The 143,594-nt window shown below is 36.9% G+C and overlaps 13 protein-coding genes and 3 pseudogenes across 20 annotated transcripts in view; 12 read left to right on the top strand and 4 right to left on the bottom strand.

Moving 5' to 3' along the window:
• LOC125223819 (PI-PLC X domain-containing protein At5g67130-like) overlaps positions 1 to 1,912 on the top strand; it is a 2,989-nt gene extending 1,077 nt beyond the window's left edge. The window contains exons 5-9 of the mRNA XM_048127114.2: positions 553 to 651; positions 774 to 1,077; positions 1,152 to 1,375; positions 1,446 to 1,532; positions 1,607 to 1,912. Coding sequence (XP_047983071.1) covers positions 553 to 651; positions 774 to 1,077; positions 1,152 to 1,375; positions 1,446 to 1,532; positions 1,607 to 1,756 — 864 coding nt within the window. The 3' untranslated portion in view covers positions 1,757 to 1,912. The remainder of the gene's footprint in view (positions 1 to 552; positions 652 to 773; positions 1,078 to 1,151; positions 1,376 to 1,445; positions 1,533 to 1,606) is intronic.
• A 9,594-nt stretch (positions 1,913 to 11,506) lies between these two features.
• On the top strand, positions 11,507 to 13,105 carry LOC125218245 (U-box domain-containing protein 26-like). The gene has a single exon (XM_048119880.2). It carries the CDS (start codon positions 11,657 to 11,659, stop codon positions 12,905 to 12,907), a length of 1,251 nt encoding a protein of 416 aa, XP_047975837.1. The 5' UTR covers positions 11,507 to 11,656; the 3' UTR covers positions 12,908 to 13,105.
• A 2,222-nt stretch (positions 13,106 to 15,327) lies between these two features.
• Positions 15,328 to 20,544, bottom strand: LOC125224133 (E3 ubiquitin-protein ligase MBR2-like). Of its 2 annotated transcripts, none has more exons than XM_048127489.2 (6): positions 20,229 to 20,544; positions 17,486 to 19,080; positions 16,911 to 16,961; positions 16,143 to 16,238; positions 15,870 to 16,010; positions 15,328 to 15,758 (listed from the first exon to the last, which is right to left on the bottom strand). In XM_048127489.2, exons 2-6 carry the CDS (start codon positions 19,076 to 19,078, stop codon positions 15,627 to 15,629), a joined length of 2,013 nt encoding a protein of 670 aa, XP_047983446.2. In that variant the 5' UTR covers positions 19,079 to 19,080; positions 20,229 to 20,544; the 3' UTR covers positions 15,328 to 15,626. The 2 variants fall into 2 exon arrangements, with proteins under 2 accessions (XP_047983446.2, XP_088919363.1); XM_089063237.1 differs by having other exon boundaries at positions 17,486 to 19,157; positions 20,229 to 20,543.
• A 12,581-nt stretch (positions 20,545 to 33,125) lies between these two features.
• On the top strand, positions 33,126 to 34,472 carry CCOAOMT1 (S-adenosyl-L-methionine-dependent methyltransferases superfamily protein). Its single transcript, XM_048121047.2, has 5 exons — positions 33,126 to 33,281; positions 33,387 to 33,466; positions 33,556 to 33,700; positions 33,786 to 33,917; positions 34,012 to 34,472. Exons 1-5 carry the CDS (start codon positions 33,189 to 33,191, stop codon positions 34,303 to 34,305), a joined length of 744 nt encoding a protein of 247 aa, XP_047977004.2. The 5' UTR covers positions 33,126 to 33,188; the 3' UTR covers positions 34,306 to 34,472.
• A 4,406-nt stretch (positions 34,473 to 38,878) lies between these two features.
• On the top strand, positions 38,879 to 39,573 carry LOC125218519 (small ribosomal subunit protein uS9). The gene has a single exon (XM_048120203.2). It carries the CDS (start codon positions 38,951 to 38,953, stop codon positions 39,389 to 39,391), a length of 441 nt encoding a protein of 146 aa, XP_047976160.1. The 5' UTR covers positions 38,879 to 38,950; the 3' UTR covers positions 39,392 to 39,573.
• Positions 39,574 to 45,402: 5,829 nt separating this feature from the next.
• Positions 45,403 to 49,562, top strand: LOC125222501 (wax ester synthase/diacylglycerol acyltransferase 11-like). The gene is made up of 6 exons (XM_048125153.2): positions 45,403 to 46,238; positions 47,685 to 47,757; positions 47,838 to 47,905; positions 47,975 to 48,187; positions 48,529 to 48,666; positions 48,743 to 49,562. Exons 1-6 carry the CDS (start codon positions 45,507 to 45,509, stop codon positions 48,896 to 48,898), a joined length of 1,380 nt encoding a protein of 459 aa, XP_047981110.1. The 5' UTR covers positions 45,403 to 45,506; the 3' UTR covers positions 48,899 to 49,562.
• LOC125222499 (filament-like plant protein 7) lies at positions 48,974 to 53,066 on the bottom strand. Of its 2 annotated transcripts, none has more exons than XM_089062834.1 (6): positions 52,666 to 53,066; positions 52,110 to 52,208; positions 51,869 to 52,016; positions 49,730 to 51,776; positions 49,599 to 49,644; positions 48,974 to 49,518 (listed from the first exon to the last, which is right to left on the bottom strand). In XM_089062834.1, the coding sequence occupies exons 2-6, from the start codon at positions 52,176 to 52,178 to the stop codon at positions 49,066 to 49,068; spliced, it is 2,763 nt and encodes a 920-aa protein (XP_088918960.1). In that variant the 5' UTR covers positions 52,179 to 52,208; positions 52,666 to 53,066; the 3' UTR covers positions 48,974 to 49,065. The 2 variants fall into 2 exon arrangements, with proteins under 2 accessions (XP_088918960.1, XP_047981109.1); XM_048125152.2 differs by having other exon boundaries at positions 52,110 to 52,187.
• Positions 53,067 to 54,680: 1,614 nt separating this feature from the next.
• On the top strand, positions 54,681 to 60,698 carry LOC125222498 (putative E3 ubiquitin ligase SUD1). Its single transcript, XM_048125151.2, has 9 exons — positions 54,681 to 55,128; positions 55,790 to 56,482; positions 57,170 to 57,934; positions 58,018 to 58,229; positions 58,337 to 58,684; positions 59,308 to 59,468; positions 59,565 to 59,728; positions 59,813 to 59,959; positions 60,058 to 60,698. The coding sequence occupies exons 1-9, from the start codon at positions 54,826 to 54,828 to the stop codon at positions 60,526 to 60,528; spliced, it is 3,264 nt and encodes a 1,087-aa protein (XP_047981108.1). The 5' UTR covers positions 54,681 to 54,825; the 3' UTR covers positions 60,529 to 60,698.
• Positions 60,699 to 62,178: 1,480 nt separating this feature from the next.
• Positions 62,179 to 65,844, top strand: LOC125223828 (CBS domain-containing protein CBSX1, chloroplastic-like). Of its 5 annotated transcripts, none has more exons than XM_089062672.1 (9): positions 62,179 to 62,562; positions 62,924 to 63,011; positions 63,093 to 63,157; positions 63,754 to 63,837; positions 63,954 to 64,050; positions 64,617 to 64,669; positions 64,994 to 65,109; positions 65,250 to 65,307; positions 65,393 to 65,844. In XM_089062672.1, exons 1-9 carry the CDS (start codon positions 62,347 to 62,349, stop codon positions 65,462 to 65,464), a joined length of 849 nt encoding a protein of 282 aa, XP_088918798.1. In that variant the 5' UTR covers positions 62,179 to 62,346; the 3' UTR covers positions 65,465 to 65,844. The 5 variants fall into 5 exon arrangements, with proteins under 5 accessions (XP_088918798.1, XP_088918774.1, XP_088918832.1 ...); XM_089062648.1 differs by having other exon boundaries at positions 62,180 to 62,562; positions 63,954 to 64,062; XM_089062706.1 differs by lacking the exon at positions 63,754 to 63,837 and having other exon boundaries at positions 62,186 to 62,562.
• Positions 65,845 to 74,404: 8,560 nt separating this feature from the next.
• On the top strand, positions 74,405 to 77,014 carry LOC125220579 (protein FAR1-RELATED SEQUENCE 5-like). Its single transcript, XM_089062022.1, has 5 exons — positions 74,405 to 74,491; positions 74,958 to 75,249; positions 75,337 to 75,488; positions 76,049 to 76,293; positions 76,423 to 77,014. The coding sequence occupies exons 1-5, from the start codon at positions 74,405 to 74,407 to the stop codon at positions 77,012 to 77,014; spliced, it is 1,368 nt and encodes a 455-aa protein (XP_088918148.1).
• A 4,154-nt stretch (positions 77,015 to 81,168) lies between these two features.
• On the bottom strand, positions 81,169 to 82,263 carry LOC148933904 (uncharacterized). The gene is made up of 2 exons (XM_089067571.1): positions 81,874 to 82,263; positions 81,169 to 81,788 (listed from the first exon to the last, which is right to left on the bottom strand). The coding sequence occupies exons 1-2, from the start codon at positions 82,144 to 82,146 to the stop codon at positions 81,627 to 81,629; spliced, it is 435 nt and encodes a 144-aa protein (XP_088923697.1). The 5' UTR covers positions 82,147 to 82,263; the 3' UTR covers positions 81,169 to 81,626.
• Positions 82,264 to 86,754: 4,491 nt separating this feature from the next.
• Positions 86,755 to 88,426, top strand: LOC148933903 (uncharacterized; annotated as a pseudogene).
• An 18,937-nt stretch (positions 88,427 to 107,363) lies between these two features.
• On the bottom strand, positions 107,364 to 109,497 carry LOC125218723 (uncharacterized; annotated as a pseudogene). Its single transcript, XR_007176013.2, has 4 exons — positions 109,341 to 109,497; positions 108,923 to 109,094; positions 108,193 to 108,852; positions 107,364 to 108,103 (listed from the first exon to the last, which is right to left on the bottom strand). The product of XR_007176013.2 is annotated as an uncharacterized LOC125218723 (transcript).
• A 4,404-nt stretch (positions 109,498 to 113,901) lies between these two features.
• Positions 113,902 to 115,799, top strand: LOC125222947 (scopoletin glucosyltransferase-like). Its single transcript, XM_048125852.2, has one exon. It carries the CDS (start codon positions 114,100 to 114,102, stop codon positions 115,531 to 115,533), a length of 1,434 nt encoding a protein of 477 aa, XP_047981809.1. The 5' UTR covers positions 113,902 to 114,099; the 3' UTR covers positions 115,534 to 115,799.
• Positions 115,800 to 120,618: 4,819 nt separating this feature from the next.
• Positions 120,619 to 122,308, top strand: LOC125218668 (scopoletin glucosyltransferase-like). Its single transcript, XM_048120384.2, has one exon. It carries the CDS (start codon positions 120,733 to 120,735, stop codon positions 122,146 to 122,148), a length of 1,416 nt encoding a protein of 471 aa, XP_047976341.1. The 5' UTR covers positions 120,619 to 120,732; the 3' UTR covers positions 122,149 to 122,308.
• Positions 122,309 to 123,627: 1,319 nt separating this feature from the next.
• LOC125224196 (scopoletin glucosyltransferase-like) lies at positions 123,628 to 125,466 on the top strand (annotated as a pseudogene).
• Positions 125,467 to 143,594: the final 18,128 nt, after the last annotated feature.

Genomic DNA, 143,594 nt, shown 5'->3' with positions numbered 1-143,594 from the left:
GATTAAATATTTCAAGTCATTCATAATAATATCATTTTGACTTATATAGCTTTTACTTAATGCTTTGACGGGGAGAGTACTAATTACAGTAGTGCTTGGTTTAGTAGTGATGGGAAATAATCTGCCAACAAGAATGGTTACCTTTGAACTTTTTGTCTTTCATGAGTTATTGTGGCTCTCAAACATGAACTTGTGCATGTTTTTATATAAAGAATTTTATATATTATTGAAATGAGCTTCTAGCTTGCAGAACATGTTAATGAACGCTTATGCCTTTGCTTCAAATATCAACAAACATGCTTGAATTATGAGGGAAGAATTTGTTGTATCAAAGCAATATTTCTGGGGATCCTAGAATGTAGGACATGTTTGTTTTACATGATGTAATGTATCATGATAGATCTCAACTTATTGAAGACTTTTGAGATTCTCAGCAGTGCACTTTGTCCATAAGCATCTACTGATGTTTGCTGTATTTCATTTTTGCAATCTGGATTTAATTCGTTGGAATTTTCGACACCTTAATGGTTTATATCACAACATGCACTGCAGAATGGAGTGAGAGGGTTGATGCTCGACATGTATGACTTTGAGAATGACATCTGGTTATGCCACTCGTTTGGGGGGAATTGCTTCAACTACACAGCTTTTGTAAGTATATGATATGATACATAAAACCTGCAACTTATCACAATAGTACATAAAATGTTAACCATGATTATATCCAATAACGTTTGTGATACTTGATTCTAATACACGAGTTTTATGTGAAGGTGCCAGCTACAACTGTTCTAAACGAGGTTCGAGTGTTTCTTGAAGCAAATCCAAACGAAATTATCACTATAATTATAGAAGACTATGTTACATCCCCTAATGGCCTGACAAAGATTTTTAATGCATCTGGGTTGAACAAATACTGGTTTCCATTATCTCGAATGCCCAAAAATGGTGGAAGTTGGCCGACAGTTGATGATATGATCGCTAAGAACCAGCGTTTAGTAGTCTTCACGTCCAAATCTTCCAAGGAATCCTCAGAAGGCATTGCATACGAATGGAGATATGTCGTAGAAAACCAATGTGAGTTTGCCTCTCTTGGAAATCACCAACATTTATAATGTTCATTCATTACTAATAGAGTTCTGAACTTGCAGATGGTAATGGTGGAATGGTAGCTGGATCATGCCCGAATCGTGCTGAGTCGCCTGCTATGAACGTAACATCAAGGTCCCTAGTTTTAATGAACTACTTCCCGGATAATCCAGATGTGGCCACAGCTTGCAAACACAATTCAGCCCCTTTAGCTGATATGATGAACACATGTTATCAAGCAGCTGGTAGAAGATGGCCCAATTTCATTGCAGTCGATTTTTACAAGGTAGGAGTACTACTTTTCAGCATTCAATCCAATGAAAATATTCAAAACCATAATTGTATGAATCTTGCAGAGAAGTGATGGTGGTGGAGCACCTGAAGCAGTAGATATGGCGAACGGAGAACGAGCCTGTGGCTGCAAAACTATATCATCTTGCAAGGTTTGCTTATATCTGATTTGGTTTTGGTGAAAATTGTGAAAGAAGGGTGTGACTGAGTGGAGTGGGAAATGCAGGAAAATGCGGCATTTGGAGTATGTGAAGCACCGGAGGCAGGTTTCGATGGAGCAATCAAAAATGGAACTCAGTCCGGAGGGTTCGACGGCAGACCCTTCCAATCACTATGGATGGTCAGTCTAGTTGTTATGGCCATTGTATCACTGTGATCTCCAACTTGGTTCTTCCATTTTTTTTATTTTTTTCTTCTTCTTTTGATTGATTTTATACACAAGGCTACAATGATATAAGATCCAAAAATAGTATAGAATGCAGTTGTAACATTGGTTTCGAAGCTAATGCTAGGCCACATGAACATTGTGCCAGTAGTATATTGAAATTGGATTAAATCAATTTCAATCAGTAAAAAATTTACTAAAAAAATTGTTATTGAATGTTTTAATTTTACAAATTACATAAAAATCAATCATGATTTACTTATTTATTTGAAGTTATAAAGAAAAAAAGCATGATTTATTTAATTATGGTACACCATTGACATTGTTTATACACACCATGCTCTACTTATCTGTAGAAACGTTAGGAACCAGGCAATTTAATATTCATAAAATATTGAAAAAGAAAAACCAGATTAGATGTTAAGGTAAAGCAAATTTAGTTTTTTTATTTATCATACCTCGAATTGCATAATTCATTAACAAGTTCCTATTTACAATTGTTAATAGCAAAAGGCCCAAGCCCATAAAAGTACGAATTCAGAAATAGATTCATCGGGCCCAAATTTAATTGCATAATGGATTCGTTAAATAATTAATCACTGAAAAATGAAAGGAAAGTAACAATGAGTTTCTAATTAATTTCAATAGCACAGGGCTCAAGGCTATGCATAATGAAAATTATTCAAGGTAGATGACATGTCACACAAATTAAACAAAACCAAATGGTTAGTACGAAACTGCTTATTTTTCAATTTTGAACTGCGCACAGTTATCGATGCTAATTTGCTTCCTTAATTGAATCATAGGCTGTAGAATTAAAATAATGATTAAGATAATTTAATCTCTCTTTTTGTTAGTGGCATCAGCGCTACAGAATATACATACCAAAATATAAAGGACAGCATATTCCAAGCTTCAACTTTTTAGATTTTTAATCACCCGAAGATTAAAAAAATGCCTGCTTTAATCTATGTTCTATTGCTTTTTATTACTATAAAAATGTAGGGAAAAATAAAATAAAGCAAAGGGCAGAGTCTTCATTCCCATCGAGGAATTGGATTATTAGGCAATTGTCAAATACAAGTAGCCAAGGTTAATCAAGTAGGGAATTCAAAATCAAATACTCTAGTAGGCTAATTGTTATTTTTTTTTATCTCTAAGTTTCAACGGTTTATTGATTTTACTATATCTCATAATATAATAAAAACCATCAATTTGATAAATAGTGGATAAAATTGAAATGAGTTGCACTTTGAGTCCAAACACTATTATATGATGATATGATATATTTTCCTTCTTTTTTTATGGCATATTATTACGATAACTATGATTGTAGAAGGAATCATTTTGACTCTTTGCCAAGTAAAGGTGATAAAAAAAATGTATTTATATGATTGCTTTTTGCAAAAATTTATTTTGTGGAGAAACAATTTTAGAGGATGCGTTGGTTCAAGTAAGGTGCATTGAATGCAATCATGTCATGAACTATTAGAAAATATAATGGACTCGTGAATGAGACCTTTTCTGAAGTATTATTATTTTTTAGATTTTTATAGGTCCTTTTCAAAATTAAAAATAGTAAATAATATCATAAAATGGACTACTAATGTTTTTTATTTAATTCGGTGTGAAGCTTAAAATTTTAAAAACTCATTTGCTTGCAAAGAAATACTCATATTTTAGTGAATGCGTCGCACTGATTCGGTTTCTTTGGTTGGCTCAACTTTGAGTCTTTGACTACATCAATTGCGTACACTACGCATGCTTATCTAACTTACCAATTGATATGTTTGTATCAACAAAAAGAATATAAATATTATAATATTACTACATGGGACTGTTCGGTTTGCAAGAATGTATTTCGAGATTAAATATGTAGTGTGTTTGATTTATAAAAATGAATCACACAACTCAATCCTAAATGGATAATCATGTGATACTTAATCATAGTTAACTCCCTCCAACTAAAATAATCTCACAACTTAGTTCTAGATTATAACTTGGTACTACTATTTATCTAGAAAACCGAACATCACCTATGTTTATTATTTACAAATAGATATGTTCTTCCTATATAAGGAAGTTTTCTTGAAAAGGTGTTGTATTCTAATAAGAAAACTATGATATTTATCATATATATATCAATCTTCAAGCATTGGAAGTCACACATATATCTCAACCCACAAAACGAAATACTATAAACTTTGTTTAATAGAGTATGAGCATTCATATTATTGGTTAAAGAAAACTAAAGCTACTTTTAACTTTAGTTGAAAGAGTTGTCAATAGCCAAAAAAACCTTTAGTTGAAAGATAAACATATGCTACACGCATCAAATTCTAGATGCCTTGACGATATAATATAGCCCCTCCACTAACTATAAGTCACTAAAACACACACATACACACACACACAAAACACATATTCCCTTAATTTATTTTTCAACTCTAGGCGTCATACAATAAAGTTTTTAGTTTTTTTGAGAAAGAATTGAACCCCATTGTACAAAGCACAAAACTACAAGATTTTGGTTAAAAATATATTAAAAAAGACATAAATGAAAAGAGCTCAGAACCTTTGTTCAAAAGAGGTGAAGTCATATATATTCCCCTAAAAGAAAGTTTCATGATAATAACATCAACAAATATAAGTGATTCAAAATAAAAAATAAAAGTTGAAGATGATCGTATTAGTGATTTTTTAATCACCAAAAGTTAGATGACAACCCCCATCTATAGTGATGCATCAAAAATTGTTGGAAGCCACGTCAATTTAGATTGAAAAAATACCCTAGAGCCCAGACACTACAACTTCCCTTTTATTTTTCAATATCTATAAACTTTATATTTTTCTAATACTTTACTTTTCCATATTATTATAATATTTCATGTACTATATATATCGATATTTAAATTTAGAATATTGAGCTTAAAGAAGAAAGGTTATCATAAAGTATGCAAGAAAAATTTCCAGCCATAGTTTTATTCAACCAATCAGCCAACTCCTTACCTTTATTTCCAATACACTTACTAATTGCCACATGATCATCTTAGGTTTTCGTGATTCTTATTGGATTAGGCTTCAAAAAAAGCATTAGAAAAATAAAGAAGCATATGCCATTATCAAATCACACACACAATCAAAAGTGGATTAAAATCTGATGTGCCTTGGATTTTTTCTCTACATTATGTGTATTTAATTAACTAATCTGATGTGCCTTGTGGATTTAATTGTTTCAAATTCTATACTAATAACCAAATTAATTAGACTGTCTATTGAAGAAGGCAAACACATGTCATATTTGCAGATAATTTTAACAAATTAACATGCATATATTAATTTTTTTTATATACTTAGGCTATTTGATCCTTATCTCTTATTCATCCCTTAACTATTCATGGGCCTCTTCAGTCCATCTCTTAACTAAGAGACAACACCTGCATCCCTCCATCTCTTAACTATCTCATCCCTTAACTATTCATTCAATTTCATTTTTTATTTTTATTTCCAACAAATTCAATTAATAAAAAACACACTTCATTAAATAAAATAAAATTACAATTTAAAAACCTAAAAAAATAAAAAAGAAATAATTTAAAAAACTAGAAATTACAAATTGCACACTTAAATTCAAATCACAAAAAAATGGAGGCAAATAAGCAGAAGGAGTTCTCTAGTGACGATTTATACAAGTGATTGGAGAGGAAAGAAAAAAAATAAAGGAATGATTTATAGAAGTGATCGGAGAGGAAAGAAAAAGAGATGAGAGAAGAATAGATGTGTGTTTGTGTGTAAAATGGAGAATGAAGAGTATTTATAGAATAAAAAATAAATTTTAAAAATTCGACCGTTGAACGGTCATATTACCGTTTTTTAAAAAAAAATTCAAAAAATTGATTTTTTTTTTAATAAAAAAAAATCAAATTATGACGTCATAATTACGACGCTCACTCGCGGGCCGGCAAGTGGGCGTCACGCCGTGCGCCACGTGGCGAGACAGCTCGTCGCGGTGCCCTTCCGCGCACGACGCGGGACGAGATGGCATTTGCAACGGCGTCTCGTCGCCGTCTCGTCTCTGCGGGACGAGATAGGGACGGCGACGAGCCGCACTGCGGATGCTCTTACACGACAGGCCAAGATTTTATTATTCCGAGTTACAAAAGAGCATATAGTAGTATATTATTGCCAACAAAGATTGTCACATGCAAACAAGTTGTGCTAGAAATGTCGCATATGAGTCTGCCCCAGACAACATTTGCAGCACATCATATTTTTTAAAACATTTTTGTGCAATGAGCTGGAGATGTGTGTTTTTCCTATGTTTTAGATAAAACTAGTGAAAAAATTTATAATCACGGCCTAATTTCAGTTCAAACTGATCATATCAAGGAATATATTATGTGTATCACTTTACAATAAGCATATTTTTAAAAAAAGTTAAATCTTTCAAGAGTCCAAGCAATATTTAGTGTTTAAATTAAAGAGGCATGCAAATATAAACTCCCTCCGTCTCCTATTAAGAGTCACACTTTTTCATTTCGGTCCGTTCCTAATTAAGAGTCACACTTCATTTTTACCATAAATGGTAAGTAGGTCTCACATTCTACTAACTCAATTCACTCATATTTTATTATACAACCAATATAAAAAAATGGATCCCACATTCCACTAATTTTTTCAACCAACTTTTTTTTACATTTCTTAAAACTCGTGCCCGGTCAAAGTGTGACTCCTAATGGGGGACGGAGGGAGTATATAAAGCATTCTTTGAAGAGATAATATAGTACTACTACATGATTTATCAATAATTACTATTTACTAGTATTAAGAATAAGTAGTATTACATGCGTCCACTATTTAGAGTATTGGTAATAAATCGAAGAGAGTATAATTAATTAAATGCCGAAAAAATAGGTGAATGTTTATGTAGTGTAGTACTCCATATATGAAGATGGGAGAAGAGTAGTTGTAGGAATATTAAATAAGAAGAGAAGCAACATCTCCGAAACAGGATTTGGCAGAGGTGGAATGACAAGACGCTCGTGTGGAAGCACACAAACTTAACTCCAAAACATCTGACCTGTCTCACGTGTTCAACACTTGTTTTCTATCTATTTTACCACCTTCTAACTCTTTTGAATTTACTATTAATTATACACATTTTTAGAAGACAAAAAGTTCAATTGACAGCAAAAAAGACGAGAAAAGGTCGACAAGGTTGTTTAATTACTATCGAGATCGAGAGTGTATAAGATTAAGCAAACAGGAAGTACTCGTGGAATCAGATACATTGAAAAAGGTTGTCGCTCGTATGAAAGACAAATGCGGTGGAAATGGATCGCAAACGGAGAACATAATCGAATCACAATTACAAAGGATTGGAGTGGAGTTTTCGCAATATTGGATTGGCGATCGCTACAAAGATCGAATTTAATGGAGTTTTTCGATCCTCATGTGATGAAAGTTGGCCCGGTCAAGCCATCCGCCATTGCTATTCCTTTGAGATTTAAAAAGAAAAAAAAAATAGAGCACCATTTTGTATGTGTAGATATATGCATGAACAAGGATATTAATGTAGATGGGTTTAGCCATTTGAAAATATATACCGTGTACATTCCCTCTTTCCTTAATTGCGCCACCTCTAAAAAATGAAAGGAAATTCAAACTCTATGTATTTAAACTCATTAATTTTGCCTTTGACTATCGATCATTGAAGAAGAAACCAAGTGCCCGGCCGGTGTGTAGCATTCAATTTTACTAAACTGATTATTTAATATTCCATCTGTTTGATATAATATGATATATTTCTAAAAATAGAAACGGTCATTATTTCTCTCAATACCTTAACACACTAAATATTACTCTCCTTACTACTATTACATAAAATATGGGTAAAAAAATGTTTCTAATGTATATTGGCACAAAACTATCCCGATCTAGAAGGTATTTAAATCAATAATCTCTCAGTCATAGCACATCATTTTTTCACTACTGTAATCTTACCTGCACTGCTTTAAATATAAAAAAAAATTGAAACTTTTTTTTTATATATTGGTGTGACTAAATTATAATGGCAAGTATACATTTTCTACATAAACATTTTAATGCATAAACCAATGCAAAATTTTTCGAGATAGAAGAAGACCCATGCATGGTTCCAAAATCCCATCATTCTCCAAAGTATTAAAACAACATTTGTACAAATACAAAAAAAAAAAAAAAAAAAAAAAGAAAAAAAAAAGTCGTAAAAGCAAACTATAATAAGGGGAAAAAATAAAATGGAAGAAAAGAAGATGTGAAGGATAAAATATATTCTCTCCACTCCAATGGAGTGATCGTAAGTGACATCAAGTGGTCCGAATGTCGTGTGCCCTACTTGATCAACATCCTAACCAATTATTACTATAATTCTATATCTTCACCAAATACATAGATGGACTAATTATATATAGCTTGTATCCCCAATTTTCAGCATTTTTAAAAGATACTCCACTACATATTTTTTACTTCACTTACAATCCACCTAAGAAATCACATTAGATTTTGTATAATGGGATGTAGATTGAACTTTTATCAAAATAATAGTAAGAGTTTTCTGGGTGAAATTTTTTACATAAATTAATGAATATTGAGAAGAAAAAAGGTCCATTCTTTCCATTACAAGTGAGTGTTAAATTATATTTGTGACGATCGAAAATGAGACACTCAACGAAGTGGCATTAATTTTATTTTATTTTTTTGGTTTGACCATAGGTGTATCGAACCCGCCTTTGACGGAATCCGACTAATCCTACTCGACCGAATTTGCGGATTAAAGCTGAAAGTCTCTCAGCGGATAGTGCTGTTTGAACCTGTGATCAAAGGGTCAATACAGCTCTGCGCTGCCAACTGCACTACAACCTGTTAGCAAGTAATCCTAGTATTATTATTATGCAAAAGAAATCAAAGTGAAGGTGTTAATTTGTTAGAGAGAGAGATGTGAGTGGTGGTTGTTGTTGGGGGGCCAAAATTAAAAGAATTAAAGTGTGGAGAGAGACAAGGTGTCCCCCCGCACGTTCCTCTATTCATCTTTGACCTTTGACCACCGGTCATTCCACCCCCACCTTTAAATATACACACCTTATATCCTGCTCTGCTTCTTCTAATCTAAGTATCTTTGACTGTTATTAATACATTTTCCTTTTTCTTCCTTTCGTTATTGCTATACACTCATGAGTATCAATATTTTTCCTCTTTACGTTGCTTATTTTAGAAAGTATTGCTATCTGCATTTACTATTCTTTGCTCATTTCATAACATAAAAAGTAGTTAGTGGATATAATTCAGTCAAAAATGTATGGTCAATCAAATTAATTCATTCCCCATCTTTCTTGAAAATTACTTGCATTCGACTCCAAGATTGTCGATTTAGTATAATCAAGACTATGATTGCACTTCTTTTCAAAGTTCCAAAAATAATTGCTTTCTCTAGGGTCTTCCTAGCTTATGAGCACTAAATTCATACAACTAACCAACCTAGCTATCTTAATAATAATTGGTCAAAAACACCCAATTGGGTTGCTTTCTAGGAGATTGAAATTGAATACCTGCTGAGAGACTTCTCCTCTTGGGAATCTCCAAACTTGCATAGAATCTTGCAATTCATGCATATGTAGTCATCGATAAACTTAATAACACCCAACCACAAACCAGAACCCTAGCTGCTGCTACTATTCATTTACTAATCACCACAACAAGTAATAGTTTCCTAAATTTTTGACCACTTTTTAATGTATGGGAATTGGGAAATGACCTCACTGTCACACTATTGGACAATTTAATTTGTCATTTTCTCTCACTAGTAATATATACCTACCTATAGATTTGATGAAAAGGTATCCCACGAGGTCACAGCAATTGTTTCTCTTTTGATGAATCTATGTATATATAGTGTTTTCAGTGTTGCAGTATTCAGTTTTATGTAAAGGAGTTAATAAAGCTCATCTACTTTACGTTCTTGCCCAGGCATGCTTCCTCCTGGCTAAACGTGATAAAACCCAGAACCATTATTTCCTTTTAGTATTTGTCATTTTGTCTAGTATTTTCTTTTATCATTATATCTATATATAATTACTAGTCTTCAAGCCTATAACCATATGCTACAACAACAAAAAAATTACTACTCCAAACATTGGAACTTCTAACACACCCTTTACTTCTTGGTCTAAACCTAATTTGGAAGCTTTGACTTAGAGTTTAATGTAAAAAAATGAAAGGTTTGGTTAAACTACTTTAACACAAGCAATCAATGGCTCATATATATTGGTTGTAGTAGTATTATATGGGTGCTAACGTTAGAAAAAAGCAACTTTTAGGTTTTGTTTAAACAATAACATAAGCAAGAATATTCAGATATGGGACAAGTAAAGAATCTATTTATTTGGTTTTGGTACAGTTCTATGATTGCAATCAATGCCGGAAAAAAACAAAAAATCAAACATGCGTGAATGAACCTGGTAAAAATCATTTGCAGGTAGTAAGAATAAATCCGGTAAAAAATCATTTCCAGGTAGTAAAAATGATGAGGGGAAGAAAGAAAACAAAAGGGGTTTTCCTCTTGCAAATAAATTAGAAATTTGAATCATTACATGTGTTAGTATATAAATTCTGAACTATCTTATAGTGGTTGTTCGGTTTGTTAGACAAGATAATCTTTGATTTAATTATGAGATTATTTTAGGTATAGGAGGTTGACTATGACCAGGGACGAAGCCAGGATGTTATAACAGGAGGGGCAAAAATATTAACATGTAAATAAAATATATTATATTATTAAATATAAAGGTATAAGATGGTGTGTTCCTTAGGGGAGGGGCAAATAAATTATTATTTTCTTAAATGTAAGGGGGCAAATAGTGTGAATTTACATATATTAAGGCAATATAATATATATGTCTACATGGTTATGAAAAATTGAGGTGGGGCATTTGCCATATCTCATTCTATAGTAGATCCGTCCCTGACTATGACTAATTATCACATGATTATTTATCTAGGATTTAATTGTGATATTCAATCTTATGAATCAAACACTATATATATACATATTTAATTTTGCAGATCGAACAGTCTCATAATCATGTAAATTTTGACAGTTAGAAAAAAAAAGTAGTATCAAAATCTAGCATAACAAGAATTATCTAGTAATGTCTCAATTCAATTCTAGTACTCTTAAAATTAAATTATGAGTGCAAAACATAATTTTATTTTATGTGAAACTTATTCCACTTAGACAAATTAATTAACTCAATTGTAGTAACATATTTAAATGTGAGGTCACTGAAATGAGCATTATTCCTAAAAATCTAATTCATCAAGTTAAAGAAATTGACCTAATTTAAAAGTGATGAGGGAAGGTGATGCAACCAACCATATCCTCTTCCATACAACAATAGAGATGACCAAGAATCTGAGGAGCAGAATAAACCCCCAAAAATAGAAAAAACAAATGAGCAATGAGAAGCATTCACCTTGATTTAATTCAAATAATGATGTAAAGAGGAGTTAGATTTTGACCAAAAAAGAAATTATTTTCTTTGGAAGAAACAAAGCTGGGCCCATCCCAATCCAGTGTCATCTAATATTCCCCATTCCATTGAAGAAGCTAGGTAACCATGGTTGAGTTAAACCAAGCACACGTGTGGCGGATTAATGGGCAGCACATAGTACAAATCCGTCAGCACAGAAATGTCCGTGTGTTCCTATTCGGTATATAACCCATCACTCCCCTCCCCAACATCCTCAAACAGAATTTGCAGTTAGTATCACTCTTTCTCTAGTTCTTGTCCCTCACTTTCATATAATTTTCAAACAATATACGAATTCAAATATACATAAGTATATTCAAATAACATGCCAGCTGGTTTGGAGCCTCTGGATATCGGCGTGCAGATTCCTTACTATTTCCGTTGCCCGATTTCGCTGGAGCTCATGTGCGACCCGGTAACCGTTTGTACCGGTCAAACTTACGATCGCTCCAGCATTGAATCGTGGGTGGCCACCGGGAACACCACGTGTCCGGTCACCCGGGCCCCACTGACGGATTTCACGCTTATTCCCAACCACACTCTGCGGAGGCTGATTCAGGAATGGTGCGTTGCGAACCGCTCGTTTGGTGTGGAGCGGATTCCCACTCCGAAGCAGCCTGCCGACCCTATTCTGGTTCGGTCTCTGCTGAGCCAGGCCTCGTCCGGATCCGGTTCGTTTAGCGTGAGGCTTTCGGCTCTGCGGCGGCTCAGAGGCTTGGCGCGTGAATCGGAGAAGAACAGATCTGTGATTGCTGCTACCGACGCGCGTGCGATTTTGCTGTCGATTGTTTTCGGCGATGCTGGGGCGATTCCGACGGAATTGAATCTGGAATCGGTTGCGATTTTGGCGATGTTTACTCTCTCTGAGCCGGAGTGTTTGTTTGTGGCGAGTGATTCGGAGAGGGTGAGTTATCTGGTGAATTTACTGTTCCATTCGTCGATCGACGTGCGAGTGAACTCGGCGGCGTTGATTGAATCGATTGCGGCGGGATTGAGGTCGCCGGATCTCCGATCGCAGCTGAGCGGAGCGGAGGGGGTGTTTGAGGGGATCGTCGGGCTGCTGAACTACCCGGCGGCGTATCCTAGGGCGGCGAAGGTCGGGATCAAGGCGCTGTTCGCGCTGTGCCTGGTGAAGCAGCACCGCGAGCGGGCGGTGGCGGCGGGGGCGGCGGAGGCGCTGGTGGACCGGCTGGCGGAGTACGAGAAGTGCGACGCGGAGAGAGCGCTGGCGACGGTGGAGCTCCTGTGCCGGATTCCGGCGGGGTGCGAGGCGTTCGCGGCGCACGCGCTGACGGCGCCGCTGCTGGTGAAGACGATCCTGAAGATCTCGGATCGGGCGACGGAGTACGCGGCGGGGGCGCTGCTGTCGCTGTGCTCGGCGTCGGAGCGGGCCAAGTGCGAGGCGGTGGCGGCGGGGGTGCTGACTCAGCTGCTGCTGCTGGTGCAGAGCGACTGCACGGAGAGGGCGAAGCGGAAGGCGCAGACGCTGCTGAAATCGCTCAGGGACTCGTGGCCCCACCACGACTCCATCGCCAACACGGATGATTACGCCGGAAGCGACGTCGTTCCGTTTTGATTTTACTGTTATATTTTTTTACTAATTCTAACTAGCTTAAAATTTAAATTGCATTTTTAAAGGGGAAATATTAGTTAGCATGATTTGATTTGAGAGGGTTAGTTTAGGCCTTAGGGCGTACATGTATGTATTTGTATCTATCTACTCTTCTTTGGAGAGAGTTTTGGAAGAATGGAAATGATTTGTTGGTGATTGTAATTTGAAAAGTTGAATAGTAGCATTCATTGCAGATTACTAATGTTTGGTGTGATTAAATTTGATGAAATTAATGTGGGGCTTTTATGATGATGAATAAATAGAAGTGAATTAGATATTGAAGTTTGTTTGACCGTGGACTGACGAGAATAATGTCATGAGGCGCATGCATACAAAATCTTTATATCTATTAATAGCCTTTTATTGTTCATCAATCAATTATATGGTGTACACACGCCACCACACACCATGGACAAAAGATTGAAAATAGTACTTATGAAATTTGATTAATTTGGAAATTTTAAAATTTTTGCTGACAAAATCATGCTCATTCATAATGAAACAATGTCTGTTCGGTTGAAAAATCATGATCATATTTTTTTGCCAAGAGATATCCAACATACATATTCAAATTTTGCAGTAGTTTTAAAGTTGCGGGAAGGACTAAAACTTAATGAAATTTATTTTTATAATATATCAATTCTTTTTTAGTTTATTATATGTCAGTATACATTTTGATTCTATGCATCAATTGCGTTTATTGTCACGGTTAAGTTATAAATTCTGTTGGTTTTAGTTGGTTTAAGTGATGATTATTGAGGTGATTAAGAATGAAGGTATGTTTCAAGAGCTAGAAGGTGTAAATTAAATAGAGTACTATTGGATGAATTTACATTGATTGGTATAACAGATGGTTTGTTACAAAATTATGGACAATTGAAATTCTGAAAGGTATATAACTCTATGATATGAAATGTTTAGTGTGTGTTTAGAATTGTGAAGACAAGTTTAATGGAAAATGTCAAATCATGTCTTTGAAACCTGCATATAATGATATAATTGTTGGACTTTCATATGGTCGATTGTTTTCTATCAACTAGTGCTGTGACCATGGATGTATTTACAAAGCGGTTGTAAATAAGCTTGATATTTGAAAAAGGAAACACACATCAAATTCATTCTTACCCAACTCTATCCTTCTCAAACCTTACAATCATTTGCATCACATTAATTGATAACTTAATATCATCAAGAGCCATATTTTTCTATTATTGAAACTTCATCAAGTTCGACAGTTCCTAGTGAGTTTGAGATGCCTATAATATGCAAGAAAGTAATCAAATTAAGAAAAAAAAATAGTAGTTGCTTAATCATTGCATGTTGCTGGCTTCTCGTCAATTTATTTAACTTTTCAAATCATAACTTTAGTATAACTCGCCACGAGACTTATTTTCCGTGAAATTGGTGGTAACGTGAAACCCGGATTTTTTGTTTCAAGACTGCGGTTCGCAGCTCACCACGACGTGGAAGCTGGATTGGAGCTCTACTTAAGTGATTTTTCATTAAACTTGCGTCATATAACTGCCGGAAAATTAGTCTCATGAGACACTTCTGAAATTCAGAAGTTATGGTGTAATTTCGGAAAATTAGTCTCATGAGACAATTCTGAAATTCAGTAGTTATGGTGTAATTCACTGTGTTTATAAGATTGACAACAAGTCAATTAAAAGTTAGTATAGTATGATTTAAATGAATTTTTTCCTTATATATTTGGGGACGATACATTAGTTCGAGAGCAACAGTAAGAGCGTAATTCGTCTTGCTTGAAAAGGATTTTCTCAATTCTACTTGTATAGTTCGTTTTGTTATGATAAAACTTTGTAAGTATAAAATTGTAATCTAGTAGACACTCTAGATTATCCCCACAATTCTCCTCCAATTAAAAAGAAAACGGATAGAATAGTCGAATTCATGTTTGTTCCATATTTGTTTGGTTGCTTAGCTAAAATTATTAGGAGATTGGAATTTTCAAAGGCAAGACAAGGAGGCATAAGAAAATGAAATCTCACATGCGCTTTGCCTTTTGTCCGTTTTCTTGTGCCCAACTCGATTTTGCTCCACACACAATGTTTTTTCTTCAAATTTTTTTTCTTTATTTATTTTATCTCATTTGTTGCGAAAAGGAAGTGAAAGAAAAGAAAAGTTGCTCTTGTAAAATCTGTACATCTATTCCTTCATATGAATGGAGTAAGACAAGCCCATGCATTGGTGATGGCTTATTTTTATTTTTTTTTAAATAACTCAAATTAGAGGGGCTTTGGAGGCCAAATTGGTTCCTATATTTTCAATTGACTTATCATTTTAACGAAATTTAACTATAAATTCATCATCACACCAATATCAGAAAACTAAAGAAATCATAAGTACCACTCCACATAACAATCTCCAATAATGTATGTCAGTCTATAGCATTAATATTTAGTTCATAGGCTCAAAGTTTTCATGTTTGAAGAATACAAAATTGTTCATAGATTATCAACTTCAATCCTAAAAGAGTATCATGGTGCACACTTCTCACAACTCACTCCATGTGGATCTCTCCTTTCTCGAGTCCACCAAGCCGGTGAGGAGAGCACGGACCAGTTTCAACCATAGCTGTAAAAAGAAAAGGAAAACACACCCTTCAATGGGATAAGGGTGAAAAATAGGGACATTATTTTAAGGGGAGAGCACCGTTTCGCCTTCAAGTTTCCAAGGCCGTCGTTTTACATATGGGGCAAATGTTCTTCAGCACAAGCCACTGCTTGATGCAGCCTGTATGAAACTCGTGCCCACAGTTCAATATTCCGATGTCTTCTCCAGTTATGTAATCCTCCTGGTAAGGGTAAATTCAAGGGAAAAAAATTTCATGTTTTGGCAGACGTATCGATCAAATCAAGGAGTACTCACGAAACCAGATGGTATGAGGCGTGCAAAAGGCTCTAACCTGGCATACACAGCACGGCTCCATGCTTGGCAGTGTGCTTCCAGCTGCTTCATACCTTCGCTGTTCCATGGAGCCCCTGATTTGTTCTTCACTGAGCCCGGTGCTCACGTTCCCAATTCGCTCCTCCAAAGCCAATAATTCCTGTCACGCGAAGTTTGATATTATAGCGATGTACTTTGATGGATTGAATGATTTTGAGCTTTATCGTGTAATCCTTCAGATACTCAATCCTGCGCATTGTCAATATAACTCATCACACAAAGTAAATGTTACCTCATAGGACATATCATCGACATCAAGCCTCATATCTCTGTGTCTGTCGTGCAACTCAGCAAATTCATTCATAAAAGGATCGATGAGCATATAATCCTGGAATGAAAATTTTTAAAGATCTCAGTTACCATGGAAATTTTGGGAATCAACTGCAAGCATTACCACACTTTATCAAATCAAATATGGTAAGGAAATTTTGCTACTAAAATTCTGCGCAAAATATGCTTATGAGTGCTCTTAGATACGAAATATGCTTATGAGTGCTCTTAGATACGTAATATGCTTATGAGTGCTCTTAGATACGAAATATGCTTATGAGTGCTCTTAGATACGAATAGTAATGAGTTCGGGCGAACCCTGTACTAAGAGTCAAAAGGCCACATTTATAGTAGGTTCTAACTTCTATGAGCATGAACAGGTCTTAGGGTGATAGTTCTTGAGCATTGGTATATCCAAGACCGGCTACTAACAATATAGGTACGTAATGATGTGAGACGAATGGTTATGCAGGTATATAGGCATGGAAAATGCATATCATGTAATTACTCGGATAGTAAAAAGTTGATACAATACAATGTTTATAGTCAAAACTGACAGAAGTTTAAACTTTCAAAGAAAAATATGTAAGATTATAATTATTCAAAAAACTAGTCATGATGCTTCATTTTTTTATTTTTTGAAAAAGTCAGTTGTAAGTTAATGTCCTAGCGTATTCTTAGGGCCGCATATAAACCAAGAACTATGAACATAGCAAAGATCCAAACAAACCTCAGCTTGTAAGTGTACACCCCTCCGCATGGCATTCAAGAGCTGACGTATCTGTTCATCGTTGTTACGAAAGTATCAGAGCTATAACTTTATAGTAACAAGGAGAGATGATGATATATAAGGTAGTTCAAACACCAAAGGGGTATAAGGTTATCAAGATCTAGAGAGTCGCCCTAAACCATATACTCAAACACCAAGACTACAGAATACTCAAACTCGAGATATAGAGTCTCTACATTAAATACGTTCTGTTCATCAGTAGTTCATCCATCTATACTAGCATATATATTCGCAATAAGGCTATTGAGGTTGATGACTTAATGTCATATTCTGATCTAAAACTCATTAAGGTAGAAACAGTAGTGGTGCTCCAAATTCTTTTCGGCTTATTAGTCAATCTAGAACAGAAAGATTATGGAATCAGCCGAACACACTAGCAACACTGCAGGAAGCAATGTACTTTAAAAATACTTGTAATTTTTTAAAACATTCATGGAGAATCGGAGGTGTAAAGTTATATAGTGCATTTGCAAGAGAAATGCAAAATAAAGCAATTTTTTATGGAAGTAACATACCAGTCTATGTCTGCCCTCAACAGCAGCCAAAGAACGCCGACCAGTAATATCATCGCCTGGTATATCCATCAACAGTGCTGCTGACCTTTGATCTAAATGATGTCGACTAGTATTAGCTGCCTCGTCCGTTGAAGGCAAAACTGAAAAATTCCTTCTAAGAGTCCCGGATTCAGGCTCAACTCGATGGGAAGGAATCCAAGGAAGAGATTCCGATAACCTTTCATGATTTTGTAATGCCGGGTTTTGATGAGGCAACCATGCACCAGAATAGGTCCTGCCTCCAGAACTGGGACCAATACTTGAACCAGTAGGATGATTCCTAGAAGATGCAGAAGTTCCAGGAGCAAAACTCCAATCGATTTGATCCGGCATGACATTTCTTGTCTCTGGTGCAGAAACGGTCATGGGGTACTCGAGATTATTTCTACGAGAACTTCTAACGTTAATTTCCTCGGGTGCTCCATGACCACTTTCTCCATAGACTGTAAAAGAACTTGATGAACTACTGCCTCGTGACCTCAAAGAACCATTCCAAGGGTATGAGTGTGTTCCTCTTGCCTCATTTACAGGCATCAAATGAGGCCGAGTCAGAGAATTTTGTTGGTTCATTGGTGGTGTGATAGATGACCTCAATTCTGCAGAATCGGTGTTTGCAATAGGTCTTGAAAAAGGGGAAGCGTAAACACCAGAGCTCCTCATAGATGAACTTCTAGGTGTATTGAACGGAGTAGGCTCATGGCGTCCATGATTCGATCTTACTGCAAAATGTCTAGCCGAGCTTTCTGGCACTCCTGGAACACTTGAAGAGGGAAAAGGGCTGGGAGCCACTCTATTCACACCAACCCCAATACTTGGATTTAGTTGCTCCACGAGATTCGTTGAAGACAAGTTCACCGGACCAGAAGATATACTCAAGCTTCCTGAAGTATTGTAACTACCATGAGCTGGATGCTGCATTATGTTCTTTCCCATTGGCTGATTCGAGCTCGAACTTCCACCAGGGTAAAATTGTCCAGAGGTGCCCTCAAGAGCCTTTCTCTTACAAGATGAACCCCAGGAACCAAAAGATGGACCTGCTGAATCGTAATTTTCTGATGAATTACTCGAACGACCAGAAAAGGTTCCTATGTTACTTGAAGAAGCATAAAAGGTTGAATTCTGTTCCACCGCCGAATGACCAGATTTATACAGATTCTGAGGTGCAACTGCTCCAGAACCTCGATGGCAATCATGATTCCACGGTTGGCCATCATTCAAATTTAAGTTCATGGAAGCATTGTTCGAGCTGAGATTTTGCATGGCTGGGGGTCTGCCAGTAACCAAATTTCTGTAACCTGTGGCATTTGATGGTGGAAAGGACCCTGGCATATTGTTTGAACTGGAGCTGGATTCGCCCTGGTCCCAAACACTAAAACGTGGAGAAGCACCATCAGTGGTACTAACGCGACTAACATTACCATCAGTAGATCCAAGAATGTAATTGGACTGTTGGTTTTCAACTGAGTGATCCATAGAGGTATTTTCAGAAAGTGACCCTTGGTTCAAATCAAATGGCTCGGGAAAGGAATTGAGGGTACTTCTCCCCCGTTGCATGTCTGCAATTATATGTCAAATAAATTATACCAACTACAGAAGCATTTTAGGCAAACAGCATCAAGGAGTTTCAGCAGATCTGCAGAGGAAGAATAGGGAGATAAAAATGACTTTAAGCCTAATAATATAAAGTTGAAAGTGTAAGATACTAATAGATCGCACAAGAATATACAATTAGAGCTATGACGATGAACTCGCCCATACTGACAAGGAATCAACTGAATAGATATAAAAGCAACAACATATACTTAACACTCGAAAAAACAAGTTCTAAAGTACAACTATTATTATGAAAGTTAAGGTTGCCTCAAATGACATCAAAGAATGTATTTTTTCCAGTTATTGTCCTCCACAAAAGTCAACAATGATACATACTAGTGCAACCGTTCATAATCCAAATGTAGTATAAAAAATGGAGTGATGTACCACAACATTGACATTGACTGAAAAATTCACCGGCAATAAAGATTCCACAATACAAGACTCTAGCTTTTGCACAAGTAAACAGAATGAAACCAATCTTCGGCCTCAAATAGATAAAACAATTTTCAAACCATAGCAAACTTAAAATCACAAGAGAAACTTCAACTCGAAAGGTAAGACCAATGGAATACGATAACAAGAAAATGAGGGGGAAAAAATACTCAAATTTGACTCTACACTCTTGATTCTTTGATAGGTAGTGCAAACAACGGATACTAATTAGATAATGAAATTCCATATACCATTTGTATTCCCACACTGAATTAAACAGATACTCTGAAAAATTGGTCAGTTTTACCCAAAACAACAAAAGATTGAGAAAAAAAGATTATAACTTTGTGAATATCACCACTTTTTTGACCAATGAATCTATCATATATCACTCATTACAAGAATCTAATCAATGGATTCCATCGAAGTTCATCAATTGAAACCTTCACTCCGCAGCATCAAAAACAGATAGGAGTATAACTATTCTAAAACACCTTAAAAACAGATCCCTCCGTGAATGTTCACGATCTTAATCTTGTGAAGTTCCGAAATAAAAATTCAATCTTGAACAATCTAAGATAAAATTAAACAAAAACTAATGAACAAACTCACTTCCTCAAATATCAAAACAAACTGAAAATAATCACAACTAAGTAGATGGGTTTGAGAAAAAAACCTGAGAGAAGAGAGAGATGATCCAGCGATGACGGCGATTGAGTAAATGGGTTTTCTTTTTATGTGGGTTGAATTTGCGGTGAGAGGCAGTAGGTAGATAGTAAAGGGCAGTTTTATTTCAATTTGTTAAAACTTACAACCCAATAGAATTAGGGGAAAAACTACAAAGATTTAACCTTTTTTTGCTGCTTGCATTAGAGATGGTTTCACATGTAAGGGAAATTGAACATCTCCATTGTTTTTATGGTTGAAAGAGAATGTGGATTGTTTAGAGAGAGAGAGGGAGAGATGAACTTTTTTTGCAGATACTGAAATTCGAAGGGATGTTTTTGGTAATTCATAGATTTGACTATGGGACAGTTTTCTGACTGCCGTCTTGATAAAGGTAAGAATCCAATTATACACAGAGTCAATTGAATAAATTTTATGGTGATTTTAAGGTAAATTTTATTTTATGGTGATTTTAAATTAGTAGTATAATTTTCAAAGTTGGGAATTAAATCTTACAATTTTCACAATTTTTTATATGATTAGAATTCTTGTAATGAAATTTGTTGTCACTTGAACTTTTCACATTATATCTTTATGATATGATAATCATCTACGAACCGACCATAATATTGTAGAATAATGTTAAATTTGTTTAGAAGTTAAAATTTATGATTTCTATCACAAATTTTATTGAAATTTTAATCGCATGGGATTATTGTACAAATGTACACAATTCATGATTTAATTCAGTATTTTTTAAAGTTATAAAATTGATAAAAAAAAAATCAACTACAAATTAGTATTAAGTATTATTTAAATGGCAATATTCTCATTAGTAAGTAAATATTGTCCCTGAAAAAGGAAAAATATTTTCTGAAATACATGTGCGTGTATAATTTACAAGGATAGTTTTTTCAATTAATGCAGTGTGAATTAATTCAATATGCGTTGTACATGCATTCAAGGCTACGTGCAAGTGTTTTTTTGAATTTGTAATTGCATACTTCTTTTTCAGTGAGACAATTGACCCCACTTAAACACTACAAAATTTTAAATTTCATCTAATCCTCTCAATTTAATTAATTTCGCAAATCATATACTAGTATATTAAATAAAAGATGATTTTATGAGATTCTAATGAAATTCTAATTCCGCAACATGTTCACATAAAAAAAATGAAATACTCGGTATGTAATTATGTAAATATATGCGTGTACTTGCATTATGCTCAAGTAAATGTAAGGTTGTGCTACTGTTAATTCAATGTTATGATGATGTTAATTTAATTTTGTGTTGATGACAGTAATGAGTAATGACAACTCACAACTACCCTTAAATGTTACTCCCTCCGTCCCCAATTAACAGTCACACTTTTCCATTTTGGTATGTCCTCAATTAAGAGTCACACTTCAATTTTATCATAAATAGTAAGTAGGTCACACATTCCACTAACTCAATTCACTCACATTTTATTATAAAACTAATATAAAAAAAACGGGTCTCATATTCCACTAACTTTTTCAACAAACTTTTCTTTACATTTCATAAAACTCGTACCCGGTCAAAATTTAACTCTTAATCGGGGACGGAGGGAGTACTAGGGTTAAGGTCATCCACAATGGGGCGGACGATGGTTTAACCATCGTCAGCGCCTAATCGATCGTCCGCAGACGAAGCGCGGACGATGGAGCATCGTCTGTCGCATCGTCCACCACTGTAACATCGCAGACGATGCACACGCATTTTCAGTTTTTTTTTTTTTTAATTTTAATCAATTTTCAAAACTTATATATACCTCTCACTTTTCACTTTATTTTTCACTTCTTTCACTCTCAAATTCACACTACAATTTCTACATTTCAAACAAAATGAATTCCGGAGATTACCCAAGTCTGAATAGTCCGATGTTTGGTGGTGCAGATGGCCGGGTACAGAACCCGATGAATACCAGCCATTCGAAACCAACACGCAGTACGATCTTGATTTCAGCACGGACTCATACGGGATATCCGACATGGAGCCTTCTCCCATCCGCACACCGGCCCCATCTCGCGGCCGCGCCTCCGCCGACGCTGCTCCCTCCGCCGCCGCCGACGCCGATGCCTCGGGCTCCGCGACCATGAAGAGGCGGCCCAAGGCAAAGAAATTGCCGCTTACGACGGTGAATGAAGAGTTTGCCCCGGGTAGGACGAACTACCAGCCGGAAGAATCCATCGTCTTGACGAGGTGTTGGATTAAATTTCAGAGGATCCGGTGTTCGCCAACAACCAGAAGGTTACTGCGTATTGGGAGCGCATCGCCGAAAAATACAACGTGGCCAAGCCGCCGACCGCCTACAAGCGCCAACGGGAGCCGCTCCGCAAGCACTAGAACCAAATAAAGAAGCAGGTCAATTTGTTCGCGGGGGAGTACGACAAGTGCGGGAGGGAACATGCCAGCGGCGAGAGTCTCGCAGATGTGCGAGGCAAAGCAATCCAGTTGTACACGTCATTGTACGGCAATTTCAAGCACTACCAGTCCTGGGCGCTCTTGAAGGAGAAGCAGAAGTTCGTTGGAGGTATGCTGCCTGAATCGACGGCGGCGAAGAAGAGGGCGTCGAAGCACACCTTCGGTGATTATACAAGCAGCGAAAGCGGCGCATCTCCAATGGACCTCAACAATCCGGTGTTCGAGGATAAGAGTTCCGGCACACCGATGTCCCCCCGGCATCAAGGCTGCCAAGGGAAAGGGCAAGGTGACATCCTCGTCCGCCGCGCCGCCTGAGCAGGCCCCGAGCCCGACCCCGAGTGCGACCACGGCTGCGGTACATGCCTACACGGATTTGGTGGCCTCCTCCGACTATAGGACGTTGTTGGACGCGCACAACGCCCTGATGCAGGCGACCAACCTGGCTCAAATCGAAGGCATCCAGCGGATGATCGATGGCCTCAGCCGCAAGTTGGGACTACTCTAGACTAGCCTCCTTTTTTTATATGTAGTGCACTTTTTTTAAAATTTCTTATTTTGTAACTTTTTTTAATTAAGTAAATGTAGGATTTGTCCTAATTGTGTTACTTTTATTTATTTATTTTGCTTGATGTATTTGCATAAATTATATAAATACAAAATAGAAGTAAAATGCTTAGGGCGGGCTATAGTCCGCCCCATTACAGGTGGAAGGGGTGAAGAATAAAATGCTGATGTGGCGGTGCATAGGGCGAGGCTTAGGGCGGGCTATAGCCGCCCTATTATGGATGCCCTAATATAACTGCCTTGTGCTAACGTAAATTCAATGTTATGTTTTCTTACATTCAGAATATTATCTCTATGCTAAAGTATATTTTTGAATTTGTTGATTTTTATTTTCGCGAGATTTGGTGCGATTCCTGCAATATATGTTATGTCGGTGTGGCGATGTACATCCAATTTTATACTTTTTCCGTCCCACTTTAGGAGTTCCGATTTACTATTTTTGGGTATCCCACTTTAGGAGTCCCGATTGGAATATTCTATAAGTGGTATTAGGCCCCACATTCCAATAACATTTTTCCACTCACATTTTATTATAAATCTAATATAAAAAAGTAGGACACTCATCCCACTATTTTTTTTCACCAAATGTCCTTTACATTTTTTAAAATCTGTCCCGAACTCAACTGAGACTCCTAAAATGGGATGGAGGGAGTACTAAATTATATCCGTATTCAATTTGTGTAAATGTTTATTTTAAAATACTACTCCATGTAATATATAGTGTCAATGATATGTAGTTGATGATAACCACACTTAATTATCGGGTGATTAATAGTATAATCTATAAATATATAAAAGGGGAGTTTTGGGAATAATTACCTGAATGCCACTAATAATATAAAAAGAATTTTTTAATATATTTATTATATTATTAAATTTAAATATTGTGTAACCTAAATGAAATATTAATACTATGACTCTATTTTTTTCATGATTAGCTACCCACTAATGACATTCATTGCCACTTACCCATTAACCTATTAATTTTGAGATTTATGTAGTCGTCAAATTATGAAGAGATCAATTTAAATATGCATGTGGATGTACAAGTCAACAATCTTGAAGATTATGGCCGGGCTTCTTGCTCCAGACAAGGTAATCTTGATTCTTCCAAGTTCGTTCCTTCCATTTGGTATTATGTTGTACTTTGTACTGATATTATTATTATTGATAGAAGCTAATTTAGATTGGGATTGAATGTCTTCTTGTGGTCTCTCATTAATTATGAACAACTAGGGTGAGGTATTGATTTGCGGGAGAAGACGACACGGGTTGATCAGTGATGATGTCACGACCGCATTTTGCTAAGGATAGCGAAAGCGGGTAAACCGCGACTAATAAGAGGGATTAAAGAAGCGGGGAAAGAAAAGGGCTAGAACTTGAGAATTTGCACAAAGACCAAGTCAATTTATATCAAAGAAGCCAAGTATTTCATTACATGGTCTTGAAAACAGAATGAACATCTCCTCAAATGAATCAGAGTTGATGGTGAGATTCTACAATTCTCACTTCACAAAAGAGCAGCGGAATAAGTCCTTACTAAACGGCTTCGTGTATGAAGACACGAATCGTGAGAGATCAACTTGATAACATCGACTTCGATCATCACTCCATCCTTTTGACGTTCAACCTGCACATTTATAAATACATGCAGGGCTGAGTACAGGAGTACTCAGTGGACACGTGCCGAAAACAAAACATACATTATATAGTTGTCAATCCATCACAGTAACACACGAGGTTTTTTTTCTTAAAAGGCCCGAGCTTACTAAGTTTTTTTGTGAGCTAAAAGTTCGACTACAGACTAGGTTCTTTCATCATTCATCATTCATTCATAAATCCATTCCATTCATTCATAAATCCATTCCATTCGTGAATCCATTCCATTCGTGAATCCATTTCCGTTCGTGAATCCATTCCATCTATAAATCCATTCCATTCGTGAATCCATTCCATTCGTGAATCCATTCCGTTCATAAATCCATTCCATTCCATGACATTCAATTCCATGACATTCAATCTCATTTATCAAAAAAAACATTTATGGCATGACAATAATTTTGAAAAGAAACATTGCTCCATTTTGAGAAAAGATGATTTTTCATAACTTCAAATGTACTTGCTTTATATCCACACTAGTGTACTGGATAAAGAAAGCCCACCTGGTATGCTTATTCTTCAATTCAATTATCCGCTTTGACCTCACTTGCCCTTTGAGCATTTTATCCTTTGAATATAAATAGTGTGACACGCTAATTAGTACTTGAACTATTTCTCCTTAGAAAGAATGCATGTACCCTATGGCATAGCACCTATATCCTTAGTCTTGTCTCATAGATTCTCTGGTCCTTTCTCGGGCTTTGTTAAGTTGTAGGATTTATTTGTCCACTTTAACTAAATTCGGAGAAGTTCCATTATACTTGAGCATTTAATATGGATTCTTGGAAAATCCTTTCTTAAATCTTTTCTTTGAATTTTCTTAAGGCCGCCCATGGCGTCGCGGGGCGACGCCGGTCGGCTTTCGCGTCTCCCACTCTACTACTTTATTTTCCCGGAATCTACATAAATTATTCGGAATTTAACTTATCAACTTTCGGGCTCCAACTCGATATTTTCTATCTTTGAAAACTTAGCAAATTGTTCGAAAATTAATTAATTGAGCTCCAACTCAAGTCCTTAAATTAATTCCATCCAACTTCTCATAATTTAAATTTTGGCCCAAAGCCCACTGCACTCACTTAATTATAACAACTCAAGTGGCCCAAATCAATAGAAATTCCTTGGCCCAATTCTTAATTAATTACTAAGGCCCAACAACTATTTAAAATAATTTGGCCCAACATACTCCCCTTATACTCCATCGATCAACCCTTCTTCTCCAAATTCACCTTATTCCCAAATGAAATCTTTCTAAAGAAGAAGAAGCAGCAGCGACAGCCACTCTTCCATCTCCGGTGAATCGCCATCTCCGGCGAATCGAGGCCTCTCTGCGTCGCCGGAGCGTCGCCGGCTCCGCCTCTTCTCCCAATTTTGCACATTTACCCCAAAATCATTTACCTCTCAAACTGAAATCCCTAATCGAATTCAGAGGCGGCGCCTTTCCTCTCCGGCAAAACCGCGCCCCGCCCCAACGGAATTCCGGAGTCCCGTCGGCGCGTACTCCTTCCTCCATCGAGTTCTCCCTCTTCGCTGCCCTTTCTGTCGAGCTCTCCCCGTCGCCTCTTCGCGCCAGTGGTGGCAGCGCCGCCGCCGAGCACTCGTCGGGCTCCTAGTGCTGCACGCACTCTTTCTCCGGCTCACGTGGGGAAGCTCCGAAGTTCGCCGTCGCACTCACGCCTCCAGCTGCAAGCAGGGCCGCTGCCTTGTCGCCTTCTCGGCGAATCCAGCGGCGGAGATGAGAGCCACGTCGCCTCTTTTCTCTCTCTCAGCCGCCTCTGCCGTTCCGCGAAAATTTTCGGACTCCGTCGACGCTCGCTCGTCGCCCGGCAGCCCCTCCGCCTAAGCTAAGTCACCTCCCATTTTCTCCTTTACTCAATTTCCTTAAATTCTAGTAGATTGGAGATTGATGGTATTTCTATGTTCTTGTTGGAGTATTTAAATTCCATGATCCATCCTTTTTGAGTGCTCACTGGAATTGGTCTTTGGCTATAGTATTAAAGTTCTTATTTTTTTTCAATTGGGGCACTTAGCTTACTGTATTGAGTCTCTATTCTTACACATGCTTACGTGGGAGATCTTGAGGTTTCTGCTATTGTTCCATACTTGGTTGTGAGAATCTTATGGAAATTCTAAGTTCTTGTGCTATCTACTTGTTGTTCTACATGATGCGAAGAGTGTTGGTGTTGAGGTTGTTTACCTCACTTGCTGAACTTGTATCGGTGGTGGTGGTTTTCGCCCTCGCCGCTCGCCACTCCTTCCTCTCCTCTTCGCCGCCCCGCGCTTGGTGTCTTGTGTGGTTGGCGGTGCCGAGTAGTGGGGTGGCGGAGGTGAAGGGAGATGGCTCCTATATAGTGCTAAGCTATTGGAATCTATGTTGGAGACTTGGAAGCAAAGGCTCCTATTTTGGGGTTGCTAGCTCTTTCTCTTTCGAGCTTGATGATTGTGAGATTCTTGCCGTTTTGGTGATTGTGGCTGATCTTCTTGGCTGATTTCTCGGCCTTGATCGACGGGGAGATGAGAGTTTGACTCATCTTCTACTTTGGGCTTGTGTAGGAGCTCTTTCTCCTATGCCTTCTTTGTCTTGAATCTCTTTTGATGTTAGATGAAGTGGTGACAAAATTTGGCTTACCTCATGCTCTATCTTGTAGCTCTTCTAGCTGCACTATTCACCTACTTGCTCCATCTCTTATTTAGCTTGTGTTTCCCTCCCTCTTTACTTGTGTGTAACTTTTTAACCCCCAATTTGGTGTAAACTTTGTAGGTACACGGAGGCATTCTTGGAGCTTGTGGAGGGGAGCAAAATCGAGAATAAGAATGAGAGGGAAAGAAAGAAGATGCTCCTCTTGAGCTCATTTGGTTCTATCCCCAATTTAGTTTGCTTCCAAACTTGAGAATTAAGAAGTAGGATAGATAGTGTAGAATAGGTGCATGTTGATTTTATCACACTTGCAGGCATGTACTATTTCCATCATCCATGTATTTCTATTTCTTCACGGTGTATCCACATTTCTCTAATAAAAGTATTTTCTCCACTTTTATTCTTGAAACTTAAATTTTCCTTGCATTTTATTTCCTCCAACGAAGATACTTAAATTACTCCAAAGTCGAAAATACATCGAGGGAAGTACGATTACACCACTTCTAAACGAAATTAGATAGGCTAATAAATCCGATTTATCTCGAAAGAAAGGAACGAAATTCTAGGGCGTTACAGATGAGGAACTATCTGGCCTAAGAATTGGCTTGGTGAGACAACATTGTTTGCACCTCCTCAATTATTTCAGTGATTCTAATCTAGACAGTTCTTGAATCTACTGTCTAATGTAACATGTTTTTCAAAGTGCAGCACTTTTTGATTCTCTCACTGTTTGTGAAAACGTTGGGTTTCTGTCGTAAGATGTTTGTCTTTATAATTAGTTTTTGCTTCATTGTTATCAACTGTATTTCATGTTTAAGTTATTGGTAGTAAATTGCTATCGTATAAATTTGTGATTTTAGAACTTGAAATAATATTGTTTCTCATTCAGTATATGTGTTATTTTTTTTCTTTATCTGATTTTATATTTTTTAATAATTGTTTTTTATTCTATATATTTATGATTTCAGATTTCATACAATGATATTTTTATGAATTTGTAAAATTATTTTACAGTATAAAATAAGTTTAAATAAAAAAAATGGATCGTGCATCGCACGTGGGTGATACTAGTTGGTATAATTAGGGCTGGGAAAAATATCGAAAAAATGATATATCGCTCGTATCGTATTGAAAAATATCGAAAAATTATCGAATTTTCGATATATCGTAATTTTCGATACGATACGATATCGTATCGTAAGTTTTCGATACGATAACGATATGAATATTCTTTTATCGCGATATATCGTTTTATATCGAAAATACGATATATATCGAAAATTTTTGATATATCGATATTTTCGATATATATCGATATTTTATTTTCGATATATATCGATACATATCGAAATTTTCGATATATATCGAATTTCGATACGATATATCGAAATATCGATACGATAACGATATGGAATTTTTTTATATCGAAACTTTCGATACGATAACGATATGAAATTCTTTCATATCGATATTTTCGATACGATACACGATAAACGTTATCGATACGATATATCATATCGACCCACCCCTAGGTATAATTGGACAGATTTTCTCCTATAATGATATTCCGATAAAGTTATAATGAAAGGCGTTTTTTATGTAATCTAAATAATTTATTTTTGAGTAAAGGCCAAAACTGGTCCTGAACATATGCTCATTTTACGATTTTGGTCATATACTTTATGTTTTGAATTTTTGCATCCTGAACATTTCAATTCGGATCATAATTGGTCCTACACTAATAATTCCGTCGATTTTTAAACGGAATTGTTAGTATATGACCAATTGTGATCCGAGTTGAAATGTTCAGGATGCAAAAATTCAAAAGATAAAGTATATGACCAAAATCATTAAATGGATATATGTTCAAGACCAGTTTTATTCTTTATTTTTTAATCCAATGGATGAGATTTTGTCTTATTTATGTATTAAGGGCGTAGTCTCAATGCAACACAGTCCTATGCTAATATATCCTTTTACTTGGCGCATGTTTGATAGATTGAACATCTCTTTTTCAGCTACTGGATCTCAAGCAACTTCTGGTACTATTGCAGTGCTCGGTGGAATATCTCCCTGTGTCTCCCTAGTCAGGAGCTTGCCTCATGTCATGGCTTGGCATTCCTCTTAGTAAGGTTGAAAAACAAATTTGGATTTCCTTGTTCTATGTTATTTCTTGATTAATATGGAATATCAAGAATAAGATCATTTTCCAAAAGTTCAAGCCTAACTGGGATTTTGAGAAAAAATTATTTTTTGGCGCCTTGGATCTTGGATGAGAGGATGGTGCTCGGAGTTTCCATTTTCACCGGGACATGTTATGGAAAACTTTGAGGATATCAAAAGGTGGGAAAGGGGAACGAGCCCACGTAGAAGATGACTTGTTGGGGAAGTGCTTGTTTCTTCTCCCGTTTGGTGCCTGCTGTGATTTCGAGCGGTCCCTGAACACTAGCTGCTTTGGTGTTACCTGTTAGTGTTTGGCTTTTTATCCTCTGGCCTTGTCTCTTGTTGTCTTTTCTTCTTGCCAGCTCTTTGGGTGTTGTCATGTCGTTTTTGTTTATGTTTGTGCTTCTCTTGTTGTAGTTGTTGGATTGTTTCTTTCTTGTACTCCCTCTCACCACTTTTGTGGTTTGAGATTTTGGTTTATCAAAAAAAATGGTAGATAACTTATCTGGGGATGAAATTCTATGAACAAAAATGATATTTTTATTCAAAAAATTTCATCTCTATATGAATTATCACGTGCCAAATGCACTTTTACAATTATATCTTTATAACGTTCCACGCCAAATATCTCAAATTTGGGTCTACTTTAATATAATCTTTATTTTTAAAAAAAAAGAGTAAAACGACCAAAAATCTATAATTCAGAATGAATGTAAAAAATAATTTATATAATTTGCATGCCATACACAATGTATCACTTTATGTAGTGATATTTATTTCTTAAATGAGTGTCCCATTAGCATCTTTGAGCTATGCTGCCTGTATATTGAAGAGATGGTGAATCAGAACCGACAAATCACTTCCTTTTCTTGCAAATTGTTTATCTGGACAATGAATTTGTGCTATCTGTCTTTATGATAACTATAAGCTATCGATTTAAATTGGAAAATTCAAAATTCTCTTATTTGTTGCATCGTTTGTATGCTGTAATATATAGAAACGGATGCAATGGCTGTCTCCTCATTTATATGCATGTATGGATGGTCATTTCATTTTTTGTCCAAGACTTTGCTTATTAAATAGAAATGTGGTGTATTTTCATCAACATTTGTTTGGATTATGGTAGAGGAAAGATTCTACAAAATTAGACATGTCTGTTTTGCTTTTATTGAATCTGCACAAGTATTTTGTGACATGGTTGTTAGAAATTGATTGTTGGCATGTTGAACTGGGCAAACTTATATACTTTGACTCTCATATTTTGTTTTTTGTTTTTTGTTTTTTCATTTTTTTCTTCTTTTAGATGGGCTAAATTTGATAGGAGTATTTTATAAGAGTAAATGGCAGTTGGTGTACTAATTAAAAATTATTGTTGTTTTTATTTGATAAAACCAATAAATAGAGATAGTCGTTGTGTCAAATCAATTTCCATTGAATTTACAAAGTTGACTTTGTCGATGGTCTATTATGGAGATACAAAACCGTGTGAGTGAGAAAACATGAATATATATCTATTTCGGAATTATAATAGTATTACCAACCTTTGGGTCTGATTAGTAATAAAGCCAACTAGTACTAGTATATATACTTTGTATATGCTATAAGTCATAAATGTAAATAAACATGTACATATTGAGTCTAAACACTAAACAAGGGTGGGTAACATGTAAAAGTGACGATAGTTTAACAAATTTTGTGTATATAATTAGCATCTCCCATTTTCAGTTAATAAAACCAAAGAGATAGATAAAAAAAAGTTTAAGCTTATAGTATAATACTCCCTACATTCCATAAGAATATGCACTCTTTCTATTTAGTCTGATCCACAAGAATATACATTTTCTAATTTTAGATATTTTTTCTAATGAGGTGGGACTCATTCCCTACCAACAATGATTTAATTATTTTTTCTCTCTATCTCTTTTCTACTTTATCAATTTTACATTAAAACTTGCGTCGAATCCAAAGTGTATGTTTTTTTAGGACGGATCGAGGATAATACATAAATGAATGAATGAATAGTCTATCATTATGGGAAAGTCGTCCATGGAGTTGGTGGATGATGATGACCAATCGGATTTTATTCAATATTTATCGACCTTATAATGGACTTAAAAGAATAATACTCCCCATGAATAATGATAAAGCCGGCCAATAAGGATTAATTTCAACTACTTTTTACTATTTTTATATTTTAATTAAAATGTTAGTGAATCACTTAAAAAGCTATATAGGTTGTAGAAATAGCTCAACTGTTTTATTCTCTATTCACCTTTCAAAAACTTGTTCAAATTATTAATTGAAATCGCATCGGTAGACATATTTATATTTATTGTTTTATACTTATGTTTTCAATTATTTATAAGACTGGAATATGTCAACTTTATAAAATAGACAAAGTGTCATGACTATATACAGAGGTAACAAAACCACCTAAAATGGTGTAGCTATCCATCTTTAATCCTTACATACATAGCACTGCATAAAGAATAATGAGGAGTATTAAATTAGCTAACTCTAATTTTCTTTTAAAATTCCCTAGTAATGGTTGCCTAGGGTAACATACATTGCATTTATATGCCAAAGAACGGTTAGGTGTCACAGTTTTTGGTTATCGTTTGGTGGGTGTTGTTATTTTTTATAATCCATCATTTGTGTATTTTTAATTCTGTCTTCTTGTTGTGTGTATTAGTTATGGATTTTGCGTTTTTATTGTTCCAGTCCATTTGTTCGGCGTAACATATCATGGATATGTGCTATCGATGAGCGGTTAGGAGCTGATATGATTTGTATTACACTTCGACGAGGTCAACTATTAACGTCTGAGAAAGAGGATTCATTGACGAAATGATACCACAACAATTGTGTCAGAGTCTCGTTTAGTCTCATCGTCTCACTCTAGAATGATGTTGTCTATCGTTCTGATAAATTGACTAGATTAAATTCGCTTTTAAATTAACTACTTTTAAACATCATCTTTTCAAATCAGCAGTTCCAATAAATAAATAAAAAACATCATTTTTCACAAAACTAAATCAACTATACTTTGTAATATAAAAAAAGAAAAAAATTACAATGAATATATAGTTGAACCAAAACTGACTAAATCTCAAAACTCAAGCAGTCAAGTTGCATACATTTCAAAGCAACCACCACACCAAACCACCACCCAAAATTGAAAGACAATTTACAAACTCACTCAAAAAAATCCCCACCGCTCATCTCGCCACGTGTAGCCCCACCTAATGCACCACAAGCACTAGATTAGAAAAGCTGCCGTCAGCGTGACGCCATCCCCAATGGACCCCACCCAACAACTGCAGTTGGGCCCCACAAACCCACTCTTTTTCCATCGCTCACCAACCCCGGACCCGGCCCACCCACCCCACCTCAAACAACCCAAACCGGACCGGATTACTCACTATAAATCATCCTCCATTTCCCACCTTCAAAATCAGCAACACCTTTCCCACAACAACAAGAGAGAAAAAGAGAAAGATGGCTCAAACCGCTGTTGCAACAGAAAACCAAGCCAGCCGCCATCAGGAGGTTGGCCACAAGAGCCTTTTGCAAAGCGATGACCTTTACCAGGTACGAAAATATTCTCTCCATCCCAAGTTAATCGATTACTATTTCTTTTTCCTTTTTTTAAATGAACTATTTTCTTTTATTTGACAAAAATAATTGGTTTTGCAGTATATTCTTGAAACAAGTGTGTATCCAAGAGAGCCGGAGCCCATGAAAGAGCTCAGAGAAATCACTGCCAATCATCCATGGTTAGTTAACTACAAGATTATCACTAATCCTTTTATTTAAGTTTTAGATGATACAGTAGTAGTATTTAAAATGTTGTGAATTGATATAGGAATATAATGACCACATCTGCGGATGAGGGGCAGTTCTTGAACATGCTTTTGAAGCTGATCAATGCCAAAAACACCATGGAGATTGGAGTCTACACCGGCTACTCTCTCCTAGCTACTGCCCTCGCCCTTCCCGACGACGGCAAGGTACATGGTTAGCAACCAATAGGTCAAATGTTCGAGTCTCATTTATATTAAGTTTTTTATTCATAAGTGAAATTTTCGGGTGCAGATACTGGCAATGGACATCAACAAGGAGAATTACGAATTGGGCCTCCCAGTAATTGAGAAAGCTGGAGTTGCACACAAAATTGAATTCAAAGAAGGCCCTGCTTTGCCTGTTCTTGATCAAATGGTTGCAGAGGTAAGAATTCTTGATTTACACTGCGTGACAAACCTAACCACAACCAAACTTATTATATTTATGGTACTAATTTAGAGAATGTTGAAATGGACAGGGGAAGTATCATGGTACATATGATTTCATATTTGTGGATGCTGACAAGGACAACTACCTAAACTACCACAAGAGGCTGATTGACTTGGTCAAAGTAGGGGGTGTGATCGGCTACGACAACACCCTGTGGAACGGGTCCGTGGTGGCGCCACCGGATGCGCCTCTGAGAAAGTACGTTAGGTACTACCGGGACTTCGTGCTGGAGCTCAACAAGGCGCTCGCGGCTGATCCGAGGATCGAGATATGCCAACTGCCTGTGGGCGATGGGATTACCCTGTGCCGCCGTCTCAGCTGATCGCTGTTCTGCTTTTTTCACTGTGTTTTGCTTTTAACTAAACTAAAAAGTTGGATTTGTTGTGGATCATGAACAAATCTAATTTTGTTATTATATGATGTCCCTCGAAATATGTAATGTTGATTGATATTTTTTTAATGCAAGATGGATGATGCTTATCTGTATTAGTATTTCGTTGTTGCGTACGTGTTAATTGTTAAATGTATAAAGACAAAAATATGGCACTAATATGAAAACATGTGGACGGTTAAAGCTCTTTGAACAAATGCACTTTATATATCTATTGATTTAAGTAAGTTTAATATGCAGTGTAATTATGTACTAGTCACCAACATGTCATTAGTGCAATGTGACAAAAAAACAACCCAATTAACTTACCATTATTTTATCTAGATACATTACACTGAAACCTATATCTCGGATGGGCAGTGATTTAGAGATATAATATCTCATGCCATATTACCCTTATATTTTTTTTCCCTAATCATATTTATTATTTTGACTAATATGCCCTAATATTAATTTTATACGCTTCTTTGGAAAGAGATGTCAAATTAAGGCTATTCCATGATTTTAGTTGTTTGTTTTGTGATGTAATAGTCTTTAGATTTAGCTGGTTTGTTTGTGGATTATACAATATTATGTAAATTTAATAGTTATTCCATAATTTTCGTATCATTTCTATTTTTTCCTTATAAATTTATTTGTATTATCCAAAAATTTGTACATGCTTTCGCCTTAAGTTCTAAATTTTTAAAAATATATTAATAAATTAAAATTTTAGAAAGTGAAGAATTAAAATAAAAATTTATACTATTAAAATTATAATTGTAAATTCAATTATTAATAATATACCTTATTATCAGATTTTAATTTGTTGTATGTTAATTGTGAATTGAGCTAAGAACTATATTTAAATAAAAAGAAAAAATGTGAACTATATAAATTCAAATATTAAATAGGTGAATTAAGAATATGTGATTATTTTTTTATCAAGGTTCGACTGTAACTTTCTAAAATTTAAGAACTTAAAGAAATAAAAAATTTGAAACGTAAAGAACGAAAATTAAAATCATGGAATTTTTAAAATCAAAATTTGTAAACTCAGTTAGTTTGACAGTATACGATAATGACCTAAAAGGCTAAAATGATACTACAAGATAAAAACATGAAAATGATAATCATGTTATAATATGATTAAAACTTTATCACGATTTGAATTTAAATAATAAAATTAAAATATACTCATATTGCAAATAATAAATATAATAGTAGAGTTCTTTTTTGCAACTTTCTTCCAAAACTTATAAAATATTATTTCAACTTTATACGTAATATTTTAAATATTAAGAATTTAAACAAATTAGTATGTTGAAAGTAAAGCCAAAATCAAAATTAAGAAATATTTAAAATTAAAATGATAAACTCAATTAATATTAATATATCATATATTGTATCAAATTTTAATTTGTTGAATGTTATAGCAAACTAAGATAATAACTCTAACATTTTAGAAAGAAAAAGAAAAGATCTTATCTATATAGTTTTAAAATATTATATTGATGAGTGAAAATACGTGATTAATTTTTTTATTGGGATTCAACTTAACGTTATACAAATGAAAAATTTGAAGAAATTAATATTTTTAAAGTAAATAATTAAAATAAAAAACCTAAACATAATTAGTATTGATATATCTTATAGTATCGAATTATAATTTATTGCATGTTATTGTCAAGTAAGCTAAGAACACTAATATTTACTTTATAAGGAAGCAAATAAATGATTAAATAAATAACTTAAGAATATGCAAATATTTTTTTTATCGTATGTAACATTAACAAAACTATGAATTTACATAAAATAATATTTAAAAAAATAAAAAAAATAAAGCTGTGAAATCTTAAAATTAAAATCATAAACTTAGATAGTATTAATATACATTATATTTATATATCAAATTTTATTTATTGCATGTTACAGTGAATTGGGCTAAAGACTCTAATATTATAAAAATAAAAAGAAAAATGTATTAAGTATATAGCTTTAAAATAATAAATAGAATGAGAAAAAAAACATGTGATTATTTTTTTTAATTGAAGTTCGATGTAATCTTACAAAAATTAAGAATTTGAAGAAATTAATATTTTGGATAGTAAAGAATTAAAACCAAAATGATGAAAATATTAAAATAAATTAAGCCGTAAACACAATTAGTAATAATATATCATATACTATAAAATTTTAATTTTTTAAAATATTAAATAGTTGAAATAAGAATACGTGATTATTATTTTGATCGATGTTTAATTGTAATGTTAAAAAAAAGAATTTAAAATTAATATTTTAAAAAACAAATAATTAAAATTAAAATAATAAATTTCTTAAAATCAAAGCCGTAGAGTCAATCAGTATTAATATAGTACTCCCTCCGTCCCCGATTAGGAGTCACAGTTTGACCGGGTACGGGTTTTAAGAAATATAAAGAAAAGTTAGTTGAAAAAGTTAGTGGAATGTGGGACCCACTTTTTTATATTGGTTTTATAATAAAATGTGAGTGAAGTGAGTTAGTGGAATGTGAGGCCTACTGCCATTTATGGTAAAATTGAAGTGTGACTCTTAATTAGAGACGGATCGAAATGGAAAAATGTAACTCTTAATCGGGGACGGAGGGAATACTTATCTTATATCAAATTTAATTTGTTGCACGTTCAAGTGAATTGAGATAGGAATTCTAAAATTTAAAACAAAAATGAAAATATTTACCATATATTTTGAAGAATTGAAATACTAAATAGATGAGCAAAAACCTATGATTATTGTTTTAATTGAGCTTCAACATAATGAAATTTATATTTTGGAAATTAAATAATTAATAAAATTATGAAACTATTATTATACCTATCATATATCAATTTTTTATTGTTGCATAGTATAATAAATTATACTAAGAATTTTAATATCTTAGAAAAGGGAAAGATTTTACTCTTGGAGGGATAGAATATAGGCAGAGTTTGATTAATTTATTTATCTGTCTTGACTTTGGCATATTCATATCTTCCATATATATTTTTCCTAATCAAGCTTTCCTTATCCAATATCATATTTAATACTTGCATATGCAAACAATCGATACATATATGAGGAAGGGGCAACAAGGTCAAGGTGTATATACTTTGTATAAATTTAATCAACAATAAAATATAATTTGAAATTACTATTATGGCAATCTCATTATGTCTCCAAAATATTTTTCTTTCTCAAATAATCCTTCCACATTGCCCCTTGTCGTGTTATTCCAACCCAATTACCCAAAAGTCTTGATGAGAGACCGCCGGAAGGAAATGAATTTTGCAAATCAAATTCAGTGCATAAATAATTGTTATGAGTTGACTTGGCTCAAATTATAAGGAAATGTAATAAGAATAATTAAGAAAATGTAATAAGAATAATTAAGAAATAGATATTGACACCTAATACTATGAACTTTAAAAAAGTTTAGTTTTTTCCACGAACTTTGAAATTGACAAATAATTATTTTTATCAGTGAAAAAATTCCAGCTATATTAATAGATTGAAGAACAAATTTGGAGAGTGCTTCTAAAAAAACTATTCTTAATGATTGAAAATCTTGAAACTCTCGAAGTTGTTGTCGAGAAATTTCAAAAAAAAAATCCGTATTATGATATTATTTGCCGGAATTTTTTTATCAGTGAGAAATAACAAACTCGGGATAAAATTCTTGATATTATTTGTCAATTTCAAAGTTCGTGGGAAAAAATCCAATTTTTTTAAAGTTCCATGATATTGGTGCGCCAATATCACTCAAAAAATTGTTGGAATGTGAATATAATAAGTGAAATAAGTTACTTCCTCCATCCCATTATAGGAGTCACTCTTATTGTGGACACGAGTTTTAAGAAATGTAAAGATTAATGGGTTAGAAAACTTAGTGGAATATGAGACACACTTTTATAATAAAATGTGAATGAATTGAGTTAGTGGAACGTGGGACCTACTTATCATTTTTAAAAAAGAGAAGTGTAACTCTTATTGTGGGAGGGACAAAAAATGACAAAGTGTTGGGACGGAAAGAGTATTTAATAAGAAGTCCAGTTGGAGCCATTCGGTTTGCCCAATTAGGCCACGACTATCTCATGATGCCTCTAATATGCTGTTCGCTTGCCGAGACACAAATAATCTCGGCCCATAAGGCCCGCTTCAAGCTCGTTGCAGTAGTGACATATTAGTCGCGTTACATACCATGCAATTATTTCTATCTCACGCCTCTCTCTTCTCTGTCTCACTTCCCCTCCCATCCTTCGCTCCACTTCCATCCCTCGTAACTTTCACCCCTCTCAATTAGTTGATTTTCTGCAATTTTGTTGGAGAGATTGGTTGATGTAGGTTTTTTGGATACACCTTATCCTATATTGTATCTCACTACTAATTAATTTACTCAACCGAACATCATCCTTATTACTCCATTAAAAGGGGCACACTATCGGGCCCAATTACCAAAACGGCCCAGCCCAAATATTTAACCTAATTTCCTCTCTTTCCCCAAAATTCTTCTTCGTCTACTTCTGTCTCATCTCTTTCCGCCATTAGGGTTTTAGCGGCAGCCGAACAGAGTAACAGAGGCATGGCTACTCCAACCGCAACTGAGTCCGTGCAGTGCTTCGGCAGGAAGAAGACCGCAGTAGCGGTCACCCACTGCAAGCGCGGCCGCGGTCTGATCAAAATCAATGGTAAGCCGATCGAGCTAGTGGAGCCGGAGATCCTCCGATACAAGGCGTTTGAGCCGATCCTCCTCCTCGGCCGCCACCGCTTCGCCGGAGTGGACATGCGCATCCGCGTCAAAGGCGGCGGTCACACCTCGCAGATCTACGCAATCCGGCAGTCCATTGCCAAGGCGCTCGTGGCGTTCTACCAGAAGTACGTGGATGAGCAGTCGAAGAAGGAGATCAAGGACATCCTTGGCCGATACGACAGGACGCTGCTCGTCGCCGATCCCAGGCGCTGCGAGCCTAAGAAGTTTGGTGGCCGTGGTGCCCGCGCCAGGTTCCAGAAATCGTACCGTTAAAATGCTGCTTCTGATTGTTGCCTTTTTTTTTGAATACTTTCTACAGAATTTTGAGACCTGTTAGTGAATATTGCTTGAATTTTCGCTATAAATTGGAGAATTATTGCATTTCAAATTTTCAACATATGTTTTGTTTTGCTATATTGTTATTGGCACTTCAAATATTTACTTGCCTTGACTAATTGTGTTGTGTGCCTTTGTTCGATATCTTATATTTCCCTTTCTTCCAAAGTTCCACTTGTTCATTGCATTGCACTGTTGTTGTTGTTGTTGTATGAGTATTGTAAGTTAGACTGAAATCAGTATAATGTTATTGAACTTGAGTTTTCTGTTTGATGAATTTTATTGCATATAACTACTGATTCCTTGACTGTAGTTGATTTATACATGAGCCTACATGAGCCTACATGAGCTTATAAACTCACAATGCTCTCTCCTTGACTTGTAACCTCATTAGCCAAACACTTGACAGCATATAACACTTGAAAATTTTCCTAGGCTGTCTAAAAATAAGCGGAGCCGAAAACCCTGTTATACACCAAAAGCGTAGCTGAAGACCCTCGTATATGTTTCGTTTTAGGTACTTTTGGTGGTTTATCTACGGCTTGGCTCTCTAGAATCTGAATTTGCTTTCCCAGATTGATTGTTTAACTGTTTAATGTGCTCTTAGTGATGATGAGAGCTATTATTGTTACCACAGCTCATATCATCTTTATAGTCATGATGAATTTACAATTTTCTTTAATGTGAAATTGTGAGTATAATGAGGGGTGGCATCTGGTCCTTTGTTTTATGGCAAGTTGGCAATAGACATGGCTTAATCTCAACTTCCCTGCCATTTGTCTATATATATAATCTATATGCTGTGAAGATCTTCATCCCCTCACTCTTACAGTTTCTCAGATTTATCTTCACATTGGAGGATTTGAAGTTTACATATTTGTTCCTACTTCACTTCTCTATGGATTTGATTTGAAGCAGAAATTTAAAGTGGGGTTGGTGCAAGGGTTTAGCTATTATACTTTTTAATTTGTTAAGTAGGGAAATGTTCATATGGTCCAGCATGAGTCGATGAATCATTCCACATAGACATAGTATCAACGAAGGTGCAGCTAGTGAACTGCTGTTCGATAAGTGTCTCTTAGTTGATAAGGCCTAATGTGTACCTTAGCGGGTAAAGCCTCTTTAGCTCAGGACTTGAAGTCATCAGATTAATGAAGAATCATTACTTAATAATGTGTCCTAGTTAAAAATAAATAAATACAGTACGTGTTTACTGGTCTATATATGTACTGGCAATTAATTGAGATCGGTTAATTCTAATAATGTGGAGCTAAACAAAAATAATCCACGAGGCCAATTCAGTATCGTGAAATTGTGATTTTATTGTATTTATTCTATACTACTATACATCTAATATGGTGGAGTACTAGTACAAGTCTACAACAGAAATATATCCTGTATGCTTTTGTGAGGTTTGTCCAGCATCGAGAAATGATTATTTTGGTGTACTCCCTCTGCCAAAAAAAAATAATAGAGATAAGAGAAAAAGCAGGTAAAATAAGATAGATACTTAAAAAAATAGGTAAATTATGTGAGTGGGGAGAAGAAGTGGATAAAACATGAGAGAGAATCATTCTATTTTTAGAAATGGGTTTATTTTTTTGCACATTTCAAAATGGCAAAATATTACTCCTACTATTTTTCGTGGACAAATGGGGTATTTTATTTCAAATATCAAGAAACTGGGAGTAGTAGTAAGTAGAAAAATCCTACTCTATTTGTCCGTGATTAAGAGTTTCATTTTTCTATTTTGGTCATTCCGCCAATAATAGTCCCAATTCATTATTAATGGTAAGTAGCTTTCACATTCTAGTTACTTTTTTCAAGTAGTACATTCTATTATAAAACCAATAGTACTAGTATATAAAAGTGAGATCCACATTTTACTATTTTTTGTACTTACTTTTCTTTATATTACTCCCTCCGTTCCATAGTAATGAGAGCGTTTCTTTTCGGCACGGAGATTAAGAAAAATTGTGTCAGGTGAGCTAAGTAAAAGGAGAATAAAGTGGAAAATGAAAAAAAGTAGAGAGATGAAGAGAGAAAAAAGTAAGAAAGAGTAAAGTAGGTGTGGAAATATGTATTGACTTTTACTAAAAAAGGAAATGACTCTATTACTATGGAACGTACCAAAATGACAAAATAACTCTTGTAGCAGAGTTATTTTGTCATTTTGGTACGTTCCATAGTACTCCCTCCGTTTCTCCATAGTTGAGTCATTTTTCCATTTCGGGAAGTTTCTTCATAGTTGAGTCATTTCCATATATGGTAATTTTTTTCTCTTTCTTACTTTACTCTCTCTTACTTTATTCTCTCTACTTTATTCTCTCTACTTTATTTACTTTACTTTATTCTCTCTACCTTTTCCTCTCTCTTACTTTTTTATCTATTTATTTAACACACCCAACATTCATTTCTAAAACTCCGTACCGAAAAGTTCCGCCTCAACTATGAAGAAACGGAAGGAGTACATTTTTTAAAAAACAGTACCAATAAAAAAATAATTCTATTACTATGGAACGGAACGAAGGGAGTATTTTTTAAAAAATAGTACCAATAAAAAAATGAGACATTTATTGAAGGAGGAGAGAGTATTTGCTTTAATGTGAATAGGACATAAAGAAGCCGTCCGACATGGGTGGGTACTGTTGTTAAGGCAACATACATTAGACTGCATCAGATATTTGGTGGTGGTGGTTATCTCATAAAGTTGTAAGTTGTAACTAGCTAGTTGCTGCCCAACCATAACAACATGTGATGCTAATTTATTACCGCATGTTCTTACACACATATATCTTCAAATTTCCACGTGAAAATATGGTAACCTAACTATTTAGTGCCGGAGTCGGTCACTTACTATATTTGGATTTTCATTTTCACTTCCAATTAACATGTACAATTTTTGTGTCCATATTTATCTATAGACACGACATGTATAAACACGAAGTGTAAATGTATTGCTAAAATTCATCTTGGATTGAAAATGGTCCTTGCGTGTGTTGCAAAGTGTAAATGTATCACACCGTGAAAATAGATCCATTAACAAAAGTCAAATCAAGGAAGAGATATTTTGCAAGATGAGATACGTCTTGATAGTACTCTCAGTTCAACGTATTATCTCATTTGTAGCCGCATCACTGCTAGAGTGATTACTAATAAATTCACCAAGGACAAAACTTTCAAAAGAGAAAAATATCTTAAGTTATTGTATGCGATGCTAAGCACAACGGTTTTTATATTTTGTGTGTATATTAAATTCTAAAGGATTGCATCATCATTCGTGCTTTAAGGGCATCCGCAATGGGGCGGATGATGCATCGTCCGTCGCATCGTCCGCCACTGCAGCATCGCGGACGATGGGTTAACCATCGTCCGCGCACGATAGATCGTCCGCGGACGATGCGCGGAGGATACCCATCGTCCGTCACATCGTCCGCCACAGTGGACAATGCGGACGATGGGCACGCGTTTCTAAAAATTTTTTGAATTTTTTAAAATTTTTTTTTTCTTATTTAAACTCTACTATTCACTACCATTTCACACACTCCAATTTCAAATCTCTTCAATTATTCTCTCTCATCGACTCAAAAATGAATCCCGACGACTACGATTTGAGTACATCGGATGGCTGCAGACGGGCCTTGACTCGAGCCTTGTTCGATGCCCGTAATGAAGCCAAGGCGGAATGCTTGGCACAAATGCAGCGGGAGCAGGCGGCGGAGGCGCGGGTCCCTCGCCCGATACGACGTCGGACGTTTGTCCCCCGTGAGCACGACGTAGCGCACGAACGTCTGTTCGCAAATTATTTTGCCGAGAATCCAAGGTGGGGCCCGAATGTTTTTCACCGCCGTTTTAGAATGAGCCGAGATCTTTTTCTCCGCATTGTGCACACGTTGGAGGGCCGTGATGAGTACTTCCAGTATCGGGTAGACGGGATCGGCAGACCCGGACTTACGCCGTTGCAGAAGTGCATGGTTGCGATCCGCCAGTTGGCCTACGGCACAACAGCGGATATGTTCGACGAGTACCTTCACGTCGGGGATACAACTGGCCGCGAATGTCTCAAGACTTTTTGTAAGTTAGTTGTGGAGGCTTTTGGCGACACATATTTGCGACGCCCGACTGCTGACGATTGCCCGAGCCTGATGCGGATGCACGAGACGGTGCACGGCTTCCCTGGGATGCTAGGGAGAATCGACTGTATGCACTGGCAGTGGAAGAACTACCCGACGGCCTGGAGAGGCCAATTTACTAGCGGCTACAAGGGCAGCCACCCGACGATGATCCCAGAAGCCGTCGCTGACCACCGCCTCTGGATCTGGCATGCCTACTTTGGTGTAGCCGGGTCGAACAACGACATCAACGTCCTCAACTCGTCCACCCTATTCGCCGATCAGTGCAGGGGTCGCGGTCCGGCCATTCAGTTCACTGCCAACGGCCGCACACATCATATGAGGTACTACTTGGCCGATGGCATATACCCTAGGTGGCCTGTTTTTTCGAAGACGATCAGCTGCCCAATTGGTGAGAGGAGAGTCTTGTTTGCGGCAAAGCAGGAGTCCGCGCGGAAGGATGTGGAGCGGGCTTTTGGGGTGCTCCAATCGCGGTGGGTAATCGTGAAAGGTCCGGCGCGTTTCTGGTACAAGGACGTCATCGCCGACGTCATGTATGCGTGCATCATCATGCATAACATGATAGTCGAACAAGAACGTGGCCATGTCACCAATTGGGTGGATGATGAAGCCGGATCTAGCTCCAGCACGGCGACCTTGCCGGTCACTCGAGGATTACCGACTGGCTTCGGTGTGGTTCTACAGCGACAGGCCTCAATGCGCAACCAACAAGACCATACTCAGCTCATGACCGACATGATTGAAGAAGTTTGGACCCGCAACCGCCGCCGTTGAGAAATTGTAGTTTTTTAATTTCGTATTGTAATGTTTGAATTTTAATGAAATGAAGTTAGTTTTCCAAATTTTGAATTATTTAAATATTCAAATAATAGAAAAATGCTTAGGGCGGGCTATAGTCCGCCCCACTGCAGGTGGAATAGGAGGAGGATAAAATGCTGACATGGCGGTGCATAGGGCGTCCCATTGTGGATGCCCTGAACTTCTCCCAATGGAGATTTTAATTTGGCTGAGTTGGCGGGACAACTAAAACAAACTACAAATTCATCAAATTAGCTTTACAAATTCATCATAGTTGATGGCTTGAAGTTTGCTTAGAAATCACGTTAACTATTTCTAATTGTTTACCTAATAAACTCAAATAGGAGTATAGACTGTGTTCCATTAATGGATTGGAGCTGAAACTTATTGTCGCTGGGAGCTGAAACATTTTTAAATGAATTTTCCCTATTTCATTTATTAGGATTGTGAAAGTTAATTAAAAACTGCCTTTATATTTTTAAATGAATTTTCCCTAAAACAAACTACAAATTCATCAAATTAGCCTCTACTTATAATTATTTCTGACACTACTTGTCAGACATATTTGGGCTCTTATCGACCGACAATAGCAAGCCAGTGTTAAGTTTATGTACTGAGAAGCAAAATTGGGTCAGTGAATTTTATGGCTAGTTGAAATTCAAACATAACTGAAATGATTAAAGTTCTTGAAATTCCTTCAAAAGACATGTTTTAATTACTTACGACTACAGAAGAGTAGCTCTGGTTCGCATGGTCATTTCTAATGCTTTGGCTCTATATGTAACAAAAAAATTAGAATAAAATAATTAAACTTAAAAGCCACATGTTTGAGTAATGATATTAATTTGTACTCTTCTCTAAATTTTGTTAATGATTACATGTGTGGGGTCCCCAAAATCACACAAGACCACCACACAAAATTTTGACCCTAAAACTAAAAAGAAACCCTAACGTTGGATACCATACCATACTATGAAAGAAATGGTTGAAGCCATTAAATTCCACCAACTCCCCTGCATAAAAAAAAGAGTAGATACTCTTGAATCATAGAGAAAACCAAACACACAAAGATAAAATCCCTCTCAGAAACTACTCTCAAAAAAGAAAAAAAAGAAAAAAAGATGACGGAGACGCCCGACGAGCCACTGTCCCCGACCGGGCGTCTCTTCATGCAGCCGAGCTCCGACGAAGTCATCAACTGCATCGTCGCCGGCGAGAATCCCATCGCCCTCGACACTCTCAAATCCGAAATCTCCAACTCTTTGATGCTCAAGCACCCCCGCTTCTGCAGCCTCATGCTCCGCGACCGCCGCGGCCGCGAGCACTGGCGCCGCACCGCCGTCGACGTCGACCGCCACCTCGTCGTCCTCCGCGCCCGCCTCTCCGGCGCCGACGACGACGAGGCCGTCAGCGCCTACGTCGCCGGCCTCGCCTCCTCGTCGCCGCTCGCCGCCGACAAGCCGCTCTGGGAGATACACGTGCTGGCGGCGCACAACGCCGTCGTCTTCCGCGTCCACCACGCGCTCGGCGACGGCGTCTCGCTCCTGTCCCTGCTCCTGACCCACTGCCGCCGCGCCGACGATCCAGCGCGGCTGCCAACAGTGGGTGGGAGCAGAGCCTCTGCCGCGTCAACGCTGCTGACGCGCCAGAGGTGGGGGTTTTGGGAGATTGTGAAATTGCTTTGGTTTACTTTTTTTTATGTGGTGGAGTTTGTTTTGAGGGTGGCGTGGCTGAGCGATCGGAGGACTGTTGTTAGTGGCGGATCCGGGGTGGAGCTCTGGCCGCGGCGCCTCGCCACGGCCAGGTTCCGCCTTGCGGATATGAAGATCGTGAAGCGAGCCGTGACTGACTCGGTGAGTTCAAATAATTTCGTTTACGCTCTTTCCATTTTGGTACGTTCCATATTTTATTTTTAGTTTTAGTAAATTTTATTTTATTTATTTATTATTTTTTTCTGGTGGCCCCATTTTCCTTTTATCACTTTCTTACTTACCGATTGAGCATGTCAGCTCAAAAATACCTATTTTTATAGGATGGAAGTAGTAGTATACATATTTTTTAAATAGTTTAGTAAACAATCACAATATTTTGAGTTATATTGTACTTTAAAATAAGAATGATGGATAGGTAGAAGATAACATGTGGATTTCTACATAAGGAAGAAATGGAAGTGTTTATTAATCTTAGTTTAGATGATACGTCGCTAATCTGGTCTGACACAGTAGTATATTGGGGTATAAACTATATGTGGTCTAATTTGGATGGAGATTTTTCAGGAAATATTACCTAATTGCTAAAATTGGAAAATTGAGTTAAATTTTCACAATGCATGTAATAGATATGGTGATGTAGATTGTACTAGTTAAAACTTTGCACTCTTCATGCACACATACTTTTTTCGGCAAGGGCATTGAATTATCTTGTTGTTAATGTCTATGATGTTCGAACTTAAAAACAAAATACTGGTCATTTTTAAATATAGTAGCTAGGGGAAAGTCTCTCCATTTTAGGTTTTTAACTAAATTTAATAAACTTTTAGAATTTGAATTTTTTTTTTTTTTTGGAAATGAGATGAGTAGATATTCTTGGTAAATACATATTCAAAATATTTTTTCTTCTCGCGAATAAGGACTTCTCCATATGGTAAGTTTCATAGTCAGTCATAATAAAAATCCTTTTATTCAAAAAGTGTCATTTTTCTATCTTGGCAATGTCTATAACAAAATATCTCATCATATTTTAGTAATAGTATTAATTTCTACTCATATTGCATTATTTTTTGTAACAATATTAACCAAAATGGAGGGCAAAAGTAGGTATGAAACTAAACTTAGGCTCATGTACATTCAGATGCACAATATATCCATCTTTATATTCCTAAGGGATTGGCTCATTTCTCTTCCTAATTGTGTGTGATCAATCCTAAACAACAATTGCAACTTAAACCATGAAAAAAGAAGAGTATAAAAAATTGAAAGTGACACAAGAGTGATACGCATGTTAAATTTACATGACATTGCTTTATGATAAGTTAGAATGGGCTGGTAGAGCATTAATTTACACTCTAAAATCCAAAATAGGTGTAGCTTACAGTTTACTAGCTTAGCAAATTTTTTTATATAGTACTATTAGACTACTTTTCATAAGCGTCGCTGTTATTGAATTGGTAAAATTTTAAATTTATTCAAACATTATGTTCTATTTCAATTTTTTCTTAAATTGGTAATAAATGCTTTTAAAACTCAGAAAATGACATGAAATGTGAAGGTATGGAATATTAAAAGCTTTTGAGTTTGCAGACCATCAATGATGTACTCTTTGGAATAATATCAAGTGGGCTTTCTAGATACCTTGACATGAGAGAATCTCAAGGTAACTTCATTGATTCCTTTTACATAACATATCATCAATGATTACTAACACCTTTTTTTGTCTTGTGCATTCCTCTCTAGCTCTGAGGAATGGTATTCAAATCACAGGCATTGCCATGGTCAATCTCAGACCCCACACAGGATTACAGGTAAAGTAAATCCTAATTGAAAATTGATAATTTTTTCGGTTACTTAATCCTAGTTTTATTTTGTTATAGGAACTCTCCCAGCTGATGAGCGGTGATCCCGGTAGCCGGTGGGGCAACAAGTTCGGCGTGATTCTGTTGCCCGTTTATTACCACGGAAGCGAGGCAGATCCTCTGGAGTTCGTCAAGAGATCGAAAGCTATGATCGACAAGAAAAAACTGTCTTTGGAAGCCCCCTTCTCTTACAAACTCATGGACTCCATCATTTCTCTCTTGGGTCCAAAGGTACATTAGTTACCACTTTTTTCTATTTTCTTAAAAGGGATGTGATCAAACTCTAAATATTATACAAACTCTAAACTATGATCTGGACCCTTTCTCTCAACAGATGACAAAATAGTAGTAGCAAAAAATGTCAACACATTGTCAAGGGTTGATGATGTTGTGTTGATATTGTGTTGACATTTTCTGTTGCTACTATTTTGTCATCTGTTGATATTTTTTAACGGTCTAGATCATAGTTTGGAGTTTGTACAATATATGAGTTTGCATTTTATCACTACCCTTCTTAAAAAAAGAACATCAAAATGAATGAATGCATGTACTAATTCCATGAATTGTTGTAGTTGGCTAGCATGCTCAAGTACCGGCTTCTTTGCAACACCACGTTCACTGTTTCGAACGTCGTGGGGCCTCAGGAGGAGATCACACTGGCCGGGAACCCGGTCAAGTACATCCGGCCCACTTCCAGCAGCCTACCTCATGTAATGCTCTGTGTTTCTTTTAAGTACGGGTTTCGATTTATAGCTGATTTTTTTTTGTCGTTACGTCTGCATGCAGGCGATCACGATGCATATGATGAGTTATGCAGGGATCGCGGACTTGCAAATCTTGGTGGCCAAGGATGTCATTCCTGACCCCCGAGTTCTCGCCAACTGCTTCCAGGATGCCCTGCTCGAACTCAAGGCCGCCGCAGAGGCAGCCCTCAAATCTTGAAGGACAAGATTTTTTATTTATTTAACTTTTCAAGTATTTTGTGATATAAGATGCTATATGTTTCTGCCATAAATCTTGATAAACTCAGAGTAATTTATATAGCATTCTTGAAGAAACTCTACATTTTTTACATGTACGGAATTATGGAGAAAATATTGCGTTCTGGTTTATTTACCATAGTAAATGGAGGTGTTCTTAGTGCTACCTTTCTTCCTCCGAACGAGAAGCTTCCTCAGAAAGCTGATTCCTCCGCCTCCTCTCCTCTTGCTCGGGGCTATGACTATAGCTCCGGACTTCACATTTCTTCCTTCGTTCTTATTCCCAAGATAAGTTGTTGGTGTTGCAATTTGGCCGTCTGGGAAAGTGATAGCGTTGTAGTTGCAGGAAGACACCACGTTCTCCACTGTCGTGCTTATGATCTGTTTTGTCTTGGGGGACTCCTCGTTGCTGGCCTCTCCGTTGTGCTCACGCATCATCTGATCGCGCAGAGACGACCGCTGCTTCAGCTTTTGCTTTGTCCCGTCGCTCATGTCTAAGGCCTTCAGCTGCTTCCCTAGTTTCACTATGGTTTCTTCACATTCTGCTAGCTTAGCAGATGCTGCTGCAGTAATCTCCATCCCCTGCCATTTCGAAACACATTTTTTTCGTAAAATTGATATGTTTTTGCCATCACAAAAAGGTTGGAATTCAAGAAATTTACAGTTTGCAGCTGCCTTCCTTCCTCTGAATATGGATTGTTTGCAATGCTGTAGATGACAAAAACCACAAAGCAAATTACAAACTTATGCTAAAGGTTGGGATCATTCAACGGAACACTAGATAGATAGATACCTTTCGAGTTGTAGTTGAAGCTCGAGGCAGGTTCCTTCTAGTTCTTGACAGCAATGGCTTTTATCATCAAGCTCAACTTCTACAGAGGTTAGCTTCTGGAGAAGTTCGTGTAGCTTGGCTGTGGTAAAGGTGAGCTGCGTCTCGAGATCTTCATTCGCGACCTTCAGATTCTCTAGCTGATCCTCGGTCACCCTCTTTGATTCCTTCAGTGTCTCCATCTCATTCTGCAGGCTTGCAATGCCTCGTTGTGACTGGTCGTTGCCCTGCCTCCCTGGCACCGGACTACTAACATCAACCGATGATTTGATGAGACTCAGCTCATTCTTCAACCCTTTGATCTCTACTTTGCATGCTGAATGGATTTTCTTCATTTCAAGCATGAGATTCTGCACGGATTCGAGCTGCAAGGCCGTTCCTGGCCCATCTCCACCGAGGTGCTTCCTGAATTCGTCTGTCACGGTGGGATCGTCTTGAAATGAGACACAACTGTTAATGATCCATTCAAGAATGTAAACCAAATCCACAGTGAATTTCTCAAAACTGATCTTCCCATTTAGTAGCTTATTGCTACTATCAATGAATTCTTGCAAGACTGCGGTTAGATCACTCCTTTTCCATCGGGAAGTATGAATTTCATAGTCATCGTCTACTTGTGAAGGTTTCATGTTACCAACAAGCTCTATCAATTTGGTGATGGATCTGTTCATCTCTGGCGGAATTAACTCAGTGCACGGTTCTTGGATCAACGCTGTTGGGCTTGGAGACGAAGGAGGCGATTTCCATGTAATGTATCCGGTGATGGGAAGCGGCTGGGATTCCTCGGGATGTCTGATGCTGTGTGAGGACAGCCTGATGTCTTCGAGGAGCTCATCGATGCTTCTTTTCGAAGCATTGTGCTGCTCCAGGATCATGTTAGTCACATTCTGTAGCCAATCATCATCAGGTTTCTTGTCTTTGGCCTTGAGTTCTTGTCCCGTTTCACTATAGTTATCGCGCACCACCAGAGCAAGGGCGTTCGAGTCCACATCAGAAGCATCAAACGACCCATCGACAGCAACTATAGCAAGTTTCTCCATCTCAACAAAATCATCCATTAGGCTCATCTCCGAAGCTCCAATCATTTGACATTCAGCGACTAACGCAAGAGCCTTCGAACTGATCTCATCCGGTTCAGCAGTATTCGTCAGCAATTTACGTTCAGACTTCTCACGAGACTCCGAGTCCTTGAGTTTTCTAAGCTGTGATATTTCCTCATCTTTCTTGGCCAAAAACTCCTTGAAAATTGTGTTCTCTTTCTGCAAATCCTGCACCTGATCAATCAAGAACCCGAGCTGCTTGGTCGTGTTGTCAAGGCCGTATACCTCACCGCGGTCTTGCATAGGCGAACCCCCACATGTGGCCTTTCTCCGTGTAGTCATCTGATTTCTTCCCTGAGCCTCGATATCCCGGGCCAACATAGGCGGACTAGAGAGGCGTTTACGTGTCAAGCCACGCAATCTCTGGCATTCCATTTCCAACTTCTTGATTTTCTTGACATTCTCCAAATGCTGCTTGTGGGAAGCTTCAGCAGAACGGCGGCTATACCCCACCTCCTCGTTCTTGAGCTCGAGCTCTTTCTCAACGCTCCGGAACTCGTACCTCAAAAAAGCATTTTCCTTTTCGACAGAATCCAATCTTGCCATCAGAGCCTCCAACTCAGCCTGTGTCTGAATCTTGACACTATTGAGATCCTCAACCAATTTCTCTTTCACAATCAGAGCCCTGCTGAGATAAGAATTCTCCGAAGTTAGGCTTGCCAGCCGCTTTCTCGTCTCAGACAGTTTCTCCTCGAGCTTCTTGTGCGACTTCTCAAACTCCTCAGAAGTCTGCATCACAGCATCATGCATTCTCTGCTCCTGATCCTGCCGAGCAAGATTCAGCTGCTCCATGCAGTTCTTCAACGTCGAGTTCAAGTCGCCTAGTCTCTCGTTCGCAGCTGATCTCTGCTGCTGAGCCTCGCCGAGCTCTTGCTTCAGACGGCCTATCTCTTCCTCCGCCTTTTCCCTGTCTGAAGTGGGATGGATTCATGAACCAAACCACATTATTCAAACACCAAAAACAACGAAGATCATCGCGCTTGCTCGATGTATATATATATACCTGCTGCAGCAAGTTCAGCCTCTCTTTTGAAGCTCAACACAAGTTCATCTTTGGCCGAACACTCCTCAGCAGCAGAGTCCAACTTCTCATTCAACAATTTCAATGAATTCTGAAGATCTACTTCTTTGTCACTCGAAACAGATTGTGCCTAAGTAAATTATATGTGTAGAACAAAAATTTAGTACTACTCATGATTAAAACACTACAAAACTGTATAATAAGTAAAAAAAGTGTGACATACTTCATCTGAACTTGCAAGAATGGTCTTCTCTGAAGACTTTCTCCTCCACAGCCAAGTTTTTTGATCCATTGCTATTCCCTATAATCAAGAATGGAAATTCTGAAAATAAATAAATATTACTAATAGATATATCCTGCCATAACTGTCCCTTTCTGCAAAAACAGTCAACAGAAACACAAAATCTTAATTTTTGTAGAAAATTAACAACTTTTGCATCAGGGACACAAGAAATTCATCTGAAAAGCCAAATTACTTCTCTTTTAGAAAAAATAAAAAATAAAAATAACAAATCTATAACAACAAGCAACTTGAACATGAATGAGACAACTCATTGTCCAGACTCTAATTATTACAGAGAAGGACAAATCAAGAAACTAAAAGAGAGAGTGCATGCTTGCAATATGGTGAAAAGTAAATTGAGCCTGGCTAAAATCACTACACATGGGTAGTAAATAGAGGGGAATTATAAAAATGCAGACAAAAATTTGGAAATAAGATTTGTGTCAGAAACTTAGAATTAGATAGCTTGCAAAAAAATGATGCTGCAAATACTTACTTGAATTAGAATTGCATATGCCTAATCAAACTTCTCTGCATTCATACTTTTCTCACCACTCACCATCTTCACATCCTTATGCCAACCAATTACACACACAAATGCTATGTGTGTGTGAAGAAATTAAAGCATGTAATAATAAATGCAGCTTCACCGCAAGGCTTGATTTTTTTGCAGATGAAAATAAAGTGGAGGAATTTTGGGAGTTATATAATGCTACACCAATAACCTGAAACAAGAAGAGAGAATACTTGGATTTAATTCGTGTAAATAAATGCCCACCGACAAAAACCTGAGCTGTAAAATAGTCATAAAGTGAACAATGGTGAAATGTGCATCAAATGCATAAATGTGTAATTATTTTTGCTTGACTATTTCCATTGATGGAAAATTAGAAGCGTTTGAAAAACATAGACATGCATGATGGAATGTGTTGAGAGGTTTCTGATGAGACATTGCACCTTATTTTAAGCATAATGTGATATTGATTTGGATCCACATGAATTGAAGTTCCATTTAATTTTTATGGTAACGATTATTTGTGGTTGGTTTATATAATTATATTATTCCAACTAGTTACAAAATAAATTAATAGTATTCCAACTTTGTTAAATTTATTATGTAAACTGTGTATGTTTAGCATGGTTATTTTCTTGTGTGTGTATTTATTTGGATTAGTGTTTACTGAAGGAATACATTTGGGAAATACTCGTCTGTCTGTTCGTTCACTATTGTGGATGCTCTTAATTTTCGATGCTGATATAAATGCATATTGTATTAACTAGTATTATATGAGTTGTAAAATTGTAATAAGACAGTAGTAATATATGTGCAAAGAAAATTAAATACTCCTGGAATAAAAAGAAAAAGTCAGAGAGTTTAATTTTAAAATTCCACCGGAAAAAGAGGAACGATTTAAGGTTAATAATACTAGTGATATTTAATTTAGCTTAACAACACAATGATTTTGTCGGCATATCATTTTCCTTTTATTTAATTATTATAAAGTTACATTCGGCCTACTATGGTTTGGTAATTCAGCTGGGATTTCCACTTTTTTCATAGGATGGAATCAAGTGGACCCTGCAAATAGACTCTTTTCATATTAATTTTATCTTATTTTGCTTTAGTGCTGCTTTCTTTTAATCAGTGGTTCAACTTTTGATTCTATCTCTCTAATAATTTGTGTAGGGAAAGAGGAAAAAAGAAGAATAAAAATGCTTCATTGATTTCAATCAAGATATATGATGTATATGCGCAGCGGTACTTCATTGATTTTATATATCACAAGAAATTTATAATAGATGGTTTTAAGATGCAAAATAGGAGTAATACAGTGTATGAAAAATCAGAGTATAATTTATGCCAATTAAAATTTTATAAAATAGTAGTAATTCGGAAGTGAGAGGAGCTTAAATCACGGCAAATTTTTTCATAAATAAAAAGAAGAAGAAAAAAAATGGATTTCACCAAAGTAGGATAGAAATAATTTTATCTTCATTATCGAAATTGTATGATATTGGATAATTTTATCTTCATTATCGAAATTGTGTTTGAGCATTTAATGTAGTGGGCCTGGGACTAATTAATAGGCCGGTACATATTGTTTATGGATTGTAGTCCAGCCCATGACAAAATTTGGAAAACAATAATTATGTAATTATTGTAAATATTTGGAGCAGTGGATTGTTATAAATTGTAATGCATTTTATAATCAGGTATGGAATTGATTTATGTAATTTACCAATTAAATTAAAATCAAGTAATTTCAATCTAGTGGGGCATTAAAAAAACCCAATTAACCATACCAACTCTGTCTCACGCCTTATCCATCCTCAAACGCAGTTGACCTGGCCAAATCTACTGCGGCAATACACCGCCGCCTTCAGTCTGTAAATTCCACATCTACCCCTCGCCTTGCTGTAAGTACAACACTGGACACATGGGCAAATCGGTCATCTCAAGCTGAAAAATGACCATTTAAAAAAATCAGTAGTCTGACGCGCACAACGTTCAACACTTCCGTTTCCCCAATTTTCACAAAATTCACAAACAGCCCTCTCGGAAACATTTATTCCCACACAGCTCCCCAAAATCCACAAATCCCCACCAACCCTAAGAGAGAGAGAGAGACGATCCACCGGTTCATCCACCGACTCGATGGAGATCGGGCCGGAGACGGCGGCGGAGGCTGAGAGGCTCTTGCCTTTGGAATCCTCAGCGTCTTCGATCGGTTCTTCGCCGGGAGAGAACAGTAGCGGCGGCGGCGGAGGGGATAATGCTAAGACCAGGTTTAATTTGTTGGATGACGACGAGGAGGGGGATGTTTGCCGGATCTGCAGGAATCCTGGCGACGCGGATAATCCGTTGCGGTACCCCTGCGCGTGCAGCGGCAGCATCAAGTTCGTTCACCAGGATTGCCTTCTTCAGTGGCTGAATCACAGCCAGGCTCGCCAATGCGAGGTTTGAACTATGATTGATGTGTTGTTCTTTTCTTTCTGGACGAGATTTTGTTATCGTGCAATTATCGCCTTGAATTGTTCTATTGGTTTGTTCGTGGAAATAATGAGCTATTTTGGTGGAATAGTATCGGAATTTTGACTTAAGCGGGTTCTGTTTGGTTGGTTCATGCAGAGGCGGATATTATGAAGCCTTAGCTGAATTAATATGTTGAAGTTATTTACTCTTTCTTCATCCCTCTAAATCATGTTTCTATTCTACTTGTTTCTTGTTTTTGGGTGATTCATGATTGTCAGCTGTTTCCTTGGAAGTGCTAGACGGTTTTAGAACGTGATATTGTAAGTTGTAAGAACTAGTGTGAAAATGAATATATGGAACTTTGGTTGTCCAGGCTAACTTATAGAAGCGGGCATTGTCACGTATGCATGTTTTTCCTTCATCTTCTCGAAGTTTTAGAGGAGTTTGTGAAATTCTGTCCCAACAACATGCATGAATCTCAACAGCTTCTTGCTCTCAAAGTATAATATATGGAGATTGTTGTTTTCGACTGTTTTGTATTGTTTCAGGCTTATCGAATTGTATTGTTTCAGGCATATCGAATTGTTATAGTCAAGGGAACTCCTAAAACAATGACAGACCTTAACTGATCTTTTCTGCATTGCAGGTCTGCAAACATCCATTTTCATTTTCTCCAGTTTATGCTGAAAATGCTCCCACAAGACTTCCATTTCAAGAATTTATTGTTGGGATAGCTATGAAGGCTTGCCATGTTCTGCAATTCTTTCTACGTCTCAGTTTTGTGCTTTCTGTTTGGCTTCTCATCATTCCATTCATCACATTTTGGATTTGGAGGCTGGCATTTGTTAGAAGTTTTGGAGAAGCCCAGAGATTATTCTTGAGCCACTTATCTACAACAGTCATTCTCACTGACTGCTTGCATGGATTTCTGCTGTCTGCTAGCATTGTTTTCATTTTTCTCGGGGCGACTTCCTTGAGAGATTACTTTAGACATTTACGAGAGCTTGGTGGACAAGATGCTGACAGAGAAGATGAAGGAGACAGAAATGGAGCTCGTGCTGCAAGAAGGAATCCAGCTCAAGTCAATAGAAATATTCCTGTTGAGGGGAATGGTGAAGATGCTGGTGGAGCCCAAGGAATTGCTGGTGCTGGTCAGATGATTCGACGAAATGCAGAAAATGTTGCAGCTAGGTTGGAGATGCAGGCAGCTCGGCTTGAGGCTCAGGTTGAACAGATGTTTGATGGTTTGGATGATGCTGATGGGGCAGAAGATGTACCTTTTGATGAGCTGGTTGGCATGCAGGGGCCTGTGTTTCATCTGGTTGAAAATGCATTTACAGTAAGTCTTCTGAATTTTATTTTCATTTGATTTTTTGAGGTCCTAATTGCTAAATGGCCCTGAAGGTCCCTTCTTATCAATTGTTGGTGCCAAACTGGAATTCTATTTGTGGTGCATGCTCTCCATTCTACATGGAGTAGTACATACTGTTATTTTCTTGCTAATTCTGCTAAGGCTTTTGGTTCGCTTAGTTAGCTATGCTTAGCTTTTTACTTGTTTTAACATGCTAAATCATTTGTCGCCTTTTTTTCCTATTGTAATAATGCACTATGCCGTCAATTATAACAAGAAACAACAACTGTGTTTGGATATATTTGCATGAGAATTTTTTTTCAAATTTAACAACTATGTTTAGTATTTTGAGAATAAAATTTGTTTCCATATTTTGCTTTCATTTAGTTAGTAATCACACTGTCATCATTTCAACCACAAAATTCCTTACTGGATGCTCTTATTATTTATGAGATGCGCTGTGACCTTTTTTGTTTTCTTATGTGAGGCATGGTTGAGAAAATCATGCTTTTCCTGCATGAAATCCTTTAATGAGTTATCAGCACTGTCTTCACGTTCGAATGAGTTATCCAAAAAATTAACCTTCTGACCTGTGCGAAATTCATCCATGTGATACTTTGGATTAATATGCATTGTCATTGAGAAAGTTAATGTTTGTACCTTTGTTTCTTGCAGGTTCTTGCGAGTAATATGATATTCCTTGGAGTTGTAATCTTTGTGCCATTCTCATTGGGGCGGTTTATAATATCTTACCTATCTTGGATTTTGTCATCTGCTACCAATCCAGTGTTGTCCACAGTTGTTCCACTGACTGAATCAGCACTTTCTTTGGCCAATATCACTCTGAAAACTGCTCTGACTGCTGTTGTAAATCTAACATCTGATAATCAAGACCAAAGGATGCTTGGTCAGGTTGCAGATGTACTGCAAGCAAATGCAACAGGACAAACTATCGCAAGCAATATAAGCTCTACGGTGGCAACAGACATCTTGAAAGCACAGTCAGTTGGGGCGTCACGTCTCTCTGATGTTACTACTCTTGCTGTTGGCTACATGTTCATATTTTCTTTTGTCATCTTCTATCTTGGGATTGTTACCTTAATCAGGTATTCAAGAGGAGAACCTTTGACAATGGGGAGGTTCTATGGTATTGCTTCCATTGCAGAAACTATTCCGTCCCTCTTCAGGCAGTTTGTGGCTGCAATGCGGCATCTTATGACAATGATTAAAGTTGCGTTCCTTCTGGTGATTGAGCTGGGTGTTTTCCCTCTGATGTGTGGTTGGTGGCTGGATGTTTGTACTATAAGGATGTTTGGGAAGTCAATTTCTCAGAGAGTTGAGTTCTTCTCAGTTTCGCCATTAGCAAGCTCCTTGGTTCATTGGGTTGTGGGAATTGTGTACATGCTGCAAATAAGTATCTTTGTCAGCCTTCTTCGAGGGGTATGAATTGTGCCAAACTTATAATAATTTTTTTTCAGCACTAGCTTTTTTTTTTATAACTTCTAAATGTCCATATGTTGTAGGTCCTGCGCAATGGGGTTCTTTACTTTCTCCGTGATCCTGCTGATCCTAATTACAATCCATTTCGTGATCTCATTGATGATCCTGTGCACAAGCATGCTCGTAGAGTTTTGTTGTCCGTTGCTGTATACGGGAGTTTGATAGTCATGTTGGTATTTTTGCCTGTTAAACTAGCAATGAAGATGGTTCCTTCCATTTTCCCTCTGGATATCTCGTAAGACTGCCTTTGACTTTTTTTTACAATCTTCTGAAGTTGGTTTGGGTCTTTCTGTTAATTTACTCTATCTGCTCTAATTTATGGATGCATACTTTCTTTTGCAGTGTCTCCGATCCATTTACTGAAATTCCAGCTGACATGCTCTTATTTCAAATATGCATTCCTTTTGCTATTGAGCATTTCAAACTACGACATACTCTCAAATCCCTTCTCCGGTATTGGTTCACTGCTGTTGGCTGGGCTCTTGGCTTGACAGATTTTCTACTCCCAAAGCCAGATGATAATGGTGGACATGAAAATGGAAATGCTGATATGGGCAGACATGAGAGAGGACATGGACCCGCAGTTGGTCAGGAACGAGTGGTAGCCCTTGAAGATGTGAACAGACCCAGACGTTTGGCTGCAACTGTCGAATCGACTGAGGAGCTTGATGATGAACTAACTGATACAGAGTAAGTTCTAACAGTACTCAGGGTCTATTTCACCAGTCAAAGGATAAAACCAGTAGGTCCTGAGATTCAGGGGACATATACTGAGTGAAAGATCTTTTGCCTTGTCTTAAGTAGTGCACATATAGCTCTATAGTTGCTCGGTCACTCCTTTGTTTTGTGTATGTATCTTAAGATGATGTGGCGTAGTAGCGTAAGTTGAGTGGCACTAGGCAGTTTAGGAGTTTGATTAGGTTCTCCTTTGAATCTTCAGACTAGTTTTGTTCTCTTCTTTATCCGGAAATACAGAGAATCATAGCACTAAGCCATAGATCATGTCAATCCATGGGTGTACAGCCTTGGAGTCACTGGTTGGTGTGATCTTTGTTTCTTGTTCAGCTTGGCTTTGGTTTGTGTTATCTTTTAGTTGATTAGTTGACTTTGTTATTATTGGTTTGCAACTTCAATATTTTCAATATTACTTGTCTGTTATGTTGTTAAAAGTAATCATTTTCCGCGTCTTAAGTTGTTGCTTCTGGATAATGATAGCTTCACGATGAATCATTTGGTAGCTGGGTCTTGGTATTTCTTTGTGGTGTGTGTATCTGTAGTACTCCTCACCTTATATTATGTGGCTGTTCCTTCAGAAGGTGGGCTTTTGTACTTCGGATTGTGCTATTGTTGATGGTTGCTTGGATGACACTGCTTATATTCAACTCCGCGTTGATAATTGTACCAATATCCCTCGGGAGAACACTCTTTGATGCCCTTCCGCTTCTCCCATTGAGTCATGGCATTAGGTGCAATGGTAAGAAAGTGGTGATAAAATCTGATGGAGACTGAATTATATTTACTCCAGAATGAAAGTGATGCTGAAAATTTTACACGTTGATTTCTTCTCCAGATTTATACGCTTTCGTCATTGGAAGCTATGTCATTTGGACTGGTTTGGCTGGAGCAAGGTACTGTGTTGATCTCATTAGAACAAAGAGAACTAGAGTATTGCTTAACCAGATATGGAAATGGTGTGGCATTATTTTCAAGAGTTCTGTGCTGTTGTCAATATGGGTAAGAATCTTGTCAATTGTGCAAAAGAATAAAATACATTTAAAATCCATTGTCGGCTAACAGTTCACTCTCTTGCAATTGCAGATATTCGTGATTCCAGTGTTAATCGGGCTGCTGTTTGAACTCCTCGTGATTGTGCCAATGCGGGTTCCAGTGGATGAAAGTCCGGTTTTCCTTTTGTATCAAGATTGGGCAATGGGGCTAATATTTTTGAAGATCTGGACTAGAATGGTGAGCATCTCTATTTCCATTGGTATATTATATATTGCTCTTTGTGGAATCAGAGAAACCTCATTTTTTTTTTCTGGAACTTTTATTGGTTCCAATAGGTTATGCTAGATCACATGATGCCACTGGTGGACGAGAGCTGGCGTTTAAAATTTGAAAGGGTGAGAGAAGATGGTTTCTCACGTCTGCAAGCCTTCCGGGTTCTCCGGGAGATTGTGTTCCCGATCATTATGAAGCTGCTTACCGCGTTATGTGTACCGTATGTTCTGTCGAGAGGGGTGTTTCCCATATTCGGGTACCCGCTGGTCGTAAACTCAGCTGTGTACCGATTTGCGTGGCTGGGATGTCTGATCTTCAGCGTGCTGTATTTCTGTGCCAAGCGATTCCACGTGTGGTTCACGAATCTCCACAACTCGATACGAGATGATCGATACTTGATTGGGCGGAGGCTCCATAATTATGGAGAGAGGGAGAATGTAGTTATGATGAGGCAACACGGGCGTGGTATTCCGGAAGACAGAGAGCAGCATCCAGGGTTGATACGTAGGTACGTTGTTCCAGAAGAAGAATAGTAGGCAAACAAATTTGCCTCTTGCGAATATGAATATTAATATGGCTGGATTGACTTTCTTGTAGAGTTATATTTGTTTTTTTCTTTTCTTTTTAACTTGACATTGTACTCTACAAGATATAGGATGGTGCTTGTTGCTTCAAATATGGAAGCTATAATTTTCTGTCTGCTTCTCTACCTCCATATAATCTTTATACTTCCTCCGTAATTAAGTCGTATTTTTTTTACGAGTTGTCTCAAGATAGTTCTTTTTTTTTGAGGAGGGGACCCTCCATCTTTAACTTACTTGCTTACTTCGTTTTCTTTCTTACTTTATTTTCTTATCTATGATCTCTTTTAACACATCAATTTCTTAATTTTCGTTCCTAAAAAGGATGCCTCAACTACTTTGAGACGAAGGGAGTATCTTGGAGCAAAATATAATTGTCCTAGTTTGTTATCATCTTTGTTCCTGAATAACTGTCTCATTTGTTCTTTTTTTTGGTAATGGACTCTATTTCACTAGTTTTATTTTAAGAGGGAACTTTTTTTTAGGTCCACAAACTTTGCCAAAAATATCATTTTAGGTTCGTGAATTTTGAAAATATCATTTTAGGTCTATCAACTATGAGTTAATATCACTTGAGGTATTTTGAATTTTTTCCGGACAAAAATGCCCTTATGACCTTCAATGAATTTGGACAATTCTTTCGCCACTCATTTTGCGTCAGAGACATAGAGTCCAACAATTTTTAATGGCAAATTTTTATATTTAAATTCAATTTAGATGTTAATTGATCTCTATTTTGAAATTCATATAAATAATACTTCTAATTTCAAAACAAATAAACTAAATATAATTGACAAATCTCCTATAGTATGTTCTTAAATGCAGTTTAGATTGAAAAAATATAATAAAGTATCAAGTTCCAATTCACTATCATTAAATAAATGAAAAATTAACACATATTTTTCACGGTAAATTTTAATTATATTTAAATTCAATTTGGATGGTAATTGAATTAAATAGTACTCCCTCCGTCCCACAAAGATAGTCCCACTTTGACCCGGCACGAATTTTAAGAAATGTAATGAAAAGTGAGTTGGAAGAAATGTAATGAAAAGTGAGTTGAAAAAGTTGGTGGGATGTGGGTCCTACTTTTAACGTATTAGTTTTATAATAAAATGTGAGTAGGAATGAGTTAGTGGAATACGAGGTCCACTGCCAAAAATGGTAAAAGTGAAATTAGACAAACTTTATGGGACAGACGAAAATGGAAAAATGGGACAATCTTTGTGGGACGGAGGGAGTAGTAAAAAAAATTGTTGGACTCTAGGTCTTTGATGCAAGATGAGTGGTGAACGAATTGTCCAAATTGCCCTTTAAAGGCCCTAAGGGCATTTTCGTCCGGAAAAAAATTCAAAATACCTCAATTAATATTACAAGAATGAACGTAAAATGATATTTTAATCATATTTTATTATAAAATAATGTACGTGATTTTTTAAGTCAATCTTTGGGTTCCGATTTTCGGCACCGATGAATATTTTTATGTGAACGACGATACTTGAGGCCTGAAAATTTTATAGCGAACAGTATGAAACCCTTTTATTTGTAAAGAAAAAGAGGAAAATGAAACAGTAAAACGTGATGAAAGAAATTTCCCCAATTTACACCGACCTGATTTGGCGCTAGTAGAAATGGAACGAGCACGCAAAGGCGGAAATTCAACCGTTAAATAACAGTCACCCACCTATCACACAAGGAATGTGAAATATCTCACTCTCTCTTTCCCCATCCCACCTAAATCCCTTGATTTTTTCCAATATCTGCGCGCTCATGGACTCGATTTCTCTCGCCGCCGGTCTCCACGCCATCGTTCCGCGTCCGGAGGCAGTCTCAACCGTCCATGGCCGCAGTCTACCCTGCAGCAGCTCCTTCTTCCGCGCGCCCGCCGCCTCTGCAAGTAGTTCCGTCAGGCGGACTCAGTTTTCAAAGTCTCGCCGGCTGGATGCCTTTTCATTCGCCTCCAACGGTTCCACCAGTTCCGTTCCCGTAAGTAGTCATTTTCACCTCTGCCTTGGCTACACGTTTGTAATTGTATGAGTCTTACGAAGATATGTAAACAAATTGAACGACTGCTAGTGAGCTTCTATCGAATAGAAAGTCATACGAAGATATGCTTACATGTTTCACTCTGGTTGGAGGATTTCAATGACGCTCAACGCTCTGCTTTCAATTCAAATATTTTAGGATCTGGCCTTACCAATACTTTACATATTCCTCTGATCTATTGATTGGATGATTAGGTTGGTTGAATTCGTAATTTAGGAAGGAACAACTGGTAAATCTTGTAGTTTTAAAGCGTTATGCAGTGTTTATCTTTATGCACTTGGTATCCTCTTGTCACTTACAGACACGAGAAGGGATCTATACTGTTGGTGATTTTATGACGGGGAAAGAGCATTTGCATGCGGTAAAACCTACAACTACTATTGATGAAGGTATTTCTCATGCATCTTTGTTAAAAATGTGTCTTGCTTTGGTTTAGTCTTTTTGCTGAAATGTGTTCTCTTAAATTACAGCTCTGGATATCCTTGTTGAGAAACGAATCACTGGATTTCCTGTGATTGATGATGACTGGAAGTTGGTAAAGTTAGCTATATCTGCTATATTTTATGTTTTGCTTGAAAGAACATCTGCGTGTTTTGAGGGGTTATATAGATGGTATGGCTTTTGCTTAACCAGTAAACCACATTTAGAAATTTTAATATGCATTATTGTTGACTTGACTCTGTCCCTCAAATTCTATAATCTTGATGATTATTCTGATGGACTGTTGGATATGTCTCACTTTACCAGTTCTTGAGAATAAGAGGGTTTTAGCTCCCCATAACATTATATTGTGTGCTTCCAAAAGTATAATTAGCCCCACCAACCACTGATATGAAACTGCTGTTGTTGGTTAGCTCATATCAGAAGTGAAACTCTATAGTTGCATTTTGCCAAGATATTTAATTAAAATGAGAGGGAGCCACATTGGTTTGCATATTGTGATGACTATGCTGACGGATTGTTGATATGTTGCACATAATCGTTTGTGGTAAAGGTTCTTGAGAGAAAAAGGAAGTGCTAGATTTCCATAGCAATGATGTAAATTCTGCTAAGAATATTATTGGGTTACTCTTACTCAGACAAGTGGCTTCTAAAGTTCAATTGAAATGTTTTGGTTGGTGATTACCTCAGGGAATATTTGCACAAGTCAGATTTGAACCAAGAGAGGCTATTGTTCATGTATCATGCAGCATATATGAATTATCTTCTATCCCTGTAACCTTCGGTTCTATATCATGATAGTTTTCATTTAAATTTTGAGACATGTAGTTGTTTGATGCAGGTTGGTGTTGTTTCTGACTATGATCTATTGGCATTGGACTCCATCTCAGGTACTCCCTCCGGAACGGAAAAGTATAAATTTTTGGTTGGACACGGGTTTTAATACAATTGGTAAAGTAAGAGAGAGGATGAGAAATGATAGTGGAGGTAATATTAGTGGTAAGTGGGCTCCACATTTTAGTAGCGTAGTTGTATTTCCAAAATTAGAAAGTTCATACTTTACAGGGACGGATGGAGTATACTTTAGGTGGATTCCAGTGTGTGTTACCTTTGTTTTCCATACAAATCTAGAATTCCAGAATGCTTTGTTAGAGATGACAATAGCTGGTGGTATTATTGGTTATTAGATGAATTCGTTATGCCATTAAGTTCTAGCTATTCTATTTAGAATCCCTTGGAGGACGTTTTTGTTGAATTATTTGTGGTTTTTAGGCTTTAAGCAGTTAGAATTGCAAACATGCATGATTTGGTTGGTAGGTGTAGCACACATAGATTTCTCCATTATGATGTGTTTTATTGCTCATGTCAGATGATTATAATCCTTTTGTCTGAGATAGATGTTTTCTTTTTTCCTTGGTCATTACTTTGCTTCCATCAAATAGTCATATCCTACCTCAAATTTCTGTGGGAGTGACCTGGGCTTGGATTCTCCTTGGTAGAGGCTACTTTACATGATGCTATTTTCTTATGTTTTATTTCTTTGTCAAATGCAGGTGGTGGACAACAGGAAATACCTATATTCCCAGATGTTGATAGCTCCTGGAAAGTATGTACTATAACTTTTCCTTATATAACAAGTCTGGCAACTAGTATGAATTTGTTTCTTCTAGATTTCCAGCAAAGATTGTTTGACTTTCGAGTTCTAGTATGATTCTGTAAACATCTCACTACCATGTATAGTGGTTCTGTGTATGGCCTGCAATCATTTTGGGAAAAGTGAGAATCGTAGTTTTTACTTCTTTTTGCATAGTTTATGAAAATCTGTCTTAGTTATTGATCTCTCTTTGTTCTTGTTACAATGAACAAGATTAAGTTATCAGGGTAGTATTTTGTCAATCAGTTCTGATAGTTTATGTTTATCTCATGGCAGACATTCAATGAAATTCAGAAGTTACTCAGTAAAACTAATGGGAAGGTTATCAGTGACGTTATGACTCCTGCTCCCCTTGTCGTCCGTGAAAATACCAATCTTGAGGATGTTGTGAGGTATTTTGCGATTTCCTTTTCCTTTTAATGTGTATTCATAATGATATCTGTTAGTTTTTTTTTGGCAGAGGGGACCTAGGTGAAAGAGGCAATATGTTCTTGATTGTTTTTGTGTTGATATTATATTGATGTTGTTGTAGGATATTGCTTGTAACAAAATTCCGGCGGCTACCGGTTGTTGATGGTGAAGGAAGGCTGGTATAATGACTGTCTCCACTTCCTTCATTTCAGTACATATTTATTTAGAAATTCGTCATACAACTTTGTGTTTTCCTTGTGATAGGTTGGGATTATTACGAGGGGCAACATTGTGAGAGCTGCTCTTCAGATAAAGCAGGCTGGTGATCAATTGTGATGGTGTCCAAATTAATACATGTCATGCATGACCTTAAGTAAAGTTATACGGGATACATGATTCTCGGGTGATCTGTTGCCGATGCCACTACATCAATTTGTGGAATATCGACACACTGCAACCTTCTACTGATATTTGGCAGTCACGACTGCGTAGGTAAGCCAGAAGGTGTCAATTATATCGACGAGCACTCCATTCTGGTGCATCATCTTCATATAAGTTGTAGTTATGTTTGTATTTTTCGGCATTCGATAGATTACAGAACTGTAGTTATGATCAAAGGTGGACATGGATAGTGTGATTTATCTCTCATGGTCCTTAATGCCTTACGCGATGAACAAATATGTGATATATCTAAGATTTATAGTCATTTCGATGAATCTGATGATAGCTTAGAATCCAATTGTTCAATTTCTGTTTGTTTAATTGCCATTCTATAATGTGCCTGGATCAGTACGGTGAACTTGCTTACACTTTTTAATGAAATAGGATGCCTTTTTTTGAGCATCTGACTTTAGCCATAATCATCATCTTATGAAAAAACTTGTACAAGTAACTTAGTATAATTCAATTTGTTACTCAAACGCATATCATCTCCTTTGTCGAATTGGAGTTTCTACCAATTCCTTTTTTATAGTGAAAATGTTGATTGAGTGATGATCTTCTTATTGAAGCTCATTATCCTTTTGATAAAACCGAGTTACTACTTAATACCATCCTCCTCTTAATTGAAAAAATCTAGTAACGCCAAATCATGTGAAGCATAGGTTGTATCCCTGTATTTTAACACCCAGTGTAAATTCAATTATGGAATCAAGAGAGATCAGAACAAAAATGTACTAACGGACAACTTTTGATATCCCAAAGCGTGAAGAGCTACACACTAATCAATATAACATGCTCACTAATTTAAGAACACTACGATGAATATCACAATATTTGGGAACCTCACAAAATTCTCAATATATGAATAGGATTATCGTATAAATAAATATTTCTCTTTATTCTAAATTTAATAGCCACTTTTGTCATTTTGATCGGTCTCAATTTTGTTTCACTTAGCATCTTATTTCATTAGTTTATTTTAGAGCATCTCCACCGGCGGACGTCCCGGTAGGACGTCGCGGAAGTCGACCGGACGTCTGCCATTGTGAAGGAAAATGTCGGACATCCCGTGAGGACGTCGGATATCCACGCGACGGGCGGGCGGACGTCCGACTTAAAATTTAATTTTTTTTAAACTCTATAAATACGGCTCGTTGAACTTCATTTCATTCACACCACTTGTGTTGACAAGTTTTTCTCTCTAAACTCTATTTTCAAGTTTATCTAGAATGGCTAGTAGTCGTGCGGGTGGTAGTGGCGGGGGCGCTAGTGATAGTGATAGTGATAGTGAGAATGAATTGGATGTCGCTGTGGAAGGGGCGGTTGATCGATTGCTACGGCAGAGGCAGCAGCGGCGTCAGCAGGCGACGGTACCTCGGCCGATCTATCGGCGACATCATGGACCCTGGGACCACATTGCTGCACATATTCGGTTGTATCAGGACTACTTCGCTCCGCAACCGCGTTTTGGGGATGCCTTATTCCGGCGACGTTTTAGGATGCATCGTCCGCTGTTTATGCATATCGTGGGTGCTTTAGAGAGAAGATACGAGTATTTCAGGATCAGGGACGATGCGGCCGGCAAACCCGGACACACGCCCTTACAGAAGTGCACTGCCGCAATCAGGCAACTGGCGTACGGAGGCCCGGCCGACATGTTCGACGAGTACCTCCACATTGGCGAGTCGTCAGCCGTCGAGAGTCTGCAAAATTTTTGCGCGGGAGTTAGAGAGATATTCGGGGATCTCTATCTTCGGAGTCCGAGCCCCGAAGAACGCCAGCAGCTGATAATTATGCACGGGTCAGTGCACGGTTCCCTGAGATGTTGGGCAGCATAGATTGTATGCATTGGGAGTGGAAGAACTGCCCCGCCGCCTGGAATGGGATGCACACTTCCGCCTTCAAAGCCAAGCATCCCACGATGATCCTTGAAGCTGTAGCTGACTACCGGTTGTGGATATGACATGCTTATTTTGGAGTCGCCGGGTCGAACAACGACATCAACGTCCTCCAGTCGTCGCCTCTATTCAACGATCAGTGCAATGGCGTTGGTCCCGCCATCAGTTTCATCGCCAACGGCAACCAACACAATATGGGATACTATTTGGCGGATGGGATATGCCCAAACTGGCCCGTCTTTGTGAAGACGATCAAGCATGCGATCGGACAAAAGAAGTCCTACTTTGCGAGCCGTCAGGAGGCAGCGCGCAAGGATGTTGAGCGGGCATTTGGTGTGCTCCAGAGTCAATGGGCGATGGTGAAGGGTCCTTCACGGATGTGGTATATTCCCAACATCGGCGACATCATGTGCGCATGTATCATTTTGCACAACATGATTGTCGAAAGTGAAGGTGACGAAATGACTCAGTGGACCAACGAAGATGATACGGGTGCCGGTCCAAGCCACGGCGTGGCCAGCGCGAATGTGAACATGGGGGTACCTCATGGAGAGGTTGAGCGGTTGCGCGCATTTGCCGACATGCGGCAAAGAGATGCCCATATTCGACTTCAGGAGGATATCATCGAAGAGGTTTGGAGGCGGAGGGATGGACGTTGATGTGGTTAATTTTTTTATTGACTATGTAGTTTTTTTTTCGAATAATGTATTTTTTTAATGAATATTCGTATTTCCCCGTTCGTATTCGTGTCGAAATTTTAATTCCGTAAATTTTATAATTGTGAATTTAATTTTATTGCGGGAAGTCCTAGTGGGAAGTCCTAGTGCAGGGGAAGTCCTAGTGAGGTGGCAGTGGGATGGGAAGTCCTAGTGATGACGTGGCAGGAAGTTTTTGTGGGAAGTCCGCCACCGGAGATGCTCTTATTAATGTTCTAACTAACACACTAACACAACTTCCGCCGTCATTTCCCTTGTTCTCTCTTTGCTTTACCAATTGCTTCCCCCACTATCTCTTGCTTTACCAATTGCGCATTAAAACCTGTGCCTTACAAAATTAAACTAAACCACACATTTTTCATTTGTCCGAATTTTTCATTAAAAAGACACATCATTCGCTCTTCCATTTGTTGCTCCCTCTTAGCCGCTTCCTCCCGTGCCATTGCAATTTTCCTATATGAATCAACTTGCATCAGTTGTTCCCTCTTCTCCACTTCCTCATGCACCATTGAAATTTTCCTATCTGAATCGGCCTGCACTTTTTCAATTTGTCGTTTGACTTTATGTCGTGCGACTAATTCACAGAGTAACTTGATCTATCATCATCTTCTATATTATTTTTTGTGGATTCTCCTTCCACATTATCTGGTGAGATTCCATCATCCAACATCTATTTCTACATAATACGTGTGGCGGAGGATCATAGGAGAGTGACTTTGAGCGTCCGACAGTAGCTCCTCGAGGCATTTCTACACAATAGACAAAGCATAAACACAGTGGTCATCTATTAATATATATATAGTGCTCGGTTAATCCGTGTAAAGCATCATAAGCTGTCTTTCTTGCCTTCTTCCCTTGGCTGAACTTGATAAACTTATGCTTAGTTTAAGAACTGTTAGCAGCAAGGGAGAAATCTGATAATCAACAGAAACTCAAAAGTAAAAACATTCAAATATTATAATACTAACCGAACCAAATACCCGGTTAACCGATATCAAAAGGAACCAAAATTGAAGCACCAGAACCGAAACCGAAACCGAATTGGCCTCGGTTCGGTTCGGTCCTAGTTAACCGAACCGTAACCGAAATTCCAAAAAAATAAAAATTTATGCGGTTCATAGGTGTCGTAGGAAATATGCCCACCCTAGCCATCACTTGCGCTACATTGCATATTTTGTATTTATACTTATATTAAGAATATGTATGTACTTTGTATTAGAAATTAAAAAAATAAAAACAACCTATTTATAACATGCTTAATCCAACAAAATAAAAAAGTTTACAACCTGCTCAATCCAAAAATTGAAATATTTATAGAAGTAAACAACTTCAAGTCTCAAAGCTCAATCAAATATACAACCTACTTATAATATGCTTAATCCAAAAGTTGAAATATTCAAATACAAAGCTTACAACCTGTTCAATCCAAAAGTTGAAATATTCAGTAAACAACTCCAATTTCAAAGATTCCAAAACAACAATATCTATCCATCAAAATTTACAACCTACTTAATTCAACAACCATTCAAAGTTTAAAAAAAAAAAAACACTCCAAGTTCAATATTTTCAAATTCTAAAACAAATGCACGATAAATTTAACTTTGATCATTATCACTTTGCCATCCTTACGGAGTGCCTCCACCGCTGTAAAAAATAATACAGTAAATTAAAGAAAATGAGTTAAATATATAAGTAAATAGCAATGAATTACTTACTTTCATAGTATTGCTTTTAAAAAAATGGTATTGGTTCTCCTTCTTCCTCCATGAGATTGGCAGATCTAGAACTAGATCTCAACCAATCCTCGGGGCATATCAAAGCTTCAACCATTTCCGTTGCCAGAGAGTTTCTAAATAACGACAGCACTTTCCCCCCTCCCCCCCCCCCAAAGTTGAATGCCGACTCAGAAGCAACGCTTGATATATGAATAGCAAGGATATCTTTAGCCATATCTGATAGAAAAGGAAAGGAAATACTGTAGTCTTTCACCACATAAGAATGTCAAAATGCCCATGTTCAATGGCCTTGTATTGCCTCTCTGCGAAGTAACGAGTGAGCTCTGAGCTACCATCTTCATCGTCATCATCCTCACTAGTAACACAGGGAATGTTACAAGAACTTTACCAAGAAATCGTAGATCAGTCGATCTATTCGACATTTGGCTACCTGAAGCTGTTCGTGGTTGTGCTTGGTCAGCCATTGGAGTGAATTCTCTCTTGTACAACTCAAATAAGTCAAAGCTTTCTCAACTCCTCTGCCAACTCATTTGCCCGTGCATCACTATACACCGTCTTCAAACAATGTTGCACATGCTTCATCTTTTATCTAGGATCCAACATTGTAGCAATGTATAAAATTTTGTTTATGTTTGGATTAAACTCATATTCCTCTAACCAATACTTACCAAGCTTTTCCATCATCTTCTTGGCCATGAATCTAACCTTAGCATCTTCATCATTCTTCAACCATTTTATGATAATGAATAAGTCACGCATCTCCATAAAAAATGAATGTGATGTGGCATAAGAGACAAGTCATATCATAAAAAGATTGGAGAAAACTACACATCTTCCTCACTTCAATCCAATCTTCTTCTCCAGGTACGCCAACTGTGAGGTCATTGTTGTGAGTGCTGGGGTTTGGTGCCCCTTGCATAGCGGAAGACTTGTACAAAACAAATAGATCAGATACGAATCTATTTGACCGATTATGCGATTAATCAATTCACATGTTAAACAGATAATTGCATGCTAGAACGCAAATAACTCATGCTTAAAGAAAGTAAATTCTAAACATGAATACTATGGTTTAGAGTTACCGATTTGATTCTCCAAAGAATCGACGATTGCTTGCGCCTTCTCCACGATGATCTTCAATACTAGACCACAGATCTTCTGACTGGTTCCCGAACTGTATCTCGATATCAGCGTGGGCTGATCTTATTAAAATATTAGGACTCGAATAAAGAAGACATAACTTTTTCACGGAGGAGGAGCTGAAAAACTCACGAAGGAGAAAAGAATAATAAAAAAAAAGTCTCCTTCTCCTTTTTAGGAGTAGGCGTGTTTTTCATTCTAAAAACATAAATCTGTCTCCTTTATTCTCCTATTTATATTAAGTTCATATTGGGCCCAGTTAGGGATCTATGGAAGGTTTTGGATATGAGCTCCTCCAATTAGCTTTTTACTAATTAAATTGAACCCCAATTTAGTATAAGCTTTTAATTGGAATATTACGAGCAGCCACTATAGAAGTAATATTGCACTCCCCATCCAAATCCGAAATTACAAGTAATCCGGGTTTCCATTTTGTTTATTATTTATTTCCTGCGCTTAAGATATAAATGTCCATTAATTAATTAATGCCTGCTATGGACTTAATTAATTAACATCTTATTAATTCCAAGAGTGGACTCAGCAAGAAACACTTATTTATTATTCATGGAATAATTAAATTCCAACTGGCCAATTTTCCGAATAATAAAACCTTGTTCGAGCTCCTCTTGAGGACATTATCAAACGAGACTCACCTCGCACGCGATTCAACATAATACCAATCCTAGCAACGCTAGATATTAATCACCACTACCCAATATATCAGGATTATTGGGTTGCGAAAAACCCGCACCATTTGATAAGTCAAAGTAGTGCATAATCAATACCGTATGCTCAATTCTAACATATGTAGATTAAGAAATAGTTATTTATCAAGACCTAGTCTTTCAGTAGATAGCATAAAGACACGTCTTGCTGTTAGATCCATTCAGTGCTATACCATACCAACGTCATCTTATTTCAGTAAGGCTTAGAAATAATCGGACTGACATTGCAACCTTTCACGATAGGTAGTCTAAGCCTATCCGGGTTGTGAAATTCTTCTTTTTCTTTTGCAAAGCATTGCATAGAATCGACTGTGTTACCTTAAAGTGGACGTCGTCCACAACCAGTCTCCTAAGCAAAAGACTTAGACTTTGTTTGCATCTTATACATTTAAATGTTTATAAAACATCTTATAAATGCTCAAGCAAACACAATGTAATAATATACGGATTACATTCGTGCGAAACTGCTCGAATAATACTAAATTAGGTTAAAAGTGAATTATAGAGTTTTACGTATACAAGCAAGATTCTATTCGAGCGAAACTTGCTCGAAACATGCTTTTCAGTATACCAAACCTAACAGTGAGGTCATTGTGTTTCAAGTTTCTCAAATCCCTACCAAACTGGGGAGTGACGTTGCTAAACAGCTTCATAACCGGCTCATATGGCAATGCCGTCTCAAGCATTAAGTAGGTCGAGTTCCATCAAGTAGGTACATCTTGACACAAGACTTTTTTGGTATCAACCTTACATACCTTGGCAATATCCTTGAAGGCCTTAGACCTAGCTGATAAATCCTTTATCCATTTCACAGCTTCTCTAGCTCGTACAACAACCATGCCTATTTGTTTCATGCCGTCCTCGACAACCAAGTTAAGTATGTGTGCAACACACCTCTAATGAAAATATTGCCCATTGGCAACAAGCATGCCTCTCGTATTGAAGGTGGACTTCATTTCCTTGATTGCTACACCATTGTTTTTAGTTTTTAGCATTGTCCATAGTGCAACAAAAAAACCTTTGAATACCCTAGTTCATAAGTGCCTTTATCAACACCTTAGCAATATCATCCCCCTTATGACTAGTAATGTCAACGAAGCTTATTATTTTCTTGTGCAGTCTCCATTCCTTGTCGATGAAATATGATGTAACACAAATAAAGTTTGTGTTATTGACTCCAGTCCAACAATCGGTAGTAATTGATACACTACCCATGCCTGGTCACTTTCAATAGTTCCCTCTCCTCTAGAAACATCTTCAACCTCTGTAAGAAGAAGGCTCGCCCCCCATACTCTACTACAATATCATGGATCTTCTAAGTGTTTCAATATCCAAAAGTGTGGGCCCTCAATCTTGCCCAAATCCCCTTGTATTCACGCCCAAGTGGCTCGCAATTGCGCCCACCACAACATCGTAACAAATAGTACCCGCTTTCCTTTTTAGGCTCGCTCCAAATTCTTCACAATGTAGTAGGTCATGTTCACTGGCCTTCTGTGGACGAGGCACCATAGCAAGAACAGCTCGTCCTTCTGGACACTCCTTGTTTCGGCCTGGGCAAAGGGATGATTATTGCATGCCTTCTGGATCAAGCGGAGAACTAGGTTCCGGATTATAGAGCTTTTAGCCCGGCTGGCCTTGAACCCCTTGGTCTATAAAGTGATGTCATTCCAGAATCTGCTATTCTTGAACTCCATCAGCATGTCAAATTCGACCGTCTACAAATGCAAAGTATTAGATCATAATGTAACCAAAATTTAACTACTCAAACAACCAAACCAAGTGAAAGTACTCCCCCAAACTTAGCTAAAATCATATTAATAATTAACAAGTTAGCATAAGGAGTACATTTAACTATTCAAACCAAAAACATTTAACCACTACAACAATTTATCCATTCACGAGATAAACAAAGACATACATAACTGAACACAAACATATACTTCTTCCATCCATAAAAAATAGTCTCATTTGTGGACGACTCGGGTTTTAATGAGAAGTTGACAAAGTAATAGAGAAGGATAAAAATATAGGTAAAGAGTTCTGATCAATGTCGAACCCTTCTTAAAGACCGAACTAGAGACCAAATTAGGACCCTTCATTTTTTAAATCTTGTGGTTATGATTAATTTGCAATTAAATTAATATTTTATTCAATAAAAACTTGCTCAGGGGTATTTTAGGAAATCAATTCTCAGCATACATAACGTGATTCTCTTTGTCTCAATCTCTTTGAATTTTCACACAATCTTCTTTAATTCTCTCGCAATCAACAATATGCTCTGTCGATCTTCTTCAATCTGCCATCCACGATCTGCGTCGATCTTCTTCATTCCACGTTCAATTCAATTTCGCAATATTCACGTTCAATTCACATTGCAGCTGGTGTTTCATTCTTTTTGGGCTCATCAAAAGCTGCTGGAGGGGATCGGCCGGTGGCGGCGGCGCGCTTGACGATTTGGGTGGCGCTGAGCCTTAATTCACGAGTTCTGCTTCAATTTCTCAATATTCTGACTTTCATGGAGAATATCGACAGATTGAGATCTACTTCAACAAATACTGCGGTTGAAGACGGATTAAGATCTACATTAACATGATCTACATCGATCAATGATGGATCAATTATGAATGGTCTTAGAAATCCAGGAGGCTCTATTTTTATTACAGATTCAGATTCAGATTCAAAGCTAGAAGCAGTTCTGCAGTTGAAGGTTCATGACTTTTTCTAATTGAGCAATGTGTTATCTTCGATTTTTTTCATGTTTGTAGTGTAAACCGATTAATAATGAAGTAAATGGTCGGAAAAATGAGCTTAAAACTACGTTGGAACGTTGACCCATGAGCTTAAAACTAATGAAGTAAAACATATTTATTTCATGTTTGTAATGTATACGCGATTTGTACTCATAATGAACTAAACTTTGGTTATCCTGAAGTAATAACAAGTAAAACTGAACTTCTGTTCTTGTTGAATATTATATGCTATGCTGATATTATTGTAGTATATATGCGAGCTGCACTCATAATGAACTAAATTGTTTTTATTATGAAGTAATAATTGGTAAAACTGAAATTTTGTTCTTGTGGAATGAATATGGTTTGTTTGTTTAAATTTTCCACTAACAGTAGTTTGTATGTTTTATAATAGTGTCATACTTACCTGATTGTCCATCCCAGCTGAAGCCTTACATTGGACAGATTTTTCTTAAACTTGATGATGCTACTGAGTTCTATAATAAGTATGCACGACATGTTGGGTTTGACACTCGCAAACATGGATCAAAAAAGAAGGTGGATCATATTACATGGTTGTATGTTGTGTGCAGTAGAGAAGGTCAGAGGAAAATGAAAATGCAAGGGCATGAGTCAAAACGTAGACGTTCTTCTAGGAAGTGTTTTTGCAAGGCTAAAATTGCTTTTAAGTTTTGTAAAGGAATTGGTTATGTTGTCAATCAATTTGATGAAAGACGTAATCATGATATGGTGGAGTTACGCCATAAGCGATTCATGAGGCTGAATCGCAACATTGACCTATTGCATTAGAAATTTATACTAGATTGTGCAAGTGCAAACATAGGCCCTACATTGACTTTTAAGTTGCCGAATGAGGTTCTTGGTGGGCTGGATCATGTTGGCTGTACGGTCGTAGAAGTTCGAAACTATAGGCGCGACTTGAGAGCATTTACTAGTGGGGCAGATGCACAAATGGTACTTAATGAGATGAGCCGGAAGAAAGAGAATTGTCCAGCATTCATTTATCATTTTGAGGTGAACTCTAAGGATAGGCTCACTCGTCTTTTCTGGTGTGATCCCACTGCTAAGAAGAATTTCCATCTCTACGGTGATATAGTATCGTTTGGCACAACCTATTCAACTAATATGTACGAACAATATGTTGTTTATAATGAAATGATTATTGATGTGATAAACTTGTATATGCATGAAACGTTTACTGAATTAATGCAATAACTCAACGGAATGTACTAGTAATAGTCAATAATGAATTAATAGTCCACTTATGTAAAACTCTAACTGTATGAAGTATATACCTTACAAAATGAACTAATTATAACTGCCTTTTTGATGAATGGATGTAATACAAGTACTGCATGATATTTGCATCATTCACTGGAAAAGACAACCATGGGAGACATGTAGCATTTGGTGCATGCTTATTATCTAAGGAAAATGCCGATTCCTTCTCATGGTTGTTTGAACGTTTTGTCAAATGCATAAGTTCTGCACCAAAATTGATCATTACTGATCAGGATTTGGGAATGAAGGTTGTTGTGGAAAGAGTCCTTGTTGATACAAGACATCGATGGTGCATGTGGCACATCATGTTTAAGGTTGTGGAAAAGTTACCAAAGAATCTACTTGTCAATGAAGACTTGAAAAAGGAGTTAAACAATTGTGTGTGGTCTGAGTTGATAGAACCTGAAGAATTTGATGAAGCATGGGATAATGTAATGGAAAAATATGGGCTTAAGGACCATGAGTGGTTTTCCTCGATGTTTGCCTCACAAAAATTTTGGGTATGTATCCTTCTTTGGAAACATATTTTCTATATGATGATGTATTTCTATCCTTATTCTGAAGTATATTTGATAACTAATGAACTACATGTGTCTGCATACTATAGGGATTTTCCAATGAGTTCACTAATAAAGACCACATCAATATCTGAATCTCAGAACATATTCTTCAAGAGGTACTCCAAGTCTCATTCTAATCTTGTTGAATTTCTTATGAATTACAACAATGCATTGGATGGCCAAAGGAGCAACAACAATAGGCTTGAATACTTGGATTTTAACAAGATTCCAACTTTGAAAACAAATTCAGCCCTCGAGAGGCATGCGTCGACAATCTATAGTGATAGTGGTTTCAAACTACTTCAAAGTGAGATTGAGGAAGCAGTTGATAATGTCACTATGGTGACAGTGTCAATCATTGGTGAGAATAAGATTTATGTGGTCAACGACATGTTCTCGAAGAACTGGACTGTGTCATACTCCACATCTTTTGCTTCATATGCATGTAGTTGTAAGATGTTTGGGAGGATTGGGCTTGTATGCAGTCACATTTTTTGGGTCTTGAGAAACAAAAAAATGAAATTAATCTCTAATGAGTTACATGGAGGACGTTGGCTGAAGTCTAAATTTGTCAAGGCTATGCATTGTGGTTTTGATGATGATATTGAAACATTTATTGTTGTGGATGAGACGAAGTAGGAATACAGGGATATGCAAGGAGATTTTTATGATATTGCACGGCTTATTGAAGGAGATGGTGATAAAATTCATGCATTTAGACATATTATGGCTAAAGAGGTACTTAAAATTCGTGCATTTTTATGATATTGCACGGCTTATTGAAGGGAGAAAAGAGGTACTTGGTGAGGGAAATGTATTGTCCATAAGTGAAAAGAGACAGATGGTTGAGAATTTATATGGCTCAGAGTGAAATAGAAGTTCATCCGTGTGATGTCGTCAAAACCAAGAGTCCCGGTCGACGGCTTTCATGCCTTGAGAAAGAAATGAGAGAGATGTCCAAGCCTGGTCGGAAATGTGCAAAATGTGGCGAGGTTGGTCGGCATGATTCAAGAAATTGTGACAAGATACAGGAGGAGAAGAACAAGAAAAAGAGGAGAAACCAATGTTGAAGCTTGTTGTTTTGTTCTGTTCCAATAGTTCTGTTCCAAAATTTATTACTTCATTCAAATATTTATGTTCTTCATTCCTTTAGTTCTGTATTTCAGTCTTGTAGTTTCTTACTTCATTTACATTTTGAATTTGAATTTGTTTAAACTTTTTGCAAGCTTAAAGAGAATGGACTGAAGTGTTTATATAATGCCTTATTTGTTCTTTATTATGACATTTTTCTTAATCTTACTTTGATATATTTTCCAATTTTCAATCACTTATCAATAATCAATAGATCTCAGAAATGAACTAAATATGGTACCCAATGCAGTATTTCAGGCTAATACTGAACAACATTTAAAGAGGAAAAACCAATGTTGAGGCTGGTTGTTCTTTTTTCCAAATGTTACTTCATTCGGATATTTATGTTCTTCATTCCCTTACTTCTGTACTTCAATCATGTAGTTTCTTACTCCATTTCCATTTGAATTTGATCTTGTTTAGACTTTTTGCAAGCTTAAAGAGAATAGACTGAAGTGTTTTTATAATGTCTTATTAATCTTAAAGAGAATAGACAAAATATATAGTAGGAGTAGATTATTAATATTACTTTATATTTTCCATTTGTCAATAGATCTTTGAAATGAACTAAGATTTCTGAAATGAACTAAATCTGTTACCCAATGCAGTATTATAGGCTAACAATGAACAACATTACAAAGCGTGGTACTTTATTCAAAATTGCTCATAACAGATGTACTAAAATTGCAAAATTGTCAAATACAAAACTTGATCTACTAAAATCATCATTTCTTCTTTAAATATGCTGCAATCATTTTCTCAACATCAATTTCAATGTGCTTGCTTTCCTCTTCGTAATACGCTGCTGTAACAATTTTGTTGTTGAAGCTTTAGTGGCTGTTTTCGGCTAACATCAGCACCGAAAAATATTTGGCCCCCAAGCTCTGAAGCACACCCGAACTTGATTTCTTCAAGCCACAATTCCAGCAACCTTCACGCTCACCCTTGTACGTTTCCTTATGCCGTATCAGAAATACTCCACAGTCTTCAACGTTATCAACTGTCGTCCCTGACATTTTCAATCTCTGCATTTTGGCGTTGGAAATGATCTTGCAATATACGTGGAGACCATTCTTGGTGAGGAAGTGGTCAAAAATATGATCTCTGCATGTACAAAACAAATACATGTCATTTATAGTTGTGTGTATTCATATGTATGCGCTATAAAATTTCAATCATAAGAGAAGAAACGAACCAATGTTTATGGAATGTGACCATAATTTGTTGTGAGGTTGTTGTCATCCCCGTTTGCTGAATTGTCTATTACAACAATAGCATTTCTCTTGAAGCAAAAACAAACAGCATAATAATTCTGATTTGCACATATGGGGAAGAAGACCTATTGAATCAAGTAAAAAAAAACATGAATGAAGTAATAAAGTATACGGATGAAGTACTATGAACAATCTGAAAAATGAATTAACATGAAACATGAATGAAGCAATAAAGTGTATGGATGAAGTAACAGACAACATGATTGAAGTAATATAGTGTATGAATGAAGTAACAGCCAACATGATTGAAGTAATACTAATGATGCTTGTGCCGTTTCCACATCTTCCCATTTGAAATATGGTATTTCCTTCACCTCTCTGTCCAAGTTGTTACAGACGTTTGCAATAACTGTGTTGACATCCATGGATTGAGGCTTTGTCACAATGGTGTACAACTGCATATTAATATTAATGTAGTTAGGATCTTCATAACATACAATCTTATTATATTTCAATAATTTGTACTTACACATGGGTACATAGTGAAGAATAGGCCCATGCATCTATAACGCCAACCACAATCAATTGCCGAGGTATCAAAGAACACATTTCCAACTTTGTAACTTTCACAACATCGTCGTCATAAACAAGTACAAATCTGCACATTATATAATACATGTTGGAATTTCACATTCTATTGTTGGATATGTTAATAGTGTGATATATTATTGGAAAACAATATTAGTAATCATACCTATCTCTTTCATGTGTTACAAGAATCAAGTAATATGATTCTTTCTCATCTGAGCTTGTTTGTAATCTTAACTGGTCTATCAGCGAATGGAAATCGCAATGCATGGGAAACAGTTTTATTTGTTCTATTATGTACCTCCATTCGACCTTTCAAAGTTTTGATCTATTGTTTGCAATAGATAAATCATTTGTAACACATTATATGTTAACCACAAGACAAACTTCAGATTATATATTATTATATTCTTAATTTGCACAGGATTGCCTTGTTAGCATTGTAAACAATGATCTCAGTCCCCACCGGCTTACCAACTAGAAGACCTATCCATGAAATCATCATCAATGTCTATATCCTTGTAAGCATCCATAACTGACTGTATTTCCGCAGCGACATTAACATTCTATTCACCAAAATATAGATATAAGTTTTTCCGTGATGTAGTGTATCATAATAATAATGAAGTAATTCGGTAGCAATCACATTAATAATGAAGTATTATATAATTAGATAGTTCATTCAGTAATATTATTACTTCATCCCAACTAAATATTACTTCATCCAGAATAAATTTATACCTTTGCTCCATCATCTTTTGGCTCATTATCTGTATGCGATATCATATTTGCTCCATGTCAAACTACACACGGCATATTAAAATCCTGGTATTGGAAATACGTCCATTCAAAAAATGATTCATTTCAAGGACAATTTACTTCATCATATAGGAGGTATACTTCTAGCTATTGTCATATTACCTCTGCCACTAGATTAGCTTCTAAGTTTCCCCTAAGTCCAACATCAACATTGAAGTTTGATGATGGAATAACGTCTGCTATTGGTATATTAATATTCTGCTAGTAGAATTATATAATCAGATAGTTCATTCAGTAAGATGTTTACTTCATCACAACTAAATATTACTTCATCCGGAATGAATAATTATGCATAGCATGATGGGTGATAATTGTAATCATGGATTGAAAAAGAAAAGGAATCATGTCACATGGTTGTATGTTGTGTGTTGTTGTAGGATGAAGAATTTTGTTCGTGTAATTTAGATTTATACCTTTGCTTCATCATCTGTATGAGATCTCATATTTGCTACATGTTGAACTACACATGGCGTATTAAAATCCTGGTAGTGGCAATACGTCCATTCAAAAAATGATTCATTTCAAGAACAATTTACTTCATCATATAGGAGGCATACTTCTAGCTATTGTAATATTACCTCTGCCACTAGATTAACTTCTAATTTTTCCCTAAGTCCAACATCAACATTGAAGATTGATGGTAGAATATCCTGCCAGTAGTATTATATAATCAGATAGTTCATTCAGTGAGATGTTTACTTCATCACAATTAAATTGTACTACATCACTTCATCCAGAATGAATAAGAGGCCAGAACAACTTCTTACCCTATCCAAATCTTGGACAGACATGAATTGCACAACCTCAAAGATGTAGTTTCCGGGATCTATGTCCCTTGTTGGTGTAGTATCAACCTGTATATAATAAACAACAATACAAACAAAACCCAATGAACAAGTAATCTTCATTTTAAAACCCCAAAATGGAGAAAATCAGTTAGTTACTAAAACCATATAATACAATAAAAAAGTTTAGTTCATCCCAAATACATGCCATACTAATGTGTTTTATAAATTACATCCCAATAACACAAAACTCCAAGCACAACATCACGACGCAGCCCATCATCAACTTACGTTTCTTTCATGATACTCAAATCATAGATCAAATGATGGCCCTTCTGTTTGCCATTTCTTACTTTGTTCAACCACCCTCATTACTTTTTCTACAACATCAAGAAACTCTGGATTGTTTAGGTCACCTTCTTCCATTGCTTGAGACATGCACTGTACATCATTGGCATCTTCTTCCGGCTCCATCTCATGCAACCTCATCATCTTCATTGAGCATTTGGCTGCAACTTTAGAGCACCCATCATTCTTTAGATCATCTGCACCATCTTCCAACTCCTTCATCAGTTCCCCAAGGACATCAGCAGCCTTTCCCATAAGTGTGACAACGGTACTTCTACGTTGGGCTGTCTTAGAGATATCTTTGGGCTTTGTCCCAGAGGAGGACACAATATTCACCTTGACAGCCTCTTCAGACAGGTAGCTTCTTCAGTGGTCAAAGATTGGCTCCTCAATGCCTCTACCGAATGGCCCGGGCTCAAGCTCCATTTTCTCGCGTTTGTGGATTAATGTGCTTGTCCAGCCCTTGATGGTTGGGAATGTTCGGGTAACAGGCCTCGATCGAAGCACAATCCTATCCACATAGCATGGCTACAAAATGAAAGCTATCATTAGTAAAGTTCATATTTAAAACATATTTATTCAAGGTTAATAAAATTTTGAATTTAAAACTTACCACCAGAAATGAAACTGGGCCAGTGAATGGTTTGTCCTTATCTGGAGTCCAGTTATTATAGGCCTTGAGTAAGATATCAATGACATACTCAAACCAGTTGTATTTCTTGACATTATCAATGCCATGGATGACCTCTTCAATTTGCGTGCGCAAGTATCCATCTCCCTTAGGGTTGATCAAGATTGTATTTACCAAAATCAGGAATATCTTCCTGAACTTCTCCCCTCCATGGATATCACTTAACATCTGCTCTATACGCATATCTGCACCCATTTTAGACCTCTTTCGACCGCCAGATTCTGCAATCTCGTTTATGAACTTGTTGGTCGTTTGATGCCCATTATGCTCTAACCTCAAACCACCATTTGGCAACCCCAAGGTAGCCCGCACATCATCATGCCCAATATGTAGTATACCACGTTCGTATACTACACCGCATGTATCTTGATTAAAATGATCAAGAATCTCAAATGTGAGCTTCGCTGGGATATAGGACAAGTTGAAGTGCAAAAGATTGCCAAATCCCATATCCTCTAAAGCATCTCTCTGATCATCATTAAGCGATTTAATCGCTTCAACAAATTTCCTTGGTCCTCTCTTAAGACATAGAACTCTCTGGACAAAAGGTCTACTGACATTTTCTTTAGCATCATTATGGGCGAACTTTTTACCTTTCCCTTGTACCTTTTTAGCATCATTCCCTTGTACATTTGTCGATTCTGCAACTTTGTTAACAATCTGCTTTCTTCACTTATCCTTATCCTTATCTGTCTGTACCCCACTAGGTAAAGCACCTTCTGTTTCCCTCATTCTCTTTATGCCTAACATATGCAAGTAAAATTATTTAGTTCATTAGTTAACTTATTTAGGTCATTGCAACTAAAATTTATTTTAAAACGAACCTTTGTTGTCTGTATTTGGCAGCTTATCATGCTTATTTTTTAACCGCCTTTCATCATTACAATCATTACCACCACATGCTTGCTTCAGATTCAACATTTCTGAAAAAAGGGGACTATTTTAATCAATTAATTAAATTACATGTTGTATTAAATCAAACCATAATGGCAGTTTTGGAATTTAACCTCGAAGTTTTCCAATGGGCGTAATGATTTCCTGTATAGCCTTCAATTTCTTGTCACCTGTATCAGCATCATCATCAATAAATACAATTAATACTAGTTAACTACACCATGTCAATTTATTATTTCAAAACAAAAATAGCTTAGACTTCACTTGTTACCTTCCAGAACAGAATTTTTGGGGCCTTTAGCTGCATTCGATTTCTGTACAGATGAAGATCTTACTTAATCATATGAATTCAATACTTCATTCATCTATGCTTTAATTTCATTTTTTACCTTTGGTAGCAGGGATTTTAGTAGGGATTTTAGAACTACTTGCATTCTTCCTAGTTGCAGAGGAAGTTTTACCTATACATAACAAACACAGAATTAATATACAACATATCATCCACAATTATAGATAGTTCACTTGGAATACTCTGTTACCACATTTAATATGATTTTCACTTTATATTACTTCATTTTTAGAGTCTGTTACTTCATTATAATGTTATATTACTTCATTTTAGTAATGTGAGAGCATTTATATTACTTCATTATCATAATTTATTACTTCATCTTATCAATTTACTACTTCATTAAAAAGAATATGTAGTTCATTTTAATGTTGAAAGAACATAACAGTTAATATAATGAGAGTTTATGAATTAAATCCATTAGTTTCTCTGTGGGGGTAATATTCTGCACTAGAGCCTTCAATTTCTTGTCCTCTGCATATAACACAGTTTGTATGTTCATTCATGTGTGCATTAACATGAATGAAGTAACAGGGGACATGAATGAAGTAATAAAATGTACGAATGAAGTACTTGCCTAAGTAATTTGAAAGGATTTCCAAAGAAATTCTCGCATGCATCTTCTTTTTAGAGGAATTTTTACCTATACATAAGAATACAGAATAAATTTACAACATATCATATATAATTATAGATAGTTCACTTAGAATACTATGTTACTTTATTTAACGTGATTTTCACTTTATATTACTTAATTAAAGACACAACTAACTTCATTATATCAATTTACTACTTCATCAAAAAGAATATATAGTTTATTCTAATGTGCAAACAACAAATCAGTTAAAGATGTTACTTCATTATAATGTTTTATTAAATTTTTAGAATCATTTACTTCATTATAATGTTTTATTACTTCATTTTAGTAATAAAACCTACCGTATAACTTATTACTTTATTATATGAATTCAATACTTCACAACAACTAGATTATAGTTAATAGGAAAACAGATCAGTTGCATTACCTCATCACATAAAATATGTAGTTCATTTGAATATGCAAACAATGCAGCAGTTAATTTTAATTCTAAAATCCTAAACTCATACAACAGTCGAGTTTAATCCTAAAACCCTAAACTCATGCAACACAGTAAATAGATAGTTCATATTTAGACTTTGTTACTTCATTATAATATTTTATTATTGAATACATACTAGTTAACTATCACTTAGAACTTTTGGTCTGGAGATGAACCTTTGGCTATATAAAACATACAACACATTAAATATTACATAACAATAAATAGACAACACAGTTAAGTTTAATCCTACGTTACAAATTTTCTCTTATCAATTATTTAGTTAAAATTTGTGCCACATACAAACTTTCAAGCAACCAAAAACATTTTAAAATTTCAAATTCCTAAATTGCACAAAAAAACTGATGAAACTTCATGTTCGATTACTAATGAACTAATCATCTGTCAACAAGCATCCAGCAGTCAACAAGCATCCAACAGATCCTCTGTTAACTCATTATCATAATTTATTTCTTCATTTTACCAGTTTAATTCCTAGGTTTTACCTTCAGCATCTGCATCGGGCTGCCGATTTGATTTTTTGACCGTCTTTGATATATCCGGCTGCTTTCGAGTATATTTCAGTACTATTTTGGCAAAAATCAGAATCCAAGTTAGGTATTAGATGAAGTAAATTAAGAGTAAGAACTTTGCAAAACTTCAAAGGTGTATTACCTTCATCACAAGTTCGGCCAGAACGCAACTGGCGGCCAAAATTTTCGGTCGAAGTTTTTCGAGTATCAACCATTTAATCTACCGATTTAATTGCTGAACTGATAGAGAGAAGTGCTGAATCGTCGATGAATGTCGTCGATTTTAGTCCTATTTGCCACTGATGGCCGATGAAGATGAAGATTCGTTGGATTTGAGCTAGGTTTTGTGAGAGAAGTTTTGAGAGAGAAGAAGAATTGAAGCTCACAGCCGAAAACGCGTGAGTGGAATGGTAGATTTTTTGAATTTTTTACCCTAATTATGAATTTACATAAATACCCCCACATTGAAGTAAATTGAGTATATAATGAAGTGCGAAAAATAACCCTTGATTATCTAATCTAACCCATTAAATTTAAGATCTAAGAACCCAAATTTGGTCTCTAGTTCAGTGTTTAAGAGTGGATTTGTGGTTAATAGGACTCTATAGGTAAAGTAAGAGAGATATGGAGAAAAAGTAAGTAATGTAAAGAAGGGAGAAAAAATGGATAAAGTATGAGAGGGAAACTTTCCATTTTTCTAAATGAGATTATTTTTTGGTAGACATCTTGAAATGATTACATTCGACTATAATTCATGGACGAAGAGAGTATAGAAGTCTTGCTCCCACCTATCTACCAAAATTGAGTCACTTCTTTTTTTGCACTCATTTTGAGAAAATGATAATAAATAGTTAAAGTAGAGTGAAAGTAAAATAAGAGAAAAAATAATGTAACAAAGACATCAACTCCCAAAAATCAAAACTCTGCATTTTAGGAAATGGACCCTCGAATCCCATATCACTAATTTCACACTTTTTTCTATTCCTCTCACTTACTTTACCAATTTTACATTAAAACACATCCGGTTCCCAAAGTTCTTACTTTTAGGAAACGGGGAGAGTAACACTTATAATGGGAATGTGAGCCGCTGGAAGTCGGATTCTCGTTGATTTTCTGTATTTGAGGCAGACAAGCGAGAGCCTCATGTGTTTCTAAGAGAGACGAGTTTTAGTGATGCGTGTTTATTCAAACAAGCGAGCCTCAGGCGTGTTTCATTACACATGCGAGAGTCTCTCACATCGTTTCCCTTCATAATGTTCTAACCGCAAGGTCCTAATGACAGATTGATTCTCATAATTTCATCCTTTTTAGAAATTTTCCGTCATATAACACATTATATATAACGTTGGACATATTGTCAAGAATCATCCAACGGCTAGTCCATTTACCAAATAATGGGTAATTGCAATAATAATAAATTACATGGTATTACCTAGGAACATTAAATCTTTTGTAGTTCCTAGAGTGAAGGGGGATGTATCCCATGGTTGTACTACCCTATAAAATGGGGCCATTGTAACTAGTCTAAACACACAGCAGAAAATACAATACAATCTCATTCCCTACTTTTGCCACCATGTTTAATCTTCCATACAATATGCCTCTCTCGATTACCATCTTTAAGATGGTATCAGAGCAGGTTGTAACAGTGGGGGACTCAGAAAAATCTCATCACCGTCCCGAAGATACCTTTCCCGGCCCTTTTTAAGCCTGCAAAAAAAATCAGAAAATAGCCATGTCAGAATCTGACTCAAAAGCTTCAAACACCAACCAACCTTTGATGAATTTCCCCGGCGAATTCGCTGCCCAATTGGCAGAATTCCTTAGGCAGATGAATATGCCACCAAAAACTCAAGAACAGCCACCACCACCACCTCCACCCTCAAATCAACCAGAATCATTGGGGGAGATTCATGTCCAAGCCAAACTCAATGGAGACAATTACTCCCTCTGGACAACTCTGATGAAACGAGCCATTGGAGGAAAAGGTCTATCATCTCACATTAACGGAGTTACAGACCCTCCTCCAATCGATGATCCAAGCTATCCAAAATGGGAGCAGAGAGATCACTGCTGCTTCAATTGGATCATAAACAACATCGAATCCAATCTCATCAATGAAGTATCACAATATGCGACAGCCCGAGACCTATGGGAAGGTCTAGCCATCACATATGGAAGTGGAATCGATCCTTTCCAAGTCTCAGATCTACACAGACAAGCGTATAATATGAAGCAAGGAAGCATGAGTCTTGAAAGTTTATGGAATAAATTCCAGGATCTCTGGATCTCCATAGATGAAAGGGATCCAAATCCAATGGATACTCCTTCAACAATCGAAAAGTACAACAAGATCACCTAGAGACATATATTATACCAATTTCTATGGGCTCTAGACGACAGATACAACACAATCAAGAGGGAAATCCTAAACAAAGATCCGTTACCCACTGTGAAGAGTGCATACGGCTTAGTGAGGCGCGAATCTGCCAATGAACGGGTTCTCAAACCCTACGGCGACTCGCAAGAAACAGGCATAGGTGTCGGTTTGGCAGCAACTGACCACCGGAACAGACCACCGCCACCACAAAAACCCTCCACAAATCTGGACAAGAGTAGACTAAGCTGTAGCCATTGCGGCGGGAAGAAGCACACGGCCGACACATGCTTTCATCTCCATGGCTTTCCCGACTGGTGGGATGAAATGAAGAGGAACAAACAAAACCGAAATCGGAGCAGAGGAGGCAGAGCGACGGCGGCGGCCGTCGTGGGGGATCGCGCTACCAACACCGACGGTACGATGGGCAGCATCGGTCAACCAAACGCCGGAGGGAACACCAGCCAGTCCACCGGAAAGAATGGAGGCGACGAGAAAGCAATAGCCTCAGTCTCAGTTGCTAGAGTGTGGTCAGAAGGTAATCCGACACCGGAGACCGCCAACCCCGGCGGAACACCAGCGATCGTTGCCGAAGAGAAAGAGAGATCGGCGGAGGTTAGGGTTGGAGAAGCAACGGCGCATAGGGTTGGGAGAAAAGGGGTTTTTTTTTATTTAAATACCCCCAACTCTCTCATATCTAAATTAACCCCCCCAACTCTTCTAAATACCACCACAAACCCCATCTCATACAGTTATCTAATTCCAACCCCAGAAAATCCGAAATCTCCCAAATTGACCCCAAAAAATTCAAAAATTCCCAAATTGACCCCAGAAAATCAACACACTTACAGTTTCAGCCCAACATACCGTGCCACAACTCGTTTAAAGCCTTGGCCAATTCCTCGTCTACTAATATTGGCAAGAAGGAGAAACAATGGATTTTTGACTGTGGGGCTACCGACACTATCTCTTTTGACCCCTCTGATTTCCTACACATAGCCGAACCTACTAAAACCTATGTCCAAACAGCCAGTGGGGATTTAGCTCGAGTAGAGGGGGCGGGCACCATTGTTGTTTCTCCAACCCTCCGACTCTCTAACTGCCTTTTCGTCCCCACTTTATCTCATAAACTGCTATCAGTTAGTCACGTGACGAGGGAACTTAATTGTAAATTACTAATGCAACCTCGTTTTTGCATGCTACAGGATATCAAGACGGGGACGATAGTTGGGCGTGGCACTGAACGAAGCGGACTGTACTATGTGGATGAGATAGCCCAACAAAGTGCGGCATTACTGTCTCAGACACCGACTGACAAGCAAACGTGGCTCTTACACCGTCGGTTAGGGCATCCATCTATAGGATATCTTAAACTCTTGTTTCCTAAGATAGCCTCGAGTGTGCATTCTCTTGATTGTGAAACTTGTCATCTGGCTAAAAGCCATCGTCATTCCTTTAAATTAAATAATACTCGAGAGCTCAAACCTTTTTCCTTAGTTCATTCGGATGTTTGGGGTCCTGCTCCAATCAATGGAGGTCAGGGTCTTCGTTATTTCCTGCTTTTCATAGATGACTTTTCTCGTATGACTTGGGTATATTTTTTAAAACATAAATCAGAAGTTTTTAAAAAATTTACTCACTTCTACAGTTTAGTCCAAACCCAGTATAACCATAGGATTAAGGTTCTACGGTCTTATAATGGGAGGGAATATATTAACACAAACATGAAAACCTTCTTTTCTGAAAAAAGGCCTTATCAACCAGACTTCCTGTGCATATACACCTGAACAGAATAGGGTAGCAGAATGGAAAAATAGGTATATACTGGAGATCACCAGGGCCCTTCTCATTGAATCCAAGATCCCCACATCTTTTTGGCCAGAAGCAATTGCTACCTCCGTCTACCTTATGAACCGTCTCCCAACGGGAATCCTCAACTTCAAAACTCCCATTGATACCTTTGTTAACCATGAATCCATACAGAAACCAACTTCCCTTACTCTCGACCCAAAAATCTTCGACTGTACGGTTTTCGTCCATATCCTAAAACATGATCGCACAAAATTCTCCCCATGTGCTGTCAAATGTGTGTTCCTTGGGTATAGGGTCAACCAAAAAGGGTACCGATGCTATGATCCAATATCTAAACACATGCACACAACTATGAACTGTGATTTCGTTGAGAATGAGATAAAAAACCCAATTAGCGACCCACTGAAGTGGCTATATATCCCAACTCATCAATCTGAATCTACACAAAAGGAACCTGAACCGAACCCTGAACCAAACCTTGAACCAAACCCGGAACCTGTCACATAAGTCAGTCCAACAAAGGATGATGGGCTATCACATTCCACTGGTCAGATCACACAGTTCAACAACTAACCATCAACCCCGTCTTCAAATCCCGAGGTAAATGACTCTGAAACCAATTCAGTTCCATTAAATATCACTAACACAGACAGGGTAGACAGAGAAGGTGATAATAATGGCAGAGTTGATAATACTGGGAAGTATGAACTACCACATAGAAGCACGAGATGAATACCTCCCAAAAGATACTCTCCAGATTGGAAAGGGCGGAAAACGAAATATTCAGTGGCAAACATAGCCCAAGTATACCTCACAGAGATGGCTCGAGCATTTGAAGCTACCCTATATGAGGAAGAAGAAATTCCCAAGTCCTTTGAAGAAGCAGTCACACAGAAGCATTGGAGAGAAGCTATGAAGAAAGAGATTGATGCTTTGATAAAAAATGGAACGTGGGAGAAGTGCGTTCTGCCAACAGGAAAGAAAACGGTCGGTTGTAGGTGGGTCTTCACAATCAAAAGGCGTGCAGATAGATCAATCGAGAGATACAAGGCACGATTGGTGGCCAAAGGATACACTCAAGTGTATGGAATCGAATATGACGAAACTTTCTCTCCAGTTGCCAAACTGAACACGATCCGAACATTACTATCGGTTGCAGCCTGTAAAGATTGGCCGTTACATCAATTTGATGTGACAAATGCCTTTCTCCACGGAGAATTAGAGAAGAACAAGGAGGTCTACATGGCAATCCCACCAGGATTCGAGAGCGAATTCAATCCAGGACAAGTGTGCAGATTAAAGAAAACTTTGTACGGGTTGAAGAAATCTCCAAGAATATGGTTTGGAAGGTTTTGTCAAGCGATGATCAAACATGGGTTCAAACAGAGTCTCTCTGACCATACACTCTTCACAAAAAGAAGGGAAGATAAGGTAACATGTCTCATTATTTATGTAGACGATATGATAATCACAGGGGATGATATAGAAGAAATCAACAATCTCAAGTCTAACTTGTTCAAAGAATTTGACATGAAAGATCTCGGTCCCTTGAAATACTTTTTAGGGATAGAGGTGTTGAGATCAGGACATGGAATATTCCTGAGGCAGAGGAAATATGTACTTGACCTTTTGGCAGAGACCGGACTCCTAGACTGCAAGCCTGCCGAAACGCCAATGGTATCTAATCATGGGTTAAAGATAGTCGAGGGAGCTAGACCCACAGACCGAGAGAAATACCAAAGATTAGTTGGGAAACTAATTTACCTCTCCCATACCAGACCCGACATCACATATGCAGTAGGAGTCGTCAGTCAGTTCATGCACCAACCACAAGAAGAACATATGGATGCAGCATTAAGGATTGTGAGGTACCTGAAAGGCACAACGAACTATGGAGTTTTCTTAAAAAGAGGAGAACATCTGGAAGTTGACGGCTACACAGATGCTGATTGGGCTAGCAATCCAATCGATAGAAAGTCAACTGGTGGATACTTCACATTCGTCGGGGGCAGCCTAGTTACTTGGATAAGCAAGAAACAAAAGGTTGTAACTCTATCAAGTGCTGAGGAAGAATTCAGAGGCATCAAGAGTGGGCTCATGGAGATCATGTGGCTAAGGAGGCTACTCACTGAAATCGGTTTCTCCCCAAATCGGAAGAGCAAGCTATTTTGTGATAATAAAGCGGCAATCAGCATATCAGAGAATCCAGTCCAACACGACAGGACTAAACATGTCGAGGTTGATCGCCACTTTATTAAAGAAAAACTTGAAGGAGGAATTATCGAGTTTCCATTCGTTCGATCTGAAGAACAGTTGACAGATATTTTAACCAAAGCCGTGAATCCAAGAAACTTCAAAGAAATTTTAGTCAAGTTGAACGTTGGAGATACCATTGCTCAACTTGAGGGGGAGTGTCAAGAATCATCCAACGGCTAGTCCATTTACCAAATAATGGGTAATTGCAATAATAATAAATTACATGGTATTACCTAGGAACATTAAATCTTTTGTAGTTCCTAGAGTGAAGGGGGATGTATCCCATGGTTGTACTACCCTATAAAATGGGGCCATTGTAACTAGTCTAAACACACAGCAGAAAATACAATACAATCTCATTCCCTACTTTTGCCACCATGTTTAATCTTCCATACAATATGCCTCTCTCGATTACCGTCTTTAAGACATATAATTCACAAATTATAAAAATATAAACACATACTAATATATGTGCATCGCACAGGTTGCCGCTAGCAAATTATAATAGATGACTGAAATCATAGCAAACATATAGAACCAAATAATTGCTGCTTGCAATTTTTTAATACTATATACTATACGAGAAAAAAATATTCTAAATCAACATAATTTATAATTAGAAATTAGCAAATGAGTTAAGGAATATACCAGGATGATTTGAAGTTTTTTCCAATACCGCCCATACTAAAAATGCACAAATCGATCCATGTATCTCCTCCATCCCAATCGAGCAACGCCAAAATCGAATATGTCACCATTATTTTTTGTGAATTAAACTATTGAATGTCGAGGTGCTGAGTTCAAGGAGATGCAAGCACACCTAGGGGTGGTTCGGTACGGTATACCGTACCGGGAGTGCCATACCGTATACCTTACCGAAAGTTACGGTATGACAAAAATCATACCAATACCGTACCGTAAGTGTCGGTATACTGGAGTTTGGTACACCGGAAATTCGGTATGACAGTTTTCCATACCGTTACCATACCGTGTTATCGGTATACCGTACCGCATTTCGGTATACCGTACTTTTGCGGTATACCGAACTGCGATATGGCATTCCGATATACCGTTATACCGTGTTTTGCGGTACGACATACCATTATACCATTATACCGTGAAAAAATCTATTATATCCAAAATATTAAAAAAAAATCCAGTTTTCAACTACTTCAAAAAATAGGGTTCCCAATTTTGATTCTTTTATTTTTTGTATAATAAAAATTCTTATTTTTAAAAATTTAGTTTAAATATAACATATATAAATATATATTTATATATTATTTATATCAATCGGTATACCGGTATACCACGGTATACCGAAGCATCGGTATATACCGAATCTTCGGTATACCGCGGTATACCGCGGTATGGGAAATCTTATACCGTTACCGTACCGATCTCTATCGGTAAGGTATCATACCGTACCGAAACTACGGTATACCGAAAAGACGGTATTTTCGGTATTTTTTCAGTACGGTAAGTCCGGTATTCCGGTATTTCGGTATAATTCCCCAGCCCTAAGCACACCACTCCTATAAATGCGAAATAAATAAGAATTCAACATATAGAACTAAAATCTACGAAATTCAAGGAATCAACAAAATATAGTAGACAGAGATTTAATCTCTGCAGCTTATCTAAAGTAATATTGTGGTGTTTTTTTGGCTTATCTCTGCATCAAATCATAGCTGTAGAAGATGTTTGGAATAATAATGTTTGGAGCTAAAAATATTAAAGTTGTTTGTCCATAAATAATTTGTAAAAATCAGAGAGAAATACCGTAGTGAAGAATAAGAAGCGGCTAAGGTGAAGAAATTTAGGATTTGACGGAGGCTCTGCGGTGGCGAGGGCGGCGCGGCGCTTGAAAGAGGGAGGGCGTTGAAAAATGAAATCACAGCCTTATTTTAATGGGCTTAAGGATTCTTTTGCAGGTTAATGGATTGGGCTATAACAGAAATTGATTTGCAAGTTTAAAAAAAATTACAGAATACTCCTTCCGTCCACCAAATATTGTTCACATTCAGCTCGGTTCGACTAAGAATTTGAAGAAGAGATTATGAAAATATTTAGTGAAAATGTAGGTTTCACCTTAATATACTCCCTCCGTCCATGAGAATTAGTCTTATTTTGCAATTTCGGGTGTCAACAAAAAATAATCTCATTTCAAAAATTAAAACCTTTTCTTATACTTACTCATTTATACTCCTTCTTACTTTTACTTTTTCTCCTCTCTCACATACTTTACTCACTTTTTCTTTTTTTCTTTTACTTTACCAATTTTCCATTAAAACTCATGTAGTTGAGAAATAGAACTAATTTTCATGGACTAAGTGTAATGAGTTGCTGAAAAGTGAGGTCCACTAAACAAAAATGGAAAAAAGTAAATATAGACAATATTTTGTAGACGAACTGAAATAGCAAATGTGAACTATATTTGATGTACGAATAAAAACAAACCAAAAAGGAAAGTGAGTCGTCTTTAATGGGAAAGAGGAATTATGTTGATGTGTGTGAACATAAAATTGTTGTTGGGATTGCAAATGAATTAAGCTACATTCATGACAATGAATTGATTCATCATAACATCACATCCAACAACAATGTTTACAGTTTATCTCATATATAAGGTATCGGATGCACTTTGAGCATTGGGTATATTCAGCAACTCATTCCTCAACGTGTCTTAATTTGTTTCGTGTTTATGTCTGATAAGCTTGAAAGTAATATATATCATGCATTGCCACAGTTCAGTTCAGACAAGGTGCACAAGATTGTGGTAGCTAGATTACAAGGAGACTACTTGGAAAAGGCAGTTGAAATTAATGAAATCAATTCATGCAGCATGATCATGGATATTTGCTCATTTCATTTAATTGGACCTTGTCAAAAAAATTTAGATTTTGTTTGTTGTTAGACGTTTGTCATTTAATCTCGGAGAAAATTTATAGGTTGGGGAAGGTTGTGCCCTCGACCTTCTGAAGGTTTATTTAATAGGAGTAGCATCAGCTTTTCACGATAAGTCAGTCTTCCTACACATTCGAACGATCCTTCCTTTCCATCGAAAAACAAGGATAGTCTCCCATGAATGCCCAGTTTCTTCAAATTACGAGCCTTGCCTAAAATTTCCTCAATGCAACTTTAGGGCGAAACCATGCCTAGTGTTTGGAGGTTTGAGCTTCTTGTCTAGTTTTACTAGCTCTGGGCAAATTTACTAAATACCAACCATCCTCCTCTTAATTGAAAAAATCGAGTAACGCCAAATCATGTGACAATCATAGGTTGTATCTCTCTATTTTATTACCCAGTGTAAATTCAATTATGGAATCAGATTTAACTGACAACTTGATATCCCAAAGCGTGAAGAGCTCCACACTAATCAGAGCAAGAAATAGATAGACGAATATCTTAAAAAAATCTTCTAAGCTTTTGCGGAAGCACTAACACACAGCTAAGTGAGGGGAAAATGTAAGGAATTGAGAATGGTATTTTTATTTATTTTTCATTAGTTAACTATCACAAGATGTGAGGAATTCATAAAATCAACTTATATCGGCAATAGTTATAGATGTGAAGGTCATCACATCAAGAAAATAGGGTTTTTGGCTTTTTAAACCAAAACCTTTCCCCGAATTCCGGTTTTTCCCATGAACTATGAGATTTGTTTTTAAAACCACGAACTTTCATTTCGTTAGGATTTTTCCCTGGCGGGTCAACGGCGAAACCCGGGTTGTTTACGTGCCAATTTTAATCCTATTTGTCATTAACGGCCAGGTCGCCCACTGCCAGGACATCCGCAGCCGGCATGCCCAAAACGAGGACGCCCAAAAGCAACCTCCTCACCTACCTGAGATAGAACGAAGACGCCTGATTTCGAAGTGAGCAGATGAACGAAGATGCCGGAATTCAATTTTAGGGTTTAATTGGCTGGCTGAATTCGATTTTAGGTGAGTTGGGTAATGTTTAAATGTGATTGAGTCGTAAAACGACGTCGTTTTAGGGTCCTATATCCGGCGTCCATGTCATTTTTTCGACAACTTCTCTACCAGAAATGTGTTATTCGGGTTGGGTTGGGAAAATTCTAACGAAATGGAAGTTCGTGGTTTTAAAAACAAGTCTCATAGTTCATGGGAAAAACCGGAATTCGGGGAAATGTTTTGATTTAAAAAGCCAAAAACCCAAGAAAATATATAAAAGGATCAGAAAATTTTCAGCAAGCGGTAAGGGGAATTTGTGAAAAACTACCAATATTTAGTTGGAATACTAATAATCAGATACAGAAATTAAGATGTGATCTACAACAAATTGGCTGTGAGGCACCACAACAAATTTGACAAATTATACAGAAAATTGTTTCTGGGCATACGTCGACTTAGTTTTGGCTATACCACATCTATATAGAAACCATTAAAAAATAAAAATGCATTGATATAATACGAAAAATAAAAGAAATCGTTTTTGTGACGCAAGTTGTTCTAAAATTTAAATTGTTGGTTGTATATCTATATTTATAGAGAATGATGGAAGCGTACAAAACAAATGAAAAGATTCCATGTGTTAAAACCAAAATGTAAAGATTGTTTTAATTTTACTCACAAAATTATAAGCTCCATGCAAAACTCATGCAATCTCAATATTTCAGATAAATATGTTTTCTTAATTATGGTCCGTATTTAATCCTAACAAATGGCTGTTCAATTTGTGCTTGTAATTTCAATAATTTATTTATACCCTTTCCATCCTAGTATAAAGTTATGTTAATGGAAAATGAGTTATTTCATCAAAGAGAAAAAAGTTTTTTACAATAAAAGATACTATATTTTTATCGAATGAATCAAAAAGATAAAAGAATAGTTTATTTTATGCATGGATAGAGTACGCTAAGTCACAACTTGGATAAAATTTTACTAGAAATAGTACTATTATACTCCTTCAGCAATTAATTGTGTTTTATGTATTTATGATTTAATGTTTGAAAAATCCCTATCTATTACAATACTTAATCAATCATATTACAATGTTATAATATCGCCATCGATTTATGATATGCCCACGGGACATTTGGGGATTAAGATGAATATGACTTGGAGATACATAAATTTGGGCAAATCTTTTGAATTGTTTACAATTAGGAAATTGGTTGGAAATATCACCAACTTTGAGAAATATTTTATATTTCTCACAATCTTTCAACAATCAACCTGGTCTATAAAATCACTAACTTTAATGAATTGTGCAAATTTCCCATGATGTCATTCCAGCCATCGGAATGATGACGTATTGAGTATTAAATTGAAAAAACCATGCCACATAGATTTATATTTTCCATGTTAGCATCTGAATGCCATCTTACATCTCATCTCTCTGTATAGTTTGTTTTAAGGTCATAAGGTTAGGTGTTTAGATTTCAAGAGAAGGAAGGGGAAATGGTGTTTGGAAAACACCAGTTGATTGGCCTGCGAATGCTGCCAGAAACGGTGGCGTATGGTAAGGTGGCCGGCTGCGGGTGGTGGCTGATGGTGGAGAGGTGGAGAAAGTGGCAAGTACTATGGAGTTAAAGAAGAAGAGAAAAAGAGATGAGAGAGATGGGGTGTGAGATGGCATTCAGATGCTGACATGAAAAATATAAATTTATGTGGCATGGAAATTTGCACAATCCATAAAGTTGGTGATTTTATGGATCAAGTTGAAAGGTCATGAAAAATACCAAAATTTCCCAAAGTAGGTGATATTTCTTGTTGGTAATTCTTGTATTCATCTAATGAGCGCAGCGGAAATCGCATACAAGAATAACAGATCTAGATTCATAATCATATTGCAAGTTGAGCATGTAAAACACAACGGAACTAAATCTTACTTGTTGTGTTGTTTTCTTCTGCGATTGAATCCTGCAAGTTGAATCCACTACTATCGAAGTCCACGTGCAATCCAATCCGATGCAGGAACTATCCCGGTACAATTGCTCCGTAGAAGAATGCTAGGAATTCTCTCTACAAAGCTTTACGTATTTTCTCTCTAATGTTACGCTATTTCTGATGCCCCACAATGGAGAATAAATAACCATTATATAGATGAAGAGTCACTAGGGTTTCATGATTGTTGGGCTTATGGACTATTATAATTATAGCCCAACTATAATTACTTAATCCATATTAATCTAATTCTAGCCCAACTATAATTACTTAATCCATATTAATCTAATTCTAGCCCATTTCCTTTCAATCTCCCACTTGGACTAGCATTAGATATAATACGCAGTTCCAACTTTGTACCCTTGAGCGGATCAAAATACACTTATAGTGTGACCCTTTAGGCCCTCATTATCGACGACGATCTAATCGAAGTCTGCACAAAACTCCTAGACTGCGTTGGCAGCGTAGCTCGATATATGAAGGACGTTTACGTGAATTCGGTAAACAAGCCTTTACATAAAGTTTATAGTAATATCCTTTCATTCACGAACCACCCGATTGAGCCTAAGATTTGCTATGTGTCATCCAAATAGCTCAATCACTTTATCTCATCTTTATTAAATGACCCATTCGATCATATTCAATTACTTTAATCGAATATATCTTTGCATTGGCCAATGACTTAATGGTCAAGTAATATAGAGAATTTGAGTGTTGTCTCGAAATTCTAATCGAGGAATGAATCTCATTCTTGGCTCAACTACCATTTTCATTTATCTTATGATATACCCAACACAGGTCCGTGTCTCAATCCTCCTTTGGGAGGCAAAGCGTTGGACAAGATCAAAGCACACCACTCAACAAACAAAATGTGTAATGACCTCAGATCTAAGGACTATTACATACTTTATGCACTAATAAACTGTAGACACTTAACAAAACAGTGTAATAGTAGGGTATACCAATACTCTCCAAAGTATACCATGGGTCCATCACGAATATCTGATATCTCATAGTTGTGAGAACAACTACATTCTCGAAGAATGTGATGTAAACCCCATGCTAACCTATAACATATCATCAATATCCCATTTTGATGATCATTGGTTAGGGCTATTTTAGAATTATACTATATCTTTAATGTCTCACACCATTAACGACAGTTATAATTCAAGGGAACAAATATTTAGAATAAAGACAAACATTTAAAACGATTATTCCAATAAGTGCACAAAACCAATAGAAAATTAAATTTTCATAGAATGTGATCAAGTAATATTGTCTCAACACAAAATGTTTCTAAGACATATAAAACTTTAACTCCCACTGATTCAAAGCCATCTACCAACATGCTTAACACCTAAGCTCTCAAAGTGCTTGTTGTGTTTTGCTATACATAACGGTTTAGTGAAAGGATCAGCTAAATTATCATCAGTGGGTACTCTTTCTAATTTTATGTCGCCTCTTTCAATTATTTCTCTGATCAGATGATATCTTCTAGGAACATGCTTGTTCCTGTTCGTAGCTCTGGGTTCTTTTGCTTGCGCAACAGCACCAGTATTGTCACAGTACAAAGGTATTGCACTACTGGCACTCGGAACGACACCCAGTTCCTTAACAAACTCTAACAAAGCAACAGCTTCTTTGGCAGCTTCAGATGCAGCAATATACTCGGCTTCGGTGGTGGAATCGGCAATTGTACCTTATTTGGAACTATTCCAACTCACTGCTCCACCATTGAGGATACAAACATATCCAGACTGAGACTTATAGTCGTCATGGTCTGTTTGGAAACTAGCATCAGTATACCCAGTAACTGATAACTCTGGTTGTCCACCATAGACTAAGAAATATTCTTTAGTCCTTCTAAGGTACTTAAGAATAGTCTTAACAGTTTTCCAATGTTCCTCACCGGGATTTTGCTGAAATCTGCCTGTCATGCTAAGCGCATAGGCCACATCTGGCCTAGTAGATACCATGACATACATAATAGATCCTATAGCCGAAGCATATGGAATCCTCTTCATGTTTTCTCTTTCTTTGTCATTAGAAGGACAATCCTTCTTTGACAATACAATGCCATGTCCCATAGGAAGAAAACCTTTCTTAGAATTCTCCATTGAGAAGCGCCTTAACAACTTGTCTATGTAAGTGGATTGTGATAATCCCAACATCCTATTTGGTCTATCTCGATAGATCTTAATTCCAAGGATATAGGAAGCATCACCCAGATCCTTCATCATAAAGGATCTAGACAACCACTCTTTCACGGATTGCATCATGGAATGATCGCTTCCCATAATCAAGATGTCATCAACATATATGATAAGGTATACGACGTTTCCATTTTCACGTTTACTATAAACACATGGATCCTCTTTGCTTCTGACAAAACCAAACGATTTGATTGTTCTGTCAAAACAAATATTCCAACTCCTAGAAGCTTGCTTAAGTCCATAAATGGACTTCTTTAGCTTGCACACTGCATTTGGCCTTTCTTTCGATACAAAACCTTCAGGTTGTGTCATATAGACATCGCCTTCTAATTCTCCATTGAGAAATGCGGTTTTGACATCCATTTGCCAAATATCAAAATTGTAGTATGCAGCAATTGCAAGTAATATCCTAATGGACTTGATCTTAGCAACTGGCGAAAAGGTTTCATCATAGTCAATGCCTTCGCGCTGACTATAACCCTTTGCCACTAACCTAGCCTTGTAGGTTTGTACTTTGCCATCTGTATCTCTCTTCTTTTTGAAGATCCATTTGCAGCCTATAGGGTAAACCCCATCTGGCAAGTCAACTAGTTCCCAGACTAAGTTGAAGTACATCGAGTCCATTTCAGATATCAAGGCTTCAAGCCACTTCTCTCGATCGGTGTCTGACACTGCCTCGGTATAGGTTTTAGGCTCATCTTCATCTAAATCAACTTCATCATCTTGGTTCTCAACCATCAGATTCAGTCTCTCAGGTGGACGACGAGTCCTTCTAGGCCTATTGAGTTGGTTTTGCTCTGGTTCAGGCTGTTCATTCTGTATGTGAGAAGATTCAGGAATATCCCTATGATCTTCTTGAGGTGGAGGTGATGCGACTATTGCATCATCTTGTCTTTGATGCATCTCATTGTCTTGAGGAGGTTCTTCGAGAGTCCCTCTAAGGTCTCCTCTAATAGTAATTTCCCCTCCCAATAGATCATCAAAAACTCCCACTGAGTTATTGTTCAAACTATTTGACAATACCTCATCCTCAATGTTATCTTGTGGTTCTTGAATTTCTTCAAGATCTACAATGTTGTGACCTTGTTCCTTTAGGACATAATTGTCTTCAAGAAACGTCACATTCCTAGAGATTATCACCTTGTGATCTCCAGGGTAGTAGAATTCATATCCTCTAGTTTGTTTAGGATATCCCACAAAGTAACACTTCTCACTTTTAGATTCCAACTTATCAGTCATTTGTTTCTTAACAAAAGCTGGACAACCCCAGGTCCGCATATAGTTAAGACAAGGCTTTTTGCCATATCATAACTCATATGGTGTTTTCTCAGCTGATTTAGATGGAACTCTATTCAGAATGTAAATAGCAGTCAATAAAGCATGACCCCAGAGAAATAAAGGGAGACTAGCTAAACTCATCATGGATCGAACCATATCTAATAATGTTCGATTTCTCCTTTCAGATACTCCATTCATTTGTGGTGTACCAGGAGGTTTCCAATCTGACTGAATTCCATGTGATTTCAAGTAATCAAGAAATTCTCGGCTCAAGTATTCCCCTCCTCGATCTGATCAAAGACTTTTGATACTTTTCCTAAGTTGTTTCTCAACTTCACACTTAAACTCTTTAAATTTCTCAAAGGCCTCAGATTTGAGTTTCATAAGATACACATATTCATACCTTGTCAAATCATCAGTGAAAATAATGAAGTACGAATAACCACCTTTTGCTTGAGTTGGAAACGGTCCACACACATCTGTGTGGATCAACTCTAGCACATCATCAGCACGCACCCCTTTCCCAGAAAGTGGTTTATTAGTCATCTTTCCTTTGAGACAGAATTCACAAGCACCATATGATTCAAAATCAAATGAATTTAGATAGTCTAACTTTCTCAATCTCGCTATCCTTTTCTCATTGATATGACCAAGTCTACAATGCCAAAGATAAGTAGCATTATCCGTATTACATAGCTTAAGTCTTTTATTTTGCACATTGAGAATATTCTGTTTGCATTCAAGCATATATAATCCATTCTCTAAAGAGGCATTTCCATAAAACAATCCATTCTTAGAAAACGAGCATCTGCTGTTTGCAAAATGGAAGGAAAAACCCTCGATGTCCAACATCGGAATGGAAATAATATTCTTTGAAATAACTGGAACAAAATAACAATTATGTAAATCTAGTATATGTCCTGAGGGAAGATCTAATCTATAAGTTCCCACGCGTTCGGCAGCAACTCTTGCTCCATTTCCAACACGTAGGTCTACTTCCCCAGGCCTCACTTTCCTGCTGTCTATTAGACCTTTCACATTATTACAAATGTGTGAACCACAAGCGGTATCCAATATCCAGGATTGTGAGTTATTCATAGACATATTTATCTCAATGACAAACATAGCTGAGCTCCCACTCATTGCACCTTGTGCCTTGAGTTTTGGGCAGTCTCTCTGCCACTCCGTGAAATTTGACCTAGTCAATTTGTTTGTTTCCATCATACACTCATAAGATAAGTTTGACATATTATCTGAACAGAAAATAAAATGAAAAGCAAATTAGAAAAGCATACAAATATCACATTCGCATCACTAATCAAACAAGGGTTTATTGTATTGATTAGCTCCCACTAATTTTAACATATATTATGCCCCCAAACATAAAATACGAATTTATATCAAATATAAATTTTAGTGGTCCAAGATCCAAGTCTATATAGTTGTAGCCTTTGCGAGGGCTGATAACTACAATAATATCACTAGGTAGGCCTCCAAGCTAATTGAAACAACAATTTTACAATTCTTGGTTTATTAATCTAATTAATATACGTCCATAAATTATTTTGGTTGCGAGGGCTACACAAAATAATTTAAGCAAGTCAACCCCATCACACGATGCCAACCATGCATCTATGAATGAGCCTAAACCTTGTGGATTTAGAGTAAACGCGAGGGCAAAAAACTCGTGGTCGAAAAGGCTAGGAACATCAGACAATTATGATGGACGACGCATTTGTTTCAAAACAAGACTTATATTTTATGGGGAAAAAGTGTGATACTAGTTATGTGAATATAATATCCAATATTAAATATCAAACAATTACTGGGCGCCGCCTACCCAGACATAATAGTATAACACGGACTACAAATACTGGGCGCCGCCTACCCAGGCATAGTATAACACGGACTGCACATACTGGGCGCCGCCTACCCAGACAATAAAACGGTCTCTAACTACTATAGTTCAATAAATAAGCATAAAAATCAAATAGCATGCTTATCACATAGGATATCAAATCATGCTCAACAAATAAAATCAAATTTTATTTTCTAATTAAATGTGGACTTAACAATTATATCAATTCCGAATCAATATAATTGTAAATTTAATATTAATTCCAAATTTATATTTTATGGAGTATATATTATCATTTCCAAAATGATAACTATATCGCACTTTGTTAATCCAATTAACGAAATTAATCCAATCTATATTAATTCTAAATTAATAAATTTGTAAATCGAGTAATAACTCCAAATTATCATCAAGCACATATATTATTTATTATTCCAAAAAATAATAATATTAACAAATTCTAGCTCACTAATCCAATTAATAAATTTATCATCCAGTCTGCATCAATTCCAAATTAATATTAACAGATATTTAATATTAATTCTAAAATAATATTAAAAACACATTTACTATTATTATTCAAAATAATGATAGTAAATAATTTATTTGCTTGATTAATATTATTAATTCTAAATTAATAATGAACTTTACAGTGACCAAAACCACCTCAATTTTTAGACAACGGTAGCCTAGCTACTTTGGCCCATTGTGGTTACATTTTTACTTGAATTGAAGCCTAAAACGTGGCATCCCATTCAAATTGCAGCCCAACTGCCGTAACCCAAAACCACGATCGGATCCGACCCGGATCTTCAAGGCCCGCTAGGGTTCTGGGAAAAGAACAGTCGCCCCTTCCATGGTGCTGCCTTCACGCCGCCGCCACAGCTTTTACCCCACCATACTGACCTGCCGCCGGTCGACAACTTCCAGCAGATACACGCGGCGGATAGCATGAGAGGGAGAAGGCCGCCGTGAGCGTCGCTCTTCTTCCGTTTTTCTTTGCTTTCGTTGAATGTCTGCCGCCCCAACTTCATTAATTTGTCCATGTTCGCCTCGATGTTGTATATACAATTGAAATCAAATTTCAATTGATTGAATTTCAAATCCAAGTTTTGTTGTGTCGTGGCTATGGTCAGTTTTGGTTTCCAAAACCACTCTAAAATGACTGAATTGAAATTCAATTTCAATTTCCAGTCGTTTCGTTAATTTTGGGTTCCAAAACCATTTTTACTCTCAACTTTAATTTCAAAAATTGAACAATTTTTCAATTCTCAAAGTTTGCTTGGAATCCAATTCCAGTTTCAAAGATACGAAACATGTCGAAAGAAGTTTGAAAACTTTGTTTCTAATAAAATAGTTTTCAATGAAAAATAAAACTCAGTTCTCCTTTAACATAAAATTGTGGAAATCTGATTCCAATTTTCAAACAATTTTCAAAAAGTTGAAGCTTGAAATCTAATTTCTTATTTTGAAATCCAATTTCAGTTTTGTCGAAAAATTATTAAACCAAGTTAAAGAGTTTGATTTCTGAAATCGTCCACATATAATCAAATCACAAAACAATTATGAATCAAGCCCCGGGATCTGATACCACTGTTGGTAATTCTTGTATTCATCTAATGAGCGCAGCGGAAATCGCATACAAGAATAACAGATCTAGATTCATAATCATATTGCAAGTTGAGCATTTAAACCACAACGGAACTAAATCTTACTTGTTGTGTTGTTTTCTTCTGCGATTGAATCCTGCAAGTTGAATCCACTACTATCGAAGTCCACGTGCAATCCAATCCGATGCAGGAACTATCCCGGTACAATTGCTCCGTAGAAGAATGCTAGGAATTCTCTTTACAAAGCTTTACGTATTTTCTCTCTAATGTTACGCTATTTCTGATGCCCCACAATGGAGAATAAATAACCATTATATAGATGAAGAGTCACTAGGGTTTCATGATTGTTGGGCTTATGGACTATTATAATTATAGCCCAACTATAATTACTTAATCCATATTAATCTAATTCTAGCCCATTTCCTTTCAATTTCCAACCAATATCCCTTATGAATACTTATTCATTTTAATCATTCTAGAAACATTTTTTTATATACCGTATCTAATAAAGTGTGGCCCACTCTAAGTAACATTTTCCTTTTTGTATGTCTTATTCTAACTAACACATTGAAATGAAAATATTATTATTTTCACTTTATTCTTTGTGTTACTTATTATTTTCTCCAATCAACTCATAAAATAAAATATATATTAATTTTATTTCTAGTTAATCATTTAGAATTTGTATTTGGCATGGGTAAAATCTTATGATTCGTGCATAGCACCACGGGGGATTACACTAGTAGAGTAAATAGTGAAGAAGAAGGAGAGCCGGCTGAAAGGGAGAGGTAATTTTTCCGGCTTTTTACTATTGATTTGTCATGATTTTTCTAACAATCCACAAACTCAAACGCTCTTCTTCCCCCTCTGTCAATGCATATATTTTGATGTTCGAGATTCTTTTTATTGCAACGCTGTTTAATCTTGAATATTTTATATTATAACATTTATATTGTATATGTATATACTATAGGTTTGTGTTAAAATGAAAACACTATTTAAGATGACATTGTACCACCAAGGACAATTGTTAGATTTAGGTGCAGATTCAACCTTAGCCTACCACGTGGCAGACTTGTTTGCCCATGTATCGTATATTGCTTGATTATCTTTGATTTCATATCGCAGATTGCTTGATATCATATGCCGAGTTGTTTGCTTATCGCAGAATGCTTGCCTAGATTGTCATTTTAACTATGGTGTCACCATAGTACTCTGATTTCGGATCTCATAATGTTTGGAACCATATGCCAAATTGCTTGCCTATGTATCACATTTTCCTTACACATGTATTGCAGATTGCATGTTACTTGTTGTCACGTTGTCACTTTAAGAGCGGTGTCACCCTAACACTAACACACCCCTATAGGGATGTATTAAAATGACAACACTCTTTATTACGACATCATACCACCATTTTAGGGGGGTAATTCTTTTTGTGTTCTAGGACACATTAGTCATTCCATCTTAATACTGCGTTTTTTTAGCTTCCCAGTTTGTGAGAAACGCATGATCGTCATGCGTCTTTGGTTAATGAAACACATCAGTTTCACGCGGTTTAACGAAAGACGCATGTCTAACATGCGTATTTTATTTTTTTTATTTTTTATTGAAAGACGCATGACCCCCATGCGTCTCTAGGTAAAACGCATGAGTGTCATGCATCTCTATTTTAAACAAAATGACGAGTTCCAGAAGCAGAATACCATTCTGCGCAAAAGAAGAGAGAAAAGAGAGCAGTGTGATTTTCTTCCGATTTCCGGCGATTTCTTCCATTTTCCCGGCGATTTCTTTCATTTTGTCGTTACAATTCTGTAAGTTTATCTCTTATTCATAATTATTGCATAATATTGTTAGATTATGTTGGTTTTCCCTGATTTACTAAATTAGGGTTTATAGAAAAAATTGTCCCTAATTTTTGTATTTGTTATATTTTCTTATGCAGAAATCATGCATATATTTGTGAGTTTGTATTGGGGTGGTAAAATAGTTCAACTTCCACAATTGGATATTTGTTATGACCCACCTCGGGTGAGAGGCTCCATTATATTGAATTCGTGCGTTTCGTATTCTGAATTAGTTGTAATGATATGTTGTGCGATGAGAATAGATATGAATCAACACGTCATTCAAATATCATGGAGACATTGTCTAGTCTTTGTATCTATTATGGGTTATATATGTACTGAGATATACACTAATCAAAGTGTGGAGTTTATGTTCAACGAGACTCAAAATTCTACTCGTTGTATTGAATTGTTTGTTGAGTATTCACATGTGAGAAGTTCAGAAACCTATATTCATGAAAGATTCAATGTGGTAATCAGTTACAAGAAGGCATGATATGCACAGAGAAAGACTTTAGAGATTGTCTTTGGTGGATGAGGGAAATTATTCAGACAGTTACCAAGTTACATGCTTGAACTGCTGCCACAGAATCCAGACAAAATTGTTGAGTGGAAGCACAACGAGCTGTTAAGTCACAGATGTAAAAAGATGTTTAGTTATGTTTTCTGGGCATTTGAGGCTGCTATCACATGCTTTTCAGCTGGCCCAACCAGTTTTAGCAATTGATGGGACTCACCTCCGAGGATGATTTAAAGATAAATTGCTTGTTGCTTGTGGTTTTGATGCTAACAAGAAATGTTTGCCTATTGCAAATGCTATTGTTAATGAGGAAACTGGCGACTGTTGGACATGGTTCTTGAATCATGTAAGAATTCATGAGGTGAAATACCAGAGGGAGGTGTGCATCATATCAGACAGGCATAAAGCTTCAAGGCTATGGAGTCTGATGAACGGAAAAAGGAGCTCAAATGTCACCACAAATATTGTTTGATCCATGTAACAAAACATCAATACTCCCTTCATCCTACTTTAGGAGTCCCACTTTACCATTTTTAGGTGTCCCATTTAAAAAATTCCGGTTGGAATATTTCATAAATGGTATTAGGTCCCATATTTTATTATAAAACTAATATAAAAAAATAGGACCCGCATTTCACTATTTTTTTTCACCAACTTTTCTTTATATTTCTTAAAACTCGTGACGAACTCAACTGGGACTTCTAAAGTGGGACGGAGGGAGTATATAATGAAAAACAAGTTCAAACAAAACCAATACAAAGTTTAAAAAAAAAGACTTGTTGACAAAAAATACTCCTTCTGTCCCATAGTAGATGTCACACTTGGAAGATGGCACAAAATTTTAGGAGATGTTATTTTGTGTGTTAAGTGGTGAGAGAAATTATAATTTTATAATTGATGTGAGAAGGAACTTTTTCCAAAAGAGGAAATGTGACATCTTTATTGGGACAAACTAAAAAGGAAAGTGTGACATCTACTATGAGACGGAGGAAGTACATAACATTACATCTTTCCAAAATGAGCTACTTATAAGACGATGAGGTGTATTTCGACGGTTCAATCCCCTTATTCTTCCTGGTTGAAAATCTCTTCTTCTCTTTCATCATCATATTCTTCTTCAACTCGTACTTGAGCCACAAACTGATAATTTTGGAAGAAGGAATCGACTGATGCTCGGGCTCCACTCTATTGCGGCTCATTTTGGCTTTGTGAATAGGGGCGACGACTCCAATCAGACTCAGGTTGGCTTGGAGAATAGAGGGGATGACCCCACTGTGATTGAGACTCCTAGCTTGGATAGAAAGACCACTGAGGTGGGCCATACTCTGGATTTATAGGTTCTAGTTGCACATAATCAGGATGCGGTTGCGACATCCTTATCTGTTTTGTGTAACCGTGTCCACCAGTTCGAACACCCTTCACTCCCTGACGTGGGAATGTCTTGTGGTTCAAAAGGAATGACCACATCTTGGTGTTGGGAAGCCGGGTACTCCATGATATCGGCGTGGTTCGTAGATTGAATGACATGTCTAGCGATTTCTCCAACCCGTCGCATTCTTGGGTCCATTTCTTTTCCAGTAGTCAAATGCCAAATATCTAAAAACCCTTAATCTAGATAAAAAAAAAAACAAATCATACAAATATCAATATAAAATAATCTATAACACATGAAAGCATATAGTTCAATATAACAAACTTACAAATAATCTCATTGAAGAAGCCGACTCGTTCATCCCAGCAATTGGCCGTACCCCCAGGTTGAGTTAGGTACGTCACTGTAATCCTGTTATACCACGCCATATATCCTGGACTCAATGGAATGTTCATGGACCAATGTTATCAATCTCGTATGGCAGCTTATGGCGTTCGCCTAAAAACCGTCACAAGGATATGGCGTATTCGTATGATGGATATTGCGATCAATAATTTTATAAATAAAATAATACTTATATATTTATATGTAACTTAAAAATTAGAGAATAATCAAAATATAACTTCTAAAACTCTTAAGACAATTAATTAGGCATAAAATACATCTCTAAGTTCCATGTTTCTAGCATAATGGCCCATTCCTAAATGCAGTACACACGCAATGTTTTCAAATGGTGGATTAGGCGGTGCTATGACATTGCCATGGTACTATAGCGTTTCCACAACCAAACGCCATGCCATAGCGCCATGGCGCCGTCATATCCGCTATTTGCTAACACTATCATGGACATTTTTGCGGCATCTACAATTGCCTAGAACCTTTCATACCTCATGTCCCATTCCCCAATGTAGAATTGATGCGTGTTTTTTCTTGCTTTCTATCAGGCTTACTATGCGAGATTTACGCCACCATCCGAGCCGAGATAACTCTACAAGAAAAAATATTCTAAATCAACATAATTTATAATTAAAAATTAGCAAATAAGTTAAGGAATATACATTTGAAGTTTTTTTCCAATACCGCCCATACAAAAAATTGCACAAATCAATCCATCTATCTCCTCCATTCCAATCGAGCAACACCAAAATCGAATATGTCACCATTATTTTTGGTTACTTAAACTATTGAATGTCGAGGTCTTGAGTTCAAGAAGATGCAAGCACACCACTCCTATAAATGCGAAATAAATAAGAATTCAGTATATAAGGAATTGTAATCTACGAAATTCAAGGAATCAGCAAAACATAGTAGATAGAGATTTAATTCTGCAGCTAATCTAAAGTAATACCGTGGTGTAATTTTAGCTTATCTCTGCATCAAATCATAGTTGTAGAAGATGTTTGGAATAAATGTTTGGAGCTAAAAATAATAAAGTTGTTTGTCCATAAATAATTTGTAAAAATCAGAGATAAATACCGTAGTGAAGAATAAGAAGCGGCTGAGGTGATGAAATTTAGGATTTGACGGAGGTTTTGCGGTGGCGAGGGCAGCAGAGAAGCGGCGCTTGAAAGAGGGAGGGTTTGACGTGAATCGCAAAGTAAGGGTTGAAAAATGAAATCACAGCCTTATTTTAATGGGCTTGTGGCTCCATTTGCAGGTTAATGGATTGGGCTAGAGCAGAAATTGATGTCATATCCTAAGATTATTGCATGTCCAAAAAAATTGGACAATACTCATCCAGTCCACCAAATGTTGTCAACATATAGCTCAGTTTGAGTTTTAAGAAATTTGAAGGAAAGAGGATGAAAAAGGTTAGTGTAATATGTAGGTCTCACTTTTATATGTACTCCTTCGTCCATGAAAAATGGTCCCATTTAGCTATTTCTGGTGACCACGAAAAATAATCTCATTTCAAAAATAGAAACTTTGTCTTATAGTTACTCATTTTTTCTCCTTCTCACTTTCCCTTTTTCTCCTCTCACATACTTCACTCACTTTCTTTACCTTTACTTTACCAATTTTCCATTAACTCATATCGTTAGGAAATGAAACTATTTTTCACAGACAAAATGCAGTGAGTTGCTAAAAAGTGAGGTCCTCTAAATTAAAATGAAAAAAGTAAATATGGAATATTGTAGATAAGTGGGTAATCTTCAATTGAATGGAACTGATATATATGACTTTAGTTCACTCCATTTATTTTAATGCTTGATCTATCGCTAGGCTAATTAATTCACATGCACCTATCTATCTGTATGCGTGCGAACATAAAATTTCTGTTGGGTACATTCATGACAATGAATTGATTCATCATAACATCACATCCAACAATAATGTTTACAGTTTATCTCATATATAAGGTATCGGATGCACTTTGAGCATTGGGTATATTCAGCAACTCATTCCTCAACGTGTCTTAATTTGTTTTGTGTTTATATGTCTGATAACTTTAAAAGTTGAGAGACTGTCATGAAAGCAGGGGAGCTTAAGAAAAATGGCAGCTGGGTGAGCAAAATAACCGAAAACCGAATATCCGAATCGAACCAAACCGAAATTTTGAAATTCGGTTCGGTTTTTTCGGTTTTTCAGTTCGATTCGGTTTTACAAATAAAAAATTTCGGTTTTTCGGTTCGGTTCGGTTTGGGCAAAAAAAAAAAAAAAAATCGAAAAACCGAATTATATTTTATATATATTATTATATATTTTTATCCTATTAATTTAGTACTGTATCATATATATAATATATATTCTTCTAATATATTTTTATATAATAAATATTATATATATTATATTAATTTTATATTATATATATTATATTCTATTAGTATATATAAAATAAAATAAATTAGATATATTAAAATATACTATTTTTTTCGGTTTTTCGGTTTTGTTTTGAAATTTCGGTTTTTTCGATTTGGTTCGGTTTTTTAAGTTCGATTTTCGGTTTTTTGGTTTTCGGTTTTTCGGTTCGGTTCGGTTCGGTTTCAATTTTAGCCTAAATTCAGTTTTTCGGATTCAGTTCGGTTTGGGCGAAAAACCGAACCGAAACCCGAATGCACACACCCCTACAGCCGATATTATAGAAATCACTTCATGCAGCATGATCATGGATATTTGCTCATTTCATTTACACAAAGTTAAAGCAATTAATCATTTTATAATATTAACATTATAAATGGCTGCTTTTCATTGTAACATTGTATCCGAGATTATGAAATTTAATACTCCCTCTGTCCTCTATTAGGAGTCACACTTCTATTTCTGAACCCGTTTTATAAAAATAATACTCCCTCTGTCCCACTTTAGGAGTCCCGGTTGAGTTCGGCACATGTTTTAAGAAATGTAAAGAAAAATTGGTGAAAAAAGATAGTGGAATGTGAGTCCTATTTTTTTTATATTAGTTTTATAATAAAATGTTAGCGGAAAAAGGTTAGTGGAATGCGGGGCCTAATACCATTTATGGAATATTTCAACCGAGACTCCTAAAGTGGGACACCCCAAAATGGTAAACCGGGACTCCTAAAGTGGGACGGAGGGAGTAAAAAATAGTTAAAGTGGAGAAGTTGAGAATTCTAACTTTACCATTTTTCCACTTTAATTATTTATTATCATTTTTATAAAACGGGTGCAGAAACGGAAGTGTGACTCCTAATGAGAGACGGAAGGAGTATTAAATTTCATAATCTCGCATACAATGTCACATTGAATTTCAAATATCAATTGTATATAAGTTGAACAAAAAGGAATTACTATGATGCAAGGGCTTCTGTCATAGAGCATTAGTACGGCAAACTCGCCTAGACTTTTTAATGCATTTTAAACATTCGATTAGTTACGAAATTACGTTTGCCATAATCACCTTCTTAAGAAAACTTGCATACGTAACTTATAATTGTAAAATTGTTAGTCATAAACGCATATCATCTCCTTTGATTAAATTAAGAGTAAACGTCAAATGTGGTGCCTAACATATGACCGTTTTATCAATTTGGTTTTTAACATTATTTTTTTGATTATTTGATCCCTCAAATGAACTCGGACTCGAATCGGTCCTCACTTAACAGAACTGTCAAAAAATAGACGGTGATCGCAAATCACACTAAATTAAATTACTAATGGTAATTAATTACTCATAATTATAATTCTTAATAATACAAATAAAACCTTTAATGAAATTAAACACACAGCATCCTCACTTCACAAAATTTCCAAGAAGCAATCATCTCCTACCCCAATCTGTCGTCAATTTCCAGAGAAGCAATCTCACCACAAAATTTCAATTGCCAAATCAGAGAAACAAACTCTAAACCATGACTCTCTCTTCTAAACTTGTTCTCGACTTCAGCAGCTTTTGGAGCTTGTCTCCGAGGGGCAGGGCTCGGCGAGGAACTCAGATCGGAGGAGAGCGGCTTGGCGCGCAGATTCGAAGCACTGAGTGAAGGGGAGGTCGGCGGAAAGGGGTTGCGTCGGGCATCGGAGCGGGGGTTGAGGCGGCGGGGGTTGATTTAATTATTCAATAAACCGGACATCACAGGCGGCGGGAGTTGAAGCGGCGGAGGGGTTGTGTCAGGCATTAGAGCGGAATTTCTTTGGGAAGAAGAAGAAATTCTACGGAGTCGTCATTTTCTAGTGTCATTTAATTTAGAGCGCAATCACCGTCTATTTTTTGACTGTTCTGTTAAGTAAGGACCGATTCAGGTCCGAGTTTATTTATGAGGGATGAAATAATAAAAAAAAATAATATTAAAGACCAAATTGATAAAACGGTCATATGTTAGGGACCACATTTAACCTTTACTTTTAAATTAAAATCAATACTACTAAAATGAGGATGGTGGAACTTTCAACTACTAGAGTAACATTGTTGATTGAGTGATGATCTTCTTATTGAAGGCTCATTGTCATCAAAATAAACAGAGTTACTAAAACAAGTAAAGCCAAAACATATCTGAACTCATGCGATGAGAATTGATAAACCTGCAAAAAGTGTAATGGTCCACGTAAGATATCAAAGCAAAAACGAAATTGACTAGTCTTTTGCCACCCCCAAACCGTGAAGGTTCGTGATCTAGACATTAACCCTCAAACAAGAAAAGTACTACTACAAGTCTACAATCTTCCTATATTCTCAACTTCTCATAGGTTTTTGTTTTTTCGTAGTTTTAGAATTATTAACTTATTTAGATATTTAGTAATGTTCCTATTATTTTATAAAGGTACTAATTAAAATATTTGACAATTACTAGTATTGTTTAGGATTTAGGGAAAATGACGGAGTAAAGTAAAAAAGTAATACTCTCTCCGATCCCCATTAAATGTCCTATATTTAATTAGTGGAATGTGTGGTCCACCACTGAAATTGGTAAAAGTGAAATGAGACATTTATTGGGGACCGTCTAAATAAGAAAATATGAGACATTTAATAAGGGCCGGAAGGAGTAATAAAGTGGTTTTTGCCAAAATGAATATTAATCCAAAATATAAAATTAATCACTTGTGAGATATAGGAGTGTAGTACTCCCTCTGTCCTCGAAAAGTAGAGAGGGTTTTAATATATAATTGGTAAAGTAAGAGAGTAATAGGAAAAGTAAGAGAGAGGGAGGGGAAAGGTAGTGAAATGAACGTGGGGTCTATATTTAGAATGATATATAGGATTAGTATTGAATGAAAACTTTTCATTTTAAACTTAGTCTATTTTTTGTGGACGGACTAAAATGATAAAATTTGTCAATCTTTTAGAAAAGAAAGGTGTATATAAAAGTTCAAAAGAGGTACTCCTATTTACATTCCACTTTAATTTTTTCCACTGACTTTCCTATGCATTTATATTTACTATATCAAGTCAAACCTAGGGACTTAGGAATACTATTTTAGACCACTTCCGTGTAGGATAGAACTTATACTACAATTCACAACTTAATTATATGTCCCACCAAGCAAAGATACGTCAGCAGATACGTAGCCTTGTCAATATATTCCCTTCTCATCTATTCAACTCTCCCTTCTCATCTATTCAACTCAGTCTCTCTTACACGGATATCTCTCTTGAACCCCAAGAAATATCCATGCCTTTAAGGCTTTTACTAAGAACTAATGCCAAATTCTACGGTCCCACGACTCTCTCTGTCTAGTATATATATCTCGAGTTAGGACAGTCTCACCACACAACAACACATCCACAATAGATTATCATAAAGTATTCAATCCTATCCCTTCCACTCATTCTAGTGCCAAAATGAAACAACTACACCTTGTCCTCTTCCCATCCATGGCTCACGGCCACATGATCCCCATGCTCGAGATGGCGAAGCTCTTCATCACAAGAGGCCTCAAAGCCACCATCATCGCCACCCCTTCCTTCTCCGCTCCCATCACCAAAGCCCAAAACTCGGGCCTCGATGTCGGCCTCGTCCTCACCCCATTCCCTCCACAGGGCTCCTCCCTTCCCCACAACATCATCTCTTTCGACCAAATGACCGATCCCGATCTCACCTCCAAATTCCTCCGGGCCATGGAGCTGCTGCAGGAGCCCGTCGAGGCAATCCTGCAAGACCTCCGCCCTGACTGCCTCGTCTCGGACATGTTCCTCCCGTGGAGTGCCGACTCTGCAGCCAAATTCGGAATCCCACGCCTGGCCTTCTACGGGACCAGCTTCTTCTCGCGGTGTGTGTCCGAGCAGATCGAGGTCCACAAACCGTTCAACAGCGTGACGTCGGATTCAGAGCCGTTTCTCTTGCCCGGTCTTCCTCACGAAATCACGCTTTTGAGATCGCAGATTTCTCCGTTTTTTCTTCAAGAAAGTGATAATGACTTCGCAAAACTGTTTAAGAAAATGAATGAGGCTTGGGAGAAGACGTATGGAGAGGTTGTGAATAGCTTCAACGAGCTCGAATCCGCTTATGCCAATCACTACAAGAACGTTATCGGGAGGAAGGCGTGGGAGATTGGCCCTCTTCTTCTATGCAACAACACCAGCAACAAGATTCAGCAGAGAGGAAAGGAATCCGCCATCGATGAGCACGAGTGCTTGGCTTGGCTCGACTCCAAGAAGCCGAATACCGTCGTCTATGTGTGTGCAGGCAGTGTCGCCACCTTCAGCCACGCGCAGCTGCGCGAGACCGCAGCAGGGCTGGAGGCGTCCGGGCAAAATTTCATTTGGGTCGTGAGGAAAAGCAAAGAAGAAGACGAGGATTGGCTGCCACTAGGTTTCGAGGAGAGAGTGGGGAACAGAGGGCTGATCATAAGGGGGTGGGCTCCTCAGGTGATGATTCTCAATCATGCGGCGGTGGGGGCCTTTGTGACGCACTGTGGGTGGAACTCGACCCTGGAAGGGGTGTGTGCAGGCGTGCCAATGGTGACATGGCCGGTGTTCGCAGAGCAGTTTTTCAATGAGAAGCTGGTGACGGAGGTTTTGGGGACTGGGGTTTCTGTTGGTAATAAGAGGTGGATTCTTAGGGAGAGCGAGGGAGTCGAGCGGGACGCGGTGGCGAGGGCATTGGAGGAGGTTATGGTGGGAGGAGGAGCGGAGGAGAGGAGAAGGAGAGCTGAGAACTATAAGGAAATGGCGAAGAAGGCCGTTGAAGAAGGTGGATCTTCATATAATAATTTGAATGATCTCATTGAAGAATTGAGCAACTATGTTGCTCCCACCAAACAATACACAAATTAGGACTTTTTGTATGTATGATTTTTGTCTACTTTGCTATTTTAGTTTGATTTGAAAATGCAAGTTTAGGTTCCTAAAAGGTAGTAGTAGTATCTTGAGATAGCAAGAAAATAATCTGCTATAAAAATCAAATGACTAGGGAGTAGGAGTTTATATTTTAAAGAAATTAATTTGTTCTCCTTCCATCCCACTAAAGATGATTCACTATCCTTTTTGGTTTGTCCCAACCAAATGATCCGTTACTATAAATGGAAACACATTTATCTCTACTTTATTCTCTTCACTTAACACACAAAATAATGATGCATAAAACTCTGTACTGCCCGTGGAATGGGTCATCTTCTTTGAAATTGAGGGAGTATAACCCAACATACCTAGGATAGACCGCTCCATATGAATTAATAACCCAACTAATTAACATTTCTTCATCAAATTACAATCATGATTATAAAGACACACAGTATGAGCAGAAACAGAACAAAACCTTCGTTTTCTAACAGTTCTAGTTAGTCTTTCCTTCTAACCATAATCTTTTTCTTTCCAAACAGTAAGATTAAAATTTTGAAACAATCTGAAATTATACTAACAATTCATTATTAAGAATAATGTAACGACCCGCCATTTTAGGGTATAATAATAATGGCGATCGCTATCTAGGAAGACTTAAATGCAACAAAGATCATAGACTAGGGTCTCATTTAAAGGTAATTTACCAGAGCATTTAATGAACAATTAAGTAGGAGAAGAATAATGCCTTAACAATTGAATCCAACAAAAAAGGCTATCACAATAAATGCTCCGAAATAGCAAGGTTCCCAAAATAATCTCATCCGTTTCGTATCTAAAATACTCCCACGAAATAAAATAATTCAACCCAACCAAAAGATCACAAGTTTCATATTTTTAGCGGAAGCGACCAAGAGAGAAGTGAAGCTATATATGGAGACACAACGACACTTAAAGTTTCAACAGATCATGTTATTATTTCCTACTCAACACCGCCGCCCGCTCGTCACCGCTCAACCTGCACATAGGGAAAACACATGCAGGGCTGAGTACTATAATCATACTCAGTGGACTCATTGCCATAAACAGTTTTATCACAAAAATAGTTATCATGCCACGAGGGATAGGCACGACAAAACAAATCAAGGCATGATAACACATATTTCATTCTCATCAATATCAGTTTAGGACAATGTCCTTATTTTAAAAGAAAGCCCACCTTGTCGGCTTAGCTCGAAAGTGTTCTCGTCTCCTCGTTTATCACGCTGAGAGCGCGAAGTATCACCTTTAAATTAGGCGTATCACAAATCAGTTTCGAACATTGATTCAAAATCATGCATGTTCCACGTTTCCCTTTTTCCCATCGATAAATCTTTAATATCAACATCCAAAAATCAAAGTACGATTAGTATATCGTTTTTTTATTCGAATAACAACTCCAGATTCACCATCAAATCGTGTCACGCATGAGTGTTCTACACACACAACACACGCACACGAACACAACACATGTGCACGCCTTCCGAGGCGTGCACACACACACACACACGGTCGCACACTTACACGGCCACACACACACACACATCCATGCATCCCAAATTCATCAATTTAATTTCCCCTTCACTCAATCTAAATGCATGTGGACTCAAGAACACCGATTGATCGGTAGAAGAAGAAAGATTAATATAGAAAATACCTTTTTCAAAAGAACGAACGGTGGAAACAAGTTATAGCCTTGATTCTTCAATAAATTCTTGAATTTCAACTTGGATTCTTCTCAATTGATGGAGAAATCTTAAAGAAAAGTAGAAGAAATTTTTGGAGAGAGTGGGAGAGAGATTTCGAAATTCTTGGGGGAGTGGGGCGATTTTTTATCTGATTCTAGGTTTAGGTTTCTCTCTTATTTATAGAGTGCAAAAATAATATCTCTAATTAAATAAATTAAAGATTTGAGAAGATATGGAGAGATTTGATTTTAGTAGCTGGCGTGTATTTTGGGAGAAATAAGGGGGATTTTCGAATTATAGGCTATTTAATTAGCCTATGATTTTATTTGGATATTTTATGGAGTATAATAAAATATCACGGAGCAGAAAAATAATAAATCCTCCCAAATAATTATGGAATAGGCGATTTTTATGCCTCTGATTTAAATTCAAATCCTAATTCAAATAGGATATGACAAGATCTTCTTAGATATGGTAAGATATGCTAGGATATTTGAATTTATATATGGAAGAGAATAAACAAGGGATCAATTAATATAATAAAATAATCCCTTCTCCCAATAATAGGAGATTTTCAAAAATCTCCTTGATACAAACATGGGGGCCGAAAATATATGAGATAAATTAGGAATATTCGGACTTTGGATTTAATTCGGATAATTATCCCAAGTAAATAATTAAATCCAAGAAAATAAGATTTCTCCTCCAATAATGACATGGGTCGAAATTTCCAAATAAATCAATAGTGCTCCTATTTAATTCTCACTCATCCCTTAGGAAAAATAATTCACCACAGTATTATTTCACCCCACATCAAAATATTCACATATTCGAATTTCGCCTCCACTTCACATTTTCCAACGACTTTGACCATTCTATGGCCACGTCATATTTTCCACATCTTTGACTTTTCAACGCCACGTTATATATTTGACTATTCAAATAAATCTCAATTCCACAACGCAACTAGGTCACAAAGCAATCGTGCAATTAATTAACTCATCAATTAATACCATAGCACTAAAGACATTTAATGCAAAAAATTTATAACCCAAAAATTAGGATTTGAAAAAGTGGAGCGTTACAAATAACGTACCCCGTAGCATGTGGGCAAATCCAATTCCAGATTATCAAATGAATAAGAAAATGATTATGGTTAGAAGGCCCAATCTTTTTATCGCCCTTCTAATCAAAATTCAATCTTTTTAGGGGTTACCTACTATTACAGGGCCCACTCAACAACCAAAGCAAGCAATCAAAGAGTTCCATCAAATTCAAAATTAAAAAGGTAACATTAGTGGGTTAAAACAATTTGTTACCTTGATTTCGCAAAATTGGAGTTGAGGGTGTTGAACTCCATGCTCCAACTCTCATTGCGTGGAGGTTAAAGGAGAAGGTATGAGAAGAGAAAGAGATGAAGGTACTGCGATAGTGCGATTTCAACATTAAACTTATGGGGGTTGGCTCTTAATACCGCCTGTCACAATAGGAGTCCTATTTGATTTAGGCACGAGTTTTAGTAAATATAAAAATACATGAATAAGTTAGTGGAATATAGATCCTACTTATATATTCCTTTCGTCCACGAAAAATAGGATACTTTGTAAATGTTACGAGTTTTAATATTGAATTGGTGAAATAAGAAAGAAGAGAAAAAAATAAGAAAGGAAAAAAAGTAAGAAAAAAGTTGTTTTTGTGGAATGTGAGGTCCATATTATTAGTAAGAAAAAAAGGGAAAAAAAGTAAGAGAGAAATAGTGTTAATGGAATGTAGGGTTCATATTATTAGTAATTTTATAAACAAATGTAAGAAAAATGAGTTAATAAAATATAAGATCTGCTTACTATTTACTGCATAAGTGAAATGAGATTTTTTATTGATGGACATGATAAGATGACACATTTATTTGCGGATCAGAGAAGTAATTTTTTACAAAATTAATTGTCGCATACCTTTTAAACCCGAAAATAACATTTAATGTACTCCCACAACCCCATTAAATGGCACATATTTCATTTTTCGCCCATCCACAATTAATTGACACATTTACTTTTTACTACTTATGATAATGGACCTCACATTTTACTAAACTTATTCAATTGACATTTTATTATAAAATTAATATATAAAAATAGAACACACATTCGACTAACTTTTTCCATCACTTTTTCATATAATAGTTTTTCTTAAAACTCGTGTCAAACGGTGTCAATTAATGGAGGACGATGGGGAGGTGATAGAAATCTATAGGATTTCGTTCTATAACCAATTAGTTATAAAAGAAGTAATCGATGAACTTAAATAGAGGTTTGATGAACTTAAATAGTGGTTTCGGTTCTTAATTTCTTTACATCAACAATATGAGATTTTATCATAGTGGTATATTTTTTCTTTCATTCTAAAAGCGAAGTTTTTATACAGCATATTTATCGATCTTTCTAAAATTTGTTATAGTTGTCTGAAGTAGTTGTACATTATTTATAAAATTTGAGGGCACTAAATAAAAGTTCCAGCAAATGAGCTCTTTTATGATATTTATTTCGAACTGGGGATTAGCATTTGATATTAGTATCATACAAGTACAACTGTAGTGGAGTATAAAGTTACTCCCTCCGTCCCGCTTAAGATGACACATTTTCCTTTTTAGTTTGTCCCAACTAAGATGACATATTTCCTTTTTTGGTAATTTTCTCTCTCTAATTAATACACTCAACCACTTTTTCTCACTCATATTAAAATATCCATCTTTCTTTATCTCTCTACTTTAATACTTACACCCACCTTCTCTCTCTACAATTAAACACTTTAACCAATAACTCCTAAAATCCCATGCCGACTAAGCAATGTGTCATCTTAGCCGGGACGGAGGGAGTAGTATATATTGCTTTAGCATCTATAATGACATCTTTTATAAAATTTCAAAAATTAAATTTAGTTATGGGCCATTTTTAAACAGTGTTAATAGTGAGTAGAAAAACTTTCTTCCTCTAACACGAAGTTAAGCAATTAATCATTTTAATATTACCATAATTATATCCTTTGGCGTAATTGGTCCCTTGCCCTGCAGCTAGAAAGATTATGATGCAAGAGCCGTCGTATAGCATTATAAATATTGGTGTTTCACATAAAATGCATTTTATTCGACTGGTTACGAATGTATATCATAATCATCATCTTAATATAAAATCTCCATAGCATGAATCATATGTAATTAATAATTCAGAAATTGCTACGCATAAACACATAAAATAAAACAAAATGATTGGCTCTATTTGGCAACAAAGGAAGTGGAGTAGTATTATACTCCTAGTAGTAGTAGGTTAGATCCCACCAAATAAAGATACATCAGCAGATTATACTATTATGAATCCAAGATTAATCAGTCTCAAGACTCTCTCTTATCACTACAAAATAACACATCCCCACTATATTAATCATCTTGTACCCTAAATTCCACTTCTAGTGCAAAATGAAGCAACTACACATTGTCCTCATCCCAACCATGGCTCACGGCCATATGATCCCCATGCTTGATATGGCTAAGCTTTTCATCTCAAGAGGCCTCAAAGCCACCATCATCGCCACCCCTTCCTTCTCCGCCCCCATCACCCAAGCCCAACTCTCGGGCTTCGACATCGGCCTCGCCATCACCCCATTCCCTCCACAGGGCTCCTCCTTGCCCCAAAACATCGTCTCTTTCAACCAAATCACCGATCCCGATTGCACCACCAGCATCTTCCGGGCCATGGAGCTGCTGCAGGAGCCCGTCGAGGAAATCCTGCAAGACCTCCGCCCTGACTGCCTCGTCTCCGACATGTTCCTGCCGTGGACGGCCGACTCTGCTGCCAAATTCCGAATCCCGCGCCTCGCCTTCTACTGCACCAGCTACGTCACGCGGTGCTTGTCAGAGCAAATCGAGAACAGCAAAGCCTTCAACAACGTGACAGAGGAGACGATTCTCGTGCCCGGTCTTCCTCACCAGCTCGAGTTTGAAGTATCGCAGCTTTGTCCGTTTTTCCTTGAAGAAACTGCGAATGACTTCACTGAAATGCTGGAGAAAATGAATGAGTCTTGGAAGAAGACGTACGGAGAGGTTGTTAATAGCTTCAACGAGCTCGAGTCCGCTTATGCCAATCACTACAAGAATGTAATTGGGAGGAAGGCGTGGGAGATAGGCCCTCTTCCGCTATGCAACAAGATTCAGCAGAGAGGAAAGGAATCCGCCATCGATGAGCATGAGTGCTTGGCTTGGCTCGACTCCAAGAGGCCGAACACCGTCGTCTACGTATGCGCCGGCGACACCGCCACCTTCAGCAGAGCGCAGCTGCGCGAGACCGCAGCAGGGCTGGAGGCGTCCGGGCAACATTTCATCTGGGTAGTGAGGAAAAACGAAGACGACGACGAGGATTGGGTGGCGCTAGGGTTCGAGGAGAGAGTGAGGAACAGAGGGCTGATCATAAGGGGGTGGGCCCCTCAAGTGATGATTCTCAGTCATGCTGCGGTGGGGGCTTTTGTGACGCACTGTGGATGGAACTCGATTCTGGAGGGGGTGTGCGCGGGCGTGCCGATGGTGACGTGGCCGGTGTTAGCGGATCATTTTTTCAATGAGAAGCTGGTGACGGAGGTTTTGGGGACTGGGGTTTCGGTTGGGAATAAGAGGTATATGATGAGGGAGAGCGAGGGAGTGGAACGGGACGCGGTGGCGAGGGCAGTGGAGGAGGTTATGGTGGGCGGAGGAGCGGCGGAGATGAGAAGGAGAGCTCAGAATTATAAGGAAATGGCGAAGAAGGCCGTTCAAGAAGCTGGATCTTCTTACAATAGTTTGAATGCTCTCATTGAAGAATTGACAAACTATGTTGCTCCTACCATACAAGACACAGATTAGGACTTTTTTTTATCTACTTCGCTATTTTATTTTGATTGAAAATGTAAGTTCAGGTTCCTAGAGCCTGTAGCAGTAACAACTTGGGATAGCAAGAAAAATAATCTGCTACGAGAATCAAATGGCTGCTGGGGAGTATAATTAAATTAATTCACCCAACTAATTCACATTTCTTCATTGACATACAATCATGATTATAAAGAACACACACAGCATTAGCAGAAACGGAGCAAAACCTTCGTTTTCTAACATCTCTAATTAGTCTTTCCTTTTAACCATAATCTTTTTCTTTTCAAACAGTAAGATAAAATAAAAAAACAAGCTGAAATTAAACGAACAATTCAATAATAAGAATAACATGTGGGCAAATCCGATTCCAGCATTATCAAAAAATAAGAAATCTCGGATTTATTAACAAGATTCAATCTTTTTATTAATTCACACTTCATTTACCTACTATTAGAGGACAAATCAACAAAAAAAAAGGCAAGTAATCAAAAAGTTACACCAAAATCAAGATTGAAAGGTAAAATTTGTTACCTTATTTTCGTATCATAATTAAAGTAATTCGACCACTGTAAAAATTATGGAAGTCGATAACTGTAAGCTCTTTTATGATATTCATTCCGAACTAGGGTATTACTCCCTCCGTCCCTAAAAATTTGTCACTTATTTATATTTCCGTCCATACCTAAAAATTTGTCACCTTTCACTTTTACCATTTTTGTAAGTGGGTCCCACATATTCCACTATCTCATTCTCACTCACATTTTATTATAAAATTAAAATATAAAAATAGGACTCACATGCCACTAACTTTTCAACTCACTTTCTATTACATTTTTTAAAACCCGTGCCAGATCAAATAGTGACAAATTATGGGAGATGGAGAGAGTAGTATTTAGTACTGTAGTATAAAACTAAAATATTTTATTCATATAATGACATCTTTTATAAAATGTCACAAAATTAATATAGTTATAGGCCACTCTAGTAATGCTAACAGTGAAAAGTAGAAAAACTTTTTTTAAAGTCGAAGTTAAGCAATTTATCATTTTTAATATTATTCACATTAGCAATGGCTGCTTTCCATAATAATGTATCCTTTGGCGTGATTGGTCCCTTGCCATTCAGCTAGAAAGAATTGATCATGTAAGGGCTTCCGTCATACAGCATTAGTATTAAAATACTTTCTTTTAGAGGGGACAAGTATTAACATTCCACAAATTAGACTAGTTACGGATTACTAGTCTAAGTGTTTTTAGTTGTCATGTTGATATTCCGACATGACATAAATTTTTTGCAGGATAATTTATTTCAAAATGATATTTTGACTAAACGCCATAAACGACAAGATAAAATCGACCCTTTAGTTAATAGTTGAATTACAATTTTGAACAGTTAAATTAAACGTGATATTGCTTAGTACCATTCTTTTCAATTGAGTGCGGACTATAATGCAAAAAAAAATTCTAAATAATCATAAGTACTTATATTAGTCCACCACTCATAAAAGGTGACCTTTTAATTGGAATATTTTTAGATCCCAACACATAATTAAGAATGGCACTACTCCATTAAACAATATCACGTTGATTTACGCTTACTCTATTGCAAAATGAAACAACTACACATCGTGCTCTTCCCAACCATTGCTCACGGCCATATGATCCCCATGCTTGATATGGCGAAGCTCTTCATCTCAATAGGCCTCAAAGCCACCATCATCGCCACCCCTTCCTTCGCCGCTCCAATAACCGAAACCCAACTCTCCGGCTTCACCGTCGGCCTCGCCATCACCCCATTCCCTCCACAAGGCTCCTCCTTGCCCCAAAACGTCGTTGCTTTCGATCAAATGACCGCTCCCGATCTCACCACAAACTTCCTCCGGGCCATAGAGCTGCTGCAGGAGCCCGTCGAGGAAATCCTGCAGCAGCTCCGCCCGGACTGTCTCGTCTCCGACATATTCCTGCCGTGGACGGCTGACTCTGCCGCCAAATTCCGAATCCCACGGCTTGCCTTCTACGGCACCAGCTACTTCACTCGGTGCGTGTCGGAGCAAATCGAGCTCCACAAACCCTTCAACATCGTGACGATGTCGGATTCAGAGCCGATTCTCGTGCCCGGTCTTCCTCACGAACTCAAGTTTGTAATATCGCAGCTCTGTCCCCTTTTTCTTGAAGAAACTGCGAATGACTTCACCAAACTGTTTGAGCAGATGAATGAGTCTTGGAAGAAGACTTATGGAGAGGTTGTGAATAGCTTCGACGAGCTCGAATCAGCTTATGCCAATCACTACAAGAATGTTATCGGGAAGAAGGCTTGGGGGATAGGCCCTCTTTTGCTATGCAGCAACAAGAATCAGCAGAGAGGAAAGGAATCCGACATTGACGAGGACGAGTGTTTGGCTTGGCTCGACTCGAAGAAGCCTAATTCCGTGGTCTACATTTGAGCCGGCAGCATCGCCACCTTCAGTCGAGCGCAGCTGCGCGAGACTGCAGCGGGGCTGGAGGCGTCCGGACAAAATTTCATATGGGTTGTGAGGAAAAACAAAGAGGAAGACGAGGATTGGCTGCCTCCAGGTTTCGAGGAGAGAGTGAGGAACAGAGGGCTGATCATAAGGGGGTGGGCTCCTCAGGTGATGATTCTCAATCATGCGGCGGTGGGGGCCTTTGTGACGCACTGTGGGTGGAACTCGACTCTCGAAGGGGTGTGTGCAGGTGTGCCAATGGTGACATGGCCGGTGTTCGCGGAGCAGTTTTTCAATGAGAAGCTGGTGACGGAGGTTTTGGGGACTGGGGTTTCTGTTGGTAATAAAAGGTGGATGCTTAGGGAGAGCGAGGGAGTCAAGCGGGAGGCGGTGGCGAGGGCGGTGGAGGAGGTTATGGTGGGCGAAGGAGCGGCGGAGATGAGAAGAAGAGCTGATAATTATAAGGAGATGGCAAAGAAGGCTGTTGAGGAAGGTGGATCTTCGTATAATAATTTGAATGCTCTCATTGAGGAATTGAGCAACTATGTTGCTCCAATCAAACAAGACACTTATTAGGACTATTTTTATGTATGATTTTTGTCTACTTTGCTAGTAGTATTTTATTTTAATTTTAAAATGAAAGTTCAGGTTCCAAGAGGCTGTAGCAATAACAAAATGGGATAGCAAGAAAATAATCTGCTAAAAAACCCAACTATTAACCTAGAATATTCCAAGAACCGCCCCCAAATGAATTCATAACTCAACTAATTCACATTTGTTCATCAAATTAGAATCATGATTGTAAATACACAACATGAGCATTCATATTGAATTTAAGTTTTTTTATTTTATTTTAAAAATCCTACCCTCTCCCAGAAAACCGCACCCTCCACGTATTATCTCTTTTGCTTAGTTCAAAATCAAAATTCTCTCTTTACCATAAAAATAGACTATTTTAAAATATAGTTGGATTTTGTTTCCAGTAAATTTTTTTTGAAAACTATGAGTTCGTGATATTATATATCAAGTTTAAAGTTTGTAAAAAAAATAAATTTTTAAAAAGTAATTTCGTAATATCAGATGCCGATATTTCTATTCTTCCCATATACTTTAAACTTGACATATAATATGGCGAACTTAAAAAGTTCTGAATTTTTTCCACGGGCAATAAAGTTCGACTACATTAAAATGAGATGAATTTGTAGTCTTTAATAAATTGGACGTCATTTTTCACTAATAAGACTTTGATCATATTTCTATATATATCTCCAACTCTGCATTAAAATTTATATTATTCCAAAATTTGTTATTTCATGGGCGGACTCAAATGGAAGTGACTAGGGGCTAAAGCCCTTAATGAATTTACTTTTTAAACATTTTTTTATTGTTTTTGTTTTAAAATTTATTGATGTTTAATGTAAGTTATTGTATAACAACCTTTATAAATGATGAAAGTTATCCAAAAATGTACATTAAAATAAAAATTAGACATCTAAGTCCCTATTGATGTTAATTTATGTGTCCGCCCCCGGCTATTTTAATGGGATGGGATGAATAAAACAAGTAAGCGATAATCTTAACTCATGTAATAAGATAAACATAAATTTTTTTCTTTTTTTTTTTTTAAGATAAACATAGGATGTATTATCCCTCTCTGTCAATACCCATTTTAAAACTGATACATGGATTCAAGTAACCTACAAAAGTACGTTGGACCACATAAGATATCAAAGCAAAATGAAAATGACGAGTCTTTAGACACCTCAAAGCGTGAATAGGAACGTGACAAACCAACGACTTTAAACATTTTTTAAAACACTAACTACGAAGAATATCAATATTTCAAAAGCCCCACAAAACTCTAGAAATATAAATAGGATTACTTTTACAATATTAATTGTACTAGCTTCATCACATGTTAGTTGAGTCGTGTCTTTTTTTGAGTTATCTCAAGATATATAATTGACTTATTTTCTGAAACGAGCCTTCCATTTATTAACCCTAATTTAGTTATTTTTGTATTTACTATATCATTCTATATATGCTTAGGATATGATTTAATTTAATTTACTTCCTAGAATATTTTTGTATCTCCACATATTATATTTATCTACTGAAGTCTTTCATAGTCAATCAATCAATCATAAGAATTTTTATTTTATCTGTCTTTTTACGCATGCAATACTAACCGATCATCGTGATAGGAACATCGATGCTTTAATTTCATCTCATTCTCATTCTCCATCCATTAATCCCGATGACTAAGAGATGTCGATCCTAGAAGAGGTTTGGATAGGTCAATTACTTGCTTTGCAATTTGATCGGATAATGGCAGCCATCCTACAATATAGACAAGAAGTTGGTCACCATGCACCATCAGATTGTATCCATGTGCAGTCAAATGACGAGTTCTTTTTAGGAAAAAAAATTATTTTCTCACCTATTTTACTCTTTCACCTGTTACTTTTTTTTTCAACTTTACTCTATGCACTAGCTTCTAATTTATTCACTATGCACTAGCTTCTAAACACCTACTACTTATTTTTTCAAGTTTATTCACTATGCACTAACTTCTAATCACCTACTACTTATTTCAGTTACTTCCTCCATCCACTATTAGGAATCTCATTTCTTGGTGGCACGAGTTTTAAAAAAATTAAAAAAGTGAGTGGAAAAAAGTTAGTGGAATAGAAGTCCCACTTGTATATAATAGTTTTAAATGAAATGTGAGGGGAATAAGTTAGTGGAAGGTGAGACCATATTACCATTTATAGTAAAAGTGAACCGAGACTCCTATTCGTAGACGGAGGGAGAAAGAAACACCCCAACTAAGGTGAGATAAAAGGAAGTACTTAATTTTCGTTGGTTTACTTAATATTACTTACTAGCTTAAAATTGAAATTATGAACGATTAAACTCAACATTATATTTTGTTGAAAGCTGATTTGATAATAACACCATTATTTTTGTGAATAGAGTGCGGACTACAGTGGACTAATGCAACAATATTCAAGAAGTATAATTTTTAGTCCATTATTTTAATTACAGTAGTTTAGATCCCAACAAATGAAGATACGTCGGCTGTCAGTGGTCTCTATTATTAGTACTCACCGATTCAAAGGTTACTCGTCTATATATCGAGTGGCGCGGATGCAGAATTTTAACAGTGGGATCCAAAAATAATTTATAATAAAATTAAAAAATATAAAAAATTAAAAATAATATTTAAATAGTCAAATACAATTATATTATAACATTTTACTTCTATTTTTCATCTTCTGGAATCGCTGCATGATAGTTTTATTAGTGACATTAACAAAGAAAACATTTTCAATGTAAGGAATTAAGTAATCTATAACAGTTAGTCTCTCAAACTATTACTTAAAGAACTGTTGATAAACTTCATTGCTGAAAATGCTCTTCCACTAAGGCACTAGTAACCGGATAGATCAATGACAACTTGACTAACAATAAACCAATGGAAAATTTTCATGCTTTCTTGTAGAAACCATCTTTAAAGCAAGACAACCAATCCCAGATATTTGTGAAAAATTTTCATTTATCCGGACATAAAAAGTAAAATTTTTAGGTTGATTTTCAAGCTCATTCAAAGCAATGGCAAAAAATTTTGATGGATAATAAATAGCAAGCGAAGCAGTTCTCCTATTTAAATAATATAATGAAAAATTGGAGAAAGATGAAGAATGGGCAACGACGGATTTGAATTCTGGTAGAGAAGCTCAGATCTCAAATACTCCTAATTATCTATGTTTAACTTTAATTAAATATTAAATAACATTTAATTTAATTTTAATATGAAATTACTAAAATATCCTACATTTTTTTTTAAATATTGGGGGTTCCATGGCCCCAATGGCTCTTCTTTTGTCCGCCCATGTATATATATAAACTCTTTTATACGATTTCACAACTTTTTTTCTCATACATATTACTCCCCCTGTCTTATTTTTGCAATTTTCATTCATCTTCATTAATGAATCATTTTCACTTTTTACCCAAAATAATAAATGGATCCTTCTAACTACTAATTCATTCCACTCACATTTTATTATAAAATTAATATACAAAAGTGAAATTCATATTCTACTAACTTTTCGAACTCATTTTTATATACATTTTTTAAAATTCCATCAGAACCAAAATAGACATTATGTGGAACTGAAGGAGTTTATACTAGCCCTATAAAGTCGACTAAGGATTGATACTCTTACCACCACACAATAGCACATGATTATAGTGCAATCCCAAATTATCTTCGTATATATCGAAAAGCCTTAGAGCATCTCCAATAGCGGCTAGCCGATTCGCGGCGCTAGCCGGTTGGCTTGCCGAACTATTGCAACCAGCCAGCGCACTTTTGGCGAGAAATTAGGCGAGCGCACGCCGATTTCCAGGCGCTGGCCGATGCGCTGGCCGCCATTGCAGGCTGGCGATCGGCGAGCGATCGGCCAACGCAATTTTTTATTTTTATTTTTAAATTTTGAAACACTATATATTCGCGATTTTCACGTCATTTTCATTTGCACCACTTGTTTTAACGAGTTTTCTCTCTATCTAAATTTCTGTACAAGAGCAACCAGGTAAATGAGTAACACGGGTGGTAGTAGTGGTGGTAGTGGTGGTATTGGTGGGTGAAGAGTATTCGAAGAGTAAGCGAGATGTGTTTGAAATTAAATGTCCCGATCCAGAGAATCCACTAGACACCGGGTCTAGGAACTCAGAAAATCCTTGGGTAACCTGTCATTGGGCACACAATCACTTTCTTCGCCCTTTTGATGCACTTTTTATTAGCACTAAAAATACCTGCAAGTATACAGGGTAGATTTAGTATAGCTAAAGGTCAGTACCGGATATCGAACACGGGGAATATAATTACAACTGGCTATCATGTACTAAGCGTCAGATACTATCTAGAGAAACAAGAGTTTTGTTTTAACTAAGCATAAATAAATAAAGTAAAACAATAAAAGCATGAAGATAGAATTTGGCAAATAGAGGAATTTCAAGGATAATGATTTCACTAACTCTTTAGTTATTCTAATTAGTTCTATGATCATCCGACTCAAGTTTTACCACGATCTCTCCCTATCATGCATCAATACTCATGTCACAATTATTGTATGAACATATAAGATAAACCAATCAAAGCTATCACCGATCAAAGATTGACAATAATCAAGGTAACGACCAATTAGTCAAACAAAAGTTCAAGAAAAATCAAGTGGAAACGAGTTCTGAACATTAAACATAAAAGAACTACTCAAAAGTCAAATACTATCAAACCTCAAAATTCTATTGTTTAGTAATCTATAGACAGATGAACTAAAACAATAATTAAAGTACGAGACATGAAATAAACAAACAAAACCCAAGGATGAATCTTGAAGTCTCCATGCTCCTATTGTTAGGTTTGGTATACTGAAAAGCATGTTTCGAGCAAGTTTCGCTCGAATAGAATCTTGCTTGTATACGTAAAACTCTACAATCCACTTTTAACCCGATTCAGTATTATTCGAGCAGTCTCGCATGAATAGAATCACTATTATTATTACATTGTGTTTGCTTGTGCATTTATAAGATGTTTTACAAACATTTAAATGCATAAGAAGTAAACAAAGTCTAAGTCTTTTGCTTAATAGACCGGTTGTGGGCGTCGTCCACTTTAAGGTAACACGGTCAGATCTATGCAATGCTTTGCAAAAGAAAAAGAAGAATTTCACAACCTAGATAGGCTTTGGCTACCTATCGTGAAAGGTTGCAATGGCAGTCCGCATATTTCTAAGCCTTACTGAAATAAGATGACATTAGTGTGGTATAGCACTGAACGGATCTAACAGCAAGACGTGTCTTTATGCTATCTACTGAAAGACTAGGTCTTGATAAAATACTATTTCTTAATCTACATATGTTAGCATTGAGCATACGGTATTGATTATGCACTACTTTGACTTATCAAATGGTGCGGGTTTTTCGCAACCCAATAATCCTGATATATTGGGTAGTGGTGATTAATATCTAGCGATGCTAGGATTGCTATTATGTTGAATCGTGCACGAGGTGAGTCTCGTTTGATAATGTCCTCAAGAGGAGCTCGAACAAGGTTTTATTATTCGGAAAACTGACCAGTTGGAGTTTTATTACTCTATGAATAATAAATAAATGTTTTTTGCTAAGTCCACTCTTGGAATTAATAAGATATTAATTAATTAAGTCCATAGCAGACATTAATTAATTAATGGACATTTATATCTTAAGCGCGGGAAATAAACAATAAAAGTGGAAACCCGGATTACTTGTAATTTTGGATTTGGATGGGGAGAGTTCAATATTACTTCTGTAGTGGCTGCTCGTAATATTCCAATATAAGCTTGTATTAAATTGTGGGTTCAATTTAATTAGTAAAAAGCTAATTGGGGGAGCCCATATCCAAAACCTTCCATAGATCCCTGTCTGGGCCCAAAAGGAACTTAATATAAATAGGAGAATAAATGAGACAGAAATCATTATTATCATTACTCATAATTTTCGTCCCCCTCTACCTAGAGGAGTTCGAATTTCTCTCCTAATTGGAGTAGAATTTCTTCTGTCTTCTTTATTCGAGTCCTAGTATTTTTATGAGATCAGCCCACCCTGATATCGAGATACAGTTCGGGAAACAGAGAGAAGATCCGTGGTCTAGTACTGAAGATCATCACGTGGAGAAGGCGCGAGCAATCGACGATTCTTTGGAGAATCAAATCGGTAACTCTAAACCGTAGTATTCATGTTTTAGAATTTACTTTCTATGAGCATGAATTATTTGCATTCTAGCATGCAATTATTTGTTTAACATGTGAATTGATTAATCGCATAATCGGTCAAATAGATCCTCGTCTGATTTATTTATTTTGTACAAGTCTTTCGCTGTGCAAGGGGCTCCAAACCCGATCAATTGGTATCAGAGCCAAGTTTTGGCTCTGATTATGTGGATTAATTTCATGTTATGTGAATTGCTTGAATGCATGATTTTTTTCGTTGCGTGGTTGTTATTTTCCGAATAATTTAACATATCGTAAGAACGAAGAACAATTGAACGACGATGAGGGCATGTTCCGTGAGGACGAGCAGCCGGCGCTTGCACCGGGGCTGCACGTCGCTGAATATGCGAGCCTCAGCGTTGGGAAACTTCCTTCTCGTGATTTATATGCTAAATCAAAATTTGTAATTAAATTTATGTAATCATTACATATGATTACATATGGTTTTAATTTCAATTCAATCACCCTCCGTTGACCAAAATTTGAGAGAATCACGTTTTGATTCAATTTGAATCATTCCGGTGTGAATTTGGACTAATCAACGTCCAGTAAATCGAAGCTTCCCATCGCGAGGTGATCTCCGGCAGGCTGAACTCTACAGCTTGGGAAGTCCGATCAGATGGGTTGTTCAGCGATGATGGGTCTGATGTGGAGAAGCAGCACGAACAGCAGCGACAGTCCGTTTGTGACAGCGGCGGCGACCGGAGTTCAGGCTGCTCAAGCTGTCAGGCTGGGCTGTCTCGACGGGTCGCTGGCAGCAACGGTGATGATGCAGCAGCAGTTTCGTGTTGGGGCAGCAGCAGCTGCGTAGACGACGTCGCACAAGTGACGACGCAGCAGCAGCGCCGGAGACGTCACAGCACCGATGATGACGCAGCAGCGCGACGCAGAACAGCAGCGGGTCGCCATTCGAGTGGGAGCCCTTTGTGGGAAGTTCCCGGACTCGAGAGGCGAATGCGATCTGGCCAGAAACGTGGCAGCGGCCATGGATTCAGTGAGAGTCCAGCCGAGCCATGCAAGGTTCGGTCAAAGTTCGCTTTCCAAATTTGATTAGGATTTCAAATCATTGGATTCAATTTTGGAAATAATTCTAGATTAATTTGGAAATAAGATTTGAATATATCTTTTGTGGATTTTATATATTATATAAGATTTGATTTTGTATTAAATCATGGATTTATTACAGATTTTATCTTTATTTTATGGATTTGTAGGGATTTAATTCATAGATGAATCCTAGTTAAATTCAGATAATGACAATATAATTTTTATCTATATCCTATGGATTAATGTGGATTTATTCATAGACAAATCCTAGTTGGATTTAGATAATGATAATATTATTTTATTCTTATCCTATGAGTTTATATGAATTTATTCATAGATAAATCTAGATGGATTTGGATAGTGATAATGTAATATTTTATTCTTATCTTATAGATTTATATGGATTTATTCCTAGATAAATCTTAGATAGATTTGAATAATTCTAATATAATATTATTTAATTCTATGGATTTATATGGATTTACTCTAAGTTAAATCCTAGATGGATTATGATTAATATTAATATTGATTTATTTTTATCCTATGGGTTTGAATAGATTTAATTCTATTAAGACAAATCCTAGATGGATTAAAATAAGTATTAATCCAAGTTATCCTTATCTTTTGGATTTATGTCCTAGATAGATAAGGATAAAGATGATAAAGATGATATATAAGAAAATCCTTATTTAATTGGATTTAGACAAATTTATTTATCTAAGAAATCCTAAGAAATGTTTGATATATTCTGGATGTCTATTCTAAAAATTAAGATTTGTATAAATCTTGGTTGATAGGATTTTATTTTTATCTTATGGATAATGATGGAACTGATTCTATCTAGTAATATCCTAGTATGATTTAAATAATGATAATCTTAGATCAACGTTATCTTGAATTGTAGGATTTGATTTTATCGAAATAAAATCTTGAATAATCCTAAATGGATTTAGATAGTTAACTCTATCTTGATAAATCCTATCAGTAATTGGATAATTATGATCTAATATAAAACTTAATTATTTAATTAATTCTCCCTTGACTAGATTAAATAATTGTCGTTAATTATCACGTGTGTTTAAATGTCATGCATTAAATGGATTTATCTGTTTATTTGGTGTTTATCTATTTTAAGTGGATTATCTGCTTTATCTGCTTATGTGATAATTATGCAAAAACCATACAAAATATCTAAGTGATGATTACAACAAGTGCGTTGTATACGGTCTCCATCGGTTGGACTGCCAAATTTTGTGAAGTTGATTTTCCAATATTATTGCCACCTGCAAAGTAGGGACAATAATCATACGAAAACAGTAAGTTCATAAGGGCGGACTTCTCACATAATAAATAGAATGAACTAGAAAGTGGTTCCCAATATTATTGCCACCTGCAAAGTAGGGACAATAATCCTAAGGAACTGCGAGTTTCAGGGTTCAATCAGAATTTATGAAATAGCTTGGTTTTGTTATCAGCACATGAACATTGTCATGGGAGTGTGTTGTAGAAATTAAATTCTGTAATGCTAAATCTGATGGTCATGCTTAGGCAACATTAGGCATATTAACCTCCAAAGGAGGATACAATTTAATGCGTCGGTGTTGTGACCAGTAAAATTGTCAAAATTTTAATGCGTATTAACCTCCAAAGGAGGATACAATTTATTAATTTTGCTGTTGTAAGATACATAATTGTTTTGTGGTTATTTGTGATTATGTATTGAGCATGAGTATGTGATAATAAGTTTATTTGCCAAATCTTCATTATGTCATTTAATATTTGTCTGCGATCCTTAAAGAAAGAAAACTCAAATGCCTAAATTATGTAGACCGGAAACGAAAATGGATAAAATTTTCATCGCTGAAAGCTTGGAGTTTATACTCAATGGTTCATATCCTCCATTTCCTCGACATAATTCCACGAAGAATGTTCGAGAATGCATTATGCATGTACTTGACAAGCTCTTTGAGGAATAAGGTCAAGCTATTTTCCTTTAAGTAGCTCAACAAGTCTTGGTTAATGACGATGAAAGATGGATATCAATAGAATCTGTCAAGATGATTCGATTGGAATATCCCAGAGTGACAGAATGTTTTGAGGATCTTTTGATCACTCAAATAGTTTCTGACACAAGTCATCGCCTAAAGTAACAAGAAATGACTATAAGAAGGTTTAACTGAAAAGTAGAAAATCTTCAGAAAAATAGTCGTTGTGTTACTATTAGAGGAAAGTAACATGATAGATGACGAATTCATAAAGGCTGCATTTTTCTTAAGTCCTAGTTCATTTGAACAAAAGACTAGATATGGAAATGGGAGAGCCTGGATTGTCATCGAAGTTTGTTTAAAGCGAGAAAAGATGCTTTGTGAGTTGGATTGACCTATTTTATAGAAGGACAATGACTTACATGACAATGCAACTTCTAAGTAAGAGATCTTGATCCAGTTAGGTTTTTGTTGCAGTGGGAGCTATTAATGCTCAACTATTGTTTTATGGTTGATGCTTAAGGCATCATAGTATTAAAATAATAATACTTATAGAAGTGCAACATAGAAAGATTAGCAAGTCTTAATGGTTTACACCATAAGGAGACGAGAAAAGGGTTATGATCAGCAGTGGGAGTCTAATCTCCATTAACGAATCCAAGCATTCATCTAATGAATGGGATAGTTATGTAAGAAGGAATCTAAGTCCTTCTAAGACAAGTTTGATTAAGTGATGAGTTGTACTCATTAAAATCTTATCATTGATGGGATAAACATTAAAGAAACTACCAACATCAGTTGCTTCTACAAAACACGAGTTGTGGACTAGAGCGACTCTAGTCTAGCACATCTCAAGATGTAATGTTGTTCCAACACGTGTTGGAAAAGTGTCTAAGAAATTGGAGTTGAGTACTGAGGCATGTTTTAAGGTTTGTCCCAAATGATGTAAGGTTATAAGTTCTGTAATCTTCAAAGATATAATTCCTGCATGAAGATCAAGAGATGAACTACAAGCCTAACAGCGTGATAACTCTCAAAATAAAGAGAGAGGTATCAGATTTTCCACATTACCAAGAAGCCATACCATTAGAAACTTTTGCACTAATAAAATCAACTTCAGTACCTAAGATTGTAAGAACCATATCGTAGTGGGAGCGTTTCACTGGAACACAACAAGTTCTTGGGTCTAGGAGTGTCGTAAGACTCGGTCTTAGATTAACTTGAACATAATCCCTTTAACTACAATGTAGTATTGGTTAATTTGGATAATCATCTTTGAACAGGTGATAGATTCCATATTACAATCTAAGATAGACAACATGTTTTACAAGACTTGCAATACTACCTACAGGCTGTGTCAGTCAGTGGGAGCAAGTATCTTTGCAAGTGTAAATGTGGATCTCAAATGGCTAGACAATGACAATGGGTTATGCCCAAAGAGAATTATCTTCTCGCTATCGTTGTGCCAGGATTTATTCGATCATATTGTCTATTAGAAATTACATAAATTAGAATGTATGTATTATGATTGTCAAGACAACCTTCTATAAATAGAAGTCTTGAGGAAATCATCTACGAGAACATTCTAATGGGATATGTAATTAAGGGCAAGAAACGCATCATTGGAAGCTTATATAGACCTTCGTGGTCTTAGGCAAACATCTAAATCAGAGTATATGTGTTTTATCAAAATTGTCAAATATTTGGAATTTGACTTGTGCCCTTAACAGTGCTGTAAGCACAAGGAAGTTGAAAGTGCATTACGTATGGTATTATTAGTACTCTACGATGATGAAATCTACAAAAGTTGCAAACAACTAAGATTGGCATCTGGCATAGGAAACTGGTTGTCTACCCAGTTTAAGATAAATGATTTAAGAGAAACTAATTACATTCTTAGCATTTAAGTCCTTTTAAGATGCTAGAAAGAATGTTGAGATTCTCTTAGGAATCTTATATCTACACATTGCTTGGAACATTTAAGCATTAGAAATTCCATGAAAAGGTTTATACCTCTCAAGATGGAATTGTCTTGTCTCTAGTCAAGTGTCGTTTGACGCTTAGTGAGATCAAGAATTATGAGACTAGTTTCGGAGATAGTTGTCTCATGTATGATATAATGTATACTAAGTTTGATATTAGTTGTGCTTATGCATAACAAGTATATATCATATTAACCATGGCAAAGGATTTTGATTGAGGTAATGAATATACACTAGTGCTTGAGAAAAACTAGTAACTATATTCTAGTTTACCAGTCATTCATGTAATGTCCTTGGAGTTACACTGTTTTAGTTTTATGACTAATCAGTGATCGAGTAAGTCATCCTCTGAATATGTGTTTATCTTAGGAATATCTTCCTAATAGCTTTAATCGTAAGTTTGAGTATGCCTATTAATATTATTTTTTTACTACTCTAGTGAAGGCTAACTCAAGGGACACACGAGTTTATTAAGCTAAGCAATTACATATGGGGATGAAATTAATTAAAGATCAAGTACGCAGCAAAGACATTATGGTGAAAAAGATATTATCAGAGAACAACCAAACAGATTTTTCTTTCACTTTGTGAAATGAATGGTAGTTCGATATATCTAGTACAAAGACCTACTTTGAGTATAAGTGGGAGAGTTTTTGGTAGTGGGTATACTCGAAATCATGTTTTGATTATAAGTGGGAGATTGTTAGGTTTGGTATACTGAAAAGCATGTTTCGAGCAAGTTTCGCTCGAATAGAATCTTGCTTGTATACGTAAAACTCTACAATCCACTTTTAACCCGATTCAGTATTATTCGAGCAGTCTCGCACGAATAGAATCACTATTATTATTACATTGTGTTTGCTTGTGCATTTATAAGATGTTTTACAAACATTTAAATGCATAAGAAGTAAACAAAGTCTAAGTCTTTTGCTTAATAGACCGGTTGTGGGCGTCGTCCACTTTAAGGTAACACGGTCAGATCTATGCAATGCTTTGCAAAAGAAAAAGAAGAATTTCACAACCTAGATAGGCTTTGGCTACCTATCGTGAAAGGTTGCAATGGCAGTCCGCATATTTCTAAGCCTTACTGAAATAAGATGACATTAGTGTGGTATAGCACTGAACGGATCTAACAGCAAGACGTGTCTTTATGCTATCTACTGAAAGACTAGGTCTTGATAAAATACTATTTCTTAATCTACATATGTTAGCATTGAGCATACGGTATTGATTATGCACTACTTTGACTTATCAAATGGTGCGGGTTTTTCGCAACCCAATAATCCTGATATATTGGGTAGTGGTGATTAATATCTAGCGATGCTAGGATTGCTATTATGTTGAATCGTGCACGAGGTGAGTCTCGTTTGATAATGTCCTCAAGAGGAGCTCGAACAAGGTTTTATTATTCGGAAAACTGACCAGTTGGAGTTTTATTACTCTATGAATAATAAATAAATGTTTTTTGCTAAGTCCACTCTTGGAATTAATAAGATATTAATTAATTAAGTCCATAGCAGACATTAATTAATTAATGGACATTTATATCTTAAGCGCGGGAAATAAACAATAAAAGTGGAAACCCGGATTACTTGTAATTTTGGATTTGGATGGGGAGAGTTCAATATTACTTCTGTAGTGGCTGCTCGTAATATTCCAATATAAGCTTGTATTAAATTGTGGGTTCAATTTAATTAGTAAAAAGCTAATTGGGTAAAAAGCTAATTGGGGGAGCCCATATCCAAAACCTTCCATAGATCCATGTCTGGGCCCAAAAGGAACTTAATATAAATAGGAGAATAAATGAGACAGAAATCATTATTATCATTACTCATAATTTTCGTCCCCCTCTACCTAGAGGAGTTCGAATTTCTCTCCTAATTGGAGTAGAATTTCTTCTGTCTTCTTTATTCGAGTCCTAGTATTTTTATGAGATCAGCCCACCCTGATATCGAGATACAGTTCGGGAACCAGAGAGAAGATCCGTGGTCTAGTATTGAAGATCATCACGTAGAGAAGGCGCGAGCAATCGACGATTCTTTGGAGAATCAAATCGGTAACTCTAAACCGTAGTATTAATGTTTTAGGATTTACTTTCTATGAGCATGAATTATTTGCATTCTAGCATGCAATTATTTGTTTAACATGTGAATTGATTAATCGCATAATCGGTCAAATAGATCCTCGTCTGATTTATTTGTTTTGTACAAGTCTTCCGCTGTGCAAGGGGCTCCAAACCCCATCACCTATTGCCTTGCTTCAATCTCCAAGGATGGTGATGGAATGATGGATGAAGGAATTAGGGTTGGAGAATGGAGGGGGAGCTATGAAGGCTCCCCTTTTGGGGGCTATGAAAGGGTTCAATTCTATGAATGAGATTATGGGGTATATATAGGATTTAGAAGGATTTAAATTTGGTAATAAGTGTCCTCCAAGCATTAGGAAATATGTAATTTTCGTTCCCCATAGTAGAAGGAAAAGATTTGGCTTCACAAGGTAAGATCTTCTTTCCTTCTTCAATTTTCCGCCTACACTGCAGCTGGCAGCTTTGCGCGACTTTGGTAGAACAGCCATAACACTCTCCACATAACTCCGATTGAGGTGATTCTTGTACCATCATAAATCTCTTTTCAAGATGAAGAGAATGGTGTGTAGAACGCCCGGATCAGACTTTAGGATCGCCGTAAAATTAAGTTTGAAGACAGCTGTCGTGCACCACATTTATGTGGCGGGCCGCCGCACCTTGGCCGGCGGTCGCCGCGCGTAGTCCAGAAGCTTCTGACTTCTTGTGGCGGTCTCCACGCACTTCCCGGCGGTCTCCAGGCGTGTCTTTGTCTCCGCTAAGCGCCGGCGGTCGCCAGAGAAGCTCCAGATTTCCTACTTCGCGTTTTTACTCCCTTTTTAGGCTCAAATATGCACATTTCTCACAAAACATGTCAAAATACCAAAATAGATAAAATATGCAAATAATGGACATGTAATGCAACTTTGACCTTAAAAACAGGCCAAATAATGGCCTTAAAACCGTGCAAAATCCGAGCGTATCACCCTTCAAAACCCTCAACCCGCTATAGCTAAAAAGATTAGTACAGGGAAGCATGGATCGAATCCACAAAGACAGATGTGTAAAAAAACATGTTCAAAGACCTGGAAGCTATTTTTGGCTGCTGCCACGCAATTTTTGTGGTTGAGCTTTAATTCCTAGACTTGGTAAATGAAATATTCTACTCTAACAGCTAGATCTAGGAAGGGACATGCATAATGACTAAAAGTAATTGAAAAGAATACTTGACTGGGCAAACGACTTGTTGAGCTAGCTTAGACAGACGAAAAGCGAAACGTGGGGACCATTTCCTAAAACGGCATAGTACGACTGGAAAAGCTGCAAATTAACTAACCTAAGGACTAACTAACGGCGACATCATCTTCTCTAACTTTTATCACGAAATAACAGGTGAAAAAAACCAGAGCAAATAAAGATCGAAATAGGGCAGACGAAATTAAACCGATGGACACAAAGAACGACTAAAACTAACACAGATCCATGACTACTAGACGAGGCAAGCAAGTAAATAGAATCCAAAACATCATAACCATGCAAATGCGAACAGATCTATACGTCGGATGCTTCATCCACTCCGGATCCAAGTCATCCACAACAATCAAACACCATTTCCATCTCCGATCTTCACCGATTCAACTAGATTCAACCGATCAACCACAATCTCAAAGCAATTCAAACTCCAAACTCAAATCAACCAACAATTTCCACCAAAGCAAACAAATAAAACGACAATATCATAACTGAAACCAAAAGAGAAATATCCATAGCAAAATGCGAAGTATCCAGCGAAACAATAACAAAGCCTGACCGAGCTTCGAACAACGAAGACTCGGGGAAATACGAAATGTAAAGCGAAAAACAGTAAAGGATTGTATCTTCGCCTCCGTAGAGACGGTGTTACACCATAACTAGATCTGAAAGTGAACTTCCCCCGAATGATTCTCCTCAAGTGCATGTAGAGAAAGATGGAAAAACTAAGCTAAGAGCCGAAAATGGAAAGAGAGATTGATATCTTCATGTTGATCGCGTGCTCTTATTTATAGTGGATAGAGCTTCTAGACTGTTCCTGTGATTTCCATTTTGCCCTCCAATCGGATGCTCCTCAGTCTAGTAACTCTTCCTTCTTCCGCTCACTTTTCCTACCAGCTTCTTCTTCCAGGCTATCTTCGTCTTCTTCCTGGGGCTGGCGATTTCTCTACACACTTGGCTTATAAAACCTTGTTAGACCCAGGAAATCACAAAATTTATGCCTATAACCAATGTATGAAATTAGCCGTATCAAACTGCTCACACTTAAACCATACTTGTCCTCAAGTATAAAGACAAGAAAAAGAGAAATAAGGCGAATTTCAATGCATGGTTTGTTAGGTTTGGTATACTGAAAAGCATGTTTCGAGCAAGTTTCGCTGGAATAGAATCTTGCTTGTATACATAAAACTCTACTATTCACTTTTAACACGATTCAGTATTATTCGAGCAGTTTCGCACGAATAGAATCAGTATATTATTACATTGTGTTTGCTTGTGCATTTATAAGATGTTTTATAAACATTTAAATGTATAAGAAGCAAACAAAGTCTAAGTCTTTTGCTTAGTAGACTGGTTGTGGGCGTCGTCCACTTTAAGGTAACACAGTCGGTTCTATGCAATGCTTTGCAAAAGAAAAAGAAGAATTTTACAACTCAGATAGGCTTAGACTACCTATCGTGAAAGGTTGCAATGTCAGTCCGATTATTTCTAAGCCTTTCTGAAATAAGATGACGTTGGGGTGGTATAACACCGAATGGATCTAACAACAAGGCGTGTCTTTATGCTATCTACTGAAAGACTAGGTCTTGATAAATAACTATTTCTTAATCTACATACGTTAGCATTGAGCATACGGTATTGATTATGCACTACTTCGACTTATCAAATGGTGCGGGTTTTTCGCAACCCAATAATCCTGATATATTGGGTAGTGGTGATTAATATCTAGCGATGCTAGGATTGCTATTATTTTGAATCGTGCACGAGGTGAGTCTCGTTTGATAATGTCCTCAAGAGGAGCTCGAACAAGGTTTTATTATTCGGAAAACTGACCAGTTGGAGTTTTTCCACTCTATGAATAATAAATAAGTGTATCTTGCTAAGTCCACTATTGGAATTAATAAGATGTTAATTAATTAAGTCCATAGCAGACTTCAATTAATTAATGGACATTTATATCTTAAGCGCGGGAAATAAATAATATAAATATCGGAAACCCGGATTACTTGTAATTTCGGATTTGGATGGGGAGTGCAATATTACTTCTGTAGTGGCTGCTCGTAATATTCCAATATAAGCTTGTATTAAATTCTGGGTTCAATTTAATTAGTAAAAAGCTAATTGGGGGAGCCCATATCCAAAACCTTCCATAGATCCCTGACTGGGCCCAATATTAACTTAATATAAATAGGAGAATAAATAAGACATAAATCACTTTTCCAAGATTGAAAATAGTCTCTTTAGTAGGAGACGATTTTTTATTGATTTTCTCCCCCGTGAGATTTCCAGCTCTCATCCGTGAGGAATTTTCTGTCTTCTTTATTCGAGTCCTAGTATTTTGATAAGATCAGTCCACCCTGATATCGAGATACAGTTCGTGAACCAGTCAGAAGATCCGTGGTCTAGTATTGAAGATCATCGTGGAGAAGGCGCGAGCAATCGACGATTCTTTGGAGAATCAAATCGGTAACTCTAAACCGTAGAATCCATGTTTTAGGATTTATAAGCATGAATTATTTGCGTTCTAGCATGCAATTATCTGTTTAACATGTGAATTGATTAATCGCATAATCGGTCAAATAGATCCGTATCTGATTTATTTGTTTTGTAACAAGTCTTTCGATGTGCAAAGGGATTCAAACCCCAGCATGGTTATTCCCTGACCGACACACTAAAAACTCCTAGACCTAGACATCCTATTAACACACAAAAGAAACAAACACTTAAGAGAATAAAACACATAGGCATGAATTAGTTCAGATTTTTAAGCATCTGTCCCCACAAGTTTAAGGTCAATCCAATAGTCTACACTTTCCAAATCCTCCCCTTCCCTTCTTCCACCTAGTCGGTTTGTCAGTTTGTCCAGATAGCCTTTAGCTTCACCAGTTGTTGGGTTCGCTCGATCACTCATTCCTCACCAGGGATGTTAGGATCAAACGCTCTAAGTTATTTTCTGCCACTGATGCTTCGGGTTATGAGAATTTCTCCTTTTAACCTCCTTTCTTTCTCCTCTTTTTTTTGTATATTTTTCCCTCTGGACTTTGTCCAGCTTATATCTTCTTTTCCTGGACTTCGTCCAGCTTATACCTCCTGTTCCTGGACTTCGTCCAGCTTATACCTCCATAACATAATTTTTTTATTTTTTTATTTCCCTCCTCTGGACTTCGTCCAGCTTATCCCTCCAGATATATATTTTTTTCTTCTTTTTATTATTCTCCCTTCTATATTCTTCTCCATAAGCATCAGGTGGCAGTTCCCCTTTTTAGATTTGTTAGCACTCAATGCTAAGGCTTATAAGTTATACCTTACTGATATTTACGGGATTTCACAACTAGGTCTGTTAAGGCATCTTCTATCTTCCTCACTTCTTCCAAACCGATTTTAGCTTATCATGGAAAGAGGCCTCAAAGTTGTAATGCATCCTATTTTCAATTACTCTCCCTAAGGGAATCTTGCCTTATTATCCTTGCTAATAAGGCAAGGATAATATCATGGGGGTTTTCGTCATGTGTTTCTTCACAGAGACAGATGCAAGGACTGGAGACACAAGTGGGGCTACCAATGGCTTGGAGGGGGATGGAAGCTGCTGCTGGGAGGAACTTCCCGGACCGGGCTACCGGACCAATTTGCTGGGTCTAGAGGGCAGCTTCTGTTGGGTCTGGGGAAGCACCTCTCCCAACCATTCTTCCATTCTCTTCATAATCTTGACCGCATCGGTCATCCTATCATTCTGGGCAGATGATCGCTCGGCTAGTTGGCTGTCATCTGGTGGCAGGCTTTGGCTAACCAATACCCAAGGTGGACTTTGATTCGTTTGGACATGCACCATGTAAA

This window comes from Salvia hispanica, chromosome 1, assembly GCF_029641045.1.
Source record: "Salvia hispanica isolate PSC_SH4W2 chromosome 1, Shi_PSC_v1, whole genome shotgun sequence".
Lineage (NCBI taxonomy): Eukaryota > Viridiplantae > Streptophyta > Magnoliopsida > Lamiales > Lamiaceae > Salvia > Salvia hispanica.
Note: the sequence above shows the minus strand (reverse complement) of the source record. Positions and strands in the feature narration are given on the sequence as shown.

What these genes read in the sequence shown, in the direction of transcription:
- LOC125218668 (XM_048120384.2), top strand. Translation starts at nt 120,733, where the DNA reads ATGAAGCAACTACACATTGTCCTCATCCCAACCATGGCTCACGGCCAT.
- LOC125224133 (XM_048127489.2), bottom strand. Translation starts at nt 19,078, where the DNA reads ATGCAACGGGGGAGAAGTACCCTCAATTCCTTTCCCGAGCCATTTGAT. An exon ending in TTGAGGGCAGACATAGACTG is followed by an intron (nt 16,962 to 17,485) that starts GTATGTTACTTC and finishes AACGATGAACAG; the next exon opens with ATACGTCAGCTCTTGAATGC. An exon ending in AGCCGTGCTGTGTATGCCAG is followed by an intron (nt 15,759 to 15,869) that starts GTTAGAGCCTTT and finishes TACCCTTACCAG; the next exon opens with GAGGATTACATAACTGGAGA.
- LOC125222947 (XM_048125852.2), top strand. Translation starts at nt 114,100, where the DNA reads ATGAAACAACTACACCTTGTCCTCTTCCCATCCATGGCTCACGGCCAC.
- CCOAOMT1 (XM_048121047.2), top strand. Translation starts at nt 33,189, where the DNA reads ATGGCTCAAACCGCTGTTGCAACAGAAAACCAAGCCAGCCGCCATCAG. An exon ending in AAAGCGATGACCTTTACCAG is followed by an intron (nt 33,282 to 33,386) that starts GTACGAAAATAT and finishes TTGGTTTTGCAG; the next exon opens with TATATTCTTGAAACAAGTGT. An exon ending in TTGATCAAATGGTTGCAGAG is followed by an intron (nt 33,918 to 34,011) that starts GTAAGAATTCTT and finishes TGAAATGGACAG; the next exon opens with GGGAAGTATCATGGTACATA.
- LOC125220579 (XM_089062022.1), top strand. Translation starts at nt 74,405, where the DNA reads ATGAATGGTCTTAGAAATCCAGGAGGCTCTATTTTTATTACAGATTCA. An exon ending in CAATCAATTTGATGAAAGAC is followed by an intron (nt 75,250 to 75,336) that starts GTAATCATGATA and finishes AATTTATACTAG; the next exon opens with ATTGTGCAAGTGCAAACATA. An exon ending in GTGGGGCAGATGCACAAATG is followed by an intron (nt 75,489 to 76,048) that starts GTACTTAATGAG and finishes ATTACTGATCAG; the next exon opens with GATTTGGGAATGAAGGTTGT.
- LOC125222498 (XM_048125151.2), top strand. Translation starts at nt 54,826, where the DNA reads ATGGAGATCGGGCCGGAGACGGCGGCGGAGGCTGAGAGGCTCTTGCCT. An exon ending in TGGTTGAAAATGCATTTACA is followed by an intron (nt 56,483 to 57,169) that starts GTAAGTCTTCTG and finishes TGTTTCTTGCAG; the next exon opens with GTTCTTGCGAGTAATATGAT. An exon ending in TCATGGCATTAGGTGCAATG is followed by an intron (nt 59,469 to 59,564) that starts GTAAGAAAGTGG and finishes TTTCTTCTCCAG; the next exon opens with ATTTATACGCTTTCGTCATT.
- LOC125218245 (XM_048119880.2), top strand. Translation starts at nt 11,657, where the DNA reads ATGCCAGCTGGTTTGGAGCCTCTGGATATCGGCGTGCAGATTCCTTAC.
- LOC125222499 (XM_089062834.1), bottom strand. Translation starts at nt 52,178, where the DNA reads ATGGATCAAAAAACTTGGCTGTGGAGGAGAAAGTCTTCAGAGAAGACC. An exon ending in TTCTTGCAAGTTCAGATGAA is followed by an intron (nt 52,017 to 52,109) that starts GTATGTCACACT and finishes TAATTTACTTAG; the next exon opens with GCACAATCTGTTTCGAGTGA. An exon ending in GGCTGAACTTGCTGCAGCAG is followed by an intron (nt 51,777 to 51,868) that starts GTATATATATAT and finishes ATCCCACTTCAG; the next exon opens with ACAGGGAAAAGGCGGAGGAA.
- LOC125223828 (XM_089062648.1), top strand. Translation starts at nt 62,347, where the DNA reads ATGGACTCGATTTCTCTCGCCGCCGGTCTCCACGCCATCGTTCCGCGT. An exon ending in GTTCCACCAGTTCCGTTCCC is followed by an intron (nt 62,563 to 62,923) that starts GTAAGTAGTCAT and finishes TGTCACTTACAG; the next exon opens with ACACGAGAAGGGATCTATAC. An exon ending in TTGATGATGACTGGAAGTTG is followed by an intron (nt 63,158 to 63,753) that starts GTAAAGTTAGCT and finishes TGATTACCTCAG; the next exon opens with GGAATATTTGCACAAGTCAG.
- LOC125218519 (XM_048120203.2), top strand. Translation starts at nt 38,951, where the DNA reads ATGGCTACTCCAACCGCAACTGAGTCCGTGCAGTGCTTCGGCAGGAAG.
- LOC148933904 (XM_089067571.1), bottom strand. Translation starts at nt 82,146, where the DNA reads ATGGGTGCAGATATGCGTATAGAGCAGATGTTAAGTGATATCCATGGA. An exon ending in GCCCAGTTTCATTTCTGGTG is followed by an intron (nt 81,789 to 81,873) that starts GTAAGTTTTAAA and finishes TTCATTTTGTAG; the next exon opens with CCATGCTATGTGGATAGGAT.
- LOC125222501 (XM_048125153.2), top strand. Translation starts at nt 45,507, where the DNA reads ATGACGGAGACGCCCGACGAGCCACTGTCCCCGACCGGGCGTCTCTTC. An exon ending in TGACATGAGAGAATCTCAAG is followed by an intron (nt 47,758 to 47,837) that starts GTAACTTCATTG and finishes ATTCCTCTCTAG; the next exon opens with CTCTGAGGAATGGTATTCAA. An exon ending in TTTCTCTCTTGGGTCCAAAG is followed by an intron (nt 48,188 to 48,528) that starts GTACATTAGTTA and finishes GAATTGTTGTAG; the next exon opens with TTGGCTAGCATGCTCAAGTA.